Genomic DNA, 141009 nt, shown 5'->3' with positions numbered 1-141009 from the left:
GGGAGCAGCGTGGGGAGGGCGGTAGGGTGGCGCGGGGAGCTCGGGAAAACGGGGAAAAAGGAAGAGGAGTCCACGGGGATTGATTTTATAGCTCAAGGGGGCGAGGAGAGGGCCGGGGAACGGCGGATTTCGAGGGGAAGTGGGGCGGCGTCGTGGGGGAGAGAGAGACGCGGGAGGCGGCGACGTGGCCGGATTTTGCGGGGAGAGTGGGGGGAAACGGCGCGGACGTGGGCGGCGAGGTCCCACCAATAAACGCGCGCGCGCGGGGTGGAGGAGGTGGGCGGAAACGGCGGCGACGTTGGACGGCTCGGGCGGCCATGGCGGTTGCTGGCCCGGGCTGGAGGTTGGGGGTGACCCCGACAGGTGGGGCCCACCTGTCGGCGGCTCGGGGGAAAGGAGAGAGGAGGAGACGGTTGGGGGGGGACGATGACAGGTGGGGCCTCGGGTCCCACCTGTCGGAGAGAGAGGGAGGGAGAGGCCGGCTGGGGAGGCAAAGCAGACTTGAGGGAGAGAGAGAGAGCCGAGCGGCGAGCTGGGCCGAGGGAGAGAGAGAGCCCGAGAGGGGAAAGGGGAGGAATTTGGGCCGAGCCCGAAAGCAAGGAAGGGGAAAATTATTTTCTTTTCTTTTTATTTAAATTAGTTTAATGAACTTTGTGACTTTAAAACTATTTCTCGAGCTCCGAAAATTCACGGAAAATTCCGGAGAGTACATTAGGGCACAAAGAATATTACAAAATATTCCCGGCCAATGATTTTTAAGGGAAAATTTTAATTCTCCCATTAATTCACTTGATTAAGTTGATTTAACTTTTATTTAATTTCTAGAAAATGCATTATTTAATGATTTTTAATCCCGAACGAAAATCGGGGCGTTACACTAGGCTTTCGCCCATAGTTCCTACACCCCCGCACTGAAGAGTGCATGTCAGATTCAACAGAGCCACCAGCTAATCCCCTTCAACGCGCAGCCACCGCGCCGACGCCTCGCCGCCGGCCGACCATCAAAGTAGAGTCTCAACCTCCGACGCGCTTCAAATCCATCCACGTAGTTAGGTTGGAGAAAGAGAGAGATGGTGATCAGAGAGAAGAATGGATCCCCTCTCCCCCGCACTAGCCCGTCCAACGTGGTCATCTTCCAGCGGTAAGCCACCGCTGCAAGAGGACAATTGCCTGGAAAGAAGTTCGTCGCAGGCTTCGACGCCTCCCTCATGGCGCTACCGCCGTCGCCGCCTCGACCATGTTGCCCGTGTTCCCGCAATGGGTCACCTAGTCGCATCGCCGTCGCCTCCATCCTCCCACCACGATAGCCTTGCTGCCGCTGCGCACCACCCATGCCGTGCTTGCACCACGGCACCATCCGCGCCGACCTTCCACGGCCCCTGTCAGTCTTCCACCGCCACCTCGCTGCACCGGAGGCCCCCAGAGCCTCCGGGCACGCCTCTAATCACCACCGTGCCCGCCTACTACCACCATCCGCTGCTCCCAGTCGGCTCCTCTCCATCCCCGCCGCCGTCTCCGCTTGCCTCCCACCGACGGCGACGCGGGTGTGCGCCCACCGTCGACGTCGTCGTCATCGCGCCCTTCTACCTCCAGACGTCGCCCCCGCCACCTCCACGCTGCCGCGTCTCGCTGCCGCCGGCTCGAGGGTTGGCTCCCCGTGCGACGCTCGGGGAGGCCGCCCTTACACCTCGGACGTCCGCCGCCTCCACGCCGCCACGCCCTGACACCGTTGTCTCGAGGGGATCCGGGCGGAAGGCGGCCGGATTTGGGCCATCCCACCACCTTCACGTCCACACCGCCACCGAAGCCCACGTCGCCACCTCCACGCAGCCTCGCCACCGCCACCACCGGATTTGGACGGGAGGGTGCCGGATCTGGCCGGCGGCGCCGCCTCGCCGTCGTGGCGTCTCCCGTACGGTCGGAGTCGTGGGCGTGAACTACGCGACCTAGAGGGAAGAAAAGAAGGCCCCACCACCGCCGTCCTTGCGGCCGCGTGGTTTCCGACGGTCCGCTAGGGCGGCGAAGAGGCAGAGGGGGGAGGGAGGCGTAGGGGTGGACGAAAAGCTCGTGACTCGTTAGCTCGCTCGACTCGTGATCAAGCTCGTTGTATTTTTCTAACGAGCCGAGCTGGTATTTTAACTCGTTAGAGATAACGAGCCAGCAGCTCGCGAGCCAAACTGAGCCAAGAAGACATCAGTCTTCCAGTCCAAAATGGCCATCCTTCTGGCCCAATTAGGCCCAACTATGCCATGCTACAACGGTGCGTTCACATGATGTGGCCATATGGGGCCACTGGCCAGCCTCACGCTCGTAGATGGGGATAAACCAGTACACGATGACCTGAAAAGAAAGAAAAGAAAATAAAAAAGAATCTGAGAGGAGCGAGGAGCCTCTCTACCGCTGATTTTGCCGGCCTGCCGCTCGCCCGATCTGCTAGTCGCGGGCGTCCCCTGCTGCCGAAGCTACGGGATGCGATGACCTTCAGTCTGAGGCTATGGGAACTGGTGGCGTCAGGCTCATGCCGCCGGATTCGATTGTCTCCTAGAAGCACACGAAGCCATGGCGGTGAGTGGAACCCAGTGGCCGAAGATGCAGATAAAGGTCTGGCGGGAGGCAGTCCCCGAGACCTTCCTCGAGCTCTGTCCAACCAATCTTCGTTGGACAGCGTATCTCGCTCTCACCACCACCATCTCTCGTTGGCGCCGCCGCAAGGGGTCACGGGCTCGCCACGCCACCGCCGGAGCCCATCGATGTCCGGCCGCTCGTAGCAGCAGTGCAACACCAGCACCAGACCAACACATGTTCTTCCTAGCCTTCTCCAAGTCGAATCGATCCCAACTCCAGCGCCTGACAACGCCGTCGTGCCGCCAGCCACCTCCTGCATTGCTTGGCTCGCGAGCCAAACGAGCTAGCTCGAGCTTCAAAACGAGCCGAGCCGAGCTAGCAGTTTAGCTCGTTAGGATAACGAGCCGAGCCAGCTCGTTATCCTAGCGAGCCAGGCCGAGCCGAGCTAGCTTGATATCCATCCCTAGGGAGGCGGTTGTAGTGGAGCGGCGGCTAAGGGCACCTCCCGTGTCGTCCCTGCCCTAGGGGCGACGCGGGGGCAAGGATGCAAATACAAGAAGTAGACGTGTTATATTTGATATTGCGTTTTAAGGATATAATCCAAACTCAACGATATCTAAAGTAATCTTATATCGCTTTTGCTATTATGCAGTCGCCTGCAAATTAGCAATCGATCAGTCGATCACGCTGGCCGTTGATTCTGCTTCAATATTTGTGCGTGTTATCGGGCTAGTGGGGAGGCTCTTTTGGATATGGGCCACGCTTCCTAGGCCTTCTTTTTAATTAAAAAAAACTAAAAAAATTGTGTCCGCCGCGTGCACCATCGAACAGATATGCCGATGACTTTTCCCCACCACCGCTGCCCCGACTCAATCTCAGAAATTACTGCGGAGAAGGCAATCCATCACCTCCCTCTCCCGTCTCCCTGGTGGCGCGATTTTGTCCATCGGCGGCCACGAGCGGCGGCGTCACCTTCCTCTCCCATCTCGTCGAGCGGCGGCATGAGGTCAGCGCGACTTTTTCTCAGGTATTTAGGCTTCATCAGCCACCCATCCTCCTCCCATTTGTTCTTTTGCTCTTGCGCCTCTGCTTCTGGAACGAGGGAGTGGCACAGGAAGTGGCAGCCACAGACAACAAGTGACGGGGCGGGGAATTGTAGTTTTTTTTCTTCGTTTTGTTCGGAGGGTTGAGGAGATCCCATCATGCATCTACAGGGCAGAGAGAAATTTTTGCTAGGGTTTGGATGATTTTGGATGGTTACATGTACCACTGGGATTAGCGCATAGATGTCTGATTTGGGATTAGCGGACCAGTGTTCAGCAACAGTTCTGCTATATCATCTGCTATGTGTGGCTATGTACAGTAGTTACTTTTTTCGTTTTAGTTATTCAGGCAGTGGATAAATACTTTTGTCTATCCTTTTGACCATGCTTGTGGTCATTGCTCAGTTCTGCCCATTCTGAAATATTTTGAAACTTGCACATTACTGGGAGTAAAAGTGTAGATGTTGTAGCAGCAGTTCGATTAATGGCAGCATGTATGTTCCTTGTTTGTCGGTGCTTGATTTGTACCCCTATCACCTGAACAATTTTGCATCACTGGTGATGGCAGTCAGTTCTGACAGACCTCACAAGCAACAAAGCATTAGCGACTATAGTTCATGAACTGGGGGTGCATTTAGCGCATCATTATTTCTGCAATCAACCAATAGTGCAATGTGAAAATGTTCCTAAGAATGCTTAGATTTTTGTAGATAGAAGCATGCTTTGCATTTGCTTGATTTGTATTACCGTTATGTAGTTTTCAGTTGCACAACGCATTACTTGTACCCCCTTTCAGTTATTGCAGTTGCCATTTTGAAATCATATGCAACTTTAGTTATAAATTTATGCAAACTTAGCTATAATTTTGTGCAACTATTGATTTTCAGTTATAAACTTAGTTAAAAATTGAAAACATAAGTCGTGCTGCCTGTTTTGTTTGTACAGTACTTAGCGTGGTAGTGATAATTAAAGCTAGATTGCTTTTTCACTTATGAACCATTAGTAGATATAATTGTTGTTCTTCTCTAACGGACAATATTATCTACTGTTTTTGATTGCATGACTAAATATTTTCGGTAGATCCATATACATATCTGGGGTAATATAATTTATAACTAAACTATCCACCCCTTGTACACAAATTGCATCCCTCGGTTATTGTAGTTTCCATTTTTAAATCATATGCAACTTTAGTTATAAATTTACGCAAACTTAGATATAATTTTGTGCAACTATTGATTTTCAGTTACAAACTTAGTTAAAAATCGAAAACTTAGCGTCATGCTGCCTGTTCTGTTTCTGGACTACTTGTGCGCTAGTGATAAGTAAAGCTAGACTGCTTTTTTTTTACTAATGAACTGTTAACAGATGTAACTGTTGTTCTTCTCTAATGGACAATATTATCTACTGCTTTTGATTGTACGAATAAATATTTTCGGTAGATCCATATACATATCTGGGGTAATATAATTTATAACTGAACTATTTACCCCTTGTATGCAAATTGCACCCTCTTGGTTATTGTAGTTGCCATTTTGAAATTGTATGCAACTTTAGTTACAAATTTATGCAAACTTAGCTATAAATTTGTACAACTTTTGATTTTAGAGTTACAAACTTGTTAAAAATCGAAAACATGGCGTCCTACTACATGTTCTGTTTTCTAGACTATGAGTGTGCTAGGCATAAGTAAGGATAGACTGCTTTTTTTACTTACCAACTGTTAGCAGATATAACCGTTTGTCTTCTCTAATGGGCAATATTTTGTCAACTTCTTTTGATTACAGTACTAAATTTTTTTTGGTAGGGTTTTTTCTTACCCGTGCGTGGGATTTCAGTAGCTCTTTAATGTTAGTTTGATCTGATTTTTTCTGGGACTAGGGACTGTGAGTGCCTTTGTGAATTTTTTTTGGGATAAATCTGAGATTTATATGCTTGGATGCATTTGGGTGGCAGGTTCCAAATTAGAGGAGAGGTCAGAGGCAACAGGGATACCAATGTTTTGGTTGACAATTTTTGCTTTTGTGTCCATTACTACATGCATGCGATAAGGGTGTCTCTTTTCTACAGATGATGAAAAAAAAGTATATGCAGTTGGAACCATAGCTATCGAATTTTGGATTACAAATGTGAATTTAGCTCTCATATGCTTTTGCTTGTTCTTTTCTGTTAGGTGCAGTATACGAATTCATCAATGTGCAAGCAAGCAAGAGAAGAATTTTTTTCAGCAGCTTGCTCTTGTGGCGAAGCAGAACTTGTTTTTGCTAGAGGTGGTGCAACATATGAGTTCTAATTTTTAGGCGGCATTGTCCTGATACTTCACATGATTTTCATGCGTTCACTCTTTTTTGTGTGTGACACTGATGGTGTTCTTTAGCTGCATCTGTGTAAAATTAATGCCTGAAATCTCAGTCTAGATTATAACCTTTTTTTCAAGCCATATATCTGCTGCATACAGTATACAACATTTTTTGGGCTGATGTCAGATGCAAGGGCCCAAATATTAGTCCAAACTATTAGGCAAAACCAAAAGCCCAAAGCGATCAAATTAGGGGCTTGTCATGGGCCCCCGAAAGTGGTTTCATAAATAGCGCAATGGGCTGCTTCATCCTATTTTGTTTTTTCGCACAAAGCTCTTTTTTTTTCTCGGGTTAGTATTGCCGTAAGATGCAAATCTAATGACGCATGGGATCAACTGATCAAATCCGAAATTGCAATCGATTGCAGAATAGGTGCCCCCATCTTATATTCCTCGTTGACCTTGTCTTAGCTATTTTGTGCCTCCTGTTTTGCTTGTTCAATTCATGGGCCTATCCTCTTGTACCGACTTTTTTATGCGCCCATGCATGTAGACGGGAATATAGCTGATTAGGCGGCGCTAACTGTACTCATGATAAGACTAGATCTACTAATCGATCATTTCGGAACTGAACAGGGCCATGCATACAAGATGCAGGTAATCAAACATTCAAACTCTGAGGTGTTGCTGCTGCTTATATATTCACCCAAAGATTGACATAGCTACACATTCTTTTGCTCACAACCATGGATGGCAGAAAAGCTGCTGTTTGCTTGATCATTGTGCTTGTGTTAACACTTGGCAATCCTACTTCTGCAGGTTAACTCTCTCTCTCTCTCTCTCTCTCTCTCTCTCTCTCCAGTTTCATGAATAGTCATCACAGAAACTAAATCATCAGTTCACTAATTTCCATAACGTGTTCTTCGAAACAAACAAGAAGTGTTTTTAAGTCATTATTTGTCTGGTAGATATATACTACTTCATACTTGACCCACCAATGTTTCATGTGAATTTGTGATTAAGTTATTGTTTCCAGTGTATTAAAGATAAAGTGAGAGGTCACCGTAATTGAGTTGCTCATTAATGGGTAAAATTTTCTTGCAGGAGTGTGCTGGCAATCTAATACCAAGATGCCTTTCTGTGCGGGTTTTATGTGCAAGATCTCCTGCTGGATCTCCTCGAAATTCACCAAGCAAAATGTCAAGAGTTACAGGTGCAGGGGATCGGGTCCCAAGGGCAGATGCTACTGTAATATTTGCGACAAAAATTACTGATTCAGATAGATTTTAACCATTTATCAGATCGAAGGGATCAGTGATATTTTTTTTGCGTTTTTTTTCTGCGGGGGTTAGTGATATCTAATTCTTCAATTATTATTAGTTAGTCTCATTGGGTAATTTGTTCTGGTTATTAGCTCATAGTTGTTTGGAGTTGTATTTGTTAATTTGGCAATAATTTTGAAGGGGGACATATCCGGTAAAAACCATCAAATAAGTGAAAACCCGTAAAAACCATTTCTAAAAGTTTTATAAATTCATGAAAAAATTACTAGAGATAGGTATAGGCATGAAATATATTCATACCAAATCTTAAGTTAAAACTCAACTTCATTTGAGAGAAATCTCTTAAATGAAGTTGAGTTTGGACTTAAATTTAGTATGAATATATTTCATGCCTAATTTTTTCATGAATTTACAAAACTTTTAGATATGGTTTTCACTTATTTGATGGTTTTCACTGGATATTCCCCAGATGGATCTGTGCTACAATGTTATATGATCATATTATTTCGCTTTAGTCGGAGTACGGAACGGCTGCGTATATTTGACTGGATGATCCAAGCGCTTGAGCTGCACGCGCATGGCCACGCATGGCATGGCAAGGCAAACATGCTTATCAGGGCAATATAGTACAATTATTATATAATTACATTGTAACTTGTATATAGCTACAATTTAATTTGTATGCAAATTTTAAAAATCCTATGGTACCACGCTATTTTCGTGAAGCGAAAGCCATGGGACCGAATCGATCTCCTCACCGGCGTGTGCACTATGATTTTTTTTCTTCCCAACATGCACGAATCTTGAAGCAAATCGACGCTTCAAAACCATGTGAAAGCCACATTATTAATTATATGCGAGTTACAATATAATTACACTACAATTATAGTTTATTTACATTTGATAAATTTTTGAGAGAATTTACTGAGAAATATATAGGAAAATTGTTTTAAAAAAAATTAAACCCCTACTACCTCCGGCCAAAGAGGTTGTCTAAATTCGTAAAACTAAAATATGTCTAGATTCGTAAAACTAAAATATGCATGTCTCATCTAGTATCCGGTAGCAACATCTTAGTAAGACGGATGAAGTACATGATACTGCACATACCAAACATCGGCAATAGCAATACTTATGATACCTAGAAGAACCATGATAATGGGCGACAGAGATAATATGTTTGTTTTCCATTGTACCAGGTGTAATCTGTTATTTTCATTTTCTTTTGGAAAAAGTACGAATTACCATCTTCCCGAACTATTGCGGTCAGCCGAATTACCCTCCTGAATCACAAAACCGGACATCTTTCACCCCCAACTTTGCAAACTGGATAATTAACCCTCCGGCTCAATCCGCGGTGGTTTTGATCCTACGTGGCAGTCCAATCAGCAATTCTTTTATAAAAAAGTAGGTGGACCCCACTTGTCAGTTTCTCCCTCTCTTCTATCTCTCCCAATCTCTCATTCTCTCTCCTCTCCATCACGGGCGACGGCGGAGGCAGCAGCGGGGTCTCTCCTCTCCATCACGGGCGACGGCGGAGGCAGCAGCGGGGCGAGGTGAGTGCGGCGGCGGAGGAGGCAAGGTGGCAGTGGCGACGAGGCAGGGTGGGTGCGAGCGGTGGCTGAGTGGCGAGCGGCGGCGGCATGCGGGCGTGGTGTTGCCACCAGCTGAGGGAGGTGGTGCTGCACTACCACTGCGACGCGTTGCGCGCCATGGTGGAGGTGCTCGTCGAGGAGGAGGCACCGCCGATGTGCAAGAAGGAGGCCATGGCCGCCATTGTCGAGGGGCTTCCCGGGCGGGACGAGTGCGACCTCGAGACGCTGGTGGTGGTGGTGGTGTTAGTGGTGGTCGAACCTGTCGTCGCGGCGGTGGCAGCGCGCGCGGCGGCTGGGTACGAGTCAGGGCAGGGCGTGGTGCCGAAGGACCGGTTAGGTGCGAGCCGCGAGCGTACCTGCTGCGGTGGTGCGCTGGTGGCGACCGGCGCAGCCGTGCGGGCGCGGTGCTGCCACCAGCTGCCTCGCCTCCTTCGTCATCGCGCTCCCCTCGCCGCCGCTCGCGCCCCCCCCCCTGTGCCGCCCTGCCTCGCCGCCCAGCCACTGCTTGCGCCCACCCCCTGCGCCGCCCTGCCTTGCTGCTGCTGCTGCCTCGTCTCCTCCGCCGCCGCGCTATTGAGCCGGAGGGGGGGTATTTGTCCGGTTTGCAAAGTTGGAGGTGAATTCGGTTTTGTGGTTCAGGAGGGTAATTCGGTCGACCGCGATAGTTCGGTGCGGTAATTCGTACGTTTTCCTTTTCTTTTTTGTGGAGGGTGTTGCTTTTAACAGTCTCCCATCAGCTTCGTCAACCTCTTGTCTCTCGTCGAAGAGAGGTTTTCTTTTTTTTTTCTTTTTATTATATAAACAACTCAACAACCTGGTACTGAATGGCACAATAACACAAGTTGTTTACATATATGCGACTTAATTAACAAGAAACACATTGCGCAATCATGCATTCCTCTCGCGGGACAAATGCAAACATAAATTATCAATAGCGTGCAAAAAATGAAGGACAGCAAAACTGCAAAATTAACAGATCGAGAAGCACAATAATGTACTTCCGGTTTATAGGACTTCCACTACGCATAAGTTATAAAAATTTCTTAGAGTGGTAATATATGCCGCGATGTAATTCATTTGCTAAATCAACCTACGTAATATAGCTGCATCCATGTAGTACCCTACACAATTTACAGCTAGTTTTTTCTTCCTATATATAGATCGAATAACATTTAATTCGTCTAAATGTTTTTAGACTGAAAAAATTCATTATATTTTTTTAAAAAATAGAATTATTTAAATATGATCAATAAAGCGATAGGTGTTCACCGATCCGCGACAAATTAAGGCTACGGCATTATGAAATTAAATGCTATCAATGGCACCGTGGGGTCTCCAAGGAGCACCCCGATGACGACACGCATCAACATCACAAGCACCTCGCACACGCGCCTCACCAGCTTACTCTTACTGCTCCCGCCGCCGCCGCCGCCGCCGCCGGCGCGCTCTTGTAGCCGGGCGATCACACGATTCACACGGTCGGCGCCCTCGCCGTCAGCGTCGGCGCCGCCGCGGCAGGAGCCAGCAGCCATGATCTCATGATGATGCATTTTACTGCAGCCCTCGCCGTTGTTGCCGCCGCCGCCGCCGCCGTGGCCCAAGCCAGCCATGATCTCCTTGATGCACTTGACGTGCAGGTACATGCGTTGGTCAGTGTTCTTGGAGCTCGAAGGTGGTGGCGCCGCCCTCCTGCAGCGTGATGGACAGCGGCATCTTGGCGCAGCCCGGGTGCAGGTCCAGGCCGCCGGTGGAGCTGTGGTAGTGGAACCCGCGCCCGCGCACGGCGCCGTAGCAGGCGTCGCAGAGGACGGCGTCACGGCCGGTGGGTGCCGCAGCGTGGGTGCCGCGAGGGCGCAGTGCGTGTGGAGGACGAGGTCGCCGGAGGTGTACCGCGTGCCTTCGCCGGGCTCCCTGCACCCGTCGCAAACGAAGTTGGTGGCGGTGTCGCCATGGCGGTGAAGAACCAGCAGCGTGCACCCCGACCCCGAGCGGGGGTGGGCCTGGTGGGGGACCTCAGCGGGAAGATTATCAGCAGCAGCAGCCATGACAGCCGGCCGGCTTAGTTTTACTTTGTTGTGTTCTCGAGAGCGCTTCTGGCACAAAACACACACACACATATATATATATATGCACATATACATATATGTATACATGTACATGTACATGTACAGTACATGTACATGTACATGTGTACATGTACATGTATATGTATATGTGTGTGTATATATACCCATGTTAATTCTTAAAAAATATATAACCATGTTGGATGGCGAAACTAGCTATACGTAGGAAAAAAAAAATCAACCATGCATGTTAGATGGCAAAGCTAGTTATACATAGGAAGGAACAAAGTATCCCTCCGTTTCAAAATGTTTGACACCGTTAACTTTTTAGCACATATGTTTGACCGTTCTTCAAATTTTCTCTAAAAATATGGGTTTGTTGGAACCATGCCACCCTAATTTTGCAAAATTTGAGATATGCCACCTGTATCTCAATGACATGTAGGACCCATATGAGTCAATGACATGTGGGTCAGGGTGGCATATTACAAATTTTGCAAAATTTATGTGGCATGGTTCAAATTTTCCCTAAAAAAATTTATGAAATATGTAAAACTATATGTGTACATGAAAGTATATTTAACAATGAATCAAATGATAAAAAAGAATAAATAATTACTTAAATTTTATGAATAAGACGAATGGTCAAACACGTACTAAAAAATCAATGGTGTCAAATATTTTGAAACGGAGGGAGTGCTTCCTCCACTTTTTACTCCCTCCGTATTTTAATGTATGACGCTGTTGACTTTTTAATCAACGTTTGACCATTCGTCTTATTCAATTTTTTTTATGCAAATATAAAAATACTTATGTCATGCTTAAAGATCATTTGATGATAAATCAAGTCACAATAAAATAAATGATAATTACATAATTTTTTTTGAATAAGACGAAAGGTCAAACGTTTGTCAAAAAGTCAACGGCGTCATACATTAAAATACGGAGGGAGTAATATATATGATGTCATCGGTTTTTTAAAATAAGTTTAACCATATTCATCTTATTTAAAAAATATGTTATTATTATTTATTTTATTATGACTTAATTTATTGTCAAATGTCATTTAAGCATGACTTTAGTTTCTTATATTTGTATAAAATTTTTGAATAAGATGAATAATCAAACGTTTATAAAGTCAACAACGTTATATATTAAAAAACAGATACGATAATATCCAGATAGTTGATGTCGTACTAACAGCCAGCAATCCCTAACAGCTGGGTTAGCATTTCTGTCTAAGCTAGTGGCCAATATAAACAAATGTTAGTTCAACCACCAGTCACAAAATAATATCTCACCGTTGGCACTGGTACAAAAACGATTTTTGCAAGAGGCTGCTAACCTTTTTACACGGGCATTTATCAAGTCTAACGATCGACGCGCCACGCTAGCTGGAATATTAGAAAATATTATAAGTGCGGCAGATGGGGAGAGCTCTCGGCGTGTCCACGTAGGATAGGAACAGTGCGCGGGGTGGCGATTTTGTGAAAAAGTCCTTCGATTTTGTGTAATTCGATATAGGTCCCTAGAAAATAGTACCTATGAGACGATATTTTGCGTAGAGGTCCTTATAAAGTACGAATATTTCATGTGAAGGAAAGAAAAATCACGAATTAGGACTGTGCTCTAAAAAGTGGAAAACGAGGGGCTTTTTCGCAAGAAGACGCCACTAACCCTACCACCCATAACCCTAGCCGCCGCCGCCCGTTCTCCCTCGTCCTCCCCTCTTTCTCTCCCTCTCCCGCCGCCGCCGCCTCCGGCTTCCCCGTCGCCTCGCGTCGCCGTCGCCGTCGATCGCCCCTCAAACCCTTGCTGCCGCCGCCGCTCGCTCCCCCTCGTCCCCCACTCTCTCCCTCTCCCGCCGCCGCCGTCTCGCGCCGCCACCTCCGCCTCGCGCCGCCACCTCCGCCTCGCGCCGTTGTCGCCGTCGCCTCGCGCCGCCACAGACGTCGCCGCCTCCGGCTTCCCCGTCGCCGTCGACCGCCCCCGCCACCATCGCGGGCCCCCGAAACCCTAGCCGCTGCCGCCCGCTCCCTCTCGTCCCACCCCCTCCCTCGATGCTCCTTCTCCCGCGACGACGTCTCGAGGTCAGCGCCCAACTACTACTCCTCGTCATTTTGGTTTTGGTTTTGGTTTGGGTGGTTGATGTGTGGGTGGTGGTGGTGGTGTGCCTTGTGTAGGTACGTGGTGCTGAGCACGGCGGTGAACTGTTGGGGGAGGTTGGGGGGGGGGTGAGCATCGTGCTGGAGAAGAAGGCGTTCGTGGTGGAGCTGTTCGACAAGTATGTCAAGACGCTCGGCTCCGGGATCGACGTGCTCGCCCCCCTCGTCGACCACATCGCCTACGTCCACTCGCTCAAGGAGGAGGCCATCCCCATCCCTGACCAGTCCGCCATCACCAAGGACAACGTCTCCATCCAGATCGACGGCGTCCTTTGCGTCAAGGTTATAACTCGCTCCTCGCCTTAAGCCGTTTCTGCTTTGCTGCATTTCCAATTGCTGGTGGTGGTGGATTTAATGAGTTGTGTTGTGCGCGATCGAGCTTGCAATTTTGGGCGGCTCAAACTGGTGTGCTCGGTTTAGTGTCAGTAGCGTCGCGGAGGCTTGTGGATTGGGTTGTGGCTGTACCCTACTTTTGCTTGGTGGCGTCGGGGCCGGCAGTTGCGGCGGCTTTAGCTCTGGTCCTCTGGATGACTGGATGCGTCCTTGCATTTTGGTGGTTGCGAGCTGGAATTAGTAACTGCTTTGTTGTTTCTTCGGCTAACTAGGCTGGTCCCTTTTTTCTTTTTCAGAGGTAACTGAAAGATTGGGGTGACTAAATTGTTTTTCAAAACAGTAATTGGGGTGACTAAATTGTTTTTCAAAATTAAACGCTGTCCAAATTGTTTTTGTTAGAATTTTTGGGGAAATTTCAAATTGCATGTTCTAGGTAATTCAATTACCCTGAAACAATTTTGTGGAAGCACATTGAAATTCTTTTATTAATAAATTGTCATTCCTGGTTCTTATGGTCATCCATTTTGCTAAGGTAGAGCTATAAGTGTGTCACAGTGTACTGCATTTGATTATTGCTGCTCTGTTTATTTGATAACTTTGCATGATTGCTGATATGTTCCTGTTTTTACTTACAGTGCCAGCAATTTGCCTCCCTCATCAGGGCCACATCTACATGTGGAGTTCATCTCCCATAAAAGAGGATCCACATAGTATACCTCACACATGAACTCTGTAATAAGCTGAGGTGATCTTTATATGCTTCACCAACTGGTGACCAATGGGCTCTTTTCTGAGAAAACAGCCCAGTTTCCTCTTAATTTTGTTAATTCTGCACCTTGGTGCTCGTGAAGCAAGTGCACTAAGTTCAGATGGTATGTGACAGTCCATAGTTATGGTTGGTATTTGTGTGGTACATTAGACAATCTGTGCTCATTTACTATGATTCTTTTGATGGTTTCCTACAGATGAAGCACTTCTTGCCTTCAAGAAGGCAGTTACAACTTCTGATGGGATATTCCTCAACTGGCGTGAACAAGATGTGTATCCTTGCAATTGGAAGGTTGTTAGATGTCACAGTCACACCAAGAGAGTAATTTATCTGTAAGACCAAAATAAACCCTACATAAATATTGTGAAATACTTAAAATTTCAACCTGGCAATTATTTTTTTCCCTTTTGAATATGGCATTTTCTAATATAAAAAGTTCACCGCCATCTTCGACATTGGCAGCTCCAACCTCTGGGTGCCATCAGCCAATTGTTACTTCTCAGTGAGTCCCTGTTCGATGCACTGTTCAAGGGAAGTTCTCTTAAGAGTCTGCCAATTGCGACTTGTGCAGTTGTGCTAATGATGGATTTTTCCTGGTGATGATTGATGCAGGTTGTGTGCTTCTTCCACTCTCACTACAAGTCCGGGCAGTCAAGCACTTATCAGAAGAATGGTCTGTGTCTTAAAACTTTCCCCAACCGTGCTATTATTTGTGTTGTGAGTTTGCAACAATTATGGCTATCAGTCTATACTATTACATGGATGCACTGAAATCTTCCCCCTGTTTTTTTTTTTTTTTTTTTTTGTTATTTACTCTACAGCTGGTGGCATATCTTGTATTGTATGTTGAAATTTAACCTTTTAAAGCAAAATTGGATTTGGTCGAAATGATGCTAGATGGTGGTTATTTGGATTTAGTTATAAGGATGCTAGATGGTATGTTTGGATTACAGTGCGAATCAAATTAGGAGGTTGAAGCTAAGAGGTTTTTATTCGAGTTAATGTTTTTTTTTATAAAAAAAATCTACCAAAAAGATATATATTTGATTTGCATATATGCATTGAAAATTACACATTTGCTTGGTGGTTATACCGTTTGTCCTTCTGATGTATATGATGTATGTTTACCTGTAGGATGTTTTCCTCCGTTCCTCTATCATCATTCCCTATGACGAGGTATGGCTGCTTCACTTTCTGTGTTGGTCTTGAATGATTCTGATTCCTAATTATTTTGGAAGCTTTTCTCATAAACCAAAATGGTTTTCTAAACCTTTCCACGAGCAAATAATTGTTTGCAATGCCCTTAAGACTAGATGAATCCATTTTTAGCATCTATGTTGCTACATCAATTGAACAATCACCACCTACCGATGCATTTCCTTAAGTTAATGAATGACCGATTCAAATAAAAGCGAGAACTATTGAAATTCTTTTAAATTGCAACCTTGCCACTGCCAGTGAGTGATAGAATCAAGATGATCAATTACTCCAAAGTGATCTTTAGAACATATGTGGCTCTTTGTTCAAACTTCTCCTAATTTCTCTGCAGTCCAGGTGATATCTTCAATAAATGTCAAAATCATTAAGAACAACCCACAGTTGAATAGGCAGGATAAACGGTTGGTGCTCCCATGTGGCGATCGTGGATTAAAGTAGGAACAATGGTTTAATTGGGTTATTCACGGAGAAGTGATATTCGTTGGTTGTCATGGCTGCCTGGAAGGGAATTACAACATTTGATTTTAAGCTTTAATAGCTTAGGTAGCGTTTGGGCTCACTAAAGTGCTTCCTTTTTCTTATCTTTTAGACTTCCACTATGAATTATTTAACACCCATAAAAGAACTTTCCTTGCATGATTTTCTTTATTATGAAATCAACATTTATATTGACAAACCTGCTTAGCTTCAGTTGGACAATGATACGCTGCAGTAAGGCATCTCATTGAAGGACATTGGTGGATTCTGCACTGCTATTCTATTACTTAACTTCAGTAGAGAATATATTTGCCCTTTTGCTTGACTTCATATGGTGTTATATTTCTCATTTTAGATGGACATTCGTCTAATTTATCTGTACCGTGATCTTTTTCTGAAAATATTCTCTGCAAAGAGAGGTCATCTGAAGCATTGTTAAAAAACAGTAAGTAGCAAAAAAAAATCATGGTACAGGAGTCAATGGTACGCAGTAGTGAAAACATAGTTAGGAGTTGCATGTTATGTTGATTTGCTATTCCAAAACGTGTTTGAACTGTAGCAGGATGTTTGTTCCTATTAAAACTAGAGCTTTTAGCCATGTATTACCTTTTGTAGCTTCCCTGCTGATTACGTTCGAAGAAAACAAAAATAATCCTTATTGAAATATGCACATTGTAAAACAGTAAGGGGTTCTTATACTGTTTTCTTTAATTCCACAATACAGTAAAAAGAGTGAGATCATATGGCAACATTCTTTGTGAAAGCAACACATCCATATCTGGATGTAGTGGTTGCCATAATGGAGACAAGGAGCTGTTGAATGTAGTATTGCTTGATGTTAAAAGTGGGTCACAATTTCCAGTGTTGGAATCTAATTCAGTACATGGCAATGAAATTTCATTGACCTCTGAAAGTGAGGTATCAAACTTAAGGTTGGTTTCTATTCATTCAGGGTTTTGACTTTCATTCTTCTCATACAAGTATTTTCCTAGAAAATCATGAAAAAGCATGGTGTTTTAAATAGTGGAGTACTAACATTCCTCTCTCAAAATTCGCTACAGGTATACTCCCATGGTACCTCAGATACATCATGTTCTAGGTGTTGAAACTGAAAGTTGCATTCATTCTGGTGATTCAAACTTTCTGGATCTTGAATGGCTTTCAGCTTCAGGCAACTCAAGCGATGAAAGGTGTTTACTTTTGCATTGCTATTGTATTTTTTTAGCGTTTTTGACTGACAGAATATCATCTTCTCAGTGACAGTCAATTTGATTTACACACATTTTCTTTGCCTTAGTGTAGGAAAAAGTGAAGGATAATTATTAGTTGATTATCCTGTAAATTTCTTACCCTTCATGCTTAATTCCATATCAATCTATTCTAGAGTTCTTTTGCTCTCACTGCATTTCCATGTGATAAACACAAATCTGTAGTATCGTGCTGTACCACTTGATATAACTATCTGTATTGAGAAGTAAAATGGAAATATTATGTTGCCACGCTTCCTAAATCCAATTAACAAGTGTCTTATGAGCTTCCATTGATACTGATTTGAAAATATCCTCCGAAACATTTTTTTTAAAACTCATTTAATGCTGATGGATTGTGCTTGAACAGGTCCATTGCAATTAGTACTCCAGATGTGAACCTTTCAGCGGAGAATGTTATTGCCACAATGTCTTCTTTTGACTGGTAGATTTGTATGATCAAATATAGTTGTACCATCACCATGGACACATTACTCCGATCATTATGTAAAACTTTATTTTCATTTTTTATATGCATTGGTGCTTCATCTTTAGATTGTAATGTGTAAGAGTTTTGTTCTCAGTAGAATCTGTACAACGATGTATGCAAAATTACTCATCAACAGCATCCCCTGCAAATGTATTCGTGGGTTTTTTCCTTACATAATCATTGATTCAGCCTGAAAACAAATGATTAGTCTACAGTAATCAACCAATCTATGTGTAGGTGGCGCGCCATTGGCGCGCCCCAGCATCTAGTATAATATGAAGCCGAGCCTACTGGCGAGTCTTAAAACAAAAAAAAAAAGTACGATGAGTGTGTAATAGTTTCAGAGAAACTTAGTAAAGAATCTATGTAGCGTATGATGCGCATATCTAACATGGCAACAAAAGCTCAGCCAACAATAATTCAGGCTGTGTTTAGTTCAGCACAAAGTTTGGATTTTCGTTGAAATTGGAGATGATGTGACTGAAAAATTGTGTGTTTATGACATGTTGATGTGATGGAAAAGGACTGAAGTTTGGATCTAAACTTTAGATCTAAACACCCCCTCAGCCGCTCACTTGATCGAATGTCCATGTGGAAGCGAATAATGGCGCCACATATCAAAAACCGTTGACTCCACACCAATCAAGCCTGTCAAGCTCATGCACCAGATTGTAATGCACATGTACGAAATCACCTATATATATCGAAAAAAAAAACGCGTCTGTTAATTAGATGGCCGGAGGAATGTCAGCTGGGAAAAATCACATGCCCATGCTTGTCAGACTGTGCAGTGGTGCTCTTTCGCAATCAACTATATATAAATATTTAAGCAACAAGTCAAATTCTAAAAAAGAAATAGTAAAATACACGGCCGGTCCTTAAAGTTGAGCGCGGGTGTCACTTAGGTCCATAATCTTGTAAATTGCACATCTAGGCCCACCATCTTGTTTAAGTGACTCATTGAGGTCCAAAAGACCTCTGACCGGGTTGACTGGCTTACGTGGCGGTCCAGCGTGGCAACATATTTGCATTTTGCCCTCCTTTTTGATTCCCCGTGTCCGATCCAATCCCTTCTTTGCGTGGCGCATGCAGGAACGCGCCGACGGCAACGTGCGCCAGCACGCACACCTGCGGCACCCACCTGTCTCAACCACGCTGCGCCCGCTGGCGTGCCTCGTACCCCTCTGGCAGCCGCTCGCCGGTGTTGCGCAGCGCCCAGAGAAACCGCACACCGTCGTCGACGGGAAGGAGAAGGAGCAGGGGAAGGGGAAGGCCCCCGCTCTAGCCAGCCGTGGGTGCACGCGACAAGTGGCTGCGGCAGCTGCTCAAGTCAAGCTTGCCCTGCCGCCCCGCTGCCGCCATGGAGCTCGCACCCGCCCAGCTCGTGCCGAACTCGCCGACGCCTCCCCCACACACGCGGCCGCGGTAGGCGACCCCTCCCCCCGGGCATGGCCGGCGACACCTCCCCCGCGCGCGCCAAGCTCACCGACGCCTCTAGCACCAACGACCAGCGGGAAGGGAGACCGATGGATCTGGCCGTCAGTGAGGCGTGAGCGCCACCGGCACGCTAGCTACGAAGACAGTGACGGCGCTCCGCAAGCTCTCCTCTAGTTCCCTCCGCCGCCTGCCAACTGCTGCCACATTCGCCCGTCGCTGCTCCGCTCGCACCCCGCCGCCGCGCTTGCCCTCCACCGTTCCGCCCGCCGCCCATTCGTCAAGAAGGATTTGAGGTCCACGACGGCGCGGCGTCCTGATCTTCGAGCTCGTCCGCCGCTCGCTTCGTCCCCTCTAATACTGCGTCGTTGGCAATCATGCGTCGCTTCGTCGAGGTCCACGATAGCGGCGACGGAGGACGCTGATGTTGGCGAGGCGAGGCCGGAGAACGTGACAAGCGAGGCGGTGCAGCCGTGGTGTGCGACTAGGCGCCGCAACAGCTCAGCCATCGGTATGACATGGCCAGCGAAGGGGCTGACGATGAGGATGACGTGCGGCGGCGGTGGGCGATGTGACGACGGAGGCAGCTGAGGGATTTGGGGGTTCTTTTTGGTGCCCAGGGCTCTACTGAATGCAATGTAGATGGTCAGCTTCGGTCAAACCGGGTTTGGACCTTAATGAGTCACTTAAACAAAATGGTGGACCTAGATGTGCAATTTACAAGATTATGTACCTAAGTGACACCCGCGCACAACTTTAAGGACCGGCCGTGTATTTTACTAAAAAGAAATATTAAGCGACAAGTGAGACGTATATTCACAACATTCGACGGTTGCAACGGGGCCAAATTCTACACGGAGCTTTGTATTAATTTTTGGGAACTTTTGGAGTAGTTGCCTTTCGTCGTGGGTGCTGCTGGCTCTCCTCGAAATTCACCAAGCAAAATGTCAAGAATTACACGTGCAGAGGATCAGGTCCAAAGGGCAGATGTTACTACGGTATTTGCCCACTATCAGAAGGGACAAGTGATGTATATGTTAATTCTTTAATAATTATTAGTTAGCCTTATTAGTTAGCCTCATCGAGTAATTTTTGGTGATCATAGTGCCTTGGAGATGTTTTTGTTTGTCATTGATTAGGATGATTTAATTTGTCGCTCCAATGTTATGTGCCCCTACGGATCAATCTCTCTGTAATTGTTTTTCTGAATTTGGGTGCATCTATCAGTTTATCATATCTTCAACCTCGATGTCATCAATTTTGTAATTTTTGTCGATGGCCATGATCTCTTCCAGTATTGATGCACAAATTAGTTGAGAACAGAAAAATGTTTGGAATGAATGAACAAGCATGAATTACTAGGCTCCACTGTACCAGTCCAGGTCACCACCGATTGTCGAAACTGGATTTCGGCAATAATAAAAGGGGGTGGCTATCAAGCTGGAAAAGTGTATGGGTTTGGAGACAAAGGATTTATACAGGTTCAGGCCTTCTTATAAAGAAGTAATACCCTACTCCTGTCCGGGGATGAATCCGCCGAGTGTATTATTGATTGTATGATTTGGGAAAAATCAACATCTGCCCCTAGAGGCGCCCGGACCCCCCTTATATATGGGAAGGAGTCCGGATTACAAAAGATAATCTATATTCCTAACGGAATATGAAGATACAGGTAAAATACAGTCGTAACCGACTAAGTCTCAGGGTGTTTCCTTGATACACAAGTTAAGAAACAAACCCGAGATACAGATAAGATATTCTATCTACATTAAGTATCCGGTACCCAATCCAAATACCGTCGCCGTGTAGATATGGGATACCCATAATCTCCACAGTAGCCCCCGAGTCCTTTGCAGTCGACCATCATAGCCTTCTCAAAGATAGTAATCCGAGTGCTTCAAATTATTCATGCCAAGGCCTGCCGAGTAGCGAAGACGAAGACTGTAAAGGGCGAAAAGATAAAGAATATGGTGCATCGAATAGATGCACCTAATTAGGTGTAGCCCCCAACTATGTGATTAGTTAACAAACTAAACATATAGTTGAAAGACAAAATAATAACACAATTTGTGCATTATATGACAAAAGCATACGCGACACCTAAATAGGCATGCTAGCCGACTGCTTTTTAGCCACAATAAAAGAAATCCGAGTGGTGTACACTCTAAAAGGTTCACGAATGAACACACTTGACAGGCATCCGAATATAAAAACTCTAAAGATTACCCACCAAGTATTATAAAGATTATGGTAATAAATAAGTCAAATAGCCTAGGCCATGACTATTTACCATGGAAACAGGCATATAACACGCCAAGGAAATGACTATAATAAAAACAAGTCATTCCTAGTTAACCCAAACAGCTTTTGTAGCCTAAAAAAGCTTGCAAAAACAGCATAACGCCTTTCTGTCGGGCACCTTTTTAATTTGCATTGCAATAATTCCAAAGAATTATATGACCGCATAAAAAGGATTTGATCAGCATTGGGCAACACTGTTGTGCGCATAATATTGCCAAAGCAAAATATGCCTAAGTCCCTAAGGAACACAATGGGCCACGCTGTTAAAAATATTGGGCTGAGGTACTGTTCAGGCCTAGGCCCATTCGTACCTCCGATACCCTTAACTGGAAAATCCGATATCCAAGCGACGCTTCGTCTTCCCCGCCGGAACTCTCGCCATTTTCCCCACTCCTTGCTACAGTGCAGAACTGCGCCGGCGAACTAGGGTTCACCAATCCACCCAAATCCACCTTCGAAAAGTACATCAAAATCCTTCCCGTGATCCACCGCCTCAATTCCTCACCTCTCCCAAGCCATCCATCAAATCAAATCAGCGCATTCGGGTAAAATCGATGGCGGAGGAGAAAGAAAGCTTTGAAGGCCAATGGGCGCCATCCGACGTAACGGAAGAGAACTTGAAGGAGATGGTGGCGCACGGCGTTCTCCCAGCCAAGGAGATCATTGGGTGGCGGCCAGCGTGCGGTGAGGCTTTTCCGACCCCTGATACACATGAGATCGTGGTCTTCTCGCATTTCTTCTACGGCGGCTTTGCTCTTCCGACCTCAAAATTTTTCCGCGGGATCTTGAATTTCTATGGAATCAGCTTGCATCACCTAAACCCGAATTCCATAGTGCATATCGCCAATTTCGTCCATGTTTGTGAAGCCTTTTTAGGGATCAAACCTCACTTTGCCCTATTCCGCCGGATCTTCTTCCTCAAGCCCCAACCAAACAAGAACAAACCGTGTGTAGTCGGGGGGGCAGGATTCCAACTAAGGGGAACTCTGAGCCAAAAATATTTCTCGATGCCCTTCAAGACTTCGAACAAAGGATGGCATGCAAACTGGTTCTATGTTCAGAATCCCGAGCCTGCTCTTCCCGGGTACACTTGTCTTCCTCCAGTGTACCAAGATACTTGGAACTCTCTTCCAATCGGAGATGAAGCAGTACAAGCCTTGGAGTTGTTGGATCGTATGTTAAATCTTAAAGAACAAGGATTACAGGGAGAGCAAATCACTCGGCACTTCATCAAATGCCGACTGGCGCCAATCAAGGAAAGATCCCGCACAGCATTCGAGTTCGACGGCAAACATGATCCCAACCGTGAAGAACCAGACTCCCTGGATTTCAAAATCATGAAGGAGAGGATGTATAAAATCTTCTCAAATGCAATTGTAGTCAGCTACTCTCACCAACTGCCAGTTGTGCCATATAATGCATTCAATCCGCCTCCACAGGTATGCATCGGAAACCCTCAAACCGTGATCAGAACATAATTTTATCTTCATGCTGAGTTGACTAACTATGGAGGCATCTTGTTCAGGAATATGCATTGATGAAGTCAGATCCACCAGTCACTCATCGCCGGTCTCCTCGCCAACACACCGCTCAGGGAGGTGGAGGGCCAACGATCAGACCAGATCCGCAACCTCAGACCTCCAAATTGACTGGTCAAACAGGTCCTCGCAAGAGAAAGCTGGTACTTGATGATGATGAAGGCGACGATGATAAATCTGGGGATAAGGGCTCGCCTAATAAACCCCCAAAGCGTACCATGCCCAGGAAAAAACTGGCTGGCCGTGCAATGCCAAAGATCAGAACATCTTCCAGGTATCAGACCTCTCAGTATGATTCCGCTTCGGAATGTTTTCCGATGAAAATAATGCTGAATATTGAAAGAACACTCTGCAGGAAACCATCTGATATAGATCCATCTGGGAAAGACCCCGATCCTGCCATGACAGAGCAAAATATATCCAAGGACCCCGAGCCGACTGCTGAAAACCAGCCGACTGCTGAAAGCCAGCCGACTGGCGCCCATACTTCGGGCGATAGGACCAATCCGAGTGACCTGCCGCCGACTGGAAACCAGTCGGCAACAACTGAAACGGCAACAACTCAAGAGCCCCCGACTGGAAATCAGTCGGATGCAGGTCCTGATCAAGAGATCCCCGAAGTAGAAGCGCAGACGACGACTTCGCAAGGACCAGAGGCTGGTAACGACTCGATAATCGGGTCTCCAAATAAAGAACAAAGATCACCTCACGCTCAGCTAGGTACATCTTCAGGTTAGTTGTCTTCTCAAACAATGGCGATTTAAATAACCTCAGTTTATCCGTCTAACGTCTTGGAAACACATCAGGACCATCAGGTGATGACGGAGAGGAAATCCCTCGCATAAAGGCAACCGACGACTCTCGTCCTCCTATCTTGATCAAATGGTGGGACGAGAACTCACAAGCCGCCGGTATAGTCATAAACCGTCAAAAAGAAGATGAAGAAGTGTGCCAGCTGAAGAAAGCGCTCGGAGAAGCCACTCGTATTGTAAATGTAAGTCCTCCGGGTGACGGCCTTCGGTAACTTTGTTTTCTTTTTAGCAGAACCTAACCGTGAACCACTATGCAGAGAATCCATCTTCGCAATGAGGCCAAAACCGCAACTTTAGAAAGGCTGGTTCCTCATTTGGGAACTCTTGAAGCGGTTAGGGACCAGCTACATGAGGCCAAGGAGCACGCCAAGAAGACGGAGAAGGAATTAAGGGACCGAATCGCTCAGCTCCAGGATTCAAACTATGAGCTGAGTGGTTCATCAAAAGGTAATCCCTAGATCCGTTTCATCGGTTTAAACTGGCATAACTGTATCCTCAACCATCTGAATTTCAAACAGCGCAAGCCGCCAGGATGGAACAGATGGCGAAGCAAATTGAAGCCCTGGAGAGAGACAAGACAGAACTGGCTGCGCAAAGGGACTCAGCCTTAAAGGAAGTTGAAGGTACCGCTAGCAGACAATCTGAGCTTCTCTCTTTATAATGCAATAAATCCTCATCATAAATGTGTTTTGTAGATCGCAAAATAAAATCGCAAGCCCAATTTGACGTCTTGGTTGGTAAGATCAAGAGGCTTGAAGGAGCAAGGGATAACGTCGCCAATGCCGCTGCACCAATTATCCAAGCCATGTTCCTCAATAATGGTGGTCCGAGTGCACTCGACGCAACCGAAATATTTGACAAGCTGAGTGTTGCTCCGGAAGTATATTTCAAGAATATCAAGAAAGCTGGAAGTATGGGAGCTGGCATGGCCTTGGCGATGACAAAATCCTTGTACCCGAGAATTGAAGTCGACACCATTGATGGATTTGCAGACGGGACAAGTGAAGAAGCTGCCCTTGATCTTATCAGCAGTGCGCAAAATGCGGCTGACAAAATTGCGAGCGATGTTGTAGAGCAATTTCGCAACAACGACCTCCAGCCGAGTAATGAAGACTCTGATGATGAAAGGACTGATTCTGACTGAGTTTGAATGTAATACATGGAGGCTCAATTTGTACAATACTGGTGTATTTATGCTGTGCTTGATGATTCTTGCGAAGTTTTTGATTTCTTAAAAGTTTTTGCTAAGCTTTGTTGAGCCTAAAACCCAAGGAAGCTATTAAAAACTTTCAGTCCTCGCAAACTAAGTAGAAAAACCAAACAAGGCAATGATAAACCAAGTAAGCAAACTGAATTGATAAAAAATCACACTCCATTATTATGATGATAGCCCCCGACTGACAACTTCAAGGAGAAAACTTGATGTTTGACAGTCAAAATAGGGAAATACAATGATAAAGTTAAGCGTAGAAACGACGAAGATGTTCAATGTTCCAAGAATTGTCGACGAGAGTGCCGTCTTCGCGCTTGAGTCGATATGAACCTGGCCGGGTAACTTCAGAGATAATAAATGGCCCTTCCCATAGAGGAGATAACTTGTGCCGATCTCGTGTGGTTTGAATTTTCCGTAAAACCAGGTCGCCGACTAGAAAGGCACGAGATCGAACATTGCGATTATGATAACGTCGCAACCCTTGTAAGTACCGAGCTGACTGAATCAAAGCTGCTTCGCGGACCTCTTCCAGTCGGTGCAAGTCGTCCACTCGGTCTTCTTCATAGCGTTCTTCTCGGAAATTACGGAAGCGCAAAGATTCGAACTCGACTTCACTCGGCAACATTGCTTCTGCCCCGTAGACAAGGAAAAAAGGTGACTGGCCTGTGGCCCGACTGGGCGTAGTACGCAAAGACCAAAGTACTGATGGTAACTGTGACACCCATTTGCCGGCATAGGGTTTAAGCCGGTCAAAAACTCGAGCTTTAATCCCTTGAAGTATCATGCCGTTGGCCCTCTCCACCTGTCCATTGCTCATTGGGTGTGCTACTGAGGCATAGCAAATCTTGATTCCAAAGTCTTCACAAAAGTCTTTGAAAACTCCGCCGGTGAATTGTGTGCCATTATCAGTGATGATCCGATTGGGTACTCCGAATCTGTGCACAATGTTGATGAAGAAATCGCGAGCATTATCTGCTGTAATCGTGACAACAGGCTTAGCTTCGATCCACTTGGAAAATTTGTCGATGGCCACGAAGAGGTGCGTGTAACCGCCGACTGCCTTTTTAAACGGGCCAACCATGTCGAGCCCCCAAACCGCAAACGGCCAAGACAGCGGGATAGTCTGCAACTCTTGAGCTGGTAGATGAATTTGTCGGGCAAAAAATTGGCAACCTTCACATGTGCGCACAATTTTGTCGGCGTCGGACACTGCAGTAGGCCAGAAAAAACCCTGCCGGTAAGCTTTGCCAACAATAGTGCGCGCTGCAGCATGGTTTCCGCATATCCCAGAATGTATGTCCTTCAGCAATTGTCTCCCTTCCTCTAAAGATACGCAGCGTTGCAGAATTCCTGAAGGGCTTTTCTTGTATAACTCGGCTTCATGCATAACATAAAGTTTGCTCCGCCTTGAAATCCGCTCGGCCTCATCTTTGTCTTGAGGGAGTTCTTGAGAAGTCAAAAATCGTATGAGGGGCTCTCGCCAGTCGGCTTCAACCATAGCTATGTCATGAGTGTCCGCAGCTTGAGTAGCATCTTTGTGAGGTACTGTCGGCGAATAAAGGTGCTCGACGAAAACATCAGATGGCGCTGCCTCGCGCTTGGATCCAAAGTTCGCAAGTCTATCGGCAGCTTCATTGTTGTGTCGAAGAACATGGCTAAGCTCGAGTCCATCGAACTTATCCTCCAGTTTGCGTACCTCTTGTCGATATGCCATCATGTTGTCGTCAATGCAGGACCACTCTTTCATAACTTGGTTGACAACCAGCTGTGAATCACCTCGAACAATTAGACGCTTTATCCCTAGGGAAATTGCAATCCGTAGCCCATGAAGGAGCGCCTCATACTCGGCGACGTTGTGAGACGCCGAAAAATGTATCCAAAGCACATAACTTAGTCTTTCTCCAGTCGGGGAAATTAAAACCACCCCAGCTCCAGTGCCCGAAAGTCTTTTTGACCCGTCAAAATGCATGGTCCAGTGCTCTATTTTCTCCACGGGGGTATCCTCTTGGCACTCGGTCCACTCGGCGACAAAATCAGCTAACGCTTGAGACTTGATTGAAGTGCGAGGCTTGAATGATATGTCCAAAGACATCAACTCCAAAGCCCACTTAGCAATCCGCCCATTTGCTTCGCGGTTGTGCAGTACATCGCCGAGTGGAAACGATGTGACCACCGTTACCGGGTGACCTTGAAAGTAATGAGACAGCTTCCTGGTAGTAATTAAAATACCATATAACAGCTTCTGAACCTGAGGGTACCTCGTTTTGGAGTCGGCCAGGACCTCGCTGACGAAGTAGATTGGTCGCTGAACTTTCTGGACATGACCTTCTTCCTCACGCTCGACAACCAAGACTGTGCTCACGACCTGGGAGGTGGCTGATACATACAGCAACAACGGCTCCTGCGGGTGTGGTGAAGCTAAGACCGGTGGCTTGGTGAGGAGTTGTTTGAAATCTTCGAAGGCCTTCTGTGCTTCGGGTCCCCATTGGAAATTATCTGTTTTCTTCAGTAGCTTGAAGAAGGGCATCCCCCGCTCGCCAAGTCTTGAAACGAATCGGCTGAGCGCCGCCATGCATCCAGTCAGCTTCTGAACATCCTTCTGGGTGCTTGGCGGTTTCATGTTGAGGATAGCAGTAACTTTCTCCGGGTTGGCTTGGATGCCCCTATGAGACACCATAAAACCAAGCAGCTTCCCTGACGGTACTCCGAAGGTGCACTTTTCAGGGTTCAATTTCATCCTGAAAGCACGGATGCTCGCAAAGGTTTCTTCTAGATCCGAGATCAAATCATCCTTTTGTTTGGTCTTGACGACTACATCATCCACATAGGCTTCAACGTTGCGGCCAATTTGTGTTGAGAAGCATCTCTGAATCATACGTTGATAAGTTGCTCCTGCATTTTTTAATCCAAACGGCATGGTGACGTAGCAGTATGCACCAAAAGGCGTGATGAATGAAGTCTTCAAGCAGTCGGATTCCTTCAGTCGGATCTGATGATACCCCGAGTAGCAGTCCAAAAAACTGAGAAGCTCACAGCCGGCGGTTGAGTCAACTACCTGGTCAATGCGAGGCAACCCAAAAGGATCTTTGGGACAAGACTTGTTGAGGTCGGTATAATCAACACACATGCGCCATTGCCCTGTTTTCTTCCGAACTAGAACCGGGTTTGCCAGCCAGTCGGGATGAAGGACTTCTTTGATGAAGCCTGCTGCTAACAGCTTGGTTAACTCCTCCTTGATCGCGTCCTTCCTGTCTTGTGCAAATCGGCGGAGTCGTTGTTTAATAGGCTTGGCGTCTTCTTTGACATGTAAGGAGTGCTCAATCACCTCTCTGGGAATACCGGGCATATCCGAAGGTTTCCACGCAAAGATATCTTTATTATTTTGAAGAAAGGTGATGAGCGCGCTTTCCTATTTACAATCTAACTCGGCGCCTATTACAGCAGTTTTGGTAGGATCAGAAGGATCTAAGGGAATCTTTTTAGTCTCGGCTTCGGTTTCTCCACTTTTTGAAATCTTGGCAGCGGGCACTTCTCCTTCGCTCACCGTGGTTGCAGCCAGTCGGATTTCCTCTCGGGCAGACGCCATCTCGCGGGTTTGGGCCATGTCGCAACTCTCCTTGTCGCATGTGACAGCTTGCTTGATGTCGCTCCGTAGGGTTAGGACTCCTCGGGGACCAGGCATCTTCATCATCATGTATGTGTAGTGCGGGACGGCCATGAACTTGGCTAACGCCGGGCGTCCGAGTATGGCATGGTATGCTGTCTCGAAATCGGCAACTTCAAAGCTGATATTCTCTGTGCGGAAGTTTTCCCGAGTGCCAAAAGTGACCGGGAGAGTGATCTGGCCGAGTGGAGTTGCGGATAATCCTGGAATTACTCCATGAAAAGGCGCATTGCTTGGTTTTAACTCGGAGCGAGGGATCTGCATATCATCCAAAGTCTTGGCGAAGAGGATATTGAGTGCACTGCCACCATCAATGAGGGTTCTGCGAAGCTTGACATTACGGACCACTGGGTCTAGTACCAGGGGGTACCGCCCCGGGTGGACCACTCGGTCAGGATGATCCGAGCGGTCAAACTTGATTGCAATCTCTGACCATCGAAGATACTGGGGCGTGTCGGGCTGAACAGCATTGATCTCCCGTTCAGTCAACTTCTGCTTCCGTTTAGACTCATAAGCCAAGGGGCCGCCGAAGATATGGTTGAGCTCCTTGCGGTGGTCTTGAAATCCAGCCGGGGTGTCGCCGTCGTCCTTCTTCCTTGACGTGCTTTGTTCCTCGTCGGAGTTCTTCCGAGCAGGCTTGGTATACTGCTCCGCGAACTGCTTGTAGATGAAGCACTCTTTGGCCACGTGGTTGGAGTTTGGATGATGCGGGCATTGGGAGTTCATGATCTTGTCGAAGGTGTTGACGCGCGAACGCTGTCGAGAAGAGTGAGCGGCGGTTGCAACAAGTTCCTCAGGCTTACGCTTGCGGTCCTTATGATTGTTACTTCCACCTCCTCCCGTAGCCGGCGTATTTTTCGGCTTCCAACTGGGACCCGACTGCTTCGATGCGGTGACGGCGTCTTCGGCTTTGGCGTACTCGTTGGCTTTTTCAAACATGAGCTTGACTGTTCTGGGAGGTTTGCGCCCAAATTTGCCGACCAATTCTTCGTGGCGAATCCCTTTGGTGAATGCGGCGATGATGACGTCGTCGGTGATGTCGGAGATCTTGTTACGTTGTTCAGAAAATCGTCGGATATATTCTCGAAGGGATTCTCCGGATTTCTGGATAACGTTGTAAAGATCATATTGTGTGCCAGGACGCTCGAAGGTGCCTTGGAAGTTGGCGATGAAGTGGTCGCGTAATTCAGCCCAAGATCCGATCGTACCACGGGGCAATCCATGGAGCCAAGATCGGGCGGAATCTGCTAAAGCCACCGGTAAATAGTTCGCCATGGCCTTGTTGTCTCCTCCTGCTGCGCGGATTGCGAGACCGTAGACGGTAAGCCACGATTCGGGGTTAGTGGTGCCGTCATACTTCTCTATTCCAGTCGGTTTGAAGCCGGCTGGCCAATCCACTCGACGCAGGTCGTCGGTGAAGGCTGCTACTCCGTCAAGGTCGTCGTCGTGGCGGTCCGGTGAGTGATGGTAGCCTCGAGCTGCTCGGCGCTGTATGATTGTGTCGCGAAGATCGATGGGGCGGCGACGAGGTGGTGAGCGAGGCCGTTCCACTCGGCGCTCCCTATGAAGGTCGGGAGGTGAGTGAACAGACCGCTCGTCGTGACCCCTGCTCCTGCGGTTGGATCCTGCGCCGGTGATGCTGAGGCTTGGATGACGGTAGTCATGAGATCGGAAGTGGGGAACTCGGCTGCCAGTCGGCGTGTGGACGCTTTCGGAGTTAACTGGGACCGAGGCCGCAATCATGGTCTTCGTCTGGTTCAAGATGTTGACGACGTGGTCGGATCGATTGAGCTCGTTTTGGTTGAGGAGGGTGTCGAGAAGAGTGATCGCGGCAACCGCATTCTGTTGAGGGGTGCGGAAAACCGGTGTCCCTTCGACGTCTTGTTGGCCGATGAGATCACGCGCTCGGCGCCCTGCTTCCAAAGCTCGCTGACGTCGATCCTCAGCCTCCTTCGCGGTCCGCTCACGGTCCTGCTGCTCACGCCGTAGCCGTTCTTGTTCTTGTGCTTGATGCTCCTCTTCCAGTCGGCGACGTTCTTCGGTCTCCCGGACTTGGCGTTGCTCCTCCGTCTCATTATTGGCCATGAAAACGCCAAAGTAGAGAGGGGTGTAGTTGTCATCTAGGCTTCCGTCGAAGTCGTCGTAGTCGTCGAAGTCGTTGTAGCGAGAGCTAAATTCGTCGTACTCCACGATGTCAGTAGGACGTGAGTCGACGGTGGGAGAGCTGTTGTAGTCATCTAGCTGATCCGTCGAAACCGTGCCGAGTGGTTGGAGGATGACGCCGACTTCCCTGAAGCTAGGCGAAATCGGTGTTGAAGCCGACTTCTGCCTAGGCCTACGGGATGAAGACGCTGTCGTGGTGAAGACGGCCGCTAAATCGTCGGGGAGCTTCATCAGGACTGGTGGGTAAGTCCCATCATCTTGATCTGGTGTCGTCGGAGAAGATGCGATCTCGGCCGAGTGGTTTGAAGCCGACTCGGTTGAGATGGTCTTGAAGTAGCTTTCAGCCGCGTTCGGGAATCCAAACGGGACCGAAAGCCGGTTCTCTCCCGACTGGTCTGATTCCGAGTCAAGGAGAGAAATCTTGCCGAAGTTGTTGGTGACGAAGTCGAGGCTGCCGAACCGAAACGTCTGCCCGGGTGGGAAGACGAGGTCGTCGATGCCGGAGAAAGGACCCATTGCACTGATCGGCGAAAAGCTTGACGCTACCCCTACCTGGCGCGCCAACTGTCGAAACTGGATTTCGGCAATAATAAAAGGGGGTGGCTATCAAGCTGGAAAAGTGTATGGGTTTGGAGACAAAGGATTTATACAGGTTCAGGCCTTCTTATAAAGAAGTAATACCCTACTCCTGTCCGGGGATGAATCCGCCGAGTGTATTATTGATTGTATGATTTGGGAAAAATCAACATCTGCCCCTAGAGGCGCCCGGACCCCCCTTATATATGGGAAGGAGTCCGGATTACAAAAGATAATCTATATTCCTAACGGAATATGAAGATACAGGTAAAATACAGTCGTAACCGACTAAGTCTCAGGGTGTTTCCTTGATACACAAGTTAAGAAACAAACCCGAGATACAGATAAGATATTCTATCTACATTAAGTATCCGGTACCCAATCCAAATACCGTCGCCGTGTAGATATGGGATACCCATAATCTCCACACCGATGCACCCATACCATCACCTCTTACGAGTTTAGCTCTCGTAGAAATTAGGGGTCAGTGATGACTGATCTCATCTCTGACGGGTGAAGGCCCGTCGATGGTGACTGTATAGAACTTGTCACAGATGACTCAATCTCGATCGTCTCATAAGTTGTGGCCCATCAGTGATGAGTGTAACCCAACAAAAAGATAAAAGAATAAGAGTGAAGAATAACTTGTGACCCATCACAATTACAGGTGTGAAAAACCCAGTTAAAAAAATAAAAACTAAAATGATGCTCGGTTGCAACAGGAAGCAAAATGTGTATTAACAGTAATATATCTATGGTTATTAACCCAAAACATTTTACTTCAGACTAACTCTTTCTACAAGAAACAAATGACCCGACTCTTCTTCTATAATCAGCCATCTGCCTCTCCAAACCCCAGCAGCACAAATCAGTGGGCTTCAAAAAGAACACAACTCAATCAGAAAATTGGCATCAAAACTTGCAAGATCCAAAACATGACACAAACACAAAAAAAATACTTGCAAAATCCTTGTTGCCTCGATGACTTGAGACTCCGAAGAACGACATGACAATCCTGAGGAGACCGGAGAAGAGGCAGAGGCCGCGGTGGTGCACACTCTAGGATGGACCTTGGGGTAAAGGCAGAGAGGCGGTGATGGCAACGGGATTATGGGATTCCCGATCTTCCTTCAGGTGAAGATAACTATCGATTTGGTGGAAACTTGACACACACGATCCAACTTCCGATCAACATGATCCAAACCCTACAATCGTAGTAGCACGTCTTCTCTGATTATCAGCCATGCTAAAACCGATTGACCTTGCCGAGAAGGCTAATCCCTGCGTGTGAATCAAAGAACACAAGTAAGAACAAGAAAAACAACAACTTAATTGCAAATGAATGATTATTTAAGAACTCGACGTTGGGGTTTCACAAACCAATCTAGCAGCGAAACTGCGAAGGCAGAAATAATCTAAGCAAAACACAACCCTAACTCAATGATAACTACTGAATATATAGGTTCTAGGGTCGACCTTAGACCCCTGTACGCCTCCCTATTAGACTCCGAGACGACACACGGCCCAATGGGCCCAAAGACGGGGACATAGCACCTGATAGATTCTGAATGCCTTTTTGTTTTGAAGATTCCCATTGATTCGGAAGGAATTTTGACGTGGGATCAGATCCATTGGAAAGGTGGTCTCGTTAGCTTTCCATACATATGTAGAACGTCGAAATCGGAGTCCAAATACAACCTGGATGATGAATTTAGTGTGGACTGCTCCTGGAGCCCGAAGTGGACCTTCATCTTGTCTTGAACGTCCATGATGATCTTGTCCATCTCCTAACCTCTCTCCAAGTGCTCCATGGTTGTCTCTATAGTTCCTAATCATAATTAAATCATTAGGTAGCAATCTATCCTCAAGAGCACATAAAGAAGTACTTAGGAACGAGCTCACTTGTAAATTTAATTGTCGGGCACGAGCTCTAGTGATTGGACCTTACAAAACAACATGAGGAGTAGCATGTGTATCCAAAGGAGTGATGCCTTCATCAGGTGGCCACCGATGATCTTGGAGCGGAGGATGGAGGAGGAGGCGGCTAGAGCTTAGGGGCGTTCAGATCCAGTGGTCCCCAACCTCCTGGAGACCAAATCTGGTGTCTCGTAGCTCGGAGGCGGTGAAGAGGCAGACAATGGCTACCATGCAGGAGAGGGTGGAGGAGGTGGCGGCCGAAGCTCTAGGGAATTTAGATCCGGTGGTCTCCAACTTGTTGGATACCAGATCTGGCGTCCCATTGTTTGTTGGCAGCGGAGAGGCGGCCGCTGACAACCTTAGGGCGAAGGGTAGAGGAGGCAACAGCCGAAGCTTGGGAATGGACGATATGAGGAGATGACGACAGTACCAGCCAAAGCTCAGGGCAGATAGGCAAGCTTGCCGGTGCTTGGGGGTCGACGTGATGAGGACGTTATGGCGGTGACGGATGGAGCTCAAATGCGGAGAAGCGAGCTCGCTGACACTCGAGGTCGATGTGACGACGGCGACGGCGACGGTCGTCGCTTGGGGTGGAGGAAGCGGCCTCTGGCGCTCGGGGCCCGAGAGGACATGGGGGCCACTCAGGGGGTGCTCAGCTGGGGAGGGAGAGCTATGGTTGATTGGTTGCTGAGATAAAAAGAAGGGAGAGAGATGTGTGGATAAGGACTTAGTGGTGTCTTCGATTTCTTTCGATGGGAGAGAGAGAAAGAGCTATGATGGGTAAAAGAATATACCCATATACGAGGAGTGTCCTCACTTGTGACGGTTTATATTTTTTTGTACCTTCACAGGTAAAAGGGTCATCTATGATGGGTCTATAGGTGAGCATGTCAAACGTGCTATGTGTCGGGTGCACATACTGGCCTGCCACAACTGGCCCCTTATGTGTGATGGGCCACATCTAGAATGGGCTCCAATTGAACCCATCACAAATGCGTTCACCTGTGATGAGACACTTTGGCCCGTTACTGATAGGTCATCATAGATGGATCAATCTGGTATAGTTCTCTGTCAAGAAGATAAAACAGTGCGAGACAACATAATGTTCAGAAAATGTATCCAACAAGTACGTCTGGCTTGAACTACTTTTCCCTGTTTTCAGTTTCTTGTTTCAGAAAGGAATGCGATTTAATTCCTAGACATGTTTTCACAATATATATGCACATGAGTGATTAGTCAAGAATGACAACGGTACAGGGTACTGGAACTTCAAATTAAGGAACACAAAACATCTTTCCCTGTAGAATTTAATAACGAAATAATCTCACAACAACCAAACACTACCGAGCTCACACACCCTCCCAGAACAACAAAAACAAAATACAAATCCAAACCAATAAATTAATTTCCATAAATAATTTGCATCGTGAGTATTTATGCAATACATTCGTTCAAAAAAAAAGTATTAATGAAATAGGACAAGCATGCCGGAGGAGTTTAATTATGGCCTCACCTTTGGTCAGAGCTTGACTGAGCTTGGAGGAGGCGGAGCCGAAGACTAAGCTGATCATAAATTCTTTCGATAACAGAATTAGATCTAGACATGTACATGCTAGCTAGTATAAGACGACGATCTCTTTGTTTAATTTTGCGTGTCAATGAATGGATAATTTTGCTAGCTGCTAGTAGGAAGAAAAATCTCTGGGATTTAACTAGCATATATAGGGTAAATTTTGTGGAAGGACACTCAACTTTTGCATGCGCTATTCGATTCATGATTACCTTTGCTGAAATACGGTGAACTTTATTTTGCGTGGTTGCCTGCAAAGTGGCAGTACAAAATATTGAAACCGCTAGTTTATGTCTCTTTGAGCAGGTATTGGGAGCACCCTTATATATGGATGTGCGGCAAGGTCATTTATTTAATAAAACATATTTAATTTTCTCATTAATTTTTATACTAACCCAAAGATTAATAATAATATAATTAATTTACTTATGAGGAATAACAACCCCTCCCAAAAAAGAAAAAGGATCACTCAGTCTTTGTAGATGTTGCTACTTAACCCTTCAAAGATTCACGTTGCATTTCTTCAAAGATTCACGTTGCATTTCAGCATCTTCAGTTTTATTATTCTCTCGATCTATACATAGACGTAATCTTGCATGCAATGTAGTTCTTCAAAGATTCACGTTGCATTTCAGCATCTTCAGTTTTATTATTCTCTCGATCTATACATAGACGTAATCTTGCATGCAATGTAGTTCTTTCTTCCAGCTGAACAGGGCCAAGCATGCCTGCATGGATTCTCCTATCTAATTAACTTCCTCTCACACTCAGTCAGTCAAATGCTGTTACTTATCCTCGCATGATTTACGTTGCATTACAACCTACATCTTCTTCAGTTGGATTATTCTCCCTATAAATACACATCATCATACAGTTAAACCTCATCACTCTCTTGTGTGACAGAGGAGCTTGAAACTTTAAAGCCGAGGTCTTAGTATTAGCCGTTAGCTCTCTCACAGCCAATTAACGAGCCATGGGTGAGAGAAAAGCTGGAATTTGCTTGGTTTTGGTACTTCTTCTGTCAACACTTGCGCAACATGCTTATGCTGGTTAGTTCTTCATGCTCCTTGACCTCCCTTCTCTATCCCTCTCCAATGTATTGTGTTCGAGTATCATTTCATATGTATTATCTATTATTCAATTGTATGTAGAAACTGAAATCTTAATTTAATTTTTATTTCTTATGTGATGACTAAGCAACGGCAAATCTAATGCCCCGAGACCCCGGCCCGGGGCGGCCGCCTGATGTCATCGGTAGTTGGTACATTAAAATTCTATATAATTGGAAGGCCCGAAGATAGAAGTTTTATAGAATATACTAGCTATGGTATAATTAACTATGTTATGCCTATGCTAGCTGTAAAACTGTTATGGATTCACCACTATGAGTAAGGATTCACCACTATAAGTAAGGATAAAAGAGATTATTATAGGTTCTATTTTCCAATGTTTTGTGTGATTAAGATCATCAACCAAGTGAGATTATTGTAAGTTCACTGGCTAAATTAATTTTGTAGAACAATGGTGCTGGTATGAAGTTTCCGTGTCGCCGATCTGTGCCGGTTTCACTTGCAAGTTCGACTGCTGGTTTTTCGCCAAAGTCAACAAAGCCAAAGTCCAGTCTCACAAGTGCTTGGGAAAAGGTTACAAGATCAAATGTTTGTGCCAACTTTGTAAGAATGTTTAGTACCACTGAAGACAAGATATTATGTTATGTTCTATTGTAATTGTAGGAGTTTTATTAATAATTTGCAGAAGTGATCTTTTAGTTGGTTGTTGTCACATCCTGATTTTCGTTTCAGGATTTATAAATTATTTAATAAATTAATAATAGAATTTATATTAAATGTTCATTAATTTACAAGTGAAGTTAAATGTGGAAAATAAAATTTCCTAAATTTAAAGCATGGATGGATTTAATTTTTATTAAATTCTCCATGGTTAATTATACTCTCTGGAATATTCTCGGATTTTTCGGAGCTCAATTCCTAATTTTTAATCTTACAAAGAGCATTTCAGTAATTACCCACATATTAAATTAATCATTAAATGGTCTAATTATAATTTTGTTAAGTACTTTGCGTGTCCAAGTATTTTCAAGATTTTTCTTGGAATTATTTGAGCATAGGAAGTATTTTTAACAATTCAAAGATCATTTCAGTGATTAATTTAATTGGAAAAGTATTTAAAATCCCCTTCTCCTTTTCGGGCCGAAATAGGAAAAGTTCAGCTTCTGTCCTCGGCCCATTCTCCCTTCCTTTCGGCTGGCCTTATCCCTCCTCCAAAGTCTGCTTTGTGTCCCTTTTTCAATCGGGCCAAGAAGTAGAAGCCCAGCAAAAAGTCTAGTTTGCCTCCCTGCTACAGTGTCATCTTCAATCTCCAGCCGGCTGGAGACAGAGCCCGAGCCAGCCGCACAGTACCTGTATAGCCGCGGTTTTCCCCTCCAAATCCGGCCTTTTATCTCGTGTATTTCCAAAATTAGTTGAGGGGAAATACTCCTCTTATCCTCCTCTATCTTTACCCCCAAGAATCGGAGCAAACCGTTGAGTATTTTATCCGAATCGAACTCGTTTTTGAGTTTATCTCCAAAACCGAGTTTTTGATTTCCCGGATCGATTTCTTGCGGGAGGAGTCCGATCTCTTCAATCCAAGGCTATAAATAGGACCCCCTAGTCCTCCTCTTTCGTTTGCCCTCTTTCCCGTGATCTCTCGTGCTCCGTAGCCTCGTCGCCGCGTCGCGCAAGCCGCCGACGTCGCCGGTCAACGTGCAGCCGCGCTGCGCCGTCGCCCTAGCCGTCGCCGCTGCCTCCTCTCGCCGCCGGCGGGTGCGCGTGACCGAGGGCTAGCCCGGCCGCCCCTTCCCCGTCGTCGCCGGCCACCGGAGCCCCTCCGCCGCCGGTCAACCGAGCCGCCGCCGTCGCCCCTCTCGTCGCCGGCCGTCGTCGGTCGTTGTTCGGCACTTCGGTGAGCACCATCGGGTTCGTCTCGTCGTTCTCTACGTGTAGGTGTCCTCCAAATCCGCAGCCGGTCGCCCTAGCTCCGGCGAGGTCGCCATCCGAGCCGGCCGCCTTTGATGATGTCATCATGACATCATCGGTTTTTCTTTTTCCCGTTTTTCTAATAGATTAAATCTTCGGAAATTCATAACTAAATCATCGTAACTCGGTTTTGAGTGGTTCAAGTTGCTAAATTCATCTAAAATCATGATCTACATGTTCGTTTACTTTATATGTATTGTTTTTTTGGTTTTTATTAGTCTTTTTCTTCGTTTTGCGTGTTAGCTTGTCGTTTCCGTCGTTGCGAAGGTTCGTGAGTGCGTCGGAAGTGATCAAGAAGATTAATTGAAGACCGATTATTGCAAGGCAAGTCACACAGATCCTAAACACAATCCTTTGAGCATGTTGATCCTATATTTAAATTCTCTATTTATTTCAACTGTGCATTTATTTTCGAATGTCACCGGGTGGTGTGAACCTATTCCTTTGTTATGGCCAGTTTGCATTGATTACCCTATTCCTTGATACCTTGGGTTATTATAACTTGACTAGTTGGGCTTTATATATTGGTTCAGCTAGATATTAGTTATGATTGCTTAGCCATGCTTAGAAACATTAGCATACTATTGGGATAACTTATGACTCACTATTATTTAAGGATGGCTTAATGATAGTTCACGATGGTTAATCGTGATTGGTTAATTAATTACTTGCCAACTAAAACTTGATAATGGTGGGTTGTGAGCACATGGTTTTGAGAGTCGTGCTCATGGCAATTAAGGACCGGTTCGCGAGCTACTATTGTGAGACATTTACCGTGCCAACCACAAGCCAGCGTGGGCAACGGCTTTATCTTTTGTATAGCGTGATTCATTATAGTGCGCCAGACTGAGAAGTGGCGAGAAGTCCACGGGGGTCGCTGGGGAGTCCATGCCTTGTTTATAAGGGGGTGATTATGATCCAGGAAAGGTGCGCTGTAATGGGTTATGTTGTGCAAGGGGTATTGTCACAACTCCTTTCCGAGGTACCGTGGTGGTATTGAGGCACATGGTGACATGATGTGGGGTTGTGTCTTGTGGGTACAGTGGTACACCTCTGGCCAGAGTAAAACTATTCGAATAGCCGTGCCCGCGGTTATGGGCGGGTTGAGCAATGTTTTTCGTGATTAGTCTCACACCTCTCACAATAATTATGGATGTTATAACTGGTAACAATTTGCTTAGCTCCTGGTTTGGAGTTAGATCTGTACAGCCGGGTATGGTTGTTCAGGATGGTTGGGCCTGTGCAGCATGGGTGTGCTGTTCAGTGTTGATTAAAATTTCTGATTAATTACTCCACTGTTTTACTTCTCTTAAATGTTTTGCTAAATGCTGCTTTTGCAAATGAGCCTATATTATGCCATCCTTTGGTATCCTTGTGCACTTGCATATTTGCTGTGTGGCTTGTTGAGTATGTCATATGCTCATTCTTGCAATAATCAATCAAACCTCAGTTGAAGATAAAGGATCCAGAAGGAGAAGACGTTTGGCTTATACCCCAGTTGAGCTGCCTGTGGGAGTGGAGCTGAAGCCATCGCTAGACCGTAAATTCCGCTGCTGTTTTCTTTTCTTTTGTAAGTGTGTAACGTTATTATTATGATGGATTTGTATATTAAATTGTCAGTTTGTGTACCTCGGCTGATTCCTGGACGAGGATTTTATGCACAAATAAGTTCGGAAATTACTAGTGAATTTCCGGGCGTGACAGTTGTCGATCGTTAGCTAGTAGTGTCATTGAATAATTTGTGCTAGTCATATGTTCGTAAGCTAGCTAGATCCCTAAATTTATCTCTTTGAAGTACACCGTCGTTGTTAATTTGTTTGGCATTATGATTAATTTGACTTCTACCTCCAATGGTGTACTGTCACAATGTGCATCTTATCAAATTATTATATAATTTCGATACATATATAATGATATTTCTCGGCGAGGGCGTTTCAGCCCGAGAGAAAAGAAAATCAGAGCACTGTTAGTCTCCTGTGTATTCCGGCCGGTGGCTATCATCATATCTTATTATCTTATCTTATATAGTGAAAGCAACAAGCTTTCTTACACGAGAACACGCCACATCATCAAAAACATATCAACCGTTGAATAAAGAATTTAGATAAATAATGGCCATTGGATCAAAAGGTTACATATGCATTAAAAAAATAACAATAGCATAAACATATGGGAATTTATAGAGGTTTCTAGTGCCTCCTCTTATAGACACATGGTACAAAGAGAGCGGGGGCAAAGATAATGAAGAAAAAAAAAACCAAGAAGCTTCTAGTGATTTCTCATATAGCACGACTTAGCTAAATCTATAGTTAGCTAGACCAATAGATACTTTGTAAATAAAATAACTCATCTAAAATCTTCTATAAACTAATAGATCCTATACAACAAATAGTTCTTATATGGAATCAAAAGTCGCGCAACGCATGGCTTGTTATCATTGGGGATATTAAAGAGACGTTTCAAAGTTTCTAAGATCCAAAAGTTTCAAAGACGCATTACAAATCGATCTATTTAATTTGTAATTATTTCTGTCATTTCAGTATCATGATATGCAACCTCTGTCCAGGTGATGCCATCAGAATTTGAGTTGATGATCTCTTTCATCGTATCGATCCAATGCAGATTGATTAGTTGAGAATATATAGGAAATGTCGGAATGAACAATCATGAATTATTAGAAAAATGTAAATTAAGGAAAATATATCCAACATGCCTTAACTCTCAAATTAAGGAATGTGACTCAGTTTCAAGATTTGTGTTTCATAACATGTTCCCTCTGCTCAAAAATACATGGCCATGTGTCATTTTTTTTTTCAAAATTGGCTTATAAAAAAAGTAATGAATACTTAGTTTGAAAACATATGGTGTGTTGTACATATGTCATGAAAAGTACACATACAATCTCATAAAAGTTTCTACGGAAATTAGAAATTATAACCACTAGTCGCTAACCCATGCATTACATAGGCTACTCTTTAATATTAAAATTATATTATTACATTGCATGTGTTGGTTGTGAGTTGATATTGATCTGCTCATACTAAAATTAGGGTCCACGTTAGTTACAAGTTACTACTTATGAATTTTGAATTCTAGATTTTAATTAATAAATACTAAATTCAGAGTATAAGATGGATACGATATGATATTTTTAATTATGAATTTTATTACTAAATTAGAGTCTGTGCTATTTTCATTTGTGTCATTTGTTTATTTAACATGACTCTCAGCATGAACTACATTCACAATAATCCGATGCATCAAATCAATTTCTAGCTAATGTGAGAGTTCATAGAAAGTTTTAATTAGCATAAGTGCAAATAGATTGTATTTTGTTTTACTGATGAAATTACAATCATGAAATATGCTATCCAACCTTCATTAATCTCTTCCAATTAATTCATGTTTTTATACTACAATAATATTATTATTTGCAGCTTACTATTGGAACCCTCATATCCAGAGAAAATTTAGTGGTAAAGAAAAATGTCAAAGCACACCTCATTAATAGAAAAGTAGTACACATGGGTAGACAAAGAATGTACATTGAAGAGATAAGATTTCTAAGTTTGCGAGGTAAGCTAAGCTTTCTTCCTTGTCCATGCCCGGTTTAAGTTCAAGCCTTTACACGAATGCTCGTATTTATGACTAATTATTCTTTCAATATGTAGTAGGTGACGATATATCCATCAATATCGAGATATTTGTGATGACTTTGTTTATTCTATGATATTCTAATCCAGTCTTAAGAGGTGCTCATACATTTAGAATTTGTGTGTGTGTGAGTGTGTGTTTATAAGAGTATGTGTTTGTGCGTGTGTATGAGAGTCGACGTTTGTACTGCATGTCAGATTATTTAATTTGCCAAGTGAGGATAGATAAAAGGACATAAATCAAATTTAGAGTTTAAGTTATTTTGGGACGGAAAAAACAGATATAGCAAGTGAAAAGCAGTTTACCAAACAAGAAAAAAATATAGTTTACCAAACGGAAACGACTATATATATATATAGATGATAGAAATTATTAGTACCAGACATCTGACGCAACAAGAAAAATGGGACGAGAAAATTACTAAATCTTGTCCACTCCACACATCCATACATGCTGTAATGATTTTCAAAATATTTTTTTCTTTTGAACTACTTATCCAATCTATGATATAATCACACCATTATATTTGTTATAATTAAATCTCATATTCTTACATTCTGATGAAAGAAAAGATATGTTTCAATCCTTTAAATTAAATGTTTCAGACGTGATATATAGAAATATATTTCAAACATGTGTTTTTATTATGTTTCATAAAATAATTTAAATGTTTCACTAACTGGTGTTTCAGCATGTATAACTTAATGTTTCACCAATGACCGAAGAAGTACAGGATGGTCAGGCTCCTACTCTCTCTCCTGTCATTCTATTGACTCCCTCACCATGCATGCATGCATACATGTATTAGTGATCTTAAAAATATTTTTTTCTTCTAAACTATTTATCTGATGAACGATTCGATCACACCGTTGAATTCGTCATAATTAAATCTTTAAAGATATCCCATGATTATATTCTGATAAAAGAAAAACATATGTTTCAAACAATAAAAACTTATTGTTTCATACGTAATAGCAATATGTTTCACCACGTGTTCTCATTTTGTTTCACAAAATTTCTATATGTTTCATAGGCTGATTTTTCTGTTTCATCGTGTATAACTTAATGTTGCATCAACGGTCAACTGAAACATTTGATTAGGCGGTAGCCGTTAATTAATCACACTCATATCATAAGTTGGTCATGATGTGGTGCATGCGTACATTATATTGGTGAAGTTTTCCGGCTGAACAGGTCCATATGCATATGCATGAATATTCAACTAACTCAGTCACTGCCGTTATCCACCCACATTTCACGTCCCCCATCAATCGAGCGCCTTTGATTTCTCCTCTCTATAAATAGACATCTTATCATCATATCTCTTCATGATAGAACAGTTTGATTCCCATATCATAGGAATTAGTTATCGATTCTGAAGCTAGCTACAAGTCTCGGGTAATAATTAAGCCCGATCAGAGCTAATCAGCCATGGTTGGGAGAAAAGCTGCCATTTGTTTCGTCTTGATGCTTCTGTTATCACTTGGGAATTCTATACCAACACCTATAGGTTATTCTCTCTCACACACACTGTTATACTCATTTTTTTATCAAAGAATCTCATGTATATTCTCATTGTGTTGAAGGATATACATATTTAATTTGTCGATAAGAACCAATTCATTTTTCAGTACTTTTAAATGTTTCTCGATTTTTAAACCGAAAACTTGATTTTTAAATGTTTCTTGTGATTAATTATGGCAAATGAAATGAGATTATTAATGGTATAAGTTACTGATGGGTTAAATTAATTTATGGCAGATACTTGTACGCAATCTGTTTCCATATTGCCGATCTGCGTGGGTTTCACATGCAAGTACCACTGTTGGGTTTTCTCGAAATTCACCAAAGGCAAAGCCATTGATCACAAGTGCTTGGGAAAAGGTTACAAGACAAAATGTTACTGCTTGATTTGCAGGAAATAGTAGCACTGAAGATGAGATGTTGCCGGGGTCAATGATTTGCTAGAGTCTTTAGTTAGGTTATTAGCTAGTCTGGTCGAATAATTGATTTGTGCTAATTTTTTTGGTAATAGGGTGATTGATTATTTCAATTTCAAATAATAATATATTATCTTGCTATGGGAACTCTCTATAAAGTGTTGTGATACTGGAATAGTCTTGGTGATTTTGAGAAGGAGCAACTTACATATGGTGAGTGATAGGCAGGGTTAAAAAAATATTTGGTGACCCATTGCCGCTTGGGAGTGGTTTCATCACTTATCACAGGTTGAGCTCAATAAATGACAAAAAACTAGTGAAATTTAGACAAATCTTGCCAAAACATTGATTTTATTTTTGAACTTGTTGGCCAGTTTTCCAAGCAGTTTATTGATCTTGAATTTATTTCATCAGATCTTAAATTTTCATATTGGATTATTCTATACTTAATTGGAGATAAAAAAAATGCTCAAATGCTATGGCCATGGGAACAATCTTATTATTTGAGTACATGACTGGCTACATCAAAATAAATAGAAAAGATCATCATATCTTCACAATTATGGAAATGTTAATAACTTTACAAAATAACAATAAAATTCTCATATCCGAAGCAACCATTTATTTTAATTTTTTAATTTTAAGCTGCCATTGGATGATCATCGCAATGTACAAATTTCACTAGAAAAATACCCTTTTATCCTAACCAAATAATCTAGCTTGCACCCACCATTTTGTAGCAATTCATCATACACAAGTTCTGCAGCCACGTGCAGGGGATCTCACTAGTAACTCTTTGGAGTTGTGTTTTCAAGTGTTCATTAATTTGTTTGGTACCCCTCCATCCCAAATTATAAGGCCATTCCCAATCCATTGACTGGTATGATATCCATAGCATTAAATAAGCTGCAATCTAAGATGAAAAAATAATGTGGCAAGTGAATAAACGAGTAAAGAGAAGGAAACCAGGTCTTACATGAGACATGGTTTCTACACAACATATTAGTATTGACGAAATAAAAGCCGTGTACAGTGGTGGCAAAAAATCGATGGATCCTATCCGACTCAGAGCGATTTTTTAATAGACGGTATTTTTTTAGCACCGTTTTTTAAAATGGCGCGTTTTTTCTTATAGTTTTTTCCTCCCATGTTTTTTTTAAAAAAATTACCGACGTTGGAAATAATTTTTCTCACGTGTTTTTTATTTTTTTATGGAAGATGGAAAGCCTTTTTTAGCATTTTTTGCGCTTTTTCCTGACTTTTTTCTCACGCGTTTTTTTGAATCATTGTTATTTTCTCGTGCATTTTCTCTTTTTAAATCGTTTTTATTTTCTCGTGCATTTTGAATCGTTTATATTTTCTTTTTACGCACCTTTCAGCTTTTGTTCTCTCTCTTTTATTATTATTTTTTAAAAAAACAACCTCAAGTACCTTATTGCAAGATTATAGGGACTCAAATATAAATATAAAAATTACAGGGACTCAAATGTAAAAGTACAAACCTAAAAAATAAAATCATATAAAAATGGAATGCTCTCGACCTATAGGTTCCGTCTTTTATACAGATCTTTAATCCGGCACATCATTTTGTTTCACCAAGATGTGTGAGATATCACGGTATAGATTAAAACTGAAAGGAGTGGTGGCTAATATCTCGGACTCAGAAGGAGTGGCTCCTTTTATTTTTCGTTTTTAAGGGGGAATCGGATCTATAGTCGGACCTTTTTGTCGTTTATGAGAGGAATCGGATAGGAGTCGGACTATTTTTTTTCGCTTTTTTTTCTTTCGCCCCGTTTTTTTTATCGGACAATTATTTTTGGGGAATCAGACAAATTCTTTTTTCCCCCGGTTTTTATTTTACCACGTCAGATTTGTTTTTTTTTCGCACGTTTTCTTACCCCCGGTTTTTTTATCGGACAATTTTGGTTTTTTTTTTTCGCCCGGTCTTTTTTCGCCCTTTTTTCTGGTTCGGACAGATTTGCAGATTTGTTTTTTCTTTTCTTTTTTCCGCACATTTTCTTTCACCCGGTTTTTTTATTAGATAATTTACGTTTTTCTTTCGCCTGTTTTTTTAGATTGGACAATTTTGGTTTTTTTTCGCCTCTTTTTTCTGGATATTTGTATAAAATATATAATTTAAAAATGTATTATGATCCTATGATACCATGATACTGCAGATCTATCCTATAGCTAGTATCTATACTGATTACCTTGGTGAAGGGGTGCCTCCACGCCGCCAAAGGAATCGTGGCAGCAGAAACGGGGGATTGCCTCCTTGCAATGTGTGTAGGGCAGTTGGATTTCGATAATGATGATGACGAAAGATATTCGGACGTTATAGGATCGATCCGATCGATACTATGGTACTCCCACTATTTACTATAAGTCATTTGACTTTTTATTAGTCAGATTTTGTTAAGCTTAATCAAATTTATAAAAAATATATAAATATTGTCAATACAAAACAAACATATTATAAAAATATATTCAATGTAAAATGTAATGAAACTAATTTTATGTTATAGATGTTGCTAACTTTTTTCATAAACTTGGTCAAAATAAAAAACTTTAACTATGAAAAAAAAAGTCAAATAACTTATAATTTGAAACAGAGTGAATACTACAAATCAGAAAACGGCATTAGCTAAGTATCTACTCCCTCCGTACTCGAATTAGATGTCGTTTTGGCATCGCTCGCGTTTTCGCAAAGGATGTCGCTGTACGCTCGGAGGAAAGGAGGTGGACGTGTTTGCCCCTGCGCATGCGTGCTCGTCGTCCGCAGTAATCACGCGCATTAATCGTGCCTGTTCGTTAAGCTCGCTGCTCGGACTCTGTTCAGCGAATCAGCGCTCGCATCGCCTCGCTGCGCACGCTTGAGTTAATTTCTTCGTAGGCGCATGCTCGAAGAAATTATTCGCTGCGCGGCTTCCTTCCTCGTCGCAGGTCCTCCTCGCCTCGCCTCGCCTCACAGCTCGCCGCTCGCCGCACGTCCTCCTTCCTTCCTCGCGCTCGCGTTCCTCTCCCGCAGCACGCTCGCCATGGAGCTCGGCGCCATGAAGCTCGCTCTAGACATGGAGGAGACGCTGGACTCAGAGGTCGCACTCGACTCAGAGATGACGCTGTGGGACTCAGTCGAGATGGCGCTGGACTCCGTCAAGGTGGATCTGGACTCAGTCGAGGTCGCACTGGACTAGAGTGACGCCTAAGCAAACCTTTTTTCAAATACCTTTGTATCCTAGCTTTGTTTATACCAAGTTTACTAGACACATCTTCTATGGTCATTCTTTACTTGAGAGGAATGTTGCGCAATTGTTTCAAATCAAGAGGGATTGCCTTATGGCCACATCTACCCTTCTTTCTACTTGCAACCACAATTGGACTGACCGAATGTGCAATCCAAATTGATTAGCAACAATTCTTGTATCTGTATTGCCTAGTGTCCCATTCTTGCTTTTAGCCAGCAATACTTGATACACTTGTTTTCTGACTTCTTCTGTCATTTCTTTCTTTCGATGGTTTGGTTCTAGTAAGAGGAAAAAAAACAAGCACATTCAAAATAATATCCACGGCTTACCTAAAAAACAATCATACATGGAAAGTACAAACTGAGAAAGGAAATAATAACCACGGCTTACCAGCGATGTTTTGTACGAAATCAAAATCAAATGCACCATATTCATCTTAGTGGTAAGTTCAAATCAAATCCTGTCGAAAATGAAAGAACACACTGATAATGGAAACTAATTTGCATGAGACTGCTGTGAATATCAAAAAACAAAACTAATTTCCTCATACTCCAACGGAAACAATGAAACAATGAAATGATGCATTACCGTTGCCGTGCTCTGCCGCAGGTTCGTTGAGATCGAACCCAGGAAATAAATCGGCCATGTGCGGATGGCTCAGTACATGAACAAGTGAGGAAGAGGTGGCGTTAAGAAGTGGCGTGTCTTAAATAGATCAAGCAGGAGATGGGAGACCCAAGCGTCGGTCCAGACAGCGTGCCGTGAGCGCGCCAGTGAAAACCAAGGCAAAAAAAAAAACGAGCAGCAACGCGCCAAAACCGAATGCCATGCAAATGAGCCAAACTCGCCCGCTAGCGAAGGGATTTGAACCATATGCCCACAGGCCTTAAGGCGCGGCTGCCTAACCAATCTAGCTACGAACAATTCTTGCACAAGGAAACCCACCTGATCATTTAGAGCAGGTACAATAGGGCTGACCCATCAGCTCCAATAATTGCCACGTCACATTATTTCTACGTGGAAGGGTAATGATTGAGGGGAAAGAGAAGAGCTGGCGACTAAATTGTCGCCAAGCTATAACGCATTTTTTGGGGGCATAGCGCCCGCTTGCAGCGCATTTAGATTGGATGACATGGGGTAGGTATGTCACAAGGTGACATAGTGTAGATCTCAGTCCTTCGAAATAAATCCAGCGGCTGAGATTCGTCCACGTCATTACAAGTTAAAATTTAACTCCAATAAAATTTTAACTCCTGAAATTTTAACTACCAGTAAAATTTTTACTCATACGAGTTAAATTTTAACTCATGATGATGTGAACGAATCTCAGCCGTTGGATTTATTTTGGAGAGCTGAGATCTACGCTATGTCACCTTATGACATGTCTATCCTATCTCACCCAATCTGAATCCGCTTGCAGCCGAGGCAGGCGCTAGAAAACGCGGGTTGTGGGGCCCACGAACGGAAAAACTGATCATGTGCGCGCACCGCTCCTAGGCCGCCGATCCACTGATCCGATCCCCTTTCCCCTTTCTCTTTGCCATGAGATCGATCCCCCTCTCCCTCTTGGCGCGAGCGCGAGAAAGGAGGCTGGCGCATCGATCTCTCCTTCCTGGCGCATCGATCCCCTCCCGCCAAATCGATGGACAGATCTCCCACCCACCGCATCGATCGATCTCCTTCCCGCGCAGTATTCCCTCTCACTCACTCCTTTTTCTTCTCTCCCGGTCCTATAACTTCTCCCGCGCGCGCGAAATTCATTTTGCTGGCAGGTAGAACGATGCCAAAGCCCCAAAATCGCCCCTGAAATCCATCCCCCCGGTGAATTTCAGGGAGGGCCACTGCCCCCCGTCCTCTTCCATAGTTCTACCGCACCAAAACCCTAGTTCCTTTTCACCATGTCTCGTCGGACGAAGAGAGAGGTTGCACCACCGCAAACTCATTTGCAAGCTCGTCTGGTCCTCCCGGTGTTCATATCCCGCCGGCAACACCGTATCCATATGGAGGTCCTTTGTTCCCCACCCCACTGCCATCATGGTTTCCTTTTCCACCGTCACAAGCCATGGCGGGCTCATCTGCATATCGTCCTCCTACTGATGCCAAGACGGACGTCCAAGTTGATTTGGAACAATGGTACATTTATTATTTGGCTTTATCAGTTCTGATTTTGACATGCTTCTGTTTCCCTGTCTAATATTGAGAGTTTCATGGTCGTTATTGTTTTGATCCATAACAGCACTAGTGCAATGAATTGTTTAGGAAAAAAGAGGTGATTTTGGTCTGATAATCAGGTTACCGTAGTAACTTGGCCCATGTAATTTGGTCTGCAATGATTTGTACCATGTATTTATGCAGCAATTTGGCTAAGTAAAAACAAGAGTCCAATGTTACATGTAGGGTAACCATGGTAGGGTAATTAGCAGTGGTGGTAACCATGTATTTATGCAGTAATTTGGCAAAGTAAAAACAAGAGTCCAATGTTACATCTATTACTAATTTGTTTTAGATTCGAGCACTCATTTACCACTATGAACTGAAATAAAATAATTTTGACTGCACATATCAATATACCATTTATACTGGGGTAATATTGGGTTAGGCCTTGCATTGATCAAGATTGGCTTGTTCATTCCTTTTTATATATGGGACATAACTGATCAAGATTTTCATGTTCATGATTTTTATATAGGGGACTAGAATCTCGCCCGCTCGGTGGTTTTGTTGATTTTATCAAAAACACCACGAACCTTATGCACCATGTGACTGAAGGGTGTCAGTTGCAGCCAATTAATGTTGAGAATGGCAACAATGGAAATGCCACTAGGACCGAGAAGCGCCTAGGCTGGTCAACTGAAGAAGACTTGAGGCTGGTAAGTGTCCTACGCGAGTTATTTATTTGGTAGTGGCATTCATAATACATGCAATTTAACAATAGTGAAATATTTGGAAATTGTAGGTCAGGCTTGGTTAAACAACTCAAATGATCCAATAGAATCGAATTTCAAAAAGAATGATAAATATTGGCTGATGTTGCTGCTGCTTACAATAGCACTACTCCGTCAAGCCGGTTTAGTAAGATCAAGAAAAAAGTTAGGAATTTTTGTTGCCCTTGGAAGGAGGCTAATTCATTATATGCTAGTGGGGAGTGTAATGTTGATCTCATGGACAAGGCGCTGAAAATGTATGAGAATGACTTCAAGGATGGGCGATTCTTGTTTATTGAGTGTTGGAATGAACTAAAAACCCAACCTAAATGGCATGCATATTTGGATCAGCTTGACAAGTCGAATAAAAGGAAGCGAGATTATGCTGATGCTACCCCCCTTGATGACGAGGAGATCCCACGTCCAATGGGAGTCAAGGCAGCTAAGGCGAAGCGTATAGGCAAAGGAAAAGGCAAGGTTCAAGATTGTACTGCTGAGCTAGAAGATGACACCCACAAGTTTATGGAAGCACATGAAGCAGCCAAGGAGCAGTAAAGTGAATTGTTGGAGACCCAGCGACGTGTTGCTAGTGATAATCTTGAAGCGAAGAAGGTGGGTCGCCAGACCGCTATGATTGCAGCATATAGAGAGTTACTGAACAAAGACACAAGAGATATGCCTGATGATGTGAGGTCTGAGCTTGTTGCAATGTTGAAATGCATGAGAGAAGATATATTTACAAAAAACCAGTGAGGTATGTGTCATGAAGTTCTTTGCAGTAGTAAAACATGCATATATCTACGTTGATTTTGAGCAGTAGTCAAACTATTGTACTGTATTCATAGCTCTAGTTCCAAACAACCATGCAACCAGTCCCTGTTTTGTGATAATTAATAGCATTCAGTCCAAATAATCATGCATATAGTCTCATATTTTGTGCTGATTAACTGCCATTAGTCTAAATAACCATGCAGTCAACCCAAATTTTCATGATTATTGTAGCTGGTCTAAATTAAATTGCAGTCAATTGCCAACCCATATTAAATTTCCATGGTTGTTGCAGCTGGTCCTAATTAAAATGCAGTCATAGTCCAGACATATTAAATTTTTCATGGTTATTGCAGCTGGTCCTAATTAAAATGCAGTCATAGTCCAGCCATATTAAAATTTGTATGGTTATTACAGCTAGTCCTTTGCAGCATCTATATATTACCTCTCATAACTTGAAACTGCCAACCCAATCTATCCTCCTCCTCCTCCTCCAACCATGTCGGACTCATCCTCCTATTCATCCTCTAACTCAGATGACCTAGACCCATCTAAAGTTCTAGACAAGTACATTTCTGAGCAGAATGTACTAGACTCATTTGCTTCTCGAATCATAGAGAAGATGAAGGGTAGGTTAGGAGCTGGGCGTTCGAAGCGCCAAGGTGGAACAAGGAAGACAATTCATAGGGATCATGTAGATGCCCACAGCCGTTTGGTGGCTGATTATTTTGCAGAGCATCCATTGTACCCAGAGTGGATGTTTCGCACAAGGTTCCGCATGCACAAGCCACTCTTTCTACGTATTGTTGAAGCCTTAGGTCAGTGGTCACCATACTTTACTCAAAGGGAAGATTGCTCTAGCCGCACAAGTCTCTCTCCACCTCAAAAGTGCACAGCAGCACTTCGTATGTTAGCATATGGCACACCTGCTGATGCACTAGATGAATATTTAAAAATTGGCAAGAGCACAGCCTTAGAATGCTTAGAAATGTTTTCACAAGGGGTGATTGAGGTATTTGGTGGGACGTACTTGAGACGCCCCACAAGGGAGGATGTAGAGCATATATTACATGTTAACGAGTCTCGTGGGTTTCCGGGTATGCTAGGTAGTATTGATTGTATGCACTGGAGGTGGGAAAGTTGTCTGAGGGCTTGGAAGGGTCAATTCACCCGTGGTGATTACAAAGTCCCAACAATTATCCTTGAAGCAGTTGCTTCACACGACCTATGGATTTGGCATGCCTTCTTTGGTGTCGCTGGTTCTAACAACGACATCAACGTGCTGAATCAGTCCCCTCTTTTCCTTGACACAGTGAGAGGTGAGGCTTCTCGGGTCCATTATTATGTCAACGGGGAAGAGTACAACCATGGGTATTACCTAGCTGATGGTATATATCCAGAATGGGCTGTATTCCAGAAGACTATACCACTTCCACAAACTGAGAAGCATAAGTTATATGCTACACATCAAGAGGGGGCAAGGAAAGATGTGGAGCGGGCTTTCGGGGTATTGTAAGCTCGTTTCAACATCGTACGTCGTCCGGCAAAGAAATGGAAGAGAAAGAGTGTTGGAAATATCATGCTAACTTGCGTGATTCTCCACAATATGATTGTTGAAGACGAGGGCGAGGATGCAATATGTGACCTAGACCTCAATAGAATTCCTAGGACATCAATAGTACTGCCTCCAGAAGTAACCAGTGGTGGTAACCAATGTTTTCGTGATGTGCTAAGTAGGAAAGCTACTATTTGTGCTCGTTCAATGCATACCCAGCTTAAAACTGATTTAATTTAGCACATTTGGAACCGGTTCAGGAATACGCAGCGTACATAACCATGGTAGGGTAATTAGCATATAATTTCCCCCTTTTTTGTCATATATAGAGCCTTTTAATTTACCCTTCTATATGTTTTATTTCAGGAACAATTAAGCTTTGATGTCTACTGTGTTGCACCTCTGCAACACACCTCTTACAGGTATATTTCCATCATATGGTATATTTATCGTGTGAGTACTTTCAGCTGTAATGAACATCGAAATTTTTGTGTACATGAACCGATTTTGTTCCTCCATATGCTATATATGTTGTATACATGAACTGCTAGCTTCATCATTGATCTTTTTTACATCTCAGTTCAAAAATATGATTCATGAATCCATGTAACTATAGTGTAGGGACTGTGACAATCTTTCAAGAAAATTTATTGGAATGAGACACACCTAATTTTATAGTTTTAGGAAAAGTTTACTGTAATTGGCAGAAATTTGACCATCACTAAGTAGTTAGATTTCTGGGATTAATATTGCATTTGTACTGTGATTGTTCTGCTGATAACATAATTTATATTCTGCAACAAATCAAGATGGCTGATGATGGTCCATATGGAGATCAAGAACTATCTCAGTTTATATCTATGTTTTCGTTAACTGTTATTTTGTTATCCCTAAAAAGTTGCCTTGTGTAGCTTATTATTGTCTAGTTTTTGTGGTCCTTTTGTTTGATGGCATGTTGCCAGGAGATTTGTGAATCATCGTATCTGTTTCACTGTTTGGATTATTAATCCTCTATTTAACTAGCTCTGATGTGATTGTGTATATGTGGTGCAACAAAATGGCCACAAATATGGATGTCAGGACTGATCCCAACAACTGCTATTGGCATGCATGCATTAAATAGTTCAATGTATTAATCTCTGACATTTTACAGCTAATCTATTGTACTTGGTAAGCTATAAGCTAGCTCTTCCTGAGTTGGACAGAAAATTGGAGATGGCAGTGGGCTCTCTATTGACCTTGCTCTTACACGGAAGATTACCCCTTAATTAATGACTCCTTAGTAATTACTCCCTCCGTTTCGAAATGTTCGACACCGTTGACTTTTTAGCACATGTTTGACCGTTCGTCTTATTCAAAAACTTTTGTAAAATATGTAAAATTATATGCCTACATAAAAATATATTTAACAATGAATCAAATGATGGGAAAAAATTAATAATTACTTAAATTTTTTGAATAAGACGAACGGTCAAACATATTTAAAAAAGTCAACGGCGTCAAACATTTCGAAACGGAGGGAGTATAATCCTGTCCGAAATGTCATCTAATTCGAGTACGGAGGGAGTATAATAATTACCTTGGTCAGGGGCTGCCTCATGCCGCCAAAGGAATCGTGGGATCGCCTCCTCGCGATGTGTGTTGGGCAGTTGGATTTCGATAACGATGATGGCGAAAGAAACTCCTACGTTAGAGCAAGTTTAATAGTATAGCCAATCGCTAGCTCCAATTTATCTATAGCCAATTTAATAGCTCATTTATACAATAGTTATATACTACACTATTAATACCTGGTCCCACCTATCATACACACACTGCGTCTTGGAGTCCGTGCTACAGCTGGCTATAAATCTATAGCCCACTGTCCTTCTCTCTACTTATTTATCTTCCTTAAGGAAAAGTACGTTTTACCCCCCTGAACTATTTGGGTCGTTCGAATTACCCTCTTAGACTCTAAAACCAGTTATTTTACACCCCAAAATTTTCAAACCGGCCAAATTACCCCCCTAAGTCAATCCGGGGTGGTTTTGGTTTGACGTGGCGCACACGTGGCACTAGTTTGATTGATGTGGCAGTCCAACATGGAAATAACAATAATAAAAATGGTGGGCCCTACCAGTCAGGCACCTATTCTGATTATACGAGAGAGTGAGAGAGGGCAGAAGGGGTGTGGGCGGCGGAGCTCAAGGCTAGAGGCCATGGAGAGCGGCCGCCGGCGTGGATCTCATCGCACCGGCCACCGAATCTCTCTCACCTCCTCTCTCTCATCTTCCTCTCTCTCTAACTCTTCCTCTCTCTCTCTTGCGCGCGGCAGCAGGCGGGCGGTGGGCGGCAGCAGGCGGGCGGCACGGAGGCGACGGTCTCTCCCGCGCCATCGCCACCGCCACCGCCACCGCGGCTATGGTCGTACACCACCCGCGGGATGGCTTACTCCAGCTCGGTGCAGAGGAGGTCGCCACCCATGATGAGGCCCATGCCGAACGCACGGAGGGCGGCTCGTCAGTCGTCGTGCAGCTGCTCCCACGCCATCTCCCTCGCCGCCTCCGGCCGCCGTCCTCGACTCCTCGCCCGCCGCCCGCAGCTGCCTCCACCCCCTCCGGCCGCAGCTGCCTCCGCCCCCGCGCCACAGCTGCCTCCTCTGCTCACCGAGAGAGAGAGAGGGAGAGAGAGGCAGAGAAGCGCTACCTCTCGGCGACGCCATAGCCCGCTGCCCGCCGAGCCGTCGTCGGCTCCAGCTCCCCCTCTGCCGCCGCCAACCGCCCGGCCCCGCGCGCCGCCATCCCCCGCACGCCACACACACCTGCTCCCGCATCGCCGCCGCCGCCGCCGCCCTTCACCACGGCGTCGTCGGTCGCCCACTCCGCCTCCGCCTCAGCCGCTCGCCACCCGCAGCAGCGCAGCCCGGGAAGCTCCGCTTCCGCTGCCAGCCGCCCGCTCCGCCTCCGCCTCAGCCTCAGTGGCACGACGCCCGCCGCACAGGGACCTCCGCCTCCACCGTCGACCGCCCGCTCTGCTTCCACCTCAGCTGCCCACCGCCCACCGCCCAGGGAGCTCCGCCTCCGCCGCCCGCTGCTCGGGGAGCTCCGTCTCCGTCGCCGGTCGCCCGCTCTGCCTCAGACACCCGGCCGCCCGAGGAGCTCCATCTCCGCCGCCGGTCACCCGCTGCCTTGCCCGAGCGCGTGCGTGAGAGAGATGGAATGGTTGAGAGATTGCCAGATTGGTTTGAGGATAGGTATGACAGGTGGGCCATGTTTTTTTTTATTTTTTTTGCTGGTTAGATTGCCACGTTGGCGCCACGTGTGCAAGGTTAAGTCAAAACCACTCAAAACAGTGTTAAGGGGCCTTATTTGTCCGGTTTCAATAGTTGAGGGTATAGAATGTCTGGTTTTTGAGTTTAAGGGTGTAATTCGGTCGACCGCGATAGTTCAGGGGGTAAAACGTACTTTTTCCTCTTCTTAAATTATGGTTGCAGCTGGCTTATAGCCTGCTATTATACCTGCTCTTATAGGATTCATCCAGTTGAGACAATGATACTCCCTCTTTTCATTTCATATTATAAGTCGTTTGACTTTTTTTAAGTTAAATATCTTTAAATTTAATCAACATTATAAAAAAATATAAAATATTTTCCATACAAAACAAACATATTATCAAAATATATTTAATGTAAAATGTATGGAAATTAATTTTGTGTTATGGATATTGCTAATTTTTTTATAAACTTGATCAGATATAACAAACTTTAACTATGAAAAAAAATCAAATGACTTATAATACAAAATAGAGTAAATACTACAAATCGGAAAACGATACTCCCTCCATCTACTTTTGATAGTAATATTTCATCTTGGCACACAGACCAATGATAAGTGATTGTACTTGTCATCCATTTAAACATGCTACTAGTCATTCCTCGTAAACAAGCGATTCATTAATATTTACATTTCCCGATGCCCATGTAGCCAATCTTGTGTGTAAGAATGGAGAGTCACGCATTAAATCCAAGAAAGCCATTAAGATTATAAGTTGTTGGATTGAAATATGCCTATCAAAAATAAAATTTTCAAATTTAGAAATATGACTATTAAAAAGTAGATGGAGGGAGTATTAGCTAAGTATCTATACTAATTACCTTGTCGGGGGCCGCCTCCACACCGCCGAAGGAATTGCCGAAGCGGAATCGGGGGATCGCCTCCTTAGTCCTTACTAAGTGTGTTGGGCAGTTGGATTTCGATAATGATGACGACGAAAGAAATTCCTACATTAGAGCAAGTTTAATGGTATAGCCAACTACTAGCTCCAAAATATTTATAGCTAATCTAATAGTCCATTCATACAATAGTTGACTATAAAAATATACTACCCATTAATACTCAGTCCCACCTCTCATACACATATAATATCTTGGAGTTCATGTTACAACTGGCGACAAATCTGTAATCCGCTTTCTCTCTCTTCTTTTTTCTTCTTGATATGTGGTTATAGTTGGCTTATAGCCTTAGCTATTGTACCTACTCTTATAGGATTGATCCCGTCGATACATACTCCCTCTATTTCAGATTAGAGCATGTACAATAATAGCAGGCTATAAACCAGCTATAAACACATTTCGAAGAGATAAAAGAGAAGAGAGAAGGGCAGTGGGCTACATATTTGTAGCCAGCTGCAGCACGGACTCTAAGGTACATGTGTGTATAACAGGTGGGACCAGATATTAATTATGTAGTATATGTTTATATGTAACTATTGTATGAATTGGTCATTAAGTTAACTACGGATGATTTGAAGGCAGCAGATGGCTATACTATTAAACTTGCTCCTAAGGTCCATTCGACCGTGCATCTGCGATCCTCACGCGTGCAAACGTAATTAGCGGTAGCGTCCAGGATTAATTAGGCAATGTATTTAGAAAACATCCAACTATCTAATTAATTAAACTTTTGATTTTAATCCCAAATATATAGGGCGATTCGTTATAATTCTTTTATCTTAAAAAAATCGGAAATTTTAATCCTAAAATTTTGTCACCTAAATACGTTGCCAAAATATGCCACTTATTATTTTAGGTATACTTTTTTCATTCTAGTAAAAAGTTGGATAGTAATTTTTTTACTATTATTGTAAAAGTTTCTCAATATAATTTTTTATTTATGTATAAAGTTTATCAATCATTTTTTTACATATAAAGTTTATAAATGAAAATATTTTATCTACATAGAAAATTTATGAATCTATTTTTTTTGTTTATTTATAAAGTATATCAACATAAATGTTTTCTTTTATGTATAAAGTTTATTAATGAAAATATTTTATATATGTAGAAATTTTATGAATATAAATTTTTATTTACATGCAAAGTTTATGATGATTCATATATAATTTCAAGTAGATGGAGTTTACAATTTAAGCTTATTTCTATTTGAAAATAGAAGTTTCGGAATCTAACATATCAAAAATGTTGATAAGAAGGTTTTCGTATCAGGATGCGTCTTCCCTGTCCCGATACCCTGTTCCTGGCGACGTGTCATCTTCTTATTCGCTGGGTCTTTTCTGGTGGGCCAGTACGCATGCGCTCCTCTTTCACTTAAACGGCGTCAACGTCCCGTGTTATACTATCACAATTAATTTGGAAACAACGCAATTTAAGCGCTAACAAAAATATGGCGCCAAGCAAATAAAATTAGTGGCGGGAAAAAGGATTAGAGCGGTACATAAGTACAAATACACAGTTATTTTATTTTCATCTACACAGATTGCGTCTCCACACTAACAAGAACTCTCCCAAATCTTGGCACCATGCTAGATGAACTCCCGATTCCTAGACCAATGCCATCACAATTGCAGAATACAGTAACATGCGGTACGTTCGCATTCTTGGATGATACTTCTGCCCCATCATCATCATCATCAAATCCTGCTGAGTCCACATATCCCTCTGATGGCCTGGGAAGAAATCAATTAGAAGCTGTAAGATCCCTATATATTCTCCTTTACATTTTGTTAAATTAGTTGCATCTAAACTGTAAGATCCGGACATGTGCACGTGCATATGAACAACTATATTCATCGTTCCTTTTTTTTTTTTTGCAATTTTTTGATGGAAACTATTACCACAGATAAAACTAGGATGAAGGAACAAATGAAGCTTCTCATACAATAAAATATCTGGAAGACTTGGTGCCAAAGATTGGCATGAAATTTAGCTCTGAACAAAAAGCTTATCGACTTCTACAATGATTATCTTAAGAAAGGTTTCAGCATTAGAAGAAGCAGCTATCATTACATGGGAAATACTAAAATTATAAAAAACATGACATTTTGTTGTTCTCGTCAAGGTAAATTCTTTGTTTCTTTTTATAGTTACATTAACTTTCAATTAGAGACATTTTGTTTCAATTAGTGCACTGTATTAACAGGAAGTAGAGGTACTGACAAAAGAGCAGAAGCTTCAGGCTATGGCGATAGTTATAGTAGGCCAGAAACTCGATGCAAGTGTCAAGCATGTATGAAGATAAGTCTCATAGATGGATTCTATTCTATCTATCACTTTGTGCCTGAACATAACCATAATCTTGCCACTAGAAGTCAGGCTCATCAGTTACGATCACAAAGGAAGATTAATGAAGCTCAAGTTGCAAGCGTTGAAGTCGCAAAATCCGTAGGGATTTCTACTAAAGCAGCTATTGATTTGATGGCAAAACAAGCTTGTGGATTTGAGAATCTCGGGTTTACTCGTGTTGACATGAAGAATAAATTATACTCCAAGAGGTCCCTACAAACCAAACAAGGTGATACTGGAGGAGTGTTAGAATATATGGAGAAGAAAGCATCAGAAGATGTCAAGTTTTTTTATTCTATTCAGGTTGATGAGGATGACTTAATTACAAACATTTTCTGTGCTGACTCTAAAATGGTTGCCGACTATGAAAATTCTGGTGATGTTGTATGCTTTGACACAACATATAGAAAGTTGGATGACGGACGACCTTTTGGTTTGCTTGTAGGAGTGAATAATCATAAGAAGACTACTGTTTTTGGTGCTGCTCTTCTATATGATGAGACCGCTAATAGTTTTGTTTGGTTATTTAAAACTTTTCTAAATATTATGTCAGGAAAGAAGCCAAAAACAATTTTGACAGATGAAGATGGAGCTATGGCTAAAGCAATTAAAATAGTTCTTCCAGAAACTCATCATCGGATATGTGTATGGCACATGAATCAGAATGCCTGCAAGCACCTTGCTGGGTGTGTTAAGGACTATAAGAAATTTAATGCTGACTTTCAGAACTGCATATATGATCAGGAAGAGGAAGAAGAATTTTTACGTGCATGGGGCCAATTGCTTGAAAAATATGAGCACCAGCAAAATACATGGTTGTAACGGATTTTTAAGAAAAGGGAGCAATGGGCATTAATATATGGCCAGAACATGTTTTCTGCGGATATGAGTACCACCCAAAGAAATGAAAGCCCGAATAATGAATTAAAGGGTTATATTAGTGTGAAGTATGGCATGCTTTCTTTTCTTGAGCACTTTGACAGATTGGTGGGAGATAAAAGATATGAAGAGGTAAAGTGTGACTTTAGAGCAACACAAAGTACACCGAAGCTAAAGGCAGAGTTGAGAATTTTGAGAGATGTAGCAGAAGTTTATACTCCAGCAGTTTATAAGATATTTGAGGAAGAGGTAATGCAGACTTTGAATTGTGACATATTCTACTGTGGTGAGGTTGATGCAGAAAAGGTGTACAAAATAAAGGCCAACGGTAAATGCATCTTGAACATGTTCATCTTGAACATGTTGTTAGATACTCTCCGTTGGAATCCAATGTTAAATGCAGTTGCAAGAAGTTTGAATTTGCTGGCATCTTGTGCTCTCATGCACTGAAGATACTTGACGTCAACAACATCAAATCAGTTCCTCAACAATACTACCTCCGTTTTTTAATAGATGACGCCATTGACTTTTTCTCACATGTTTGACCATTCGTCTTATTCAAAAAATTTACGTAATTATAATTTATTTTGTTATGAGTTGTTTTATCACTCATAGTACTTTAAGTGTGATTTATATCTTATACATTTGCATAAAATTTTTGAATAAGACGAATGGTCAAACATGTGAGAAAAAGTCAACGACGTCATCTATTAAAAAACGGAGGGAGTATATATTAAAAAGATGAACAATTGATGCAAAAGCACTGCATATAAATGGCAACAGCAATATGCATGATGACCCTAGAATAAAGATATCAGATCGATACTCCTCATTGTGTAGAATGTTTGTTCGAATAGCTTCTACAGCTGCAAAATCTGAAGAAACATACTCCATGTCTACTAATTGTGTTGAAAAATTGGCAGAAGATATAGAGAAGTTCTTGAGAATCAGAAGTGATCTAGATTTGGACGATGTTAGCATCGATCACATCATGGACCTTCTAGATCCAAGCTCATGCACTTTGATGCAGCTGGACATTGATTAATTTGCACGAGCTGAACCATGCATCAGCTCCAACTCAGCGGCAAGGCGCTTGATCAGTGGTGGCGAGCTCGAGACAATCGACTGCTCGGGCAAGCGGTGCTCGAGCTCACCCGTAAAGCGGCGGAATCTGGCGGAGTTCATCTAGGTCAAGGTGGGGAATTTTTATTTTGTTGTAGTAATAGTAGATCAGCGGCATGGAGAGAGAGGAATTAATAATGTATATGATACCTTCTGTTGGGGGAGGGAAGGGATATGTTACGCCGTTGTGGGAAAAAAGAACGGAGACGTTGACGCCGTTTAAGTGAAAGAGAAGCGCATGCGTACTGGCCTACCAGAAAAAACTCGGCGAATGAGAAGATGACACGTCGCCAGGAACAAGCGTATCGGGACAGGGAAGCCGCACCCATATCAAATACTAGAAAATTTCACTTTATCTTTGGAATTTTTTCAGTATAATAGAATGAATGTATTTTCTTAATATTTAGTAAAGCAGCCTAACTGTAATCACGCGAAACCCTCAAACTGATCGCACGCTTTAATTTGCATGTATGCAGAAGTTCTTTTGGTCCTCAAACTATTTAGGCGCATATGCATGCGCATTAATTTGTTTTTTCCTGGATTAACTGGTCAATAGCCGTGGTAATTAAACATCAAAATATAATTATCGGCGTGCAGGCTGAAAGTGTACTCGCGGCAGTAGAAATTAACATGCGAATGCGCCTACGTTATAGGGATAGATGGATTGACCAGATCGATCCAGTCGATTATCCCGGCTGCTGAAAAGGGCCGCTCCTGCATTCTCATTAGATAGCCGATCCTCCCTATAAATATAGGTACATCCACACTCATTAGCATCACAAAGTAGCTAGATTTCATTCCTAGCTAGAGTGCATTTAGGGTTATATCGATCTAATCATTTCTCCCTTGCCAATTAAGTCTCCATCGATCGGTAAATCAGCTATGGAAGCGAGAAAAGCCAGTGTTGTTTGCTGCATCTTACTGCTTGTGTTAGCACTTGGAGGTCCTGCTTCTGCCACAGGTTCATCTTAATTCTCCCTCAACCCATTTGATTTCATCTTTCGAAGAAACTGCATGCGTTCTATATGCTCTGAATTTTATTTGTTTTCTTGAGCGGTTCTCTATAGATATCTGTCAGTGATGAGATTATAGGGGACAGTTTACAATTAATGTTTCATGTGATTTAATAAATGATAAGCTAGATTATTTTATAAGCTAGCATCTAATGAGTTCTTTCTCTTTGTAGATTATTGCTACAAAGCCATTGGCAAGCTGATCGTCTGCGTGGGTCCTACGTGCAAGTTGGACTGTTGGCTTGAGGCGAAATACAATAAAGGCAGAGTCAAGCGTCACAAGTGCATGAAACATGGCATATTTGCCAAATGTTACTGCGAAATCTGTGTTACATTTTGAGGGAATCGATCGACAATTTGTAAAAGTCTTTAGTTGATTTAGTCTCGTGTAATAATCTAGTACGTTGTTTGCTAGCTAGTTTCTTTTAATAATTGATTAGTTTTGGGAGTTGCTTTTGTTTGGATATAGGATATGTGATTATTTAATTTCTTCCTCCAATGTATCAGTTATCACTGTACTCTCATTCAAGATTTTTTTTAAAATAAAGTATAAGTGATAATTGCATTATAATTTTAATTAACTAAGATATCCTCATCGTTTGGCATATTCATATGCTTATCAGCCAAAATTTGAATTTTCAACGTTAAATTTGGAGCTGATTTTGGGGTTTTTTCATCAAAGTTTATTTTTCAGCCTTTGCTTTTAGATCACTAAGAACACAATATAAAAGTTTTATTCACAAATTACTTTTCGTTTGCAAATATGCCATTTGGCTTATTCCACCAATATACCAAACGATGGCACCCTAACATTCTATGAAATGTAATTTTGTGAGACATATATATGCCTCTTAACAAATGTAGCATATATAGCGTTTGTCAACACAAGTAAACTGAATTACAATTATTCTTCTTCCCTTACGTTTGACATACCTCTATTTCACAGTATTACAATATTAACATCGGCCTTTATCACGATCATTAAAAGTTTGTGAAATGTAATCCTGTAAATTGTACCTTACATTTGACATAACACTAATTTTGTTGATCTCATTGATCATGCCTCGTAGCCACACAAACAGTGTGCAGATTTGCAGTGTAGTGATAAAATTGCTCGCTACTGATCGAAATTTGCAACATGATAGGCTAAAGTTGTAACAAAATTACGGTTTTAACGAAATGGCTACATTTGTATGAAATTTCACTGAGAAAAAGAATCTCAATGGACTGCGCTTATACTCTCAAACCTGTGGTGAGTGATTGCTTTTTCTCTTGGTGGTAAAGCACGATAATTTAATTAGTTATTCGAAATAAAAAGTATAACAATGCAAGGGCCAGATTGCGATTGTTGTGCTATCCTGTGATTATTTTTTTCATCTGCCACGGAAGAAGTAGTTGTGGAACTTAATCAGTAACTCTGTCTGGCAGATCACATTAAAATCTAACAAGGTAAGGCGAGGAAGGTTAAGAACAACTACATCTGCATGCATGCAAAGCCTGTTGACCAAAGTGATTTTAAATGTGAATTTTACCGATCTTTACAAACATCAAGTCAGATAGTCAAACGGTAAAATACTACGACTAAAAAGTGGTTTCACCACCAGGATTGTTCACCGGAATACTAAACATGCCTTGATAGAGATGAAAGAGCGAGAGATGATAATAAAATTATTATTTTTGTTATTTTAATTCATGGCAATGAATTTTTGTCCGTAGTGCGCCATACGAACGTGTCAGAATTATAATACCTCCGTTCTGTAATTGAAATACTAGAAGCTTATTATGAACAGTATCTCAAAGAATTTGATATTAAAGGGAGTTACCATGGTAACCGTATAAAACCGTGTAAAATCCGTCTTCAAATATTTGAATTCAAAAATCAACGGTTTCAGCGTGGTTTCTCGCGGTAACCGCAATATTTGCGCAGTTATCGTCAAGTGTCTAGCAAAAAATTGAAAAATCACTTAAATGTGTCTAGAAATTGGGTATAAATAAAAGAATATATAGGATATTTGTAAACCTAACTTTTAGGTGTAAAATACAAAAATTCAGCATAACATTTTCTATATTATGGATTTCGAAGCAATTCAACAACAATCTAATGTACTTTCGGTTTCGCTCTCAAATTTGAACTTATCTTACTCCTTTTCAAAACATTTCTTCACCATCTACCACTACAAATCAAGAACTATATCCATAATTTTTTTCGGAATTTTGAATTTGGGTATAATTTATCAAACCCTACTGCCGGTAACCCTTACGGTACCCCTGATCACGATCAATACAATTAACAAAGAAATTAATAGCATGTTCAAACACAAATACACTGCGTATATTCGATAAACTGGTGGTGCTGGGCTCTAGCTAGCTTTCACCGGTAATGAGAAACCAAAATACTCAAGGGATTTTCTTTAGAAAAATGCCACTTGGTAGTAACAACTTGTAGCTGAAAATCTATTATCTATCTATCTATCTATCTATCTTCTATCTATCTATTATCTATTATATACTAAAAGTCCATTAAACTTTCTCGAAACGCTCTCAAGCCGCCACTTGGCGCTCTAATAAATTAGAGAAAATCATAAAAAAACTGAGAAAAAAAATAAAACATCTATCCATCGATTTTCACTTAAATCGGTGGGTCCAATATTATAAACCGTTAGATTAGATCTCTTAAAACAAACAGATGACCCACCAACCTCCTCCTCCCTTACATATCTCACTATTCCTTCCTTCCGTTCAGTATGAACGTACGTACGTATTTGACCTTCTTTTTTTTCTTTTTCCATGTATGTATATGAGACAATAATAATTATTATCAGTGATAATAAATTTTAAATAATAGTTACCTTACGAGCATTCAATATATCAGCATAGAACTCTTCACAAACATATATAGATAAATTAGCTCTATAATACTTGAAAATAAAGTTTAGACCCATTATATTATATTATGTGCCCATTATTTTAGACTACATTTATTAATAAAAGTATTTTTCCATCAATTTTCACTTAAATTGGTAGACATATTATTTAGACCATAAAATCTATCTTTTGTTAGAAAAACAAAGCCTCCAATCCTAAAAGTTTGAGAAAAAAAATAACATCCTGCTAATAATCACTCCTCCTGATCAATCCGGCAAATCACTCATCCGATCTCTAATACGTAAATACATACTCCCTCCGTTTCAAAATGTTTCATACCGTTGACTTTTTAGCACATGTTTGACCGTTCATCTTATTAAATAAATTTGTAAAATATGTAAAACTATATGTGTATATTAAAGTATATTTAACAATGAATCAAATGATATGAAAAGAACAAATAATTACATAAATTTTTTGAATAAGACGAATGGTCAAACACGTACTAAAAAGTTAACGATGTCAAACATTTTAAAACGGAGGGAGTAGTTCGTATGTACGTGTTGTGTGTCAAAAAAGATTAATACGTTCGGCCGACAAATTCTCTCATTGGATTATTATATTAAAAAGGCTAATTCAAAAGTTGTATTCCTGGCAATTAAACCAACAATTTTAATACCCGCATATGTTGTGAAAAAGACTAACATGTTAACTTAGATTATTGCTCTTTTTTACACCATCCAATTACTCATAAAAGTATACAAAACAAAATTTACCGTGTAGATTATTAAGTATAGAACTTCATAAATATGCATAGCCAAAATAACAACAATGAAAAACCATGTATATTTTGAAAAAAAGACATGCGGACCTATACTTTGCTTTTGTGTACCATCAAAGAGCCTCAATTATATAATAAAAGTCTATTAAACTTCTATGAACTATGCTCTAATAAATTAGGGAAAATCCTAGAAAGTCTAAAAAACACAAACATCTATCAGATATAGCAAATTGTTTAAATCACTTTACAAACAAGCATAACTCAATTAGCTTTACCGCATTTTAAAACAAAGTTTACATAATTATATTATTTACCATTAAATTAATAATTTATTATGTATATTTACTATATTTCAACTTGTAAAGGGAAATTATATTTTAGATAGCATTTTTATTCCTTTCATGTAATCCAATGCAAACGGATATGAAAATTATGGAAAATATGACAATATAAATTATATCACTATATATCGGTTATCAGTTCACAAATCTTGGTACTTTGCATGGCATTGGAGATTTGACAAATCATGAAAAAAAATAATGGATGTAGATTATATCATCGTATAAGTATGCTTATATATAGGGTCCATACTATTGATCCATATATACCGGGATAACCTATAATGTATCAATCATATTTACCACTACCATTGTTATACGTTTTAGAGACTATATTAATCCTCTAAATAATAACAAAATAATAGACGAAGTACAAGCCATGTTTTCTCTCTCTTTGCTTTCTATTAAGTACGCATGGTATATGGGAACTTCATACTAAGACTGTGTTCGGGAGGAGGGGCACGCAAATCAAAGCTTGTATTATTGCATGATTAATTAAGTATTAACTATTTTTTAAAAAAAAGATTAATATAATTTTTTAAAACAACTTTCATATAGAAAGTTTTTGCATAAATCACACCGTTTAGCAGTTTGAAAAACGTGCGCACGGAAAACGAAAGAGATGGGTTGGGAAAACGGGAGGAAGAACACAGCCTTAAGATTGGTTTATTAGGGAAATCATACTAAACTTATTTATGAGAGTGCATGCAGTAAAACATACTTGATAAAAAGAATTGATCGAACAAAACTGCAATTTAGCCCATGGCACTTAAACCTTTATAAACGCTTTACACATACTAATTAAATTTATATGATTGTGCTATTCTTTCAAATCAATTTTATTTTTCAAAGAAAATAAGAAAACATATGAAAAAAAAAGAGAAGAGAGTAGAAGTAAATTAATAGAAGTTTTTTTAATTAGATGAAACATTCCTATTAGCCATATTGTTTAATAGAAAATATATTCACTTAATATATCCTAACATTCATAAATATATATGGTATAAAAGCAATTTTGTTACTTAAAGCATAGAAACATAAAAAAAACTCTAAAAAAAGATAAGATATGCTAAATATTAAAAAGTAAATACACATAGTACAAACGATAGTTTTATAAGAACAAACTCCATTATTATGACAACATATTTTCTCATAGTTTCAAAACAGCGTAGTTCCAATTAATTTTAATTTAGAATTTAAACTTCCAAGGGTAAATATAAGAAAATCATAACCAAAATTCAAAGCAATCCAAAACAAATTAGTGAAAAAACACGTTTACAATAGTGTCAAAGAATAATTTTAAGAAAAGTCACCCACATAAAACATTCTTAACACAATTTAAAACAACATCAGATAAGATGCCCGCGCATGTGCGCGGGCTATCTTCCTAGTTACATCAAAAGTGCTCTATACTTGGGGCATAAAGCCAGTACTCCACTGCAATTCTGACTACGTAGAACGTTGCATGTTACAACTGAAGATCGTATAAACATGATTTAATTATCTCAATCTCATCTCATGAAGAAGCCACAGCTAAAGTTCCAACCTTACAGTCTAGATTCATAGCTCTCCACAAAAGAACGACTAACCTATAGCACATATGGCAAAAAATGGAGGTACACACAATACATTTAATGCGACAAAAGTTGCGCTATACTCGTATGAATGACAAAATACTGACAACGGATGCAGGGTAAGGCGGCACCATAGAAATCACAGTACCTATCTGACTTTCTTCAAGAGCTCTACCTTCTCAAACTCTGGGGCCGCATAACTCTTCTCTACTTCCCACGCATGATGAGACATCATGTTGAATGATGATTTCACTCCCTTCTCATCAGAGACCTCTCTCGTGAAAGGGATCCGGGCAGCAAAGGTACTTTCCCCGGAATGAACATGCAAGTCAAAACCCAACCTGTCTACCCAAATCATCTTCACCTCTGTCGCCTGTCACCATAAAAGAACACTGTTAGCACATTCAGTAAACATAACGGAACTCAACACTTGGTGCGGTATATAATATCTCACTATCTATGAATTATCACATAGCACATAAAATATTAATCAGCTGGAGTATCTTTTAGAAAAGATAAGATCAACAATTTTTTAATTACTTTTCTTCAAATAAAGAATAAAAAGATGCATAGTTTGATATGCCCCTAACTCATATATATAACACATAATCACTATACCACTATCAGACTATCAGTAAATTACATCTTTCTGTTTTGGTAATTCTCTATAGCTATGTTCCCATCAAAAAAAAAAAATCTCTACAGCTGTGTGATTATAAAGAAACTATGAAAAGACAAACATGTGCTTTATCTTAACATTAGCTATTTTTCCTTTCAAGAAGTAAGAAGCAAAGTTGTAGGAATGACAGGAATAACTTCAGTACCTGGAAATCTGATTCAACATAAATACTGTATATCCTATGTACATCTTCAGCATGTTTGCTGTTCATTTCCTCAACAATGCTTTCCGCAAAATTTCGAAGAGGGTCAGGTTCTGCATCACTGTATTCTGATGGAATTACCCACATGCCATCCTGAACAGAAAAAGTATCCCATGAATATCAGTCTCATTTGAACTACAAAGTTCTAAGGTGTAATTGGCTCACCAGCACACATCCATCAGAAAATAAAAACTGCACAACTCACATAGAACTAAGTACATCAAATGCAACAGATGAAACTTGACAACATTTAAAGCACCTAATATGTTGGTTGAACAAATTTCAGCAGCTGCTCAAGGTTCAATTAGCAACCTATATCAATTCATTTCCGTAGTAATTTGGTCGTGTGGAAGTGATTCAATGAGTGGGGAATAAACTAAATATAGGTGTGGGGGAAAATTGATAAATTGATGATTTTATTAAGTGCTAAAATATCTTGATGTTTTTTTTTCTAAAGTCAGGAAGCTATCCATGAAAGGAAATTGAGAAAGACATTCTACTAAAAGTGATCTCCATATATTTATCCTCGTAAAATACAGGTCAGCCAAACAAAATCTGAATAATGTAAACAATAAATAGGTCTTCTTCCGAATATGAAAGAAGGCAAAACCAGTTATAACAAAAAAAGAAGGCCAGACACTTTCAAGGGGTGCACTACACCTGAAACACAGAAATGATAACTAGACCAATACAGCCAAGGTAATGAAATGGATGTTCCAACTGAAAATATTCTTAGGATAGAATGTAAAAGTTATCTTGCTCCATGCTTTTAATGTACATTTTCACGTTAAGAGGCTATTTTCGTCAGCTAGTTTACTGATCACCATTCAGCGTCATGGATAACTATTTGATACCGTTCTGCACAGCAATCTTCAGCGAGTAAAAAGAAATTCAACCCACATCTCTTGTCTACATATCTTGTTACTGTCTCACACTATGCAAAAAATCATGCACAAATAACCCATACCTAACTATTATATCCTTATTATTAGCAAAACAGAATGAAGTGTGAAGAACACTAAAAGTTCCATCTCATTTTCTCATGAAAATGAGACACCTTCTACTTCCTCCGTCCCAAAATAAGTTCATTTTTCACCCAATACGGTAGATAAAGTAAGGAATGTTTGTATAGAAGTAGATAAAGTGAGGCAATCAATGCGGAACAAACACTGCAGTACTAGAATAAGAACTCCCAAAATGACAAACTGCAGAATATGAAGAAACCAAAAGTAACTAGAAGAAAATAATGTATTTTACCTCATTGAAATCTTCAATGTGCAAGATTCTGTCTACTGATATCAAATACAAAAGATCTTGATCTATCTCCTCGCCAAATTTCTTTTGCCACCTAGTAGAAAGCTTCTGCATAATTCAATTTAGCACATTACGAATCAGTAATCCGACTTAGTATATCATGCTATTCTTCTGCAGTACATAGTTTCCCATTGTAATCAACTTACAATTCACAAGTGTAATGCAAATATGCCTTGAACAAAATGAAAAACCATAAAAAAAAGTTTACCTTTAATTCATATTCATCGTTAGGTTTAGTCAAAGCACCAAGCAAAGTACATTGAGGTGTCCTGGCCCCACTCTGACGAAACTACACCACAAAAGGTAGCGAGAATGGTGAGTACAAGATACAAAACAGTTGTGCTAGTGCTCACATTGTCAGCATTAGAATTTAGTCATCAATGATTCTACACAGAGTTCACAGTGTCGGCGCATCAACTAGGTAATTAAAGTGTTCACCTTTGTTACAAGCACCTGTCTTCCACAAAACCAAAATGCATTTAACATAGTGGAGAGATCTGACATCTTAAGATGTCTAGACTCTAGAACTTTCCAATTTCCAAACAACACAAGTACACAAGAATGCAAACCACAAACTAAACAACTGCAAAGGCAACGCACAATGCAAAGCTTCAGCAATGAAATTCTCCTGCGTGATGTAAGAGTCCAGCGGCCTTCTAACTCAAATTCTACACGAACAGTGCACAAAATCATTACAGCGCCTCGAATTTCCGTCTTAATCTCACGCAAAACAAAACAGTGAAGTCAAAACGCGAGCAATCCGTAAAATTCTATCCCCCACGCAACAGTAAACAGCCTAAGAAATCAATCAATCAATCCATGAGCACGGCTGCATCCCCCTCACCTCGACGTGGAAGCTGGACGGCGCATCGGGCGCGGCGGCGGCGGGCCCGGAGGCGGCGAGGCACAGAGCGGGCGCGCCGGAGCCGTCGGCGACGAAGCGGGCGCCGACGCCGAGCGGCCAGCCGTCGGGGCCGACCACGGAGAGCGTCCCCGACGGCGCAAGCTCCACCACCGTCCGCGCCACCTCGGCCGCCGACGGCCGGGACGCCCGCTGCTGCGCCTGCACGGGCGTCGCGGGCGCGGGCGCGGACGCCGCCGCCGCAGCCACGGCCCGCTCGGCCCCGCGCCTCCCGGCGGCGAGCGGCGGGCGGCGCCGGGCGGGGGGGTTGGTGGAGAGGAGGATGGGCGGAGATGGGAGCGGGGAGGGGAGGAGGGAGGAGGGAGGCGGCGACATGGTGGTGATGGAAATGGAGGTGGAGGTTGTGATTCGTTTGGAGATTTGGGAGGCGGGTGAGATTAGAGGAGATAGGCAGGGATGAAAGCGGATCGGATACGGATCGGAAACTAGCTTTATCATATTCGTTTTCATATTTTTTTTAAGAATCAGAATCGAAATCGAAAACTCGGATACGGAAATGAAATCGAATATTATCGAATACAGATACGGAGCGAATACGAGACGGAACGAATACGGTAGCGGATATTTACCGGTATATAAAAAACCCCTCAAATTGAGTTTCTTGATCAAGAAAAAGATATCGCTTATTATTTTAGTTCAACATCTCCAACATTTATATCGTCAATTTTATAGACGGTCCCACAACCCTATGTGAAAATCAATTTTTATGGCTATTCCTCTTAGAGATCCATATGCAAATATGATTACCATTTTCTATTCTCACGACCTTTTTACTAGATGTATAACTTACTTACTATTGTATAAATTAGAGATGTTATTTATTTTACTTCACATCTTCGAAACTTGTAATGTTTGTTTTATACTTTAAATGCTTTCAAATACAAATGTTATAAACTACAAAGTGTTAGATCTCGTTGAGCTCTACAACTTTGATTCTCCATCAGATGTCGTTTGAATTGTAGATCTAAGATTTTGTAAAAATTAATATGGTATATTATAATGAATATTTAGACTCCTTAAATGACCTCAAATAATAAAATAGTCAATAAGAAAGTTGTAGATCTCATCGAGCTCTACAATGTTGATATAAAGTTTGTCGCCATCTGATTCCGTATGAAAAAGTTACGTATATATACATATTTTTTCTAAACTTTGCTCAATGTTTGCGGATATCCGAAAAAAAATCCGGATAGTTTCCGACCGTTTTCCGATTCCGACGGATAGTACCCTTACTGTATTCGTTTTCGTTTCCGAGAAAAAAAATCCGAATTCGTTTCCGAATCCGAGAATTTCTGGATAGTTCCGACCGAAACTATCCGAATCCGAAAAATGGTCCGGACGGACGGAAATTATCCGAACCACTTTCACCCCTAGAGATAGGTGTGGCATTCGTAGTCAAAATGTGTTCTTGATGATTCGGATTTATGGTTAAGTGGTTCATGCTATTAAAAAATCTATAACCTACGTCTAGAAAAATAATAACTTGAATCTAGATAAATGCTTGGCCAGATTCATCCTAAGAAGTTATTTTTTTATAGGACGGAGAGAGTAGATAAGTACTCATGTATTAGCTGCGAGATAATTGTACGATAGAATAATATTTTCTCTAGGTGCGTTCACATGGGCATAGTCTTTTAAAACTAATTCTTAACTTTAAATTTCTTATATAATCTCTTTTCTACTATTATAAAAATTGAGGATGTTTCCGTTGATATTTTGGTATGTCGTCCGTATTTGAGTCGGATTCTAAATTCGTTCGCTTTTGAAAATACATAAGAAGTTATATAAAAAAATATTTTAAAAAAAACTCACATACTCACCTAGGATGAGAGTCAGACTCCTAATTGCTTTAAAATTTCTACCAAGCTATAAGAAAACAATATATAGGTTATGGCCATCATCCCAACTAGGGATCCGAATTGGATATAAATAATATCTCAAAATAAAATTCATATATATTTTTTAGAAAAAAATCTAACAATAACACAACTAAAATAGCCTTCACCCTTTATAATGCACGGGCATGTTTTCTAGTATACTACATTATGTAGCAATAGAATTACAATAATATAAAAATAAATTTAAATGATAATCCAATAATATTATTTTACATGAAATAAAATTTAATTTATAATAAAATATTTATTGGTCAGTTGAATTTTAAAATACGTGTGGTCATAGTGAGTGAACAGAGGAAATAAATTTTTCTTGCTTAATGTACGATTTTTTTTCACGTGCTTTTCTGTATCTTGTAATATGGGTTGATTTTGTTTTATGGGCTTTCTATATATTATACATTGATCAATTATGTAAATGGTATAAATGATTGGAGTGCATGGTGTGGTTTTATGGAGAAAGATATAATCCATACCATTGATGAATTATTCAAATGCAAAAAATAATTGAGATGATGACGACATCCTTCATCGAATCCGCATGTAACTTCACAAGTTCCAATGACTAAGTTCAAGTCAGTAGCATTGATTTCAAATGGATCTAGCGTCTTCATGCCAACTCTAATTTGGATGATGTTGGATTTGTTGGAGATCTTATCTCATCACCTTTCAAACGTATCCAGTCTAATATCAAAATTCATCTCGAGTCAATAGGAAATTGGGAATCGTCAAAACACAACAATGTTGTTGCTGAAACCGAACTTAGCCCTTGTGCTTTGTAATAGACTAGGGCCATCTCGGAAGTGCCTCTCTCCACCTCTACGAACCAACACCTATCTCTAGCTTTATTTTCCTCTATAAATAGCTTCGTACACCCTAAAAAACAATTGGGTTTTGTTTTGTTGAATTTTACCAAGTGCCATTCACCTAATATTTAATCCTTGCTCGATTAGTCGGCATCTAGAGATAGAGATTCAGAGTCACCCAATAGTTTATGCATTGATTTGCTAGGTCGATTAGATCTACCATTTCAATCACAACTATTCTTTTATACTTAATTACCTATTCGAAATATTTGGATTGCATCTTATCTTGTTCTTGAAGTGTTCTCTCGTTTACATTGCAGGGAACATCAACCGCACATCACGGTTGGTACAATATCGTTTGTGGTGTTGCGATTGCACAGCGTTCTGAACTTGTTCTAGTTGGTAGCCACGTCGCAAACATCACAGCCAATCAAAATGAGAGTTATCCCCTCACCAGAAGATCAGGCCACAAGAGAGACCACAATCACCTCTCCTAACCCTAGTGACTATAATAAAAAAGATACCGGAAACGGTTAGGAAGCTCCCTCACCATTTTCACCCCAGTCCCCCTCTTCCTCTCCAATTGCAGGCCTAAAAAGCAAGAGAAAATTCGATCCATAGCACATGAAAAAACTGGTACCAAAAAATAGCAAAAAAAATTCCTCTTTCAACCATAAGCACACGCCACTATTTTTTCTTCGATTTATAGCACTTCTGTCACATTTATCGTCCAAGTCCATTGGTTAGCGATGATTAGGAGCGTGAAAAGACGAATTTACCCTTTTTTCTAACCAAAGTATGGGTGGATGAGGTGGCCGGAGGAGGCGCAGGCCTTGGTGGCGGCGGTGGGGTGGTTGATAGCGATGGCCCTCGCATCCCGCCACCACAGTCCCAATCCCTAAGCTTGTCCGGCGCCGTCGTCACTACCATCCCCAAGCTCTGCCGTTGCCATCCCCACCCCGAGCTCGTTCGGCGCCGTCTCCATGCTCGCGTCCTATTGCCGCCGCCATCGCATTCCACCACTAAACAGCCATGCCCAAGCTCGTGTCCTATTGTTGCCGCAGTCGTCTTCAAGCTCGTGTTCCTCTGCCGCCATCGTCGCCCCTGGGTTCGTGTCCAGGCGCCACCATGGTCACCCCCGATCTCGCGTTTCGTTGCCACCACCGTCGCCCCTGGGTTCACGTTCCACCACCGAACCGCCATCCCCACGAACTCGCCACGCGCAGCCGCCATCCCCGTCAGAGGCGCTCAGCCGTGCCACACCATGGCTGGCCACCGACGTGGTGGCGAGATCGACGGGACAAAGAGAAGGGGAAAGATGGAATAGAAGAAGGTGACGGGAGTGCTACAAATCGAAGGAAAATCAGAGGCATGTGCTTTGAGCTAAAAGGGGAAAATTTTTGTGCTATTATTTTGTTCCGGTTTTTCTTTTTGTGTGCCATGAATCGAATTTTCTCTAAAAGCAATGGAACTGAGCCTACCAAAGGCCCAGAATGTAGTAAATATGGCCTACAGTTGCGTGGGATTCCGGCCCGTTGATCTGCGTAGTTGTAGGGAATTTCAGCCCATTTGTCTCATCAAATTCAGTCCATAAGCGCGCGTGATTCTAGCCCGTCAATCTGCCAAATTTCAGCCCATCTAAAAGTCAGCAGAGAAGTCCAATTTTGAGGAATATCAATCAAATTTGAAAATATTTCAAAGAGAACTAAATTACAATATGACATTATGACCACACGCTGAGCACCTAAATTCTATTTGCTCTAATAGGACATACTTGATATGGAGTATGATTTTCCCTACTGAATATTTTTTCTTATTTAACTCTAATTTTCCATGCTATTTTTTAAAAACTTGCTGGTGAAGCTGGTAGCCTGATGGACCGCTTTCGGTCGAAAAGAAATAGTAATAAGTTAAAAAAATCAAATTACCCTGAACTACTCCAATAAGGAGCCTCCTGTCTACAGCACCATATATATACCTCATGTATGTTTTTTTTAGATAATGGAATAAACATCCCGACCTTTACTCAAGAGAGCTACAACCCATTATTATAATCTAGCACTCCACATCGAGTGTAGTCCAACTAAGACAGCAAACATCACGGAAAGATAAAAACGAACCAATAAAAGATAAAGAGAATACATTATTGAAGTCTATTTATGAATCTTCACCCATAATTGGCAAAAAGCTGCATAAGCCGTCGACTCAAACTTGTGGCATGCAACTTTTAGGACCTCTTCATCTTCGTCACATCTTTGCAATGTGCCCAACACCGGAGCCAACATGTTGCACCTCATATATGTAAATAGAAGTACTATAAAAAAGACACGGATGAAAATTGTGGCATAGCTATCCAACATATAACAGCACCCACTACCTTCACGCCCTTTGAACATTTTTTTTACTTAGGTTTTTTTTCTGGTTTTTCGAGGATATCTCGGTGTGTATATGATGCAGTATCGGACGGACAACTCCCTCTCGGTGTAGTATAAGATAAACTCACTTTCAAGACTTATCTCACCAAAGTCATTTGGTTTAGAAGACCCACCCCCAAAACAAGTAAATATGAGATGCAATGCAGTATATATTCACACAATAAATTGTCCAGGCTGGAAAGCATCAGTTTAATTTATTTTTAGATAATGGAATATAATATCCCGGCCTTTACTCAAAAAAGCTACAGCCAATTATTACATAGTAGTTTTCATGAACATAGTGTAAATCTAAATGAATAGAACACACCGAAGAGAAAAACAAAGAAACCAGCCTAACGTAAGGAGATCACAATTATTGAAGTCTATTTGTAAATCTCCAACCATAATTGGTAAAAAGTTGTATAACCGTGGTCTCCAACTTTCGGCATGCAACTTTCAGAAACTCTTCATATTCATCACACCTTTGTAGTTGTGCCCAAAACCGGAGCCAATGAGTTGCCCTGAAAATGACCTGCATATAGAAAAATGATGGTGATTTGTCAAAAACCATATCGTTCCTACTCAGCCATATTGCCCAACAAATGGCAGAAGCTCCAATAAGTATCAGTTTACTCATTTTCTTATCAACTCCCAAAAGCCACCTATTAAAAATATGAGATATGCTAACTGGAAGATTAAAACCAAAAGAGAACTGAACAGCTCTCCATAGAAACTTCGCAAAATGACAATCCATTAAAGAGATGTTGAATAGACTCATTCTTCAAACAAAAAGAACAACTCAAGCTGCCATTCCAGTTACGCCTTGCCAAATTATCCTTAGTTAACACAACCCCTTTAAGCAGGTACCACATAAAAATTTTAATCTTAAGTGGCAACTTAAGCTTCCAAATACACTTGTTTCTCTCGATATAGCCATTATTAATTAAAGCTAGGTACATAGACCTCACCGAGAACAAGCCATTCTGATGAAAATTCCATCTAAAACTATCAGACGAATCATTCAACTGAATATGTACTATAGAGGCACAAAACTCATGCCAACAAACAAGATTCTGACCAACTAAAGCTCTCCTAAAAGAAACATTAAGCGGAACAGATCCCATAACAGTGGCAATAGAAGATGTCTTCCTCCGAACAATTGCGTACAAAGATGGATATTTATCCTTAAAAGCCAAGTTACCAATCCATCTATCTTTCCAAAATCTAATTTGTTCCCCATTGTTGACAATCCAAGAACCCATATTTAAGAAAGTACTTTTGACATTCATAACACTAGACCAAAAATGGGAATCATCTTGTTTCTTGTCAACTTGGGTTATAGATTTATTATAAAGATATTTTCTCTTCAATAAATCATGCCAAACCCCTTCCTCATTAATTAACTTAAACAATCATTTACTTAAAAGACATTTATTTTGTATCTCCAAATTATGAATCCCAAGACCCCCTTGGTCCTTAGGTTGACAAACAACATTCCACCTAGTGAGCCTGTATTTTTTCTTATGGTCATCCCCTTGCCAAAAAAAACCGCGATCTATAATAATCAATTTTACGAAGAACCCCTTTCGGCACCTAAAAAAAGATATCATAAACATGGCTAAACTTGAAAGAACAGAATTAATCAACACCAGCCTACCACCAACAGATAAATGCTTGGCTTTCCAACTACTAAGCTTTTTCTTAATTCTCTCTTCTATAAGTTTCCAATATTTATTAGAAAGCTTCCTAAAATGCATCGGAATTCCAAGGTATTTAAAAGGAAAGGTACCTAACTTACAACAAAAATATCAGAATATTGTTCATAACATTCCTTTGCCTGACTAAAGCAAAATAATTCACTCTTGTGAAAATTTATTTTTAGGCCAGATAACTTTTCAAATACCGATAAAATCAGTTTCAAATTCTTTGCTTGTTGCAAGTCATGCTCCAAAAAGATGATAGTATCATCTGCGTATTGCAAGATAGACAAACTATCATCAACAAGATGATGAATAACCCCACTCAAGAGTCCCGCCTCTTTAGCCCTCTTAATCAATAGAGTAAGCATGTCAGCTACTATATTAAAAAGAATAGGAGATAAAGGATCCCCTTGCCTAAGACCTTTGTAAGTTTGAAAACCATTACCAATTTGATCGTTAACTTTTATACCAACATGACCACCTTGAACAAAAGAAGCTATCCACTCACACCATCTAGGAGAAAAGCCTTTCATTCTCAAAGTTTGTTGTACAAAAGGCCATTTAACTTTATCATAAGATTTCTCAAAATCAATCTTAAAAATTACACCACTTTTATCTTTGCGATGTAATTCATGTAAAATAACCACCCCTTCCCTAATATTTCTCCCAGGAATGAACGCTGTTTGAGTAGGACTAATTACCTTTTGAGCGTCATCCATTATTTTATTTGTAGCAACTTTGGTAAAAATCTTAAAGCTAACATTAAGTAGGCATATAGGTCTATGCCTACTTACTCATATATGTGCACGCATAGTAGTGATACGCGCGTGTGCATATATATACATGTGTTTCATGTAATTAAAAATGTTCAAGCTGTGTTATATATTAGCTCATGTTGGAGTAGTTTTGTAGTTCACCTTTTTATCTGTAACCAACTCTTATCTTTGCTCTTGGGAAAACAATTGTTACAATGCTGAGAAGCTTAGCTAGACAAACTGCTGAAGCGAGTGAGCTAAGCATGCCTAGTTATCTCTATAGGATAATTTAAGGTAGGGCAAGTTGCAATAGTGCATTGTGATGTGTTGTCGGGGGAAGGATTTTTTTTTATTCTGCTTTGTTAAAAGTATATATTACAAGTATATAATTATATGGAAGCAATTTTGTTGACAAATATACTGATTCCGTTCTAATTAGACAATCTCAAACACTTATGTGTATAGTAGTACGCTGAAATTTTAAAGGCGACTCTCTCTATCTATAATATAGCAATTTAGTACCGGATGAGATAAATTTTAGGACTATGAATCCAAATATAGTGCTAGAATACATCTCATCCGGTATTAGGTTAGTACGTATATTATAGGATAGAGGTAGTACGTCGCAAGTAGGACAAGTAAATTGTATGTCAGCCACACTTGCTTATGTGAGCTAAACATCTTGGTGGCTTTAACAATTAACATGAAGCTCAAGCTCTTCAAACAATACTAGAAAACTAGTCCAAAATGAGTCTTTGCTTCAATGCAAACGCCCTACCTTAGTCCCTCTTGAGATCTACCCTACAAAAATTTTACATTATATTATTCAAGAAAGAAAATCAGTAGGTGCCATCTTATCAAGACACTCTGACTCACCCACTTCCTAAGCTCTAAAAACAAAAAAACAAAAAATACTTGTATATGCTTACCTTCTTCCAAGTCTTTCTTCTATCAAGTCATCACTATCCCGTTCCTCTGATCTGATCTTAGATTAATAATACTAATATAAATTTTAGAAATATGGACTTCACATTTCTTTTATGCAATGGTGAATAGTGTGCACCTGTCCCATACTCCCAGAATATTTATAAGCAGTCACCTGAGGAAGTCCTAGCTCGCTCGCTCTCTCTCTCTCTCTCTCTCTCTCTCTCCAGTGTTCCTAGCTACAACGAGTGGTTTACTTTCTCATCCTAGGTAGCTTGTCTCCATTGTTTTCCCAAGAGGAGAGGTTCTAGAAGCTTCTAGATAATGGCAGTCGATCCCGTGTCTCTTTTGTGTTCGTGCTAGAGAGTGAGTGATGATGTGTGGGATTCTATGGTTATATATATTGAATTTTTCTTGAGTGTGTTCTCTAGGAAATTCGGTTTTATGTGCAAGATAAAAGGCAAAGAGACGAGATTGGTGGCTGTGGATGAGGAGGCTTAGCTCTTGAGAAAAGGATCGATTGACAAGAACATGAGGTGAGTTCAACATATTGTTTGATGATGTGTCAAATGATCTCGAGTTATTTCGCTGAAATTTGATGTAGTATTGAATCAGGAGTTTCATGAGACGTTTTGGGGGATAAATTCAGTTTGCTCTTGAGCTTGAATCTTTCAACAACAGAGTGCAATTTTTATTTCCAAAAGAATTCCTCAAGTACTAGTTTGTTTCATCTTCTCTTTTTTTTTTTGTCTTACTTGTATTTTACTTCCTCCATCCTAAAAAAACAACTTTTGGAATTTAAACCTAACCAGAGGTTGGTTTTCTATGGGATGGATGGTGTATGTTCTATATAAACCGAATAAGTTGAGCCTTGACGCAAATGAGTGTAAAGTTTTTGAAGTGTCAAATCATGCACCAGCTGCTCGCTTAGCGACTTATTTTCAAATTGATATTTTTGCTAGAATGAGAACTTGCTCGTTATTTACAAGCATTAATTAAGTTGTTATTTTCCTACCGATAATTCTGTTTTCTTCACCTTGAACATTAATTTTAATGAGGTTTTGTTGTCTTTTTAAATCATTAATTTTATCACTGTCTGATACTTCAGTTAGGTGTAAATAGGGATCTCATATATTTAACGCAGTTCACCTTCATTTGCTGCATCGTACTAGAGCTTAAAAAATGTTTGAGGTGGTACTACACTTCTTAGCGTTGGATAGGTATATTTTCTACACAGACTAACGTATTCAGCACCTCGTGGTGCTTCTAAGGAATATAGGAATCTCTGTGTTATTATCGAACAGATCATATACATACAAGGTCTCATGTATAATCATTTAAAGAATTTCCAAGAGCAAAGAGACTAGGATGAGCTTGTCATTTGTAAAAGTGTAAGATTAGGCAAAGTACTGTCAAGAGTTAAGAGGGGACTCAGTTGGATATAGCGTAAGAAAGAAGAGCCTAAAAGAGACAGATTGACCTATGAGGAATCGTTTTTGCATTGAATTATAGAGAAACAACATTGGGCTAGTACATTAGTACGGTATAATCACAGTTAAGGTTTCACAGCGGGGAAAATAAAACAGTAACCCCACAGACCGACAATATACTGATACAAGTTTGGAATGAATGCATTTCACGAGACCGTTTAATTATAAAAAAAAATGCATTAATCAGGGATTACTAGAAAATGTTGATACTCACCTTTTAGTACTGACAAGATTGATTATAAACAATTAGGTCATTACAAATGTAGCAACACATGAGTTACTCAATGACTATTATTAATTTACTGCCAATTGTCAAGTCACTGGCAACTACCTCCAGTCTTTAAGTACAATGATTGCAGAATCATATGTTGACCAACATTGCTGTAACTATAAACATCTCCAGGAAACAAAAAAGTAAAGTTCTTTGTACTTAGGTCGTATAATTTTTCATTGATTTTTTTTACTCTGCAGGCTTAATCTTATTGAGAACGAAGCAAGACACAGACAGAATAACTTGGCCACAGGTTCAGTTAAAACAATGAGCAGCAAGATAGTGCTCAAGTTAAAGGATTTTACCAGAATCTGGATAAGCCGCGAAGAGAGTATGCTAGACCCTGGAGGCAATGTTGTGCTGATGTGGAACCGTGTCTTCCTCGTCTCATGCGTTGCTTCTCACTTCATTGATCCTCTCTTCTTCTTCCTGCCAATTGTTGAGCGCAGAGACCGCCAGTTGTGTATGACAATGGACCATCATCTCGCCATTATACTCACTTGTCTACGGTCTTTTCTTGACATATTCTTCATAGCTCATATTGCTATAAGTTTCTCCACTGCACATGTTGATCCAAGCTCCAAAGTGCTTGGCAGGGGTGAGCTTGTCACAGATCCTAAAAAGATTGCAAATAGATACATCAGAACAAACTTCTTCATTGACCTAGTAGCTGCATTGCCAGTTCCACAAGTATGTCTCTTTCATTTGAAAGTTGGAAATAGTACAGCAGTAATCAGAAAAAGGTGTGATATTTTTTGTGCTGGTAAATTATTTCTTTCTATGTGCAGGTTCTTGTTTGGATAGCCATGCCATCTATCAGCTTCAAGCATATCAATGCCCCTTTCTTTCTTATAATATTGGTCCAATCTGCCATCAGATTATACATCGTAATTCTTCTCAGCCTTAGTATCATGGAGATGGTGGGTTTCATCGCAAAAAATGGGTGGGAAGGAGCTATCTACAGTCTAGTTCTTTATTTGGTGGCAAGTCACGTAAGTGTTAGTTATTTCGCCTGGATTACAAAAACAACTGTCATATAATGATTTTATAAGTACATAAATAACGTTGAGCATATTTGCAGCAGATATTGCTGCAAACAGATAAAATGACAATTTGGTTAGGATCATGGCCCATTTCAAAACATAAATTTTAGCCCCATACAACCTGGCTAGAATTAATGTCGTCAATATTTCACTAGGCATTTTTAAGTCAAGACACTTCATCAAATAAACGATTGGAAAATATGCCAAACATAAATCATCCTATAGAAAAAAAGTTGCAACTTATCTCATTAAACCATTACTTGTGCCATGTTTCCACCAGGTGGTTGGAGCAATATTCTATCTAACTGCAGTGGATCGACAAAAGACATGCTGGGAAACACAGTGCTCTATTGAGGACAGAATGGCACACAAAGGACTGTGTGATTTACACTTCCTTGACTGCAAATATGCCACATCAAGTAACAGTCAAAGTTGGGCAAATAGCACAAATGTGTTCACACATTGTAACGCCAACAGCAATAGTGTCAGTATCAACTATGGCATATTCATTCAAGCAATACAAAATGGAGTGACCACAGCTTCATTCTCTGAGAAATATTTCTACTCCCTGTGGTGGGGACTTCAACAGTTGACGTTCGTATTTCGATACTTACTGAATGCATTTTCAATTTTTCAAGCTCCAAAAAGGCATTACACCCAGAAAGCAATTATTATCTAGCATCAACCTCATAATGACCTGTTCTTACAAATTCTTTCATGCTGCTTGCAATATTTGTAGCAGACTTATCATGGTTTGAGATTACTGAAATGTTATTTTGTATATATTTTTGGTGACAGCACGTATGGCAATCCTTTGGTGACTAGTTCCTTCATTGGTGAAAACCTATTTGCAATAGGGTTAACCCTTCTCAGCATTGGTTTGTTTGCACAACTAATAGGCAACATGCAGGTAATTTATCTTGTAAAACACTTTCAGTAACACTTTATATACTTATGTAGTACACAAAATAAGAAAAAGAAATGCTTCACAGATACACATGAGATCTCTTTCTAAAAATACTGAAGATTGGAGAATGTGGCAAACAGAAATGGAAGATTGGATGATAGATCATCAAATACCTGATGAGCTGCGATACCGCATCAGTCAATTCTTCAAATACAAGTGGTTTGCTACGCAGGGAGTTGAAGAGGATTCAATCTTGAGACAACTACCAGCAGATCTTCATCGAGATATAAAACGGTACCTGTGCCTTGATCTTGTCGAACGTGTACGTGAGTCCTGTTCCTGCAAATATCTTCTGCAATCACAAGCATCACCTTTACTCATCCTTACTCTTCATGTTTAAGGACAAAAATGAACAAAAACTAATGATAGACAGTAAACATATATCCTAAAATAATGATCAGCTAAAGTATGCTCCCTTCAATTTTAATTTCAGGTGCCATTTTTTTCTGCAATGGACCATCAACTACTCGATGCCATCTGTGAACGCATGACCTACTTCCTTCGCACTGAAGGCACCTACATAACCCGTGAGGGAGACCCTGTCAAGGTGATGCTCTTCATTATTCGTGGCAAGCTAGAGAGCTCCACAACAGATGGTGGCAGAACTGGCTTCTTCAACTCCATCATCCTAAAACCAGGTGATTTTTGTGGTGAGGAGTTGCTTACATGGGCATTGCTTCCCAGCTCTAGAGACAGCTATCCATCATCAACAAGAACTGTTAAAACAATTGCCGAATTGGAAGCATTCTCCCTCCAAGCCGATGACATTAAGTGCGTAGCCAGCACATTCAGGATGATGCATTCCAAGCACCTGCAGCACACATTCAGGTTACACTCATACCAGTGGAGAACATGGGCCGCTCGCTTTATCCAATCAGCATGGCGAAGGCGCCAGAATCGACAAAAAATGGCAGAAGTAGGTCTAAGCAACAGGTGGAAGTCATTCTTCTCATTGGTCAATGACTTCAATGACACGAGATGTGAGGACATTAATGGTTCTTCTAGCACTGTATCACACAGAGAAACAGTTACTGTCTCAAAAATAGCATCAATATTCAAAAAAGCACAGAAGGAGCGACCTGAAGAACCTGATTTCTCTGAAGATCATCATCCAGAGTAACACAAACTGCATTCAATATAATCAAATGATGCAAATAGTAACGTACTAATTATACAAGTGGTGATCGTTTCTGTATGATAATTATAGTTCCTGGATGTTTACTCTCATTCGCCAATAACTGTTCACTTAGTTATCTTAGTGCTCACTTAAATTATTAAATACTGTATCGCAGAAAAGGCTACCAAATGTGGGGAGGGTCACGTCCACAAGTAAGCATATGCCAGCTATATTAGAGTTTGCAATAGCCTCATATGTAAAACAAAAATAACTGCTTCTCATCGTCTCAACATGTATTAAGTACTCAGCCAATTCTACTATAGCTGATGAGGTCTGAGCAATATGGTAGAAAGTTCATATTCTGAGGTAAATAATTCTAATATATTTATGTACATAAGGATGTATGGTTTCTGCTCCTCAAGTAAACATACAAGTGATATGCACGATAGAAGGAAAACGGGCATAAAATTGAACAGTCTTAAATGCTACCACATGACCCAATTATAATACAACAGAACATTTGGTACAAGTTGAAAAGAATGATCAGTGTCATTAATCATTGGTCAAAACGGTTGACATCATAGAACTCAATGTTCTTATATTTCTGTGAAATTATTTCTGCCTGAACTTTCCGAGCTGTGTCTGTTGCACATCCAACAAGGATAAGCACTGATGTACCAGCAAATCCCCGAAATGCCGTTAAGTGAGTGATTTGTTCAACCACAGATGGTCCAGCAGCTAAAACAGCAAGGAAGGCAGATCCTAGGACAGATATATTACTAAGAACCTGCAATGAGATAATTTAATTTCAGTGCACAATATAGAAGCTAATGGTTTGCAGTACTTGATATACTTTAGTTGTGATTGGATTTCTTATTGAATTTGAGATTTTTATGTTCAATTTCTCCAAAATGATACGCAGCAAGAAAGTAAAAGGTGCCCCTCACATGCATAACATATCAAATGTAACTGTATGTCCCACTGTCTTGCGCAGCAATCAGTTCTGGCAAAAAAGTTACTGACTGTGATCTTCAAAAAGATAGAAGTAGTAAGGATGCCCGCTAACAGAGGGAAATGTTGTCCAGTCCAAGGGATGGCATATTTACATCATACAGTTTATGAATCACATAACCAACATAGGAATATCTATGATTTATATAAATCCAGAAGGATGAAAGTCTTGACTATAAATTGCATCCTAAATTCTCTTGTATGTGGTTCTGAACCAACTGAATGTAGCAAATGACCTTACCACCACCAAAGACTAGCATTTGGCCATACCACAAGATACTTATAAATAGGATCTAGGATATTTTCTGATGATATGAGCCATGAATGAGTTTAACCAGTCTGGTTGGCATAAGTTGTGCAATTACTACAACTCCAAATTTCCTATGATAAAGAAAACAGAATATCTTCATGAACAGGTGTGCCTCACATGAATCTAACACTGCAGAGGAGACAACAGACTGTTTAGTGGTTACTGACTTCTTTAGAGGATTGCAACCTGAGTTTTGGAGTTCTTTAATACATCATGTCACTACGAAAACAGTTTCCATTGATAACTACACAAAGATAAGGACCATTGCCAATTTCTGTAACAGACAACCATTGCACCGAATTAACCAAGCAGATGGACAAGAATGAGCTGATGAGCAGGAACATATACATTATGCACATAAACTAAAAATTCGGATGCGGTGAAAGAACAATATTTATTCTAATGGAAGAACAATAACTCACTGTTTTTATGAAGGCAGCTGTACTTTTCCCTGGCCGTACAAGCGGTATTGAAGCACCTTGCCGCTTCAATTGCTCACTAAGATCATCAGGATCCAATTGAAGGAAGGTGTAATAGTAATTGAAAAAGGCTATAAGCAGTACATTAGTTGGAATATACAAAGCACCTGCAGCATGAAGTTAACAGAAAGTGATTTACATGCAAACAAAATGTCTATTGCATTGCCATCTCCCATATAAAGACAACAAATTTCAAAAGAATTATAGAAACTCCTTGTTTACCTCCTGGATTTAGGGATATGGCAGCCTTTTTAAGAAACTCTAAGCCAGTAAATCGTGCCAAAGTACCAGGCAAAGCCAAAGAAGATGTAGAAAATATTATAGGCATGACACCAGAACTATTGACCTGCTCATAATGGTAGCATAGTAAGTCATAAGCAATATTTCCTTTGGTAATTTGTAAGGTAGGACATAAAAAATCAAATAAAATGGAAATTAGAACAATTATGACTCCCAATGATGGAGAGAGGTTAAGAAAAAAAATATTAGAAGCTTGATCTTATTTCATTTGCTAAAAAATAACAGAATAATTGTGTGCTTGGTCCTACAGGCTCCAACTCTTGTTAGATCAAAGTTATTTAGATTGTTAAGTCAGAACATATGGGTGATATCCTCTGGCTTTAATTCGTCCATACACCCTCTACAAAGTTATTTAGGGCCTGTTTGGAGAGCTTAAAATTCTGAGAAGCAACTGGCTGGTAGGCAGCTTCTGAGAATCTGGAAAAGCTGAGTTTCCCAGCTTCTAGCTTCTAGTTCATTTTCTAGATTCTACAACTACAGCTTCTCAGAATCTAGACCAAAAGCTGGACTGTTTGGGGGAGCGTCTGATTCTAGGAGAAGCTGCAACAGCTAGAAGCTCCCCCAAACATGCCCTTAGATTGTTAAGTCAGACACCCAAAAGTGCCAATGGAACGGTTTAAAGTAATAAACAAAGAAAAATAGAAAGTGAACCAAAAAGGTGAATTGAGTGTCATTCAAATGAACGGTTAGAAGAGTACAGACAACATATAATCAAGAATAACAACTAGGAGTCTGCATACCAACTTTCAGAATTATCCCTTATTTTGCACGAAACCACAACTATCAAATGAAGATAGGTCATTCTTCCAACATGTGGTAAGTCACAATGCAAATGTAATACTATCAATAAATTTGGAGAAAGTTCTGAATTGTAAGTATTCAAATGAGAAGCATCCAGAGTATCAACTAAAAGCTGAAGCTCAAACTCAACCCTTGCACAAAATATATGGAAATATAGACATTAAATAGAATTAAATGGAAGCACAGCAAACCTTAAATGGTAGATATGCAGATCGTTGGAGCCCTCCACTCCGACTACTGTATCGAGAAGCATAATTTAGCGGAATTTTCCTCTCGGCTTCCTGAAACCACCCAAGTGATCTCAAATAAGCAATGAGCAATTTGAGAGGAATTCCATATGTATCTTGACAAATTAAAACCTGCTTACTTGGACATAAACAATCCCAAGAACTAAGAAAAGGAACGATAATATGATTGTCAGAAGCCCAACATAATTCCCATCTTGAAATGCCTGTGCAACTGTCCTTCCAAACGATGCAGGTAAATACGATATTATACTTGTAAATATAAGAAGAGATGTTCCATTTCCGAGTTTTAAATCAGATATTCTTTCGCCAATGAAAGTTGTAAACACCGATCCAAGCGTCAGTAGTGTCACAGATGTGAGGACCCATTCTGTGCTGAAGTCATTAACATAAGGACGAAGAAAAAGAACTTGCCCAATAGCCTAGCAAGAAGTAAACAAATTAAAGAAACCAGCCAGGAAGGTACTAGAACATTCCGAATTTTCAATCAAATTAAGGAATATTTTGTAACTAATAACCACAAAATACTATGAAGTACTAGGAGTATAGTACAACCAGGCAAAGCAGAACAGAGTTTTTCCATAGTTAACTTAACAGCACAAACTTAATTGGGTAAAACAAAAGGTTGATTTTTATTTTATGTGCTTCAACAGCATATTTACTTTGCCAATTAGCATGTGGAAATAAGTTCCAGAGTATTTGTGATATGTTAAGCATTTGTCCTCTACGCCAGAGCTAGGTCATTGCTGTATAAAAAATATAGTTTCTCAAAAAACTTTAACTTCTCAAAGCACCCAGCATTCCTAAAATCTGGAAGATTCACAGTCATATTTTGTGACATGTTCAATACAAGTCAAAAAGGTTAAAGGTATATTATCAAGTAAAGGTCAGTTGGTATATAATGTAACGACTAGCGACATAATATTCTAGAGCTTCATATAGATATGTTTGCTCAAGTACTCCGAAATCTAGACGAGACTAACTGTACCCCCTTGGCACCCTGGAAACCGACATCCCACGTCTTCCAATTTTCAATCAATCATGTTGACAAATAAATATGATAAGTGCTCCAAGAATCTAACCTGGACAATTGCAAAACCAACAGATGCGTATCTTGTATACTGAAGAACCTTCTTTCTTCCTGCCTCTCCTTCTTTTTTCTGAAGATCTTGCAATTTGGGATAAAGTTGTGCAAGAAGCTGAAACACAATCTGTGCATTGATAAATGGAACAATGCCAAGGGAGCATATTCCAAGTCGGCCAATACCTCCACCAGAAAAAGAATCCAAAGTGCCTAGTAGACTGTTCTGGTCAAGATTACCAGCGAAAGCATCCCGGTTCACTCCACCCAGAGGTATATAAATACCAAGTCGAGACAAGGCCAAATAACCAAGGAGCTTCAAGAACTTCCCAGGTAGAGGACCCTTGAAGAAGTCACCAATGTCAATGGAACTATCTTCAATTGCAGCTGCTCAAAAGGGAACTACTTGGGTTAAGACACATTTTAAATAGGAATTCTAGTTGGTTAAACTTATTAGGCTGCGTTCAGGAGTGAGGGTTGGGAACCTCACTCCCACGCACGGAAAACGGAGCAGCGATTAACGGATGATTAATTAAGTATTTGCTAAAAAAATTTTCAAAAATGGATTAATATAATTTTTTTAAGCAACTTTTGTATAGAATTTTTTTGCAAAAAACACACCGTTTAATAGTTTGAAAAGCGTGCGCGCGGAAAACGAGGAAGGGAGGTTGGGAAAGGGAGGGAACGAACTGAGCCTTAAAGTGGATTCAAGCTGCAGATACATGAACAACATAGGTCAATGCTCGTAAGTAATTGAACAGTAACAGCCTATGAGGCATGCATGGGTAAAATAAGTTTTTGCACTGATAGAAAAATATGAACATAACTTGAGTTAATTTTACAAACAACATGAAAAGTTAGAGTAGTAGTTCCACATATTTATAACAAGCAAGATCCTGCTGATAACATTATGTCAAAACCATGTGTAATCAAGAGGTTTCCTTTCACGCATACTGAAGTCTCTAGGATTTACCATTACCAGATTACATCTGTGTTAAAAAAAATCTAAGTACTACGTAAATTACATGGTAGCTCTCTCAGAACTTCATCATATTACTTAGATGGAAAATTTTCAATAATTTCTTCACTAACAATTTACTAACATAACATCGTCTTCAGCTCAAACTACGCATTTATCCTAATAAGTAATAACACGCTCCTACAATGATGTAGAATGGTACTGCATAGGTAAATTAGTACAGATATTCCAAAAGCATTTAACAACAAATTCTCAAAGTTACACGCACAAAAAATAGGAAGGGGTTAACTTGGCAACCTGCTGCTCCTCGTCCATAGGACTTCTCCTTCCTGCCGCCGCTCGAGCTCCCGAACACCGGCGACAGTACTCCGAAGAAGTTCGACAGCGGGGACTGCGTGTCATTCCTCGAAGGCCCATCGTTGTACAGCCCTAGGGGATCAAAGCCAGGGCCAGCCGTCTCCAACGCGCACCTGCGAAGCGGATAAGCAAAAAAAAGATCGAAATGAAGCGGAGCTCCTCCGCCAATGCGGGATGAAGCGCGTACGGCGCAATTTTACTCTCGAGAAGTGATGCTGGTATGCTACCTGGGGGAGCAGGGCAGGGAGGCTCCCCTCCTCCTCCTCGCCGCCGACGCCGACGCCGACGCGGCGCGGCGCCCACGGAAGCGGAGGGAGGCGGGAGCTCCGGAGACGGGGGACGCGGAGGAGGGTGCGCGTGGAGGAGGAGGAGGGGGAGCGCGCGCGCGGGTGGGGAGCCAGCATTGCTGCGGGGTGGCCATGGCCGCCATGGGTGGAGGGAGACGGACGAGTGGATTTGGGAGGCGATAAGCGAGGTGAAATGAGGAGGTGGCAGCGGCGCAGAGGATGGGCCCTGGGCTCTGGGCCCTGGGCCTCAGCCGGGCTCGTGGTCGTGGGCCGTAATTAGCTTAGGCTTAGCCGCTAAAGCACATCTCTGTTAGGAAAAAGTACATCGAAGGTCCCTCAACTTGTCCTCGAGTTACAAAATCGTCCCTAAACTACAAAACCAGATACCCGGCGTCCCTTAACTAATCAAAACCGGTCACAATAGGTTCTTTAATGGTTTTGACTCCGGTTTTAACCTACGTGGCAGTTGAGTCAGCGTGGAACCCACATGGGGCCCACGTGTCAGTATGCCACGTCAACTCTTTTTCCCCTCTTCTCATCCTTCCTCAGATGGGACCCGCTTGTCAGGTGTCTCTTCTACCTCCTTCCCTGCGCCAACACAGAGAAGAGAGGTGTCTCTTCCTCAGAAGGACGGCGAGGCTCCAGCGGCTCGGCAGCAGCGGCCGGCCGGCAATGGGGAGGAGGTCGTCGGGGCGAGGAGGTCCACCTTTCTCCACCAGCCGCCGGCGGCGGTAGAGGAGCTTCGCCGGAGATCAAGCGGAGCCGCAGAGGCACAGCGGGCTGCTCCTCTCCCCGCCCCGTGTCGCCTCTTCCTCCTCGTCGGGCCACCGCCGCCACCGCCACCAGATCGTCGATCCCGTGCCTCTCCTTCCCGGCCACCAAGAGACCCACGCGCCCGGAGCAGGTGGATTCGGGGCCGCATCGAGGTAGAGGTGGCGGGTGGCGTCGCCTCCGAGCTCACCGATTTGCGCCTCCATCCTCTGGTCTCACCGCCCCGCTTCTACTTCTACCCCCATTTTCCTTGTTGCTCGTTGGAATCAGCTGCTTAGATTCGATCCTTGCTTTCTTTTTCCTTTTTTTTTTCATTTCCTAACCAGTTGCTTGCAGAGTAGAGTATAGTAACTTGTTAGAATCAATTGGTGTATGATTTGCTCAGAGTAAATGGTATGCGTAGCGTAGCGCTGTCAATTAACAACAATGGATTTATTATGTCATGCGAATTGTACTGTGATTTCATTTCGTTTTACCTGAAATTAGTATCACCGCCTATTCTATTTCTACTTCCTCCGTTTCACGATTTAAGTCATTATAGCATTTCTCACATTCATATTAATGTTAATGAATCTAAATAGATATATATGTCTAGATTCATTAACACCAATATGAATGTGGAAAATGCTAGAATGACTTACGTTATGAAACGGAGGGAGTATATCACAACCGGTATGGATACTCGGCAGTGTCACTGATGCCTGTCCATCTACTGCTAATTACCATGACAGAATATCACAACCGGCGAGCAGGCGGCGACGCAGGGGACGGAGCCGAGGCGGAGGTAAAGGAGCGGGCCGTGGCACGCGGCGAGGCGGTGGAGCGCCTGGTGCGGCAGCGGCGTGAGCAGGTGGAGGTGGCCCAGGATGGGCAGCCCGAACGGGCTCGGCGGGAGGCGCAGGCCTGGTCCGGCCGGTCGTCGGATCTCCTCGCCCCGATGACCTCCCTACCGCCGGCCGCTGGAGCCACGTCGTCCTTCGCTACTCTTCCTCTCCTCTCTGTGTTGGCGCACAGGGAGGGAGGTAGAAGAGACACTTGACAAGCGGGCCCCATCTGAGGAAGGGAGAGAAGAGGGGAAAGAGAGATGACGTGGCATCATGACATGCGGGGTCCACATGGGTCCCATGCTGACTCAGCCGCTACGTAGGCCAAAACCGGAGTCAAAACCACCTAAGGACCTGTTGTGGCCGGTTTTGATTAGTTAAGGAATATCGGATATCTGGTTTTGTGGTTGGGGGATGATTTTGTTTCCTCTCTGTTAACGCAGATCGGCCTGTGATTGATTAAGACTTGTTTTGTCGATTTAGGTTTGTGGTTTGGGCTGGGCCAAAATTCACTTCAGTTTTCGTTTTCCCCAACGAGAACACTTGCCATAGTTTCTAAAAGAGAGAGAGAACATTTGCCATGTCGATGGGCCTGTTTAAATTATAACCAAAAATAAACCTTACCAAATTTTGGAAGGATTTCTTCTGTATTTATTAAATTTGGTAACAAACTATATTTTTTTTTGACAACTTTACTTAAAAAATAGTATGGTTGAAAATTGCATTAATTTGAACAGCCCCGATGTTGACAAGAGATCGATCTCATCTACGATCTTTTGTTAATTTGATGTCAGAAATCATTTAGCCATCTCCAGATAGAAATTGAGATATCCTAATGTAAGACGAAGAAGTCTAACATGGGACAAAAACAACACATAAATTAAATTGATCAATGGGTATGTGAATATGAGATGTATTTTTTTTTCAATTCGTAGCTCCTTTATAAAACATACGGTCTGCATCATCCAAATTATTTGGCATGAATTTCTGAATAAATGTCATTTTCATAAGAAAAGAACAACACAAATAAACAAATTTCATGAAAAATTCTGATACGCCACAAAGTTGGAGAGCATACTCAACATCTACCACAAAGTTAAGTGGCATTACAGATTTGCTACAAAGTTCAGCAGAATACCCTCGTTTGCCCCCCACCTTCTTTTTCTACCCTAATCTTCTTTCATTTCCCATCTCTTCTTGGATTCTCGACGAAACGACGACATGCATCCGTGAGTAGAGCACTGGCGAGAGATGGTGGCTGAGTATCGACAAGCTGTTGACGTAGAGCACTAGCAAGCGCCTGCCGCAAGGACGAGCGGCAACGGACTGAACATTGGCGAGCACGCGTGAGCAATCGGCGCAGCGAACGACTGACGGCAAAGCCAGCGGCCGAGCATACACGCACAGTAGATTCACCGATAGGCAAGCAAGCACGAGAGCAAGCGAGCTCTAGTAGCGGCTACGGAGAGCTCGGAGAGGGTAGACAATGGCATTGAGGCAGGTTGACAAGCATCAAAAGCTCAGTATGAGAGCAGTGGCGGTGGCAATGCCGTAGGAGTTGAGGATGATATGGGAGTAGTGGTGGTGGCAATGCCGCAAGAGTTGAGAACGAGAGGGGATAGATAGAAAGAAGATGGAGAAGAAGACGAGAGTAATTCTAGTACTTAAAGGATGATATGGCATTCCCACTCAACTTTATGAATAATCTGCAATAATCGTCAACTTTGTGGTAAAAGTGAGTACGCCACTAAACTTTGTGACATACTAGCGAATTTCGTAATTTCATATAGAACACTCTTCTTATTATCTATAAGGTAATACTCACAAACTTAAAACTTCACCAGCATAAAAAAAAGATCCCAAAAACCAAACTAGTAAATCCCTTGTTCACATATCATAAACCATTTTCAATAATATGCATGTCATCAATATTCACAAACCAAGCTAGCAATCCAATTATCCAAAATTTAATGTAACGCGCGCGTGACATGCAACAACAACTCAATTCAAAGAAATGCAAAGCTCAATGTTGCTGTGACGCGTTAGGCAACCTGAACGACCCGCCAGAGTAGAGAGCCATGTAAACCGGCTGTATCCTTGCCGCCAATACCAAGCTCACCGCCGTCCCCACCGAGCAGGCACCGGCGAGCACCACGAACGCGGCCCTGAAGCATCCTGGGCCAAGGCACACACCACCAGAATGTTGTTGCCTCGCGGCCTCCTCGTCGTATAGTCGACCAGTGAGCTCACCGGAGAAGAGCGCTGCGCCGAGCGGGTTCGCCAGGGACATGAGGTTGTAGAAGAGGCCGAAGTTCTTGAGCCCGAACAGCTCTGAGGTCGTTGGAATCATCACTGAGAATTGCACGCCGTAGCAAAGGCCAACGGTGGCCGTGCAAGCGTAGGCGACGGCTGGGCCGAGAGTATAGGCCAAACAGAGGTAAGCGACGACGAGGACGGTTTGCGTCAACGCCATCCATATTGGCCTAGGAACCAACAATGTCGACCTAACCACAGAACAGAATAACACTTCTTTAAAAAAGAATTGGTAATAAATATTTGGACTGTTCTGATTTTCTCAACTACTTAAAAAAAAAAGACCTTCCATTCCTCTCCCGCACTTCATCCTCTAAAAATACTTCCATCTTATAAAACCGATTTCTTAAAAACCCAACCATAGTATAGAAGACCAATCAACCCACTCTGTCCAAATCCTTTTTACTAAACCGAATAAAAAAACCGTTACAATGCACAGGCCAATAACTCTATAAAAATTTCGGTCTCTTTTCAACAAAATTTTCTAAAAATTAGCTATTTTTTTCCATATAACACACATACCTGACAAATTTCTCTGAAATTGCACCTCCACCAAGGCGGCCAAAGAAGTTACCAAGCGCAAACAGGGACAACAAAACCGTAGTGTCACCAATACCAGCAGCAACACCAATCTGTGCCAGATTGTTCAGCACGGTGACACCCGTTCCAACTCCAATGAAGTATCCAACGAACAGCAGCCAGAAATCAGCCTTGACAAGCGCCTCACTGAACTCGAAGTCCTCCCCTCTCCTCGGCCGCCGCCTCTTCGTCCTCCTCACCACCGCCCCCTTCCCTTCCGCTAGCAGCAAATCCACCTTGTCAGATTCCTCCTCGTCGCCATCGCCGCCGCTGTCGACGACCACATGTGGCGGGATCAGCAATGGCTCCTCCGTTGTTTCTGTACTCCGCCGCCGCGGCGAACTCCTGAACAATGTCATCTTCACCGGGATCGCGAGCGGCGCAAGAAGCAGAAGCACGGTGACGATGAAAAGCGTGTAGCTGGTTGCATCGGAGAGTTTGATGGCGTTGCCGAGGACGGTGGTTGTCACGAGGTAGACGGCGAGGACGACGCTCACGGCTTGGGTGAAGGCGAAATGGCCGTCTTCCTCGGTGTCGGCGTCGGTTGTGGCGGCGTCGAGCGTCGCCGGCGTGCAGGGCCTGACGAAGTACATGGTGGCGAGGCATATGGTGGGGAGGCCGGTGGCGAGGAGGAGGAGGAGGCTCGTCGGCGAGCGGTGGAGCACGCCGGAGAAGACCTGGGTGAAGAGGGCGGCGCTGACGCCGATGTAGCCCTTGAGGAGGCCGGCGACGACGCCGCGGCGGAGCGGGAAGTTGCGCATGTTGGTCACCAGCACGGCTGTCAGGAACCACGCGTTGCTGTTTGTTGCCATTGCTAGCACAATCCATAGCTGTTATGTGATGTCATCAATAGCATCGGAATTAATACAACCTTTGTTGCACTTAATTGAGATTTTGTTAAGGTAAAAGATTTGATCATAGAAAAATTGATGATTTACTCTTTATATCATTAAATTAAATTAGTTTCATTAAATCTAATATATTGACTATAGTTTGATAGTATATTTGTTTCCTACATTTCTTTATAAATTTAATCATACTCAAATAATTTTTTTTAAAAAAATAAAACATCTTATAATATAAAACGGAGAATTATTTTTAATAGTTAAAAATGGTATGGCTAGATTTGCTAAAATAGTTTCGTTTGTACTTATATAGTCTTATTTTTATAAACTTGCTATAGAAAATAAGAGTGATTAATATTTCTCGAAAAATCATTTAAAGAAACTATTTCATGTAGTTTAACCTGATGGAGTTGGAATCAGGGTCTGAAATTTCGGTCATATCACCATCCTCGATATGATATTATTTCGGCCAAAATTTTTAATTTTTCATGAATTTTGGTAATATTTGTTACTAAATTTTGTTTAAAATTTTGGACCAAAGTTTTGAAAATATCGCCATATCAGCATCCCAATACAAGTTTTGAAAATACCAAAGATTGAATTCTGGTTGGAATCAGATGAGTGCTTACCAAACAGTACGGCATGGCGACGACGGCGCCACTGACGGCGAGCCAGAGCGCGCCGTAGCCGACGAAGCAGAAGGCCGCGCCGACGAGCAGCACCACCCAGGGCGGGAAGCTGTTGCAGAGCACGCCGGCGACGACGCCGAAGTTCTCGCCGACGTCCTTGGCGACGCCCAGCACGGCGAGCTGCTGCTGCGTGTACCCCAGCGCCGCCTTGATCGCCGGCGAGTAGAGCGGGAACGTGTACGCGTTCCCCGCCGCCATCTGCACCCACACCGCCGCCGCTAGCCCCACCCACGGCGGCCGCGTCCCGGCCTTCAGCCTCACGCCGCCGCCGCCGCTCGCCATGGGTCACGGTCTTTCTCTGTTTCGATCTCTAGCTGATCATGCGATTGTTGTGTTTGGTTTCGCCGCCATTCTTCTGAATGTTCTTGAGCTTTAAATAGGCAGATGCAGCATGTCGATTTTTTTTTCATTTCTTGACATCGTCTTGAGTTTTTAATCCATTTTGACCAAAATTGTTTGGGAGATATGAATTTTGTTCATTTGGATTTAGTAGCTGCATGCCAGATGCATCTTTTTTGTTGTTAAAGTTATCTTTTTTATTTGGGGATTATGATAATGTTGACCGATATATGTTATATGGTGCGTATTCTAGTTTTCCAAATTCAACCAATAATATACTGCACATGCATGCTCTGGTGGATGCCTCAGCTATACAGATTAACATACACAGGGTTATGTTTTTTCTTTGACATCAGGTAGTGTTATGTTGTCCACATATACCATGTTCTTTGATCTAAAAAGATAAAAAATTTCACCTTAGTTTTCCTCCACAGCTGGTCCATTTTTATTACTAGTGAGCGTGCACGTGCAAGGCACGTCACGGATAGACATATATAAAAGTTTTTGTTATGTAGATCGTGCACAAAAGTCATGTTAAGCATTAGGAGTGCCAATTGGTGTTGCAAATCCCTTTTTATTTGCCTAATATTTTGTGTGTTCATTTGCCTCTTCAATGGCATTTTTAATGTCATGGACACTCCTATGGAAGAATCATTATTATCCGTCGCTATTTTAAATTTAGTACATGTACAGATTGGCTACATCCAATCCAGATAGATATATTTATGTATGGATTAACATACATTCTTGTTGTTGATTTTAAGTATACATGCTAGTTCCCAATGTATACACATTCAAGAAAACGTTGTGGTAGGCGTATTATCTATCTAAAGATTCAAACAAATAAAAAGAATATCGGCATTTATAGATAGACCACACAGGGTTTGTATATCAGGATAGCTTCAGGTGCTTGTTGGTTGCTTGAATGTCAATTGACAAAACAGACAAGTACAAATAATTCAGAATTGATGGTTCACCATGCAAGCTCGAAAAATACATAAGTTAGCAAGAAACAGTTTAACATTTAATTATGGGATGCCATTTAAAGAAGAAATGTTTGGGCTGCAAATTTTCAGCTATGCAACCTTGTGAAATATATAAAAGAAATATTATCAGAGAAAAGATAATACGATTGCGAGACTTTCCAAATAATTATATTAGCATAGGAAAGATAAATGGTCCAGGAAAAAAAGGTGTGATAATTTGGAAAAATAAACATATTTATCGGTAGTTCCCTAAAAGTGAAAACTATTCCCTATATCAGAAGTGCCAGGTATAGTATACAAAACCGTGGCTTTATATTACCTTGATCCCTTCCAGTGAATAACTAAAGTACCTTGGATATTATACAACATGCTTTAAGTGGCTTTTTTTATGATTCTTTATGGAAATTCAAGCTTTGATTTTCATAACAAGCTCAATACTGTAGCCCCAGAAGTGGAGAGAATCTATATAGATCATTGAACACACATTTTTCTCAGACGATCCCATATCCAAGAGGTAGTTGATTCAATAAACATTCAAATATTGTCAAACACCTCCTGGGGCTAGATTGATCTCATAGTTTACAATGATGAAATAAGAAATAACATAAGTTTTTATTCATGTACTTTTATCAGATTCAAATTTCACAAAATAAAATTAAAGCCATCCAAAAGCTAATACTGGAGCAATGCCTGACTTAGACCGCCAACAGAAAAACGGTCCAGAGCATGGGAGAGGAATATTCAATGCCTTAACCCCATGCTATTCCTAGCATTGAGTCCTTCGAACAAAGCTGTTTTGCTCCTGCTGCCTCGATTCAAAATCATGTAGACAAAATGCAGAGTATTAATTACAAAATGATATCAGCAGCAGTTACATAGTTTAGCATAGGATCTAATAAAATAAAATGTTTGACACTTTGGATAAGCAAAAGAAATCATGACATGTCTTCCTAGGTAGTGATAAACAGCAAAGCCAAAATACTCATTTAACTATTTCCTGAGAAACAACAAAATTGGCAAGTTCTAAAAGACAAGAGAAAAAAAAATCCAAAAATGAATACCAAAATATACCAGTGGAGACGTACTTAAATTGTTTATCTGGAAGGTTTAGAGGACAGAATGGCCATGACCGGGGTGTGGGCCGGACGCGATCACGATGCGGAAGGGATCTCAATATAGATAACTATGCTCACCTGAACAATGCATGTTCAGGACATCATATCAAGCAGAAGAGAGTCAACTTAGGCATGCTACTTCTCATAATTTCATAGCTTCCCTGTAAAGAAACAAACAGAACAATTAAATTTTACATGAACCAATAAAAGGTCAACTGTATTGTGTAGAAGAAATTCTTCTAAGTTTAATATATACATAACACCGAAGGAAGCAGCACATGCATAAAAGTGCTGGTATTTATCTATTAAAAATGCTTGTGAATCAGGGGAGTTCAGGGGAAATTTAGTGCACTCCGCACACATGTAAGAATTGTTCATCTAGTATAGAAACTTGCAGCTAACAATGAATTCATATGGAACGGCAAAAACTCAAATTATTTTGAGGTGTACATCGAATGCAGAGCTTTCTTTCGGCCAATTACTTTCTTCTTATTTCACTATTCTCTCAGACCATTTGTGGCAACTTTCGAGCAGATTTTGTTCAGAATCATCAAATATTCGAGAAGAAATTCAACTTTGCAAGCAATTAACTTCTGATGATAAATTGAAGAGAAAGGGGAGATGATTTAAAGGATTCACTCAGATTGGCCATAGAAATTATGTAGAAACCTGTAGTGAGTAATAGATTGGATTTAAATATATCTTTGTGAGGTATTTAACTTCTAATGATGAATTGAAGAGAATGGCGGTGATTTAAAGATTTCACTCGGTGAAGGTTGGTCTTGCAAAATTATGAGATAGGCCTGCAATAAGCAAGAGAACATTTATTTGGGAAGAAATTCAACTTTGTAAGTATTTAACTTCTAATGACGAATTGAAGAGAAAATGGTGGTGTGCTTCACTGAGACGGGCCATAAAAAAATTACTCCTATTCAGAGACCTACAGAGAGCAAGAATATTATTTTGGAAGAAAGTAGCCTAAGTACAGAAAACATGAATTAAAGATTGAGTGCATAGGGATAAAGCCTGTCTTGAGCTCGTAGACCGAGGCAGGTTTGGGTTGCAAATTCCATCTTTGTTATGTGCTATCTGCAAGAACTAAGAATTACTGACGAAAAACATGGAAAATTTGATTAAGGGGAATTGTTGATCACACAAAAAGAACTGCCAGCGGCCTGTATGTATGATTCCAATTCATGCAGCAAATAGGACTCACCATGAGATGCAACTCCAACAATTCTGAAGAACAACCAACGGCCCAAATCAGACTTTTCAGGCATAAATCAAATCGCGCGGGGGGGGGGGGGTCAGAATCCAAACAAAGCATTGCTATTCCATCTGACAATCTCTCGTACATCTATCTCGAAACCACTTAGAAATCTGCACATTTTGAGGATCTGACCAAAGGAAATCCAGTGAGGGTTGTCACGGCACCACAAACTTTCGTGTCAGAATAATTTCAAAACCATCATGAACTAATCAAAAGAACCATGAACCATAACAAGCAAACCTCCACCACCCCTATTCATCATGAATCTAACTAATAATCAAAGCAACCATGAACCTGGACCATAATAATCAAACCTCCACCAATTCGGTTCATCTCAACAGGCACTCTCCTTCCTGCATCATCTAGAGGAGCACAAACACATACCACAAGCCAGATCAGCGGTTACAAATAACAATCAACCCAGGGTATCGAATCACCTCGTGTAAGGACTGATAGAAACCGATGATCATCCATCCATCGATTGAAGGTTGTAATCAACCACTCAAATCTGAAATCAATCACCGACCCAAGTGACTAAATCAAACGACCGGACTGTAGACGGGAAACTGACCTCTTCCTTGAGACCTCGACTTGGGAACTTCCAATCAAATCCGCTCCTGCAACAACCGAACACGGCGAAAGGACGACCACAGGGAACAACATATAGAACACAAAAAAAATCAAAACCAACAAAGGATCAGATTGAATTTGAATCGAATCACCGGGGACAAAAAAAAAATCAAACACGTCACAAGCGGGCGGATGCAGGTGAAATTCAGGGCGGCGACGGATCCACGGCTCCGATGGCGACGGTTGCAAGCGGAGTAGGGTACCGGCCGGCGGCGAGGAGTTGAGGAGGCAGCGGGGGGAAGTGCGGCTCAGCGGTGAGGTGAGGCGGGCGGCGCGGCGGCGTGGCTTCGGTGGCGTGGGAGGGCCGTGGAGATGGCGGCGTGGGGGAGGGCGGCGGCGGTGAATTCAGGCGGGCGGAGCAGTGGCGTCTGGCGGCCGGCACGGCGTGGGTTAGGTCCGGCGGGCGTGCGCGTTATTTGTTTTTCGCAGCATTTCCTTTTTTTTTTGGGTGCACGCGGTGCGGTTTCTTTCTTAGGGATGACAGGTGGGTCCCACGCGACAGCGGATCTGAAGGATTGCAGTATAGATTAGTTCCCACATTCCACTATGACTAAGCACTTGCTTGATGATCTATTTTTAAAGTAATTTTGACAAAGTACAGGTATTTTAACCAAACTATTACAAAACCTATAAAACTATTACAAAACTACATATTCCGCACTAAAATTGTTACAAAACTATGGATTTAAAGCTGAGTATCACAAAAACTACAGTTTTAACATTGAAATTATCACAAAACTACTATTTTATAGCTTTACAAAACTACATATTCCGCACAAAAAATCGTTATAAAACTACATATTTCACACTAAAATTGTTACAAAACTATGAATTTAGAGCTGAATATCACAAAAACTACAGTTTTAATATTGAAATTATCACAAAACTACTATTTATAGCTTAAATTCCTAGCACTACTATTATGTTAGCTATAAATGTTTAGTTTTACGATTAATTTGGTGCTAAACTTATAGTTTGTGATAATTTTGTTACTAAAATTATAGTTTTGTGATATTTTTGTTACTAAATCTGTAGTTATGTGATACTTAGTTTTAAATTTGTAGTTTTATGATAATTTTAGTATCAAATCTGTAATTTTGTGATTCAACACCTTATAAATCTTATTATTTTACGTAGTTAAAATATTTGTAGCTTTACAAAATTTACTTTTTTTACTGTAAATTTCATTCTACCTTACCAACGTCAAGGTGCTAGACTGATAGTAGTAGACAAAGGTACCTTAAATTAAAACTACGTTAACTTAAATAAGAGGGACATGGATCCCTGATAAGTGGGACCCACCCTCATGGAACCACACGTCACGAACACACGTCCTTTTGACTTAAGTTAGAGGGAACCTCGTTGACTTGTCATGAACACCTTAGCTTCCTTGTCCTCATCTCTTCAATGTTGACCAAGGGAGGAATCAATGATTGTCCGCCGATGAGGTGGAAGGCCTGGCATAGAGGCTCGCCTCCACTTGCCATCTAGACAGTTGCGTCCTGCTTCCACGCTGTGGCTGCTTGGGGTCGAGCTTAGCACCAATTGGTTCTCCTTGCGTCGTTGTCGAAAGGACCCATCCTCGCCTTGACAAACCTCGACCTCCAACTCTCCATGCCGGCTCACCATGGGAGGAAGATCGACGGGGCGGAGTAGACGATGCCTTATGCACTAGTGGATCTTGCGAGGTCACCACCCTCTCGGTGTTTTCTTCCACACCCCCTTCCCCTATCAAGCTCCACTCCACCTCTTCCTGAGCGGTCGTGGCTGCCCTCCTCTCCTGCTCCCTTCCTGCCGTAGTGGATGTCATAGAGCTAGAATTGGAACCTCTCTCCAACGATGACGTCGATCTGTTCTTTTTTCTGACTGAGCTTGGGAGAGGAGAGGCGTTGATATGGTCAAATGTTCCCCAGTGTTGGCCACGCACACTTGGCATCATGGTCCAGGTACATCATTGCGGCCGCCTAGCTCTGCTTTTTAATTCGTTACTGCCAACAGTGGTGCACTACTTAAAAAACCCTCATAGGTACCTGCTCATAGGTTCTAGTTTTTAAAAAACGGGCACCTATTGACAGTTTCCCACCTCCATGAGAGAGAAAAATATGAAATCGGCACCTTTGAACGACTATTGGTGCCTGTTATAAATTAAAATCGTACCTATAATATATTGTAGGTGCCAGTTCTTTAAAATAGCGGCATCTATTATAGGATCCAGAGAGAGTGGGTTCATATTGCTTGGGTACAGTGTCAGATTTAGAAATTTTTTTTTAGCCTAGGCAAACCTAACGATAGAAAACAAATTAACACGTAAACACAAATACATATAGCATTTTATCATGGATAGAAGTAAAATTGGGGTATTAGCTAATGACTAAGTATGATAATTAGTGCTAATCTAATGGTGCATGTACGCAGCTAGGTTAATGGCTAGGCACCATAGTTAGTTCTAATGCATTGATGCATATGCGGCGGAGCCCGGGCACCTGCCCGTGCTGGCCGGGCCTTGGCTCCGCGACTGCTTGGGTAGTTCTTCATCTTGTGTAGTTCTTCATCTTACTAGTGTTGACCTGTGATGGATAGGGATGAGGATTATTGTTGTTAATCTGTGATCTGCGATGGTTGGGGATGAGGATTGCTGTTGTTGATCTGTGGTCTTTGATGGATGAGGATAGGGATTATTGTGGTTAATATGTGATATTGATGTATGGGATTAGGGGCTGCTTGTAGGAGGACGCTCGAAAGCACCGGCTCAATGAGCCAATGCTTCGAGCCGGCTTCTCTTTCTTTAAAAAAATTTTTGGAGAGAGCACAAAGGTGTTGGTTCTATAACCGTCACCAATGACATTAACCAATGATCTAATGTCATTGGTGTCGGATGTGAAACCGACATGTATGCCAGTTTTGCAACTGGCACCTTTAAGGTGTTATGCAGTAGTGGTGAGGATGGAGTTGCTGACGGTGCTAGAGGTCGGTGTTGCTACTGCGGCGCTAATGTAGGGAAGAGAGAAGAGAGGAGGGAGAGAGTTAAAAGGGCATAGAGAAAAGAAGATGACGTGGTCACTTGCATATGGGTCCCACTAGAAGAGTGAGAGTGTTAACAGTGAAATTTGGTAATCGGCAAAGACGTCATCGGCTTAGAATCATTATCGGCTGCAGCATCTCGGAATCAGCCGATGGGAGTTATCAAGTCGCCAATAGTCGGATTCCTGCTATATTCGGTTAAGGAAATCAATCTACTAAAGGAAGCTTATCCCTAAGTGACCGAGTTTAAAGAGGATGCGGCATGGTAGTTTATCTATTAATTAGGAATAGTTTGTTAGCTTCCTTTGTGTTTAGTGTCCGATAAGGACTTTATGTTTTCCTTTTATCTTTAGGAAAGTTTCTTTCTTGTCCGACAAGGACTTGTATCAACCCATGGGTATAAATATGTACACCCGGGGTCTATGTAATCGATCTTCACGATCAATACAATTCGGCGCATCGCCACCTTTTACCTTTTCTACTTTTGTTTTTACGTTCCGGCGGAACTTGGCACCCGATGCGGGGCTGCATCGTCTTCGATCTCTGGCGAAGGGATAAGTCCAATGTTCTGCCGGCCCAGGCAATTGTCTCATCTACATCGGTGTCGTTAAAGGTTGCATCAATACATTCGACCTCTTGGATTGCTCTGATTTGGATGATATATTTGTCTACCTATTTATCATATGTCTCTGTTAGTCTAGTCTTAGCATATCAATTTAGCACTATCGGCTGCTTCTCGTTTTAGGGTTTCTGCCGGTATCGGCTAAATCGCTTTGCTAGATTAGATTAGCTTAGACATCTACCACCCTGAAAACACAATCAATGGCTTGATTGTCTAGATATTATGTTTCTTTTCATACTTAGTGCTGCATCAGTTAAGTTTGATCTACTAAGTCGTGCTTAGAACCATAATCTCTAGCCTGCTTTTGATTGCCAATAAGGGTTTCATCGGGGTTTCAGCCGGTGAGTTATCTGGACGTTGCATCGACTCATAAGGATTGCATATACATATAGGTTGGATTTAGCCGATGACAACAAAGGTTTCATTGTTTAATCTAATCTTGTAAATTTCATGACATCGGACCTCCAGCCGATTTGTGCTTTAACCTTCGGATCGATGCTTATTTATCATATCATTATCTGCCGATTGGTTTATACTGAACTATATTATTGTTATATTTTATTATCAACAGCCGATTGCCTTTATATCATCATCTACATTGGACATATAGCCGATTGCTTACACCCTATCGCTATCGGCTGGTATCGGCATCGGCTATTATCGGCATCGGCTGGAACTACTCCATCGGCTTATCAGCCGATCGACTGTTTTGATCTACTATTTGCATATCTTGTCAGTTGCAGGATCAAACTGACTGGCACGCCCGCATCTCATCAATATTTGGACCTACATAGGAGCTAAGCAGATCTCCCAGGCCGATGTGTTCGATTTTTTTGTCAACAGAGAGAGAGGATGACACTTGCGTCCAATTGTTTTTTTTTTTCTGAAGTGAACTGAAGAACAGGTTAATGTGCCAAATAGACGCAAAAAGGCTAAAGGGCGATGGATCACTTGGAGCGATCAACTTCCCCTCCTCCACGTGGTTTTCTTTTTTGGCACCGTATTACTTTTCTATTTTAATAAATTTATGCACCTAAAGTTTATACACCTCAAGTTTACACATCTAAAGTTTAGAGATCCAAATATAAGTCAAAAGTTTATATATCAGATTCAAATTTGAATTTGAATTCAAATATTTTTTATATATAGTAGTTCTATGCATTTAAAGTTTATACACCTAAAGTTTATAGACCTAAAGTTTATAAGTCAAAAGTTTATATATCCCTTTCAATTTAAATTTGAATTTAAATATTTTTTACATATAGTATTTCTATACATAATTTTTTCCAACTTTATTTTTTATTTTTTTTAAAATTTATGGTGTAGTAGGAAGAGAATAAGGTGAGGAAGAAGAGAGAGAGGAGCGTATTGGGGGGGGGGGGTGAATAGGGGGTGATCACTCCGAGCGATCATAGGCACACCCCAATATACGCCGACACTAAAACGTAGTCTAAACTGCTAGGGACACAAAATGAACCGGTGAAATAAAACATCTGGTTTGTGGTTCAGGGAGACAAAACAGACTTGCCCATAATTTAGGGACACAAAGCTAATTAGGATATCGGGCCGGCCTAATATCAGCAAAGCGGCTTCCAGCTGCCCCTGGCCAGCCCAGCTTATCCCCGATGACGTCTGCAGCCTGCTAGGTAAAAGCCCAGCATGCCTGCATCGCCTAGAAGTAGGAATAAGTTCACCAGGGGTCCCTAAACTTAACAGCGAGATTTTTTGAGGTCCATTAACCACAAAACCAGAAATCTCCACCCCCTAAACTATAAAAAACCGTGTAAAAAAAAAGGTCCCTAGGCAGTATTGACCTAATTTTTCTACGGTTTCACTGACGTGGCATATGGTGGGACCCACATGTCAGCGTCCTCTCTTCTCCTCTTTTCTTTTTCTTTTTTCTTCTTCTCTTTTCTTTGTCCTATCGTCTCCTCTTCTCTTCTTCCTCCCTCTTCTTTTCTTCCTCCCCGAGCCTAAGAGGCCGGTGGGCGGGTGGGGCAGCGGGCGGAGCAGGCAGGCGGCGACGGGCGAGCACGGAGGGAGACAAGGTCGCCGCCGCCGCCACTCCACTCTACTCCGTCGGTCACTACGTGTCGGAGGGCGGCTATGGACAGCACTAGCCGCTGCTGCCATTTGGCGAGTCGTCGTGCGGTCCCTTCAACATCCTGGATCAGAGGCCTAGGTTCGCCAACCGCCACGGCCGCCTCTATGAGGCCAACACCCGCAGCTTCCTCGACCTCGCCGAGCATGACATTCGCGTCGCCGTTGTCAACATCACCGCGGTGTGTTTGCGTCGTCGTCCACGCGCCTCGCCATGCACCCTCGCCTCACTGCGCATTGGATTGATTGGTATATGATCGCGTGGTTTCGTTGCGTTGTATTGCAGGGATCCATGAACGCGCCATTCTACAACACCCGGTCGGTCAAGGTCGCGTATGTCCTAGATGGCGAGGGGGAGCCCGAGATCGTGTACCCGCACATGTTCCCGCACATGTCGCCCGGTGGCCGCGGCGGTGAGAGCGAGGAGCGCCGCCGCGAGCGCGGCAAGGGCAACTGGCGTGAGGAGGAAGAGGAAGAGGAGGAGCAGAAGGGGTAGGAGGACGAAGAGGAAGAACAAGTCGGCCACACCGGCGGTAGCAGCTAGCCGCGGCGCAGCGCACCTTCTGCCAGCCACTCGCGGGGCGCATCCTCGCCACGGCGGGGACCGGGAACGCGGCCGTGTCTGCCCCTGCCGTTCAGGTCTCCCTGGTGCTCGCTGCGGGCGCCACGCGGAGGTAGGTGCTCCAGATGCTCGGCTGCGGCGGCGACAGCAGGGGTGGCACATATCAGAAGTAGCTTCTACCGCCGGCGCCCCCTCTCCTGCCGCTCCTCTCCCCTGCCGCCGCGCCGTGCGCCGCTACTCTCCGCTGCCGAGCTTGCCATCGCACCGGCCGTCTTTCTCCCCCTCTCCCGCTGTCGCCGCCCTAGCTCTGCTGCCGGTCGCCTCACGCCCGAGTCTGCCATCGCGCCAGCTCGAGAGGAGAGAAGAGAAGAGAAAAATAAAAGAAAGGAGATATGTGGGCCTACACCATTTTCTCTCACTTACATGTGGGCCCCGCATATTTATTTTTTTATTTTTTGCTGACTAGGATGCCACGTCAGCAAAATCAGGTGTAAATACTACCATGGGACCTCCTTTGCATGGTTTGAGTAAGTTAAGGGATTAACATTTCTGGTTTTGTGGTTTAGGGACCTCAAAAAATCTCGCTGTTAAGTTGAGGGAGCTCTGGTGAACTTATTCCCCTAGAAGTACTCCTTCCCAGCCCACTGCTTGGCAGAAAGATGAGTTGTTACGCTACTGTTGCAGGCTGCAACATGAATGTAATGGGCTTTGAATGTTGATTCTGGCCTGTTGGAATTTGTTGTCTTATGTCATTATGCAATTGGTCCATTTGTGGCCTAGTTTTGGGCTGGATATGCACAAAGTTGGGCTCACCATGCGTGCGTCCTCAGCCCAACTGATTTCAGCTCAACTCTACTACTCCGTCGTACTACTCCATACTATTGGGGACAGGCCTTTTGCCTTATAATAAATAAATCATTCAATACAAGTGATTGCTAATTAGAGCGCACACTATTTTTCCTTTTAATAGCACTTCCATATGAAACTTTCAACCAAATTAAATCATACAACTTTTAACTTAGAATTATAAGAAACTTTCAGTTGTGCAAACTTTCATCTTGAATTAGAAAAAAAGTTTAACTCAAAACCTGAAAACTTGTGCGGTGGGAACGCAGCTGCGCTAAGGTTGCAAGAGCAAGTTCCCAACACTCACCTCTCATTTTCCACGCGCACGCTTTTCAAACTGCTAAACGGTGCGTTTTTTATATAAAAAAATTATATACAAAAGTTGTTTAAAAAAATCATATTAATCCTTTTTTTTTAAAAAAATAGCTAATACTTAATTAATCATGTGCTAATGGACCGCTCCGTTTTCTGTGCATGGGAAATAGGTTCCCAATACCCACCTCCGAACACACAGCCTAAATAGCAATTTCGTCCAACATCAAGCACAGATATTGATGAACACTTTAAACTTGCATACAAGATTTGATTTATCCATTGATATGTAGTACAGTATCTGTTACAAAATATCACCATGTTGATCATAACATAATGTGGCAAATTAGCAAGATGTGGCTACTGAATTGACACAACTTAATCTGAATGTAATTAACAACCTGATGCGGCCTGCTTGCCTCTCCTAGCAACAAAGCACTAGCTAATTAAAGCACAAAGAAAAGAAGAGTTCTTTGTAACATGGAGACGCACTCTGTTTTTTTTATCTCTGAACAAAAAATATATCAAAGGGATAAAAATAAGGAGAAGAAGGCTAAAAATGTAATCCTCTGTCGATCCATGGAAGTGTCTTGGCTGGCCGTCGTCGTCTTCGCCTCCGGCCAGCCAGCCGGCGCGCTGTGCACGCATGGCGGCGGCAGCGGCGGCGGCGGTGGCTTTTTTTTCTTTATTGTGGTGGTGGTCGCTAGCTGACCTGCTCGCCGATGAGGTCGAGGCCGACGGCGAGGAAGGTGACGCCCTGGAAGAGGAGGAAGTAGAAGTGCAGCCCCTGCGCCGAGAGCAAGCTGCGCGTGGCGGCGGTGAGGAGGAGGAACGCCAGCGCGAGCTCCTTCTTGAAGATCCGGTTCGGAGCCTTCGCCGCCTTGCTCTTCTTCACCGGCGTCCCCGGCGCCGCCGCCGCCGCCGCCGCCGCCGTGGCGTCCTCCTGCTCCTTGTGCAGCTTGGCCCACTCCTTGAGGCCGCCCTCGGAGACGCCGCGGTGGAGCTTGGCCGGTGGCGGCCGGGCGTCGGCGTCGGCGGCCTCGGCGAGGGCGAGGATGTCGGACTCCGACGAGGTCCTGCCGGCCTTCTTGGTGACGACCCACTCGTAGGAGCTCCCCAGCTGGAAGAGGCCGGAGACCATGGCGTTGAACTTGGTGACGGACATGGTGTTCTCGAAGAGGAGGTAAGGGATGACGAAGGGGAACGACTTGGGCGCCGGCAGGATGTTGAGCACCGACATGATCACCGGCACGTAGCAGATCACCCAGATCGGCAGCTCCGCCTCCGGCACGAACATGGTCAGCGGCAGGATCACGCAGAAGAGCGTGAACGAGTAGAATGGCAGGATCAGCTTCCGCAGCAGGAAGAACAGCATAACCAGGTTCGCCTTCTTCCACGTCGAGATCTGCAAATATCATATAATATAGTGTCAGAGCTGAATTAGCTCGAGATCATCCTCATCTCATTAGCAATGGCGGCGGCCGGCGCGCCGGCGTCGATGAGGTTATTACCTTGGACTTGAAGACGGCCGGGAGGCAGAGACGGAAGAGCTGCATGGGGCCGGAGTGCCACCGGTGCTGCTGCTTCCGGTAAGCCTGGTACGACTCCGGCAGCTCACAGAGGACCTAGAATAATACAAGAATGCAACAAATGGCATCGTTCAATCATAGTAGCCATAGCCAATGTTTTAAATAGCAGGCTAAGATATTTAGTGGTTGGCCTTCTCAAATAACTATAGCGGGCTAAATAAATACAGCTATAGCAATTAAATTTTACATGAGAGTAAATAGCTAAAACACTTTTTAGACGGAGATTTAAAACCCTGATTAAACAACCATGGAGCATGGACATGTGGATGGCTGGATGCATGGTTAACATACATACCTTGACGTCGTTGAGGAAGATGAACTTCCAGCCGTTGAGGTGGGCGCGGACGGCGATGTCCATGTCCTCGACGGTGGTCCGCTCCATCCAGCCGCCGGAGTCCTCGAGGGCCTTGATGCGCCACACGCCGGCGGTGCCGTTGAACCCGAAGAAGCTGAGGTAGACGCCATTCACCTGCTGCTCCACCTCGAAGTGGAAGCACAGGTTTATGTTCTGCAGCCGGGTCAGCAGGTTCTCGTCCTTGTTCACGAAGCTCCACCGCGCCTGCACCAGCCCTAGCTCCGGGTTTCCCTATTGTAATACGTACACAAAATTTCATTTCGATTTAGTTTAGTTTGTTTGATTGATCGATCTCCAACATGTTTGACCTAATTATCCGCTTGTTAATTAATTAATTAATTAATTGGTTATTCTAGAAGAAGCAAATTAAATCACAAAATGATTCCATTGACCTTGGGATTCGATATGTATTAGCCTCATCTTTCGCGACTTGTAGATCTCCGATCTAAAACGGTCTAAAAATGTATAATCCATGCATAAAATTAATGAAACATAAGAGACCCTTTATATTAATGGATTGTGATAATGTGTCTCACTGACTGATGGGTCCCATATTTTGCATCATGAAGTTAAGTTTATTCTAAAGATGAGACTACTGTATCGCTAGATTCGGCAGTTGTGCAACATGTATAGTAATGTGAACGCACGCATCAGTTTAGTCAAAAGGAGAGCCAATCTTTGGAGGTCAACTACTGTACCGAATCTATGATTTGGACTTACATGGTCCATGCATGCATGCCCTAACTGCAGAAACGCTTATTACTTGCATGTCCAAAGTCCAAATAGTATACCCCTCTTAACATGTTGTTAGTAGTAGTACTATTATAAATAATCACTAACTAATTAATTAGGCAGAGGTTTATTACAGACCTTGTAAGTCGCCATGGCTTTTATTAGGCTCTAATACCAAAGCATAATCTCAACACATTTGTATACTATACTGATCTCGAGCTCTTAGGGAATATTTCTACCCGCGATTCAACACTGGCTAACTTATAGTAATGCAATCCTCTGGCCATTGAGATCTGAGACTTGGAACTGAAGGCACACATCTTTCAATCCCATTGGACATATACTTATATATATGCACATTTGGCACATATACTATTAGACTAGCTAGTATCAATTTATAAACAGGGTGCAGAAGAGTGTTTCGATATTACTCAATCAGTGTACGGTTTGTTGCAGAAATCGGATGATTTCAGTTGCTCAACGAAATCTCCACATATATATTGCTTAAAGAAGATGAAGAGTGTGACATGTACTATTTACTACTCTGTCTAAAAAAAAAAAGACAAACTCTAGCTACGTCCAGATTCAATGATAGGATTGGACTTTTCTTTAGAATGAAGGGGTATGTATATTACCTTGAAGTGTGGGACGGTGAGCTTGAGGAAGTCGGGGTTAGGCTGGAAGTCAGCGTCGAAGATGGCGACGAACTCGTAGTCGCGGACGTAGTCGCAGCTCATGGCGGACTTGAGGTTGCCGGCCTTGTAACCGGTGCGGTTGAGGCGGTGGCGGTAGATGATGTTGACGCCGCGCTGGCTCCACTTGGTCACCTCCGCCTTGATCAGCATCTGGCACGTCTCGTCGTCCGAGTCGTCCAGCACTTGCACCAGCATCCTCTCCCGCGGCCAGTCGATCTGGCACACATGCGATATCGACGTCTCATACACCTGCAACACAACATTAATTTCATAATCATATGCTCGGAAACAACTCCATATCAATATGTAGTGTACATAGGGTTTTAAATCTCCCGCTATAGCTGTTTTAGAAGGGTTCTAGCTATTTGTTCTTATGTACAATTTAGCCGCTATAGCTCCATTTAGCCTGCTACAGCTGTCGCTATAGCTGTTTGAGAAGCTAACCGCTAAATGCCTTAGCTCGCTATTTAAAACATTGTCAATATAATTGATTACCTCTTTCTCGTTGCACATTGGCATCTGGATGAGCACCATGGGGAAGTAGCCGCCGCCGTCACCGGCGGTGGCCTCGATGTCGTCGTTGGAGATGGAGGTGTCGGCGACGGGCTTGATGCCGCGGAGCTTGATCCAGAAGCAGCCGAGGCAGAGGACGAGGCGGTCGACGGATTGGACCATGAAGAGGGCGATGCAGAAGCCGGAGAGCTTCTGGATGGCCCAGGCGATGTAGTCGATGCGGAAGGCGAGCCACGCCACGTAGGCGCGGTGGAGCCACCCCTCGATCTCCTCCTTCTCCGGCATCCGGAGGTGCTCCGGCAGGTGGCGGCGGAGGTGCTCCGGGAGGTGCTGCAGGTGCTCGGGCAGCCGCCGGAGGTACTTCTCTGGGAGCCCCGCCGCCGAGCGGGGGAAGTGCCAGCCCTTGAGGTGGGCCACCGTCTCGAAGGCGAGCATGGCGAGGGAGAGGAGGAGGAAGCCGCGGAGGAAGCGGAGCATGGCGCGGCCGCGCCCGGAGGCCTCGGCGTCGGGCTCCGCGTCGGCGTCGCGGCTGCGGCGGACGCGGCGGTTCACGGCGCCCAGGACCGCCCAGAACCCCGCGGCGAGCCACGCCACGCAGCCCACGGCGCGGTGCGCGCGGAGGAGGAGCACCCACGTGAGCTGCTTCGCGTTCTTCCCCCGCGCCTTCTCCGACGGCGCCGCCATGCCCGGCCCGTCGATCTCCACCAGCGAGTAGGGGTTGTCCATCTTCACCACCACCGGCGTGCCCCGCTCCTCCTTGCCACCCCACCACGACTCCGAGTACGTGTTCGGAGGAGGCGCCATTGCTGCCTCACCTAGCTCGAGCTAGCTAACTCTTCCTCTGCGGCCGCCGCCGTCGCCTCGGTGTCCGTGTCGCGGCGCCGGAGAAGCCGACGATGAGCTAGCCGTTGGAAAGTGCAGCTTGCTAGGCTTGGTTCCAGCAACTCACCATGTGAGGTTGCTTCCTCCTTAGGTTACCCTTGCTTGCTGCCCTCTTGCCCCCTCAGGTACAAGATCTTGTGCTTTTCAGTGCAGTGTTGCTGTTGCTGCTGATTTAACTTCAATTTCTCAGTCTTACCTCTGATGAACAAACTCACTCACTCACTCACTCACTCACTCACCTGTCAACAAACAAAAAAAGATAAATCAAATGAGCTAAAAACACTACTACAAACAAAACACAACAAGATGAATAATTTTGGCAGAACCAACCAATCAACCATCAAATATGAACAGTACTACTCACCCTGTAATTCTTTGTTCTGTGACCCTGATGATGAGAGAACCAAGAAAATGGTACTCTCCCTGGCTAATTAAGGTGCCTATGAGCTTCAGATCCAAGAAAGGTGCAGACTAGACTGCCTTGGAGGAGACCAATGCACAGTTGCACACACACAAACACACAAACACAAGAGCTAGTAGCACTCACTCTGGTGTCTAGAGATCAGCTCACTCAGTGGCTAGCTGATTTGAGGATAGTAGAGATACAGTGGAGAGTAGTACTAGCTACCAGTTGATCAGTAGTAGTAGAAGTAGCACTAGGGTGTACACACCAATTGCTACTTTGATCTTCTTCTTTTTCTTCTGCTGCTGATGCTAGCTAGCTGCTGCACTACAAGCTCCAGACTCTAGACTCCAGAGTAAGGCATCAGGTAGGCCACTAGTAGGGTTTTATAGAGAGATTAACACTAACACTTTGCACTGGTTAGGAGTAGCTAACACAGTGTAGTAGCTGGCTTGGCTTGTTCTTAATTACTATTATTTTATGCTGGGAGAGTAGTACACTAGCTGTGGCTGCAAGTTTTGACCTGATTTGGGCATTAAATTTCTTGGCAATGGAGGTGTGATCTTGGGTTAAAAAAAGCTTGGGAAGAATTGGGGAATCTGCCGGCACCGTGTGCGTCGATCGAGTCCATGCCATGTGGGACACTTTTAATGAAGAGCTATAGCTATTCTAGCTATTAGCCCGTTGCTGCTTGCTGCAGGGCCAGTGCTGCTAATTGTTGTTAACTTGGACAGAAATGTATACTAGTATTGTGTGTGTGAATTAACCGTTAAGCCAGGGTCTAATTGCGGCTTTGCATGCCTGATTAAGAAGCTTCCTTGGAATTTCTGGGGATTGGGTTTGCCTGCCCTGGCTGTCCTGCTTGCACTGTTACACATGCTCTTAATTTTCGCCAAGCTCGATCGACTTAACCGGGCTTAATTGGGTGGGCTTAAATTGGGCTCGGATTTGACATGACCTAAACTGGAATATTGATTGAATTAATATCAATTTTGGACGGATGAGTTCACTAAAATATTTTTGAGAAATTACAAGTAAACTGGTAATGGCATTAATTTTCAGCACATTTAACTCTAACTTTTGGTTGACAAATTTAATTTGCAAGTAAGCTTTTGAGTTTAATTTGGTTGACTTAATAAAGCTGTACACAAGCGTCAATGTAATTAATTTTGTTCTTGGTAATTTAACAAAGTTTTTTACAATAATGTCTACAAATGAGAGTTCTGAAAGTGCACCATCTCGAAAAAAATCGCTACACGACAGAAAGAACAGTGAACTTGGTGGACCGTTCAAGTTGTGCATTTTCTAATTCCTAATATTTTTTTCCTAAATCAATTGTGTTGTCAATTGTGCTGCTAGCTCGAATTTTTTTTATCTTGCCCACAAGAGAGCTTTTCCCTTTCTTTAGAAGTTGTGGTTTCAAATTTGTGTTCATCCTTGATGGTAATTAAACTTTTTTTCCTATAATTGATATATTTTGCCACACCTATACCATTTTCCTTTAGTCATGTCTAATGTAACTGTTAAAATTTTATTCTTACTATTTTGCGTGCTTAAATATTATGTGAATCCAATATATGCATGAGACCTGATTAATGTGAGTTATAATACTTCATGCTTCCATATCGTGGTTGTTTCTTATATTAGGCGGTGTAACCTCTGGTATCAGAATTTACGTTTCCTTAATTTACTGCTTGATGTGATCTTTGGTACTAGTAATCTAATGTAGTATAATCAGTTTACCTTTTGCATACATCTCGTGGTCGCCGTATCATGTATACATACTCTTGAAACATTTACTTGTCACACATCTCAAACAAGTCAATCAAGCAATCTAACGTTCGGAAAACATGTATCACATGTTTTGACAGAATTTTGCATTACTTTGATCATTGCACACTCACTTGTTAAATACACTACAGGTAGTTTAACCTTAACACTTCCATTTCGCATGATTCTCTTCCCCTCGCGCGCATAGGTATTGACTGAGAGGGGAAATCCACTCATAATTTATTTACATATACACATACACGAAAGTATTTTCCATGAGAAGAAATTAATGTACTAATGTCATTTTGACATATATCAAATCATAGCATTTGTGCATATACAAGAGTGAGATAGGCTTTCATGGTTTGATGTTCTACACACTCTGCAATGACACACCTCTTTTTGAAAACAGAGTTTATATAATAAAATTAGACTTTAATATTATGAAAGCATTCAATCTAATGATAATTTTCATAAAACTAATTTATAAAAAGCATCAAACACATTTCAGTCTAAGAATATATCAATGTTGACATCCAGTGAGGGGAGCACCAGTTGTGTGGTGGAGTACTGCTAGCTGTGGGTGCACTACTTAAATGAGAGTTCAAATCCTGGTACTCACGAATACTACGTTCATGTGAATATATACATTTCTAATTAATAGTATTTTTGTAAGCCTAGGATTAGCCGCTGGTTTTCATATTTTGAAACGTGTGTTAGGATGCGCAATGGCAGATGCGTGAGTGTGGTGTGCTTATGCAGTGGTATGTGCATACGCCTTCAGTGTAATCGAAAAAGAAAATGTTTGATATCCAGTGCATCAAGTAAAAAAAAAAGGGAAATTAATGATACTTCTGTATATTTAATTTTGTGTGATAAACGGGTCATAATGAGTACTTCTCTATTCCCTTAAATATAATCTTGATGCTCTTGCTAAGTGTCGTTCTCTCATTACATATATGTTTGCCGAAGTGAAGGGGGTACACAAGTTAATTAATATATATAATGATCATTTTGTATCACGTCCTAGTTAATTTATGGGGAGAGTTAATTAGTGACCAATACGTGTGTATGTGTCCCTTGCAATGTGGAAATAACCAGATCGACTAGAGAAACTTACAGTTGGTTAACAAAGGCATTGATAAGTTTCATAAAGAAAAAAGTGTGAAACCACACGCAGCTTCACATGCATGGTCAAGAAAAACTCATAACTAGCGAAAGATTTCCCCTCGAAATGCTCTAATAAAACCAAATTTTAGTACAACAAGCTCGCCTCTAATTATAGCCAGGTCAAACCCAGTTGCATTATTAAAGTTTAAGCCTGATTTGATCATAGTCAAATGATGATGGTATGGATCGACGCGGTATCTCAAAACTCTCACAAATTCCTAGGACAGAAGCCCCTCGTGGCCTGGAGCACTTGTCCTTGGTTGCAATTTTTTTCACCTCCGTTTCACAATCTCGATGCAAATTTGGTTCCTACCTAGCTAGTGAAATTAAGGAAATTAAAGAGGGACACCATCAAAAGCTTCAATGTTGCAGTGCGCCAATTAACAATGGGTATTACAGTAGTATTTATGTGAGTGAGTGCCATTGCATGCAAGTGTTTATGCGATCAATCCAATTTGCATGAAGGCAAGATCATGATAAGCATGACACGGCATCAAACGCATCACCTCGGAGTTTAGGTTTCCATTTTTCAATTGCTATGTACATGTACCATTAAACACAACACACACAAATAAGCCCCCTTTATTCACCACTACAAAATATATTTTTTTTGCAAACGGCCCGAAAAAAGTTTTCCCGTGCGGAAGGGCTAGCCGCCGCCCCCATGCCTCCCCACCGTGCGATCCACCGCCGCCGTGTGGGGGGAGGACGGCCACCGTCGGATCCGCGCAGGCAAAGGCCACCATGTCTCATGACCACTAGATCCACCGCTCCTGCGCGTGGGCGATAGCCGCCGCGCCTCCCCAGCGCAGGATCCTCCGCGCGGGGAGAGGGCGGTCGCTGTTGGATCCGTGCCATCGCGCGCCTCCTCTGCCCTCCCTTGCTGCCCGAGCCCTCCGTTGCCGCCGCCGCTGCCCGTCGCCGTCACCTCCCGTGCCCCGCGTGCCGTGTGGTCGGAGAAGAGGTGAGGAGAGGAAGATAGAAAGGAGAGAAAGTCAGAGAGAAAGGAGTGAAAATAAAAGGGAAAGGAAGATAGAGGAGGTGCAAGGTAATAAATAGTGTATAGATGGTTGGTAGCGGATTAGTGTATGGGTAGCGGATTGCGGATAGCGGGTGCTATTGCGGACGCTAAGCTCCAATAGTGGAATTAAAAAAATAACCATAACTTTAGATTGTATATCAATATTAACATCAAGTTTCACTTAAAATTTAAAATTTAGACTGTATGCTTAGTTACTTATACATTTCATAACATAAAAAATTATGAAATAGCATATAAATATATAAGATAAAGAAGGTACACAATGTTAAGTTATTCTTTCCCTATGTGAAGAACACTATTTAAGCATTATAGTGATCCAACAAAGTCAATAGCGGGCTGCTATAGCGGCCGCGAAGCGCTATAGCAAGCGCTATAGCGGTCGTGAAGCTCTATAACGGCCGCTAAGTTCCAATACGCTATTAGCAGTCCGCTACTGTAGAGGTTCGCTACCGCTATAGAGGCCGCTATTTCGGGTGCTACGAACGCTATTTATTACCTTGAGGAGGTGAAAAATTTGAAGTGAGTGAGAGGGAAGAGAGAGAGAGAGAGGAGGGGAGAAAAAAAATCTGTAAAGGAGAATGATATTTTTACGTGTGGTCCACTTAAGTGGCCCACCTGTGAAAATAAGCTCATTTTCACGTGTGGTCCACTTAAGAGGCCCCTCTACGGAAACCGATTTTCCATGTGGTCCTCTTAAGGTGCACGTGAAAATATAGGATAATTTTTACAGACGCGACCAGTTACAGTCCATCTGAAATCTAAAGAGGTCCTTGTACAGAAAAATTGTTTTTTAGTAGTGATTAATAATTGGTTAAAGAAGACATGGACTAGATGTAAAACCCTTAAACTTATTATGAAAATTCTATTGGAAATACACCTACCCACTCAATTAAACTCTGGCAACTCATACACCCCATAAATTTTGATCTAATCATTGTTACATGAAACATTTCTGCCGACGTCTGATAACCTATCTTGTACAATCGTTAATCTAGCAGCCTACAGTCTAGGGCATGTGGGAATCGGATATTTACATAAGCTTACATGGAACATGTGGAGACAACTTCTCATGGGTGGTTTTCTTATACTGCCTATAAGATTTTTTTTATGGGTGGAACACTTAAGCAAACTGTATGTGAAAATACATTTTCATGGGTGAAGCACTTAAGCAAACCATCGGTGAAATTTTTTTTTTATCACGGGTCGTTCATTTGAGTGAACTTTGTACAAGCGTTAATCCAGCCGCCTACAGTCTAGGATCTGCAGAAATCAGCTATTTACACAAGCTTAAATGGAGCCGCATGTGGAGACTCCTTTGCAGGGGTTGTTTTCTTCATAACACTGACTGTGAAAATCATTTTTCATGTGAGATCACTTAAGGAAATTGTCAGTGAAAATATGTTTTCATGGGCAGATCACTTAAGCAAACCGCTCGCGAAATTTTTTTTCCATGAGCCATTCACTGAAGTGAACTGCCCCTATCTCTTTAAACAATTACAGGGATTACATATTTCTCTATACATTAGAACCATATTTCATCACAAGTTATATACTTCATCTTAGAAATCATCACATAATCTCATCATATATATCAAATAGAAAAAGAGGATGCCATCCTCATTTCATAACATATCACTAGAAAATATAATAAAACTTCATATAAGAGTATTTACACCACAATCCAATCACATCAATATTTATAACACCATCCTAAACAGTTTAATTAAGTTATCCACAAAACTAAATGTAGATTGATCGACCTCGCTCTTTCCCATTGACAAAGTGATTCATGCGAGGCAATGTCAGTCTCGGGATAAAAATAGCTATTAGTCGGTTCGCATATACCCTTTTGTGAACAACTTTGAACAACTTTGAATAATGGCGACTCCTTCTGTGAGCTCTGGCGACTCCGTTGGCGACCGCAATGGTGATTCCTTCTGATCGGCGATGGTCATGCCTTCGCCTCCGGGGGGATGGGATTTCTTTCCAGGGAATTCCATCCGTGATGAGGTTAATTCTTGTTTTGGAACGCCGGTGCATTTTTCTTCTTCTTTCAATTCTTCTCCTTTCCGGTTGGTGTTGGATCTCCACAGGGCTTCTTTCCGGTTAACTACTTCTTCTGTAGCTCTCGCCCTTAGGGTGGCTATTGGTGGTTCTCCAGTGGGTTTCATGTGCAGCACCTGGTGGATAGATCTTTCTCTTTTGTGGTTTGTTCAAAGGCTATTGGTCTTTGGATTTTTGTGTTCATTTCTTCCTTTGGAAGAATGGGGGCCCTGATTGGTGTCGTGAGTTTGATCTTTGGCAGAAAGAATTGGATGATGAATGGCCTGTTGTTCAGCGTCGGCAGAAATCTTCAAAACCACATAAAGACATTCCTATTACCACAGTCTTTCAACGTTTGGAATTCCCTTCATCATCTTCTTCTCCAGCGATCACCGGAAAGAATTTTGGTCAATGGAAAGGTATGCATGATGATCCTCCTTTTCCGGATTGTAATTTGAATTCCAAATTGGGCTCTTTGATTTGCTTTCGATGTTTGAATCATGGCCATATTGCTCGGTTCTGTAAAGTTGCCTGTTAGATGTTTCGGTTGTTCTTCCTTGGGTCATGTTGAACGTTTTTGTCCCAAAGCCCATGATAAATCTTCTAATAAGCCTATAGTTAAGTCCTCGGCCCACAAGTCTGTTGGAACAGGAAAAGCTAAAAGTTTGGCCCGTAATAATGCGAAAAAACAGGTGGTTGTTGTTAATAATGTCTCTCAATCTCGGAATAAATTTGTTTGGGTTAAAAAGAAAAAGAGGAGTTCTTCTTCTCCGAAGCAGGACGTCCCTTCCTCTTCCGCTGTTCTTCCGCAACCGAATCTGATTATTTCTCCCGAGATTGTGCCTATGGCGAACACAAATCCGAATCCCCTTCGTTTTCTTCGTGCGGGCCAAGTGGTGCATCAAGGAAGTGATTTGCGCATTTCGAGAGTTGATCTCACTACTGCTACGAGCCCCCCCCGATATCATGAGGAGTTTGCTTTGGCTTTGGTTGAGCCTATTCTTCCGGAAGAGCTCTGGGATGATCATCAGGTATTGATTACTGATTTTCTTGAACAAGCTCAACATTTTACTGTTCGACGTAGCTTTCCTCATGCAACTGCGGTTGGCCTGTTCAAGTTTGCGTCTGCTGTAATCCGAGACCTGTTAGTGTTGTCTCCTCCTTTTTGTGTATGATGGAATCTACCAAGTCAAATTTGTTCGTCACGACCAAGGCCCTAATTGGCGCGCTGCTCCTTTTAATAGAAAGGGTTGGTTTCTATTGCTTGACTTTCCCTTGGACTACATCATTACTATGCAATATATTTGCCTGGTGGTTTCTACTTTTGGTCAGCTTGACGTTTGGTGGGAGCAAGATCCTATTCAGGGACGTGTCTTTGTTAGATTTATGTACAGGGATCTTGATTCGGTTCCTAGCAAAATAGTTCTTCAAGATCCAACAGCTGGTGTTGGAGAGTCTTGGACAATTTCTGTCTTTATCTTAGATGGTGAGTTTGCAGATATGTTCCCCCTGAAGGGGTGCTTCTGGTTGGTCTTTTGCTGTTGTAGACTAGGTTATGCCTGGTTTGTGTGTGACTCTCCTTTATCTTAAGTTTAAATGAATGCAAGTTTCAGGAATTGGAAGGTGTTGTGTTGGAATGTAAGAGGCATAAATTCCGACGATAAGTGGTTGGCTATTCATAATAAGGTGGAGGAAAGTGGTTGTGCAGTCTTTTGTTTACAAGAAACTAAAAGATCTCTTTTTGATCATTCTTACATCAGGAAGTTTGCTCCTAGACATTTTGACAAGTTTGCTTATTCTCCCTCAAGGGGTGCTTCTGGTGGTATTTGTCGATGGGGGATACCCGTAGACCAGATATAGAGGGTATTGGGGTACGCTGGTACGAGGATCTACATAGTACGACATCAAGCAAACAGGAAACAGGGATTATACTGGTTCAGGCCCCTTGGTAGGTAATAGCCCTAATCCAGTTGATATGGGATTATATGATGGAAACCAAAGATTACAAAGGGAATAGTGAAGCTCGACGAAACCGACAAGATCGTAGTCGAGTTGATCCGACTAGATCTCCCGGCGACTTGGCTTCGATTAGCTCCGGCTTCGTAGGCTGTGGTGGATGTGTTGGCTCTGAAATTCGATGCCTTAGGTCCTCTCGGGGGGTCCCTTTTATACCGTAGGTTAACTGGTCTCCAAGTAGGACTCGGAGACATTGGACCCGACACGATATAATGACGACCCAGTTTTATCCGAGTAGGACTCTTTCCATCTATAGATTCCATGATGGACTTCCTTAACCTATGCTGAGAACGTCCGTATACGCGCAAACATACCATATCGATACGTGACGTATATCGAAGGGTAGAGGGTATACCTTACCCGTAACCCTGACAGTAGCCCCCGACTTTTGCTTAAATGAACACGTGAAATCGATTGCGACTTCTGATGTCGAAATTGTCGTTGTTCTCGGTGTGGGGACCAAGAGACAAGGAGTGATCGACAACGTCGAGTGAAGTTCAACGGTCATGAGTGAATGTAAATTGAAGTCCGAAAAACTGCCGTGTGTAACGGACCTAGAAATTTCCGGCGGCCATCTCTCTCCTTTCCTTGGAATTCGCACCGGCGGAGGTGCGTCTATTTAAGGGAGTTTTGGGGATCCCATTTGAGGTCCGCCTGTTGAAAAAACTCTCCAGCTTCCAAGCGTCCCTCGTCTTCTTCGCTCCCGCAAAAAACCCTAGCCAACTCGTCTCGGTCTTTTCTCCGGCGATCTCCGGTGGCCATGGATCTCGACAAGACTACCTCCACCAGTGCGTCACTGAAGAAACTGCAGGAGGATGGCGCCCTTCCCGGTCGCGGGACCGCGGAGAGGGAAGTAGGAGGTACTGAACCCCAACCTGTCCTGGGTCGCATGGTTGCGGTTGAGGACTTTATTCTCTGTGGTTTTCTTCCTCCGCCTTCTGAATTTCTCCTTTTGGTCTTGAATTTCTATGGTCTTTTCTTGCTCCATTTGAACCCCAACTCCATCGCCTTCCTGAGTATTTTTACGCATCTTTGTGAGGCCTACATTGGGGTGGAGCCGTTTCTTGACCTCTTCCGCTTTTACTATGAGTTACGCTGGATGGAATCCAAAAAGGTGTCCAGGTGTGTTGGTTTCCGACTTCGGGATGGCCTGAAGTCGCGATACATCCCCTTTCAGTGCCCCTCATGTCACAGCAAATGGCGGGGGAGGTGGTTCTATATTCAGATAGAGGATTTGGATCCTGTCTTCGTTGTACCTTAGGAACAGCCAGACAAGATTCCATCTTGGACCACCAAACCCGCTTTGACCCCGTCCCTCCAATTTTCATCGATATCGTTGATGACCTCCGAGAACAGGGGTTGTCAGGGTATGAAGTTGCTGCCGACTTCATTGGTAGGCGGATCCAGCCTCTTCAGGCTCGAGCCCATTCTGCCTTTGATTATTCTAGGCTAGAGGACGCGACCCAGGTTTCTCCTCGGGGTATTTCCTTTTTAGTTAAATTGACTCCCTTATGCGCGTGTTCTTCCCGGCTTATCGGATTCTGTTCTCGATCTACAGGCTTGAATAGCGCAACTGTGGAGCGCCGCATCGGCCAACTGATGATCAGCGGCCCGACAACGGCGAGCAACACCCCCGTCCCCGGGGCAGCCGAGCGCGACGCTGCCATCAATGTAAGTGTACTTAGCTGTCCTTTTGCATTTTTCTTCCGGGATCGCATTATGACTTCATGAAACGTAGGCTCTCCCTCTGACTGATATCATCGGGCCAGTCGTGGACCATCAGGTGGCGGCGTCGCTGAAGGAGAAGGTCGCCAAGGAGGCGTCTGACGCTGCTGTTGCCGCTGCCACGACGAGTGGTGGCGACGTTCCGAAAAAGGGGAGGAAATTCTTCTCTGTAGTCGGACATCGTCGGAAGACACCCACTCCCTCAGTAAGTTCTCTCGTTTTTTGATCACGTAGTCGGAAAACTTCCACCTCACATCATATTGATTGTACTCCAGGCCTCGGACGCGTCTCCCCCGCCTCCGCGAGGGCAGCGGCTTGTGACGCTCAGCGAGAAGTAAGTGAATAAATTTGAGGTTTCGTGATTTCGTCGAACTTTGTCTCAATCGCAGCCTTTCGCAGGCCTAAGAGTTGGGTCCCTGTCTGTAATTATGTGGCTAGGTAACCCATTTATGGCTTGTGGTATTTCTGCTTATGACGTAGCACTATTCTGGCGCGGGCGAAGGCGACGCAAGATGGGTCTGGAGGGACCTCCAGCACATCTCCTGCCGTGGCCTCGACGGATGTCGTGGTCGTGCCCAGGAGCCGTGAGGCGACACCTAGCGGCCCAGCCAGCGATCTCGTGGCTGGTCGTGGTTCGCCGGCTGCCGTCCTTACCTAGGAGGAGCTCCAGGCTGAGATGGGGCGCCTCCTCGAGGCTGGTGCTCGCGGTGTTAGCCGCGAGATCGTGGAGGCGAGGGCGGCGGCTGCGTCATCGGCGAATGAGCGCGCCGATCGGCTGGCGCGCGATCTGGCGGAGGTTCGCGAGGACCTCCAGAAGATGAGGGAACTGGTGGCCGACAACGAGTGACAACGGCAGGGGCTCGAGCACTGCATGTCGGAGCTTGAGAACAACTTGTCGGAAATCCATGGCTCGTTGCGGGTCACCTATACTGGTCTGCACCAGCTCGCCGGGAAGTGCGGTATCAAGTCCACCATCCCGGCGAATCCCGATGAGTTCTTGCTGACGTCTTCTCTTGCGGAGCTGGTGACGGCGATGGAGGAGATCCCCTCCAAGCATGCGGCCAGGATCGGAGAGGAGACGTCTAACGGGATCTACACCAGGGCGTGCCACGTCCTTGCGTGTGTGAGGCTGGTGCATCCTGAACTCGATCTGCGGAAGATCTTGGATCAGGGGGCGGCTAGCGACACGCGCAAGGATGTGATGGAGGAGGTCGGCGATCTGGGGGAGTCCGTCCTCCTGCTTTTTGAGGAGTAGGGTCTTAGCTCTCTTGTACTCTTTAGTCATGCCTTGTAAAACTTTTATTGGTCCCAACCGCCCTAGTGTGTGCGGTCATTGCCTTAGCTTTGTTAGGCATTTTGATCTCGAGTACTTTGTTGTCCTTTGTAGAGATGTTGATGTCGAGGATGTCCAGCAGCGTGGGCAACCTGAGTTGCCAGTAGTCATTTCGTTACTTGCGTCCGAACCATATGTGCCAGAAGGCGATGTAGATCGAAGTTCACCTGTGGAAAAGCATGGCGGCGACTCCCTTAGATTGGTTGTCTTTGTTACCATTTCCTTTGCCCTTCCGTCTGGATCGACTTGATTTGTTGTGTTCTCATGATAGAAGAGCAGCTTGACTTAGTCGTTTCCATGCTGAGCAGATCTCGAGAGTGCGCTTGTTGACCTGGATCGTCGCATCCAGTATTGGAGGACGAAGTTTGAGGTCGCGGAACTCGAGAGGACTATACTGGAGGTGAGAAAGGACCAGGCCGTAGAGACACTCCGGGGTCGTGAGGTGTGGTTCAACTCGTATCTGAAGAGTTGCTGCACATCCATGTTGAGAGTCTGTAGAGAGCTCTGAGTACCCCGTGCGGATCCCGAGGAATCGGCGGCCGGATACATCTCGTGGCTGAATGGGGTCTGTGCCCAGCTCGAAGGCATCGGTCAACGTATCGACGAGACCTTGAAGCAGGAGTGTCGTCGCTCAAGCCGATATGCTGGGGGGTACGTGCTGGCCTGTATACGAGATCATCGTCCGCAGCTGCACCTCGAGTTCCTCCGCGAAGGGTTTTCTCGTTCTTGGAGAACTCCTACGGAGATAGATGGCCTGGCGAAGTCGATGGACTGGCGTTGGCCTTCCTGGTAGTCTCCGTGTCCTGTGACAAATGTCTTTGGAAAAAGTGTAATATAGTTTTGGATTTTGATGGAATTGTAAGAAATACTTGTGGAATAGAAAAGAAATCTAACTAAGTGTCAGAGTTATGGATACCACATACCTAATAGTAGTAGACTAAATCTCGGTAGGACCCACCACATACCATGTCTTATACGGAAACTGATCTCGAGGGAGTTCTGGATAAGGAAAGAAAACCAAAGTTCTACATGGAAACGACAAGGACTACTTGGATTGTATCCATATTGGTTTCTCTAGTTCTACTTGGACAAGGGGACACCTATGGGTATAAATACAAGCACCCCTAGGAGGACAGGGGGACACCCACCATGGGACACCCACCATGAGACGATCAATACGGACGGACAATCAACAGACGACCACCTCAATCAACAACCACCACAATATACAGAACAACAGAAGCCACAACATACAAGCCAACATACTTCAAGACAAGACGTCGGATATCGACTTCATGGATAGGCATGGCTAGTACCCTACGGTGTCTCCGGATACTGTCAGGAGAAACGAAAGCGCTATCTCTGATCTCGCCGGACACGGATTCGAGGAGGAAGGCTACCCTGTTGTCGACTATGAGTCAGATCGTCAGACCGCCATGTCGACAACAGTTAGATAGGCTACCCCAAACATTATACTGGTGTGATTATCATGAATAAGAGCTATACCGGCTCTGGCCAACAGGATGTAGGGTCATTACCTGACAATTCAGGGGCCCGAACCTGTATAAAAATCCTCGTCTCCATCTCTTTTACCTCAATCTCGCATAAATCCTAGCACCGACGATCCCCATACTATGTAAATACCATAATGGCGACATCAAACGTCGACAGTGGCGTGCCAGGTAGGGGAATTTTGGTGCTTCAGGATTTCGATGAGATGGGTTTAAGAGATGGACTCTCCGACAACAAGCTACTCGACGACTTCGGCTGTGGGGAGATCCAACCTGTCCAAGTACATCTTCCGATTAGATCGGAACCATCATCGTCATCAACAACTTGGTCTATCGAGATCAACCAAGCCTCAAGCTTCGCGGCGTACCAAAAGATGTCAGATCGTATGATGTCCAACGAGTACGCAATAAGGTAATTGGTAGATTGGTTTTTCAAATTGATCTACTAATTTCATATGCAATTTATCATACATATTCAGATCATACATCATTATCAGATCCATGATTTATTATGTTTACCCAGAGCATGTTCTTTATACAATAATATCTGTTGCGCGAGTATCCCCGATGTTAAATCGACTACGGTCTAACGTTGGGGGCTCGCTCTATTTTCTTCTGTATAAATCATGCTTGTTTACGGTTTACATAATGCCTGATATTTACATCTGCTCGTTATATCCTGATAATACTAGAAGATCCATGCAGTTTTTGAGTACATACTCGATTTTATCTGCTATACATCTTGTCTCCTAGAAAATATTTTTCAGGAACAATTGAGCACTCGAGTAGCTCGTGGTCGAGTACACCGCATTATCGAGAACGATCTCGACAAATGCAGAGTCGTCGCGCCCAACCTACCAAAGAAGACCGACGACCTATCTCATAGCGCCGGCCATCGCTGGACTACTCGAGAAAAGGTTGTTAACGGATAATTCCTCACGAACGCCGTCGGCTTGATCACCCGACATGATTGCGAACGGACATCCGGATATGCTACAAGTTGGGTGTGTGAGTCATGCTGGCCACATGATATGCACATGTAATAAACCAACTTTAGCGCCCCTATAGGTGATTAAGAGACTCCTACTCCTGGTTCTCGAATCAGTAAGACGCAGTGATCTCTAACGCCTCACTTTAAGTGGTCGAGTTACGACTACTGCCTAGTCCTCGACCAGCGATGTAGCGTTTCTCCCACTACTTTCACTTTAAGTGGTCGAGTTACGACTACTGCCTGGTCCTCGACCAGCGATGTAGCGTTTCTCCCACTACTTCCACTTTAAGTGGTCAAGTTACGACTACTGCCTGGTCCTCGACCAGCGATGTAGCGTTTCTCCCACTACTTCCACTTCAAGTGGTCGAGTTACGACTACTGCCTGGTCCTCGACCAGCGATGTAGCGATTCTCCCATTACCCCTGCTTCAACAAAGTTGATATCAGGTGCACAAGATCGCCAAGTGTCTTAGCCAGAGATCCCTTACCACAAAAGACACCCAGCGTTGAAACCTATCCTACTGTCCCTTTACGCCGTCTTGACAAGGCCTCCGAGGAACCTGAGGGAACTTCGGCTGGGGACTCCCAGAGCCGATAAGGCCTTGTCGGATCCTTCAGAGACGAAAGACCATGTAAGATCTGGTTGTGTAAGAGTTCTCGCCGTGCGTATTAACCAAGCCGTGTAATCGGAAATTGAGTTTTCCAACTTCATGGCTGGGGGCTAGGATCAGTGCTTGTTCGACCGAGGCAGGTCAAAGGTCCAAGAGCCTTGTCATCCGAGAACGATTCTCCGACGACAAGGCTGGGGGCTAGGGAGAGTGTATGACTCTATAAACTGACTGTTCGGAGTCGGTAAGAGAGAAGACGCTCATATACAAAACACTGGTCTGTACATTCAATTCACTAGTCTGTTATATTATAACATGTTACCCTTTGAGCGTTCGCTCGGGGGGCTATTTCTATCTAATATTCTTTTCTGAGTATTGATTTCAGGAAAATTCTATTCGACATTGACGAAGGCTCCATGTCTCTATGGTTCTACACCAAGATCGACTAAGGCGAGTACGACAAATGTCGACAAGGCTCCGTCATAGACTCTACGCCTTCTCGATCACTCGAGAACGGTTGCTGGATCTCGACAAGGAATACGGAATGAAGAGATGGTGTACCCACCGAGATAAAATTTCTTGACTTCAATCCAAATCCTCGATTACAGCAAGGCGGGAGACTAAGTTGTATGCTCTGTACTTTCTCGGTCGACATCAGAGATTGACTTAGACAAACCCTTTCGGTGCCTGCACAAGGCTGACAAAGGAAGTCTAACGTTATCTCTGAACTCACCAAGAACGATCACGTTAGCTCGATAACAGTTCCTCCAAGATCTGCGGTTGAGAATATGAACTCGTTCATTTTTATTGAAGTCGGGGGCTACTGGCAGCGTTATGGATACCACATACCTAATAGTAGTTGACTAAATCTCGGCAGAACCCACCACATACCATGTCTTATATGAAAACTGACCTCGAGGGAGTTCTGGATAAGGAAAGACAACCAGAGTTCTACATGGAAACAACAAGGACTACTCGGATTGTATCCATATTGGTTTCCCTAGTTCTACTTGGACAAGGGGACACCTATGGGTATAAATACAAGCCCCCCTAGGAGGACAGGGGGACACCCACCATGAGACGATCAATACGGATAGACAATCAACAGACGACCACCTCAATCAACAACCACCACAATATACGGAACAACAGAAGCCACAACATACAATCCAACATACTTCAAGACAAGACGTCGGATATCGACTTCAAGGATAGGCATGGCTAGTACCCTACGGTGTCTTCGGATACTGTCAGGAGAAACGAAAGCGCTATCTCTGATCTCGCCGGACACGGATTTGAGGAGGAAGGCTACCCTGTTGTCGACTACGAGTCAGATCGTCAGTCCGCTATGTCGACAGTAGTTAGATAGGCTACCCCAAACATTGTACTGGTGTGATTATCATGAATAAGAGCAATACCGGCTCCGGCCAACAGGATGTAGGGTCATTACCTGACAATTCAGGGGCCCGAACCTATATAAAAATCCTCGTCTCCATCTCTTTTACCTCAGTCTCACATATATCCTAGCACCGACAATCCCCATACTATGCAAATACCAGAATTGCGACATCAAACGTCGACACTAAGCTTTCTTACTCTAGACGTAGTGTGTATGAGTGTCTTCTCACTTCGCGACTTCGATCAGTCGTTTGAGTTATACACTCTCCCTAGCCCCCAGCCTTGTCATCGGAGAATTCTTCTCGGAAGATAAGGCTCTTGGACCTTTGACCTGCCTCGGTTGAACAAGCACTGATCCTAGCCCCCAGCCATGAAGTTGGAAAGTTTATTTCCGATTACATGGCTTGGTTAATACGCACGGCGAGAACTCTTACGCGACCAGATCTTACATGGTCTTTCGTCTCTACAGGATCTGACAAGGCCTTATCGGCTCTGGGCGTCCCTAGCCGAAGTTCCCTTGGGTTCCTCGGAGGCATTGTCAAGACGGCGTAAAGGGACATGAGGATAGGTTTCAATGCTAGGTGTCATCTGGGTAAGGGATCATCGGGAAGGAACACTTTGATTGTCGTCTGTACCTGAATAATAGGCTTTATTGAGGCTGTAAGATGTCTTACAAGTATGGATACTATTGACTTATACATAGAATTTACGTAATTGATCAATGTTCCAGGAATTTGCCAACTCGCGGCCATCGCCGTCTGCGATTTTGAATGCGCCTGGCCGCAGAACTTGGGTGAGAGCTTGTTGTGCCCTGCTTGGTTTTGAACCCGTCGGAGGACGTTGTCGCCGATCGAAAGCGTGCGTGCTCGGATGCGCTTCTCATGGTAACGGCGAAGGGCTTGTTGGTAGTTGACTGCTCGAACGGCAACTCGTTCGCGATGTTCCTCGAGTAGATTCACATCGTCGTATCGCTGCTCCTCCTGATCCTCATCGGAGTACTTCTGTACTCGTGTACTTTGATGTCGTAGCTCGGTGGGGAGCATGGCCTCTTAGCCGTACACGAGGAAGAAGGGTGTGTCCTTGTTGGACGTTGTCGGTGTGGTACGCATGGCCCATAGTACTGATGGAAGTTCCTCGACCCACTTCTTGTCGTGTGACATGAGCCTGTCGTAGACGCGGGTCTTGATTCCTTGTAGTACTATGCCGTTTGCCCTCTCGACTTGTCCATTGCTCTGAGGGTGAGAAACCGAGGCAAAGCAGATCTTGACTCCCAACCTAATGCAGTAATCCTAGAAATCGGCACTGATGAACTAGGAGCCGTTGTCTGTTATGATACGGTGGGGCAATCCGAATCTGCAGAATATCCCTTTGATGAATTTGATGGCGTTGTCGGCCTTGTTTTCCCCCGTGGGTGTCGCTTCAATCCACTTGGTGAATTTGTCGATCGCTACGAATAGGAACCTGTAGCCGCCTTGTCCTCGTGGGAATGGCCCGAGTATATCTAGCCCGCAGCACGAGAACGGCCAAGTGAGAGGGATAGTCTGGAGTGCTTGTGCTGGCAGCTTTGTGTGTTTACTGTTGAATTGACAGGCTTCACACTGCTGAACCATGTTGCAAGCGTCTTTGAGGGCGGTTGGCCAGAAAAACCTTTGTCGGAAAGCTTTTCCAACTAATGTCCGACCGACGGCATGTGACCCACAGACCCCTTCATGTATGTCGAGCAGGAGGTGTCTGCCGTCGTTGGACGAGACGCATTTTAGGAGTACCCCGTTTAGTGCCTTCTTGTATAGATCGTTGCCGATCATACAGTAGACTTTTGCTTTACGGGATATTTTCTCGGCTTCTGCGTCGTCCTCGGGCAACTCTTCGTGGCTGCTTGAATTTAATGAGTGGGGTGCGCCAGTCGTCCGTGGTCTCGATATCGGCAACGGCACGCTCTGCCTCTGTAGCCCCCGAGCTGGTGTCGGGGGCGACCGGGCTATCTTCGCCGCTTGCCTCTTTCACTGATGGCCTCGTCAGGACGTCCAGAATGGTGCTAGGTTTAAGTGGTTCTCGTCTGGACGCACGTCGTGCTAGATCATCCGGTTCGATGTTGTCTTTACGGTATACATGTCGGACCTCGATCCCATCGAACTTTTTTCCAGCTTCCTGACTTCTGCGAGATACTTGGATAACTCAGGGCTAGAGCACTTGTAATCTTTATGCACCTAGTTCGCGACTAGTTCGGAATCCCCTTTCACGATCAGTCGCCTGACTCCGAGTGCAGCTGCAGCTCTTATCCTAGCGAGTAGTCCTTCGTATTCGGCTGTGTTATTGGTTGCCCTGAAGTTGAGGTGAATTGCATGCTTGAATTGATCTTCTGAAGGTGATGTCAAGATGAATCCTGCCCCTGCTCCCTGGCTGTTGAGTGCGCCGTCGAACGCCATTGTCCATATTTCATTGTCGATTTGGTTGTCTAACTTGTTATCAGGCATGGTCCAATCGGCTACGAAATCGGCAAGTACCTGGGACTTGATGGCTGTTCGTGGCACGAAGTGGATATCAAATTGGCTTAGCTCAACTACCCATTTCGCAATGCGGCCGACAACGTCTTTGTTTCTCACGACTTCGCCGAGAGGGAAGGAGGAGACAACTGTGACCTTGTGGGCTTGAAAGTAGTGGCGTAGCTTTCTTGATGTCATGATTACTGCGTAGAGCAGTTTTTGGATCTGTGGATATCTTGTCTTTGCGTCGTGGAGAGCTTCGCTGACATAGTAGACTGGTCGTTGCACCTTCTCTCTCTCGACAACAATGACAGTGCTAACGGAATATGGCGTGGCAACAATATAGAGAAATAATTCTTCATTAGGTTAGGGGGCAACAAGTACAGGTGGATTTTATAGGTAGCGCTTGAGTGCAATGAATGCCTCTTCGGCCTCCTGTGTCCATACAAATTTGTCTTGCTTTTTCAGCAGAGCAAAGAAAGGTTGTCCTCGCTCTCCCATCCTAGCGACGAACCTGCTTAGTGCTGCCATGCATCCGGTTAGCTTCTGTACTTCCTTGAGTCTTGTAGGCGACTTCATGTTCTCGATTGCCTTGATCTTCTCGGGATTTGCTTCTATTCCTCTGCTAGAGACGAGGAAGCCGAGTAGCTTGCCCGATGGTACTCCGAACGTGCACTTCTCTGGATTGAGCATGAGGCGATATCGTCGGAGGTTGTCGAACGTTTCCCGCAGATCGTCAATCAATGAGTCGCTTATCTTGTTCTTGACAACAATGTCATCGACGAAGGCCTCGACATTGTTTCCGAGCTGGTCGCTAAGTGCACCTTGGACCGTGCGCTGGAAAGTGTTTCCTGCGGTTATTAGTCCGAATAGCATCTTAACGTAGCAGAATACCCCGAACGACGTGATGAATGCTGTCTTCTCCTTATCCTCTTTTGCCATGCTTATTTGGTGGTAACCGGAGTAAGCATCGAGGAAGCTCAACAACTTGCAACCAGCTGTTGAGTCCATCAGTTGGTCTATTCGAGGAAGAGAAAAGTGATCCTTGGGACACGCCTTGTTGAGGTCGGTGAAATCGACACACATTCTCCACTTCCCATTGGCCTTCCGTACCATGACTGGGTTGGCTAGCCACTTTGGATGGAGTACCTCTATGATGAAACCGGCTTTGAGAAGCTTGTCGAGCTCTTCTCGTATGGGTTGTTTTCGATCTGGTGCAAATCTCCGCAGTTTTTGCTTTACTGGCTTGGCATCGGGTCGCACCATGAGTTTGTGCTCAATCACCTCCCTGGGTACCCCCGGCATGTCGGACGGCTGCCAAGCGAACACGTCAGCATTGTCGCGGAGGAAGGTGATGAGCGCGACTTCCTATTTCTCGCCTAGTGATGCCCCGATCTTGATGGTCTTGTCGGGGTTGGCATTGGAGAGTGGAATGATCTTGATTGCGCCGTCTGGTTTCGGCGTCTTGTTTGTCTTGCTCACTTTCTTGGGTGGCTCTGCTGTGGCAGGCAGGCTGGGCATGTGCTCGACCATGTCGAGGCTCCGCTTGTCGCATTGTACTGCCAGCTTAGCGTTCCCTTGAATAGTGATTGTTCCCTTCAGTCCTGGCATCTTGAACACTTGATACGCATAGTGAGATGCGGCCATGAACTTCGCGAGTGCAGTTCTCCCAATGATGGCCCACCTGTCAGGGCCGTCGTCTACCTCCCGCCGTAGCCGCGCCCAAGAGCGCGCAAGCCGTCGCCGCCCCCTTCCAAAATTCCGTCGACCCTTTAACGATCCGATCAAATCAATGGAGGGGAAATGATCCTCGAGATCTCCTCTTCCTTTTCTCTTTTGGAATCTTCGGCTAATTTTGTTTGGAAACCGGTGGATTTGATCTCGATTCGGATTCGTTTTTCCCTCCTAACCCTAAACCTTCCTTCTCGCCGCCGGCCGCCGTGGGCCTCCATCGCCGCCCCCTAGCCCCTATAAAAGGCCACCTTTGCCTTAGCTTGCCGCCGCTTGTAGCGCCGCCTCCGTGTTAGCCCGTGCGCCGCCGTCGCCGCCGCGAGTCCAGCCGTGCGCCGCCACCGCTCCGGTCGTCGTCGTCCCTCGGGAAGGCCGCCGTCGGGATCGCCAAGTCGTCACCGTCCTCGTCCCGTCCTTTGTTTCTGTCGAAGACCGCCGGAGCATCGCCGTCATCGTCGACCCGAACGTCTCTGCCGCTTCGACCTCGCCGCCGTCGCCGTCCGTTGTCGTCCGCCGTCGTCCGAGCCCTCGGTGAGTTCGCCGCGTCGCCCTCTACGCGTAGGTGCCCTCCGTTTGCGTCGCCGCGCCATCATTCGCTGGCTAGCACGAGGTGCCGAGCCGCCGCCGGTGATGACGTCATCGTCGACATCAGCGCCACGTCAGCCGTAGACCCGTGGTGGATTAGATCGATCTCGGCCGTTCGTTTGGATTAGATTAGATCCTAGCCGTTCGATCCGTAGACCGTTTCCGTGCACTCGGTCCACCGTGAACCCGAGCCCGCTGACACAATAAATCCTTTTTCCTTTCAAATATAATTCTTTATTGCGTCATAATCCAATTAAAATCTAAATAAATAATTTAATCCAGTTTAATCTTTAAAAATTCATTACTAATTCATCTTAGCTCAGATTTAGTTGGTTCAAGTCTCTAAATTTTTCTAAAATTGAGATCTACATGTTAAAAATATCCACATGTGCTGTTTATGATTGTTTATGTACTGTTTTGGTGATTTTGGTCTTTTCTGCTTAGATTCCGACGTTCCCGGAGAGTCCGATTTTGCAGGAGAAGACTTTGAGGAGTTCCAAGGCCAGCAAGGCAAGTCACACAAATCCCAAACAATCCTTTGAGCATGTTGATCCCGTTTAAAGCTATTGTTTCTATTCAACTATTGCATTTATTTTTGAATGTCATTGGGTGGGAATAACCTATTGCCTTTGTTATAGCCTTTTGTTATTGATTACCTATACTTTGTCCCCTGGTTAATAATTTGATTAGCTAGAACATTATATGGTTTTAGCTGAAGTAATTAGGATGCTTAGCCATGCTTAGAGACACTAGCTCATATGAATGGCATAATTAATGATTCACTATTACTTAATGATGGCTTAATGGTAGCTCATGATGGTTAATCATGATAGGTTGATTAATTAAGATGCCAATTAAAATATGATAATGGTGGGTTGTGAGCACATGGTTTTGATGGTTGTGCTCATGACAATTAAGGACCGGTTCACGATTTTCGGTTGTGAAACATTAACCGTGCCAACCACAAGCCAGCGTGGGCAACGGCTTTACCTTTTGTATAGTGTGGTTCATTGTAGAGCACCAGACTGTGAAGTGGCGGAGATAAGCCCACGGGGGTCGCTGGGGAGTCCATGCCTTGTTTATAATGGGGGTGATTATGATCCAGGAACGGTGCACTGCTTTGAATTATGTTATGCGAAGGGTATTGTCACAATCTCTATTCAGGTACTTGTTAAGTATTGCGACGCATGGTTGACATGATGTTGAGGTTGTGTCTTGTGGGTACAGTGGTACACCTCTAGCCAGAGTAAAACTATTCGAATAGCCGTGCCCGCGGTTATGGGCGGGTCTAACAATGTCTTTTGTGATTAGTCTCATACCTCTCACCATAATAAATGATGCTGTAATTGTTAATAACTTGTTTAGCTCCTGGTTTGGAATGGTATATTCCTGGTTTGGAGATAGAACTGTGCAGCCGGGAATGGTTGTTCAGAATGGTTGGGCCTATGCAACGGGTATGTTGTATAGCGTTGGATTAATATTGTTTAATTAAATACTTTACTGTTTTTCTAAATTCTGAAGTATTTATTGAATGCCATTTATGCAAATGAGACTATATTATGCCATCCTTTGTTATCCCCTGCATTTGCATATTTGCTGCGTGGCTTGTTGAGTATGTCATATACTCACCTTGCAATCATTCATCAGAGGAGGAGTTCTACAGTGATGCTGATGGTGTGGAGGATTAGGCGTAGCCCTGGTCAAGCTGCTTGTGGGATGGAGTCGCCTGCGCTGTTTATTTTATTTTCCGCTGCTTAGACCTTATTTGTTTGAGAGGAACTATCTACCTCTGTAATGACTTTATATTCGCTTATTAATTAGAGTAATAATTGTACTCTATTATCAATTTGTTATTTTGTGCCTCGGCTGATTCCTGGACGAGGGTTTATACACATGTAAGCGTTTGGAATTTTGGATAGAAATTCCGGGCGTGACAGCCCCCTGCCACGTCGAACAGACTTTACGTTCCACTTTCTTGTATTCTCGCTTTGAGGAGTATGCCGTGGAACCTCCAAAGATGTGTGAGACATGGAGATCGGAATCTGGGTATGCTGAGTCCGATTCCTGAGTAGGCGCGTCAGCGTCCTTCTCAACCACGCGTACTCGCTTGTCTTTTTCCGATGCCATGTGTTTTGCGAGCGACTTTTTGAAGACGAGGCAATCATCAAGAGAATGTCTGTCCGTCTTGTGTATAGGGCACCATGCTTTCTTCATGTCGCTGCCTTGTGGGTCTGGGCGCTAGGGAGGGTCCACGTATTCTGTTGCGAGAACTTCTGATTGAGCTTTCCTTTTCCCACTCTTGCGATTTTTCTTTTTGCTTGACTCAGGTGCGTCCTTGGCTGGTTTCTTCTCTCCTCCGGTCTTCGGTTTGTCGTTCTTGCGTTTCAGTGCGTCATCCACATGAGCGCATCGGTCGACAATTTCGAATAATCTCCGAGTAGTCGTGATGCGCCTCGTTGCCAACTCCTGAGTAGTATAGCGATCTCTGACACCGGATTTGAAAGCGCGAATTACAGAAGCATCGGTGATCTCGGGGATTGTGTTTCTGCACTCGTTAAAGCGCGGAACATAATCCCTCAAGGATTCGCCCGGGTTCTATGTCAACGCATGTAGGTCGTCTTCGATCGCGTGGCGCTTGTAAGTTCCTTGGAAGTTGGCTACGAACTGCTGCCATAAGTTTGCCCACGAAGAGATCGAGTAGGGGGGAAGAAGCATTAGCCATGAACGTGCAGAGCCTTTCAATGCGGTTGGCAAGTAATTCACCAACGCGTTGTCATCCGCTCCGGCAACGTAGAGTACCGTGGAGTAAACCTGAAGGAACTCTTCCGACTCGGTGCTCCCATCGTATTTCTCTATTGCTCCAAGTCGGAATCTTTCGGGCCATCGGACATCCTGAAGTGAACGACCGAAAGCTCTACACCCAGCGCTGGGGGCGGTGGGTTGTCGGCGATCATGCGTCCTTCGTGGATGTCTATCCGATGATGAAGATGACGAGGATGATGACGATGACGATGGGTCGCTTGGTTCCGGCATACGATTACGGGGACGTCGGCTGGGTTCTCGAGAATCCTGTCGTCGTCTCCCGCTGTTGTCTCGGCGCCGATCTCCATCATCGTCGTCATTATTGCGACGTCCTCGACTAGTATCGCCCAACACCCGCCGTTCACGATCGTCGTGATCGTGGCGGTTGTGGCGGTTATCACGGTCTCGGTCTTCGCTTGAACGGCCTCCTCGATCTTCGTTATCGTGACGCCGTGAAGAGATATGACGCCGGGAATGGTTCTCGTTGTCTTGTGTGTGTCGTGCCTCTCGGCGGCCATTCAGGTGATCGCGGAGATCACTGGTGCCGCGAGGTGGAGGGGTCGCTCGATGAGGTGATTCCCGCCGTTCAGGGTCTTCACCATTTGCATCGCCAGTTGGTGGCTGTTCCGGGTGCGCTGCAGCAGCGGCCTCTTCGAACGCGTTGCTGAGGTTGGTCACTGATTCCCGTAGTCATTCTGTCCAATGTGTGAGATCGTCATTGAGAATGGGATCGTAGGGGGTTTCCCTCAGTATTGCGTTGACGGCTCTGATGTGCTGGGTCGGAGTAGTCACTTGATTCTCCGCTTTCGCTTTGGTGCGCGCTGACGTGCCGACATCGTCGATAGACAATACCTCACGCGGCGTACTCGTCGATGATCCATAGTCTTCGAGTAGGTGCAAGACTGATGGTTCATGGGGATCGATGTCGATTACCCCAACAAATCGATCTGAAATTGGCGTCGCTCCTTGTTCCTTGTCCTCATCCCTGATGGGGATGCGTGACTGCTGGACCTTAGGAGGTGGCGTCTTCATGGCGCTGAGAAAGACCTTGCAGCTCGAGAGGTCGTGATTCTTTGTCTTGTGAATAGGACAATAGACATCACGAGTTGGAGAGGTACGCTGAATTCCACGCTCTTTGCAGGCACGAATTTCAGAATGGACGTTGAGAAAGACCCAGCAGGCTTGCAGGGTATGTTTCCTGGTTTTGTGGATAGGACACCAAGACTTTGTCACCTCAGAAGTAATCCTCGTCGGCTCGTGATTCCTGTCAGAAAGACAAGGCTTGGCCGCACTAGGATCCTTCTCGGGTTCGGATGTCGTCGACGTTCCGATCTCCGCTTTGGCGGGAGGAACCTTCAACATGGAGTCACCCCGGGTTGTAGCCGCTGCGTTCTCGTTTCCGGCCATTGGCGGACCAGCTGAGATCGGCATTGTGGTGTAAACCAGAAAGACGATTTCGTCGACTTGAGTCCACACCAGTGTTGTTGAAGTTGGAACTCCTTGGTTGAGGTTGGTGTTGACGCTGTTGTCGACGAAGCTGGATGTCATAGTAGTAGAACCTTGAGCGCCAAGTCCCCCTACCTGGCGCGCCACTGTCGACGGGGGATACCCGTAGACCGGATATAGAGGGTATTGGGGTACGCTGGTATGAGGATCTACGTAGTACGACATCAAGCAAACAGGAAACAGGGATTATACTGGTTCAGGCCCCTTGGTAGGTAATAGCCCTAATCCAGTTGATATGGGATTATATGATGGAAACCACAGATTACAAAGGGAATAGTGAAGCTCGACGATACCGACAAGATCGTAGTCGAGTTGATCCGACTAGATCTCCCGGCGACTTGGCTTCGATAAGCTCTAGCTTCGTAGGTTGTGGTGGATGTGTTGGCTCTGAAATTCGATGCCTTAGGTCTACCCGGGTGGTCCCTTTTATACCGTAGGTCAACTGGTCTCCAAGTAGGACTCGGAGACATCGGACCCGACACGATATAATGACGACCCAGTTCTATCTGAGTAGGACTCTTTCCATCTGTAGACTCCATGATGGACTTCCTTAACCTATGCTGAGAATGTCCGTATACGCGCAAACATACCATATCGATACGTGACGTATATCGAAGGGTAGAGGGTATACCTTACCCGTAACCCTGACAGTATTCTTGTCTGTTGGAATAGCTCTGTCGTTACTGCTTCTCAGATTGAAATTTAGAGTTTTGCTGTTAAAATTTGCTTTTCCTCTAGTCATTCTGGGTTATCCTGGACTTTACTGTCGGTGTATGGACCCTGTGCTGGTGTTGAAAGAGAAAATTTTGTAATCTGGCTCCATAGCTTGCAAATTGCAGATGATGACATTTGGCTTCTCCTTGGAGATTTCAATTTTTATAGGTCAGTGTTGAATAGAAATAGGCCAGGGTAAGATATGAATGATATTTTTCTTTTTAATGATGTCATTAGCGACCTGGGTCTAGTTGAATTATCTATTAAGGGCAGGGCCTATACTTAGAGCAACATGCAGCAACAGCCTTTGTTAGAGCAACTTGATTGGTTCTTTACTTCAACTAGTTGGACTATCACTTTCCTAAACACTTTGGTTAAGCCTCTTGTTAGATCAATTTCGGACCATACCCCCCCTGTGTGGTTTAGATAGGTTCCAATATCCCAAGAGCCAATATTTTCAGATTTGAAAACTTTTGGATTGAGCATGAGGATTTTTTTGATCTTGTCCATTCTATATGGTCTAATCATGGTGTTCTGGCGGATTCGGCTAGGAATATCTCTGCAAAGCTCAATGCTTTGAGGAATGGTCTTAAGAAGTGGAGTAAGAATCTGTCTAACTTGCAGAAGCTTATAGCAAACTGTAATGCTATCATTCTCTTTCTGGATAGTATAGAGGAGCTTAGGGATCTGTCCCTTCTTGAGTGGAATTTCAGAGTGTTTATTCGTTCTAAGCTTCTCTTATACTTGAAATATAAGCAATTATATTGGCAAAAGAGATGAACTATCCGTTGGGCCAAATTCGGAGGAGAGAACACCAAGTTTTTTCATGCTATGGCCACTGAATCTTTTAGAAAGAATACTATATCTTCTTTACTGGATGTGGATGGTACATTTCTAACTAGCCATGATGACAAAGCTGTGGTTGCTTGGAGGGCTTATAAATCAAGAATGGGGGTTTCCATGTTTGAGGATATGCCTTTTGATTTAAATTCACTTATTGATGCCCATGAAGGTTTGGATATTCTGCATACCCCATTCCTCAAAAAAGAGATTGATCAGCTCATCAAGGATTTACCTACTGACAGGGCTCCTGGTCCTGATGGGTTTAGTGGTCTTTTTATTAAGAAATGTTGGCCCATAATCTGTCATGACTATTATAAGCTATGTGATGATTTCCATTCTGGTTCTTTGTCTCTTGATCCTTTAAATCATTCGTTTATTATCTTAGTGCCAAAGAAACTAAATCCAGAGATTATAAATGATTACAGGCCTATTTCTTTAATGGGAATATCCTTGAAAATTTTGACAAACTTATGGCAAATAGAATTCAAAAAGTGATCCTTTCTATAATACACCAGAACCAGTATGGCTTTATTAAGGGCAGGACGATTCAAGATTGTTTAGCTTGGAATTTTGAGTCTCTGCTTCAATGTCATCAGTCAAAGAGAGAAATCATTCTTTTAAAGCTTGACTTTGAAAAGGCCTTTGATACTATAGAGCATGAGGCTATACTAAAGGTTATGGCTGCTATGGGATTCTCTGATAAGTGGTGTTGTTGGGTGAGGAAAATTTTGTCTTATGCATCCTCTTCAGTTCTTTTAAATGGTGTCCCTGGTTTGGACTTTCATTGCAAAAGAGGAGTAAGGCAGGGTGATCCCCTCTAACCTTTGCTTTTTGTGCTTGGAGCTGATCTCTTATAGTCTATAATAAATATGGCACATCAAAAGGGCTTGTTATCTAAGCCAATTCCCATGGGGGATGACCATAACTTTCCAATAATGCAATATGCTGATGATACTTTGTTGTATGTTAAGGCTTGTGGTAAAGAACTTTTTGTGTTAAAGGCCCTGTTGCAAACCTTTGCTCAAGGTACAGGTCTTAAAGTGAATTATCATAAATCCTGTCTCATCCCTATTAATGTGAATGATGATAAGGCTGAGATGTTGGCTGGAGTTTTTGGCTGCAAAATTGGTACCCTTCCTTTCACTTACCTTGGTTTGCCTTTGGGTACCACAAAACCCAGAGTGATTGACTTTGCTCCTCTAGTTGATAGAATTGAGAGAATATTGTCTGCAAATTCAGCCTTTCTTTCTTATGGGGATAGGCTTACCTTGGTTAATTCAGTTTTCTCTTCTCACCCTACATATTATATGTGCACACTGCAGCTTCCTAAAACAGTTATTGAGAATATTGACAGGGCTAGGAGACATTGTCTTTGGAGAGGAGGAGATTTCAATTCTAGTAAAAAGTCTTTGGCTGCTTGGGACAAGGTTTGTAAGCCTAAGGTAAAAGGGGGTTTGGGTGTAATAAATTTGTCTATCCAGAATCAGGCTATTTTACTTAAATATTTGGACAAGTTTTATAATAGAAGACAAGTGCCTTGGGTGTCTCTTATCTGATCTTCTTACTATGACAAGATCCCTCATCTGTCTCCTCCAAGGGGGTCTTTTTAGTGGAAGGATGTTCGCAAGTTAATGGACCTTTTCAGAGGAATATCAAGGTGTACTCTGGGTAATGGATTGTCTTGTTCTTTCTGGGATGATGTTTGGTCAGATGGTCCACCTCTTTCTTTGCATATGCCAAGGTTATGCTCTTTTGTGGTGAATAGGAATGTATCTGTTCAGAATTTCTTAATCTCTCCAATTGAGGATCATTTTCATCTGCCGGTTTCTCATCAAGCTTACTCTGAGCTCTTGATTTTATCGGACCTAATGTCTAGAATTGACCTTTCTGGAGATTGTGATAGCTGGTCTTATATTTGGGGCAGTTTGAAATTTACATCGCAGAAATTTTATGCTTTCAATTTCAGAGCTTTGAAGTCACCACAACACTTTGTTTGGCTTTGGAAAAGCAAATTCACATCTAAGGTTAAAGTTTTTGGATGGCTTATGCTTATGGACAGGCTGAATACTAAGTTTCTGTTGGATCATAAGCATTGTGCCCCCCCTAATTGTGATCTGTACTGTATGCTTTGTCAGCAGCAATGCACTGAGACCATGCTCCATTTGTTTTTCCTCTGTCCCTTCTCTACTGTTTGTTGGAACTCTTTGGGTATTTCCTGGGATACCAATCTGAAACTGGATAACATGTTAGTGGTGGCTAAAGCTAATTATTCTGGATATTGTTTCTTTGAGAAACTCCTTCTTGCAGCCTGGAATATATGGAAGCAAAGAATAGTTTCATTTTTTATAATAAGAAGTTTTCCTTTTCTTCTTGGAAAAATCTCCTTAAGAGGGATTATCTGTTGTTG

The 141009-nt window shown here is 43.2% G+C and overlaps 10 protein-coding genes, 5 long non-coding RNA genes and 1 pseudogene across 21 annotated transcripts; 11 read left to right on the top strand and 5 right to left on the bottom strand.

Annotated features, from left to right (window-relative positions):
• Positions 1 to 3426: 3426 nt before the first annotated feature.
• On the top strand, positions 3427 to 7704 carry LOC107281835 (uncharacterized). 2 transcript variants are annotated; one of them, XM_015793087.3, is made up of 5 exons: positions 3427 to 3592; positions 5782 to 5878; positions 6544 to 6564; positions 6665 to 6726; positions 7012 to 7704. In XM_015793087.3, the coding sequence occupies exons 1-5, from the start codon at positions 3567 to 3569 to the stop codon at positions 7028 to 7030; spliced, it is 225 nt and encodes a 74-aa protein (XP_015648573.2). In that variant the 5' UTR covers positions 3427 to 3566; the 3' UTR covers positions 7031 to 7704. The 2 variants fall into 2 exon arrangements, 1 of the variants encoding a protein (XP_015648573.2); XR_001547999.3 differs by lacking the exons at positions 6544 to 6564; positions 7012 to 7704 and having other exon boundaries at positions 6565 to 6699.
• Positions 7705 to 12546: 4842 nt separating this feature from the next.
• Positions 12547 to 17724, top strand: LOC107277577 (uncharacterized protein C16G5.07c-like). 5 transcript variants are annotated; one of them, XM_066303609.1, is made up of 10 exons: positions 12547 to 12938; positions 13032 to 13295; positions 13982 to 14218; positions 14312 to 14447; positions 14578 to 14617; positions 14728 to 14788; positions 15250 to 15291; positions 16535 to 16742; positions 16872 to 17000; positions 17428 to 17724. In XM_066303609.1, the coding sequence occupies exons 1-3, from the start codon at positions 12909 to 12911 to the stop codon at positions 14039 to 14041; spliced, it is 354 nt and encodes a 117-aa protein (XP_066159706.1). In that variant the 5' UTR covers positions 12547 to 12908; the 3' UTR covers positions 14042 to 14218; positions 14312 to 14447; positions 14578 to 14617; positions 14728 to 14788; positions 15250 to 15291; positions 16535 to 16742; positions 16872 to 17000; positions 17428 to 17724. The 5 variants fall into 5 exon arrangements, with proteins under 5 accessions (XP_066159706.1, XP_066159704.1, XP_066159703.1 ...); XM_066303607.1 differs by having other exon boundaries at positions 12580 to 12938; XM_066303606.1 differs by having other exon boundaries at positions 12580 to 12938; positions 14552 to 14617.
• A 909-nt stretch (positions 17725 to 18633) lies between these two features.
• On the top strand, positions 18634 to 24776 carry LOC136351528 (uncharacterized). The gene is made up of 6 exons (XM_066303711.1): positions 18634 to 18838; positions 22944 to 23094; positions 23176 to 23552; positions 23963 to 24079; positions 24151 to 24255; positions 24625 to 24776. Exons 1-6 carry the CDS (start codon positions 18634 to 18636, stop codon positions 24774 to 24776), a joined length of 1107 nt encoding a protein of 368 aa, XP_066159808.1.
• A 10853-nt stretch (positions 24777 to 35629) lies between these two features.
• Positions 35630 to 39624, top strand: LOC136351486 (uncharacterized). The gene is made up of 3 exons (XR_010734680.1): positions 35630 to 35784; positions 36253 to 36507; positions 39478 to 39624. It is a non-coding gene; the product is annotated as an uncharacterized lncRNA (long non-coding RNA).
• Positions 39625 to 42696: 3072 nt separating this feature from the next.
• On the top strand, positions 42697 to 43508 carry LOC107282034 (uncharacterized). The gene is made up of 2 exons (XR_001548184.2): positions 42697 to 42937; positions 43189 to 43508. It is a non-coding gene; the product is annotated as an uncharacterized lncRNA (long non-coding RNA).
• A 7295-nt stretch (positions 43509 to 50803) lies between these two features.
• Positions 50804 to 51820, top strand: LOC136351527 (uncharacterized). Its single transcript, XM_066303710.1, has 2 exons — positions 50804 to 51274; positions 51317 to 51820. Exons 1-2 carry the CDS (start codon positions 50804 to 50806, stop codon positions 51818 to 51820), a joined length of 975 nt encoding a protein of 324 aa, XP_066159807.1.
• Positions 51821 to 58169: 6349 nt separating this feature from the next.
• LOC136351526 (protein FAR1-RELATED SEQUENCE 5-like) lies at positions 58170 to 60342 on the top strand (annotated as a pseudogene).
• A 768-nt stretch (positions 60343 to 61110) lies between these two features.
• On the top strand, positions 61111 to 62009 carry LOC107282031 (uncharacterized). The gene is made up of 2 exons (XR_001548179.2): positions 61111 to 61380; positions 61606 to 62009. It is a non-coding gene; the product is annotated as an uncharacterized lncRNA (long non-coding RNA).
• A 4688-nt stretch (positions 62010 to 66697) lies between these two features.
• LOC4345098 (glutamyl-tRNA reductase-binding protein, chloroplastic) lies at positions 66698 to 70457 on the bottom strand. The gene is made up of 5 exons (XM_015793198.3): positions 70030 to 70457; positions 69394 to 69474; positions 69129 to 69233; positions 67815 to 67964; positions 66698 to 67363 (listed from the first exon to the last, which is right to left on the bottom strand). Exons 1-5 carry the CDS (start codon positions 70420 to 70422, stop codon positions 67139 to 67141), a joined length of 954 nt encoding a protein of 317 aa, XP_015648684.2. The 5' UTR covers positions 70423 to 70457; the 3' UTR covers positions 66698 to 67138.
• Positions 70458 to 78789: 8332 nt separating this feature from the next.
• LOC9268834 (protein CNGC15b) lies at positions 78790 to 83856 on the top strand. The gene is made up of 7 exons (NM_001422519.1): positions 78790 to 79137; positions 80563 to 81052; positions 81151 to 81354; positions 81686 to 81999; positions 82204 to 82315; positions 82398 to 82634; positions 82806 to 83856. The coding sequence occupies exons 1-7, from the start codon at positions 79133 to 79135 to the stop codon at positions 83490 to 83492; spliced, it is 2049 nt and encodes a 682-aa protein (NP_001409448.1). The 5' UTR covers positions 78790 to 79132; the 3' UTR covers positions 83493 to 83856.
• Positions 80491 to 89503, bottom strand: LOC4345097 (preprotein translocase subunit SECY, chloroplastic-like). 2 transcript variants are annotated; one of them, NR_186339.1, is made up of 10 exons: positions 89280 to 89503; positions 88993 to 89165; positions 87718 to 88103; positions 86758 to 87057; positions 86582 to 86671; positions 85512 to 85635; positions 85233 to 85396; positions 83039 to 84276; positions 82611 to 82664; positions 80491 to 80978 (listed from the first exon to the last, which is right to left on the bottom strand). NR_186339.1 is itself a non-coding variant. In NM_001422515.1 (8 exons), exons 1-8 carry the CDS (start codon positions 89480 to 89482, stop codon positions 84046 to 84048), a joined length of 1671 nt encoding a protein of 556 aa, NP_001409444.1. In that variant the 5' UTR covers positions 89483 to 89503; the 3' UTR covers positions 83834 to 84045. The 2 variants fall into 2 exon arrangements, 1 of the variants encoding a protein (NP_001409444.1); NM_001422515.1 differs by lacking the exons at positions 80491 to 80978; positions 82611 to 82664 and having other exon boundaries at positions 83834 to 84276.
• A 609-nt stretch (positions 89504 to 90112) lies between these two features.
• On the top strand, positions 90113 to 91410 carry LOC112939875 (uncharacterized). The gene is made up of 2 exons (XR_003243794.2): positions 90113 to 90322; positions 90842 to 91410. It is a non-coding gene; the product is annotated as an uncharacterized lncRNA (long non-coding RNA).
• A 1431-nt stretch (positions 91411 to 92841) lies between these two features.
• On the bottom strand, positions 92842 to 95723 carry LOC107276316 (protein NUCLEAR FUSION DEFECTIVE 4). Its single transcript, XM_015794099.3, has 3 exons — positions 95301 to 95723; positions 93770 to 94656; positions 92842 to 93438 (listed from the first exon to the last, which is right to left on the bottom strand). The coding sequence occupies exons 1-3, from the start codon at positions 95640 to 95642 to the stop codon at positions 92958 to 92960; spliced, it is 1710 nt and encodes a 569-aa protein (XP_015649585.1). The 5' UTR covers positions 95643 to 95723; the 3' UTR covers positions 92842 to 92957.
• Positions 95724 to 97189: 1466 nt separating this feature from the next.
• LOC4345096 (uncharacterized) lies at positions 97190 to 100137 on the bottom strand. Its single transcript, XR_010734618.1, has 4 exons — positions 99017 to 100137; positions 98470 to 98889; positions 97771 to 97961; positions 97190 to 97490 (listed from the first exon to the last, which is right to left on the bottom strand). It is a non-coding gene; the product is annotated as an uncharacterized lncRNA (long non-coding RNA).
• A 3101-nt stretch (positions 100138 to 103238) lies between these two features.
• On the top strand, positions 103239 to 105939 carry LOC136351525 (63 kDa globulin-like protein). The gene is made up of 3 exons (XM_066303708.1): positions 103239 to 103301; positions 105518 to 105625; positions 105730 to 105939. Exons 1-3 carry the CDS (start codon positions 103239 to 103241, stop codon positions 105937 to 105939), a joined length of 381 nt encoding a protein of 126 aa, XP_066159805.1.
• A 1582-nt stretch (positions 105940 to 107521) lies between these two features.
• Positions 107522 to 112685, bottom strand: LOC4345095 (probable xyloglucan glycosyltransferase 3). Its single transcript, NM_001422514.1, has 6 exons — positions 112294 to 112685; positions 111030 to 112168; positions 110475 to 110783; positions 109048 to 109338; positions 108675 to 108788; positions 107522 to 108568 (listed from the first exon to the last, which is right to left on the bottom strand). Exons 2-6 carry the CDS (start codon positions 111849 to 111851, stop codon positions 107867 to 107869), a joined length of 2238 nt encoding a protein of 745 aa, NP_001409443.1. The 5' UTR covers positions 111852 to 112168; positions 112294 to 112685; the 3' UTR covers positions 107522 to 107866.
• Positions 112686 to 141009: the final 28324 nt, after the last annotated feature.

Source organism: Oryza sativa, chromosome 8 (genome assembly GCF_034140825.1).
Source record: "Oryza sativa Japonica Group chromosome 8, ASM3414082v1".
NCBI lineage: Eukaryota > Viridiplantae > Streptophyta > Magnoliopsida > Poales > Poaceae > Oryza > Oryza sativa.
This window is presented reverse-complemented; position numbering and strand designations above follow the sequence as displayed.

Bases quoted from the DNA above. Each gene is read 5' to 3' on its own strand.
- LOC107281835 (XM_015793087.3), top strand. From the start codon at position 3,567: ATGAGGTCAGCGCGACTTTTTCTCAG. The intron at 5,879-6,543 runs GTGGTGCAACAT...GGAACTGAACAG, and splicing joins AGAACTTGTTTTTGCTAGAG to GGCCATGCATACAAGATGCA. The intron at 6,565-6,664 runs GTAATCAAACAT...CATGGATGGCAG, and splicing joins GCCATGCATACAAGATGCAG to AAAAGCTGCTGTTTGCTTGA.
- LOC107277577 (XM_066303605.1), top strand. From the start codon at position 14,125: ATGGGCTCTTTTCTGAGAAAACAGCCCAGTTTCCTCTTAATTTTGTTA. The intron at 14,448-14,551 runs GTAAGACCAAAA...TAATATAAAAAG, and splicing joins ACCAAGAGAGTAATTTATCT to TTCACCGCCATCTTCGACAT. The intron at 14,789-15,249 runs GTCTGTGTCTTA...GTTTACCTGTAG, and splicing joins AAGCACTTATCAGAAGAATG to GATGTTTTCCTCCGTTCCTC.
- LOC136351528 (XM_066303711.1), top strand. From the start codon at position 18,634: ATGCAGGAACGCGCCGACGGCAACGTGCGCCAGCACGCACACCTGCGG. The intron at 24,080-24,150 runs GTAATCCCTAGA...AATTTCAAACAG, and splicing joins GCTGAGTGGTTCATCAAAAG to CGCAAGCCGCCAGGATGGAA. The intron at 24,256-24,624 runs GTACCGCTAGCA...ATGGATTTGCAG, and splicing joins AGCCTTAAAGGAAGTTGAAG to ACGGGACAAGTGAAGAAGCT.
- LOC136351527 (XM_066303710.1), top strand. From the start codon at position 50,804: ATGTCGGACTCATCCTCCTATTCATCCTCTAACTCAGATGACCTAGAC. The intron at 51,275-51,316 runs GCCTTAGAATGC...GGGGTGATTGAG, and splicing joins TAAAAATTGGCAAGAGCACA to GTATTTGGTGGGACGTACTT.
- LOC4345098 (XM_015793198.3), bottom strand. From the start codon at position 70,422: ATGTCGCCGCCTCCCTCCTCCCTCCTCCCCTCCCCGCTCCCATCTCCG. The intron at 67,965-69,128 runs GTAAAATACATT...TTTTCTGTTCAG, and splicing joins ACATTGAAGATTTCAATGAG to GATGGCATGTGGGTAATTCC. The intron at 67,364-67,814 runs GTACTGAAGTTA...TTATGGTGACAG, and splicing joins ATGTTGAATCAGATTTCCAG to GCGACAGAGGTGAAGATGAT.
- LOC9268834 (NM_001422519.1), top strand. The intron at 81,053-81,150 runs GTATGTCTCTTT...TTCTATGTGCAG, and splicing joins CTGCATTGCCAGTTCCACAA to GTTCTTGTTTGGATAGCCAT. The intron at 82,635-82,805 runs GTACGTGAGTCC...TTTTAATTTCAG, and splicing joins GCCTTGATCTTGTCGAACGT to GTGCCATTTTTTTCTGCAAT.
- LOC4345097 (NM_001422515.1), bottom strand. From the start codon at position 89,482: ATGGCGGCCATGGCCACCCCGCAGCAATGCTGGCTCCCCACCCGCGCG. The intron at 89,166-89,279 runs GTAGCATACCAG...TCCGCTTCGCAG, and splicing joins TCCCTGCCCTGCTCCCCCAG to GTGCGCGTTGGAGACGGCTG. The intron at 84,277-85,232 runs GTGAGTTATTGT...ATCTCATTGCAG, and splicing joins CAGCTGCCTTCATAAAAACA to GTTCTTAGTAATATATCTGT.
- LOC107276316 (XM_015794099.3), bottom strand. From the start codon at position 95,642: ATGGCGAGCGGCGGCGGCGGCGTGAGGCTGAAGGCCGGGACGCGGCCG. The intron at 94,657-95,300 runs GTAAGCACTCAT...ATCACATAACAG, and splicing joins TCGCCATGCCGTACTGTTTG to CTATGGATTGTGCTAGCAAT. The intron at 93,439-93,769 runs GTATGTGTGTTA...TTCTGTGGTTAG, and splicing joins ATTTCAGAGAAATTTGTCAG to GTCGACATTGTTGGTTCCTA.
- LOC136351525 (XM_066303708.1), top strand. From the start codon at position 103,239: ATGCGGGGCTGCATCGTCTTCGATCTCTGGCGAAGGGATAAGTCCAAT. The intron at 103,302-105,517 runs GCAATTGTCTCA...ATCCTGGATCAG, and splicing joins CCAATGTTCTGCCGGCCCAG to AGGCCTAGGTTCGCCAACCG. The intron at 105,626-105,729 runs GTGTGTTTGCGT...GTTGTATTGCAG, and splicing joins CCGTTGTCAACATCACCGCG to GGATCCATGAACGCGCCATT.
- LOC4345095 (NM_001422514.1), bottom strand. From the start codon at position 111,851: ATGGCGCCTCCTCCGAACACGTACTCGGAGTCGTGGTGGGGTGGCAAG. The intron at 110,784-111,029 runs GTAATCAATTAT...GTTGTGTTGCAG, and splicing joins CAATGTGCAACGAGAAAGAG to GTGTATGAGACGTCGATATC. The intron at 108,569-108,674 runs GTAATAACCTCA...TGATATTTGCAG, and splicing joins CGGCCGTCTTCAAGTCCAAG to ATCTCGACGTGGAAGAAGGC.